Genomic DNA, 144,179 nt, shown 5'->3' with positions numbered 1-144,179 from the left:
TGATCTCACAGCAGCAGCGCGCTCAGTTGTTAGGACGTATAGGCCTGCATGGCCTTTTGAAATCGTGACAAATTACATTATTATCATGGTTCATTAATTAAGAGTACATAATACACAATGGATATTCGCATAAATAATTAATTAAGGGTAAAATAATTAAGGGTAACATTCATCGCCTGACTCTTTTGGTAAATCTCTGCCATTTGCAAAAATCGAAGCCTTTTAGAACTAGAAAAAACCCGAACCTACATCATCGAGTGATACAATGGCGAAGTTGATCAACCTCTTCCCCGGCCTATGTTACTTTATTTTCAACTACGTATCCAATATCAAACCCCGGGGGAAACTTGCTTCTTGTATCCTGATTTGATACATCAATAGCAAGTAATGGATTTAATGTATGTTTTGTCTCCAACGTACATTAAGTATTTTTCACCGTGACGTTAAATTTGAATTTACGTGCACTCCAACTGAAACAAATCTCTTCCCCTTTTCCATTTTTCTTATAATTATACTGAGTTACCATCAGAACAAGCTGGATGTAGGAAAGGAAGAGGGACAAAAATCAGAAAGGACATTTGAGGAATATAATGGGGAAAATCAGGAATTTCGACAACCCCCGTTCCTATGCTTTTACTATTGACTATTCCAAGGCATTTGACTGTGTACGGGGCCGTATCAGAAGTCCGTAGGCCGATGCCTCATAGGTCCGACGCCTCATAAGTCCGAAATTTCGGACTTGTGAAGCGTCGGACTTATGAGGCAAAACATTTATTTATTCCGCCTCATAGGTCCGACGCCTCATAAGTCCGACACTCGAAAAACGAAGCGTACGAGGCGTCCTTGACGGTTTATTGGTTTTAGGCTCAACTACGGTTAATGTTCTTCCACACAGTATCGATGGAATTGTCTTTCCTTTGATTTTAGGGGTAGAATTTGGGCGATCAGTAAAACAACTTTTTGCAATTATATGGCCTGACCTTTATTTCGCATACGCGAAATTTCCGTTAAGTTAGACAGAGAGGTGGTGAGAAATGCATATCACATAAATTCAACATCTGAGCAACTTTTTGGAAGTTAGGCAAGGGCCACTGGCAGGGAGGAAAAGTGCCAAATATACTGCTTTTAAAAAAATAATGAATAACACTTCAAGTTTGCTTCTCGCCGCATCAGAGCGTGCATTTCCGTACTACTCTTGGACGACTTGGGGGCGTGCCCATTCCTACCCTACCCTCCTCATTCAAGTGTAATTTTGTTCAGTAATTCTTCCAAAAGAAGGGTGAAGACGACTGTTTTTAAATCGATGTAAGTAGCATGGGAGGAGCCTAATCCGCCCCTATTCGCCTCATTTTTGTGGCGAATGTGGCGGTGGCGAGAGGTAAAAATGAGTGAAATGGGAGGAATTTGTGGCGGAGTAAATTTGGGTTGCCAAAAAACTTGACTCGGCAGTGATATGCACGGTGTACCGTATGGTGAAAAATCAATAAATGGCTCGTCCGAGTAGCGGGACCGGTCATTGAAAATCGATTGTTCCTCTTACACCGTCTGCGGTTAGTAAGCGGAGAGCTATTGTGCAGTGGAAAGGGCTAGCCGGGGTCCAGCCTCCTGGGTCCAGCCTCCTGCATAAGTTTGCAATGTTGTTTGTATGTATGTTGTTTGCACTGCGTTTGGTCTTTGGACATGAATAACTACCTTTCTGTGTCGTGATATATTTTGTTTGTTTGTTGTTTGCGTTTTAGCTTGTTCTTGGGACATGAAAGTCTAAAATGTCTGTACCATTTCATTTGGTGTTTATTGGTGTTTATCTCTCTCTTAAAGTTCATTCAAGAAATGCGGTGCAAAGATCTTAATTATACTGTTGTAACGGAGGTATAATGCAAATCTAGACGGAACAATCATGAAAAGGGAAAGAAACAAATTAAGTAAATTAAATAATGCGAGAAACAGAAATACATTAAGTTAAGACTGCGAAGTTGACTGTCTGACAGATGATGTAGTTTGTGTTGGTAGTCGTAACAACATCGCAAATTTTGTAGCCATAGTGCCGCAATGTTTGTTTTGTTCCCGAGTCAACAAAACAAACAAATAGGTTGATCGTCTCCCAGTCGACAGGCAAACAAACAAAACTTTTCCTTTTGTTGAGAACCTTTATAAGGCGAAGAGGTGGAGAGTTTTAGGCATACAGCCGCTTGAGCTGACCACCACACCGAACCTCCGGAAGACCAATCGATAAAAGTCGACTGCGACCCATCACTGTGCACCGTTATACCCTGCGAGAGCATTCATCCGTACAGCCTTGAAGACACGACCGATATAATCCCGTGTTGACATATTGTTTACAATGTTGACATATTTTTTTAAAATGTTGACATATATTTTTTAAATGTTGACATAAGTTTTTGAAATGTTGACATATATTTTTTTAAATGTTGACATATATTTTTTAAATGTTGACATACGTTTTTGAAATGTTGACATATATTTTTTAAACTGTTGACATACGTTTTTGAAATGTTGACATATATTTTTTAAATGTTGACATACGTTTTTGAAATGTTGACATATTGTTTACAATGTTGACATATTTTTTAAAATGTTGACATACTGTTTTAAAATGTTGACATACTGTTTTAAAATGTTGACATATATTTTACAATGTTGACATACTTTTCAAAAAAGTTGTGATGTATTTCATAATGTTGGCAGTTGCCGCGCAGGGTTGAATAAATTCCGCTCTGGCGTGCCTTACACCGTAGACCGTTATCCGATATAGTTAATAGTCTAATCTTGTCGTGACCTTGCCGTAAATATTTCGAAGGACACCAGTAGCCCCGAGTGGGAGGAGTGGGACTTGACAGACAGCGATCTGGAGTCTCTGCAGCGTACGGCCGATGAGTATTTTAACGATCAACCCGGCTGCTCTTTCTGGAGTTCCCCCGATCCTGACGAAAATCAGTTGCGTGAGATTGAACGCATTGAAAACGAAGCTAACCAACCGGTAAGTACATATGCAATTTAAGTTGAGTGAAACAGTCATTGTAATGGTTTTGTCTAATTGTATACACGCATCGAAATAACACATTTTTCCGAGCATGATTTATTAAACATATCTTGTTGAAATGCTGTTAAAGTGTTGAACAATCTAATGAATCGTAAATTTCGAGACTGATTTGTGATTTATGATTATATGTCAGATTCATGCCGCAGTTGGACGGTTCTTATCCATGACCCCGCCTCACCAGCAACGAGGACACGCAATGTCTTCACCCAGCCCTTCGACCGTGTTCGTCCCCGATACCCCTCCACATTTGCAGGGAGAGGGAGACCAAGGAGCGAGGGTCGCATATCCCACCGGCGACTCGGACATTCCCATCATACCTGAAACCCCTCCTCAACTGCAAGGAAAGAAAAGCCGTTTTCTGTCAAAAACAACGACATCTCCAAGCCCGGAGTTCGTCAGATGTTTAGAAGAAATGGAAGATCAACAAGACATCAAACAGGTAAATAATTTGCTTCTCTTTAAATATAAGCGTTTGTTATGTATTCTCTTACTTTGTGTACATATTTCACTGTACATATATTCAGATAGAAAAAGTCTAAATTATTTGTGATATTGTTTGTTAATCTTTATTTAATTTTATTTACTTATTTAATTTTTATTTATTTGTTTATTTTATTTGTATTTATTTTATTATTATTATTATTTTAATGTTATTAACATCATCTGGTAACATATACTCATGGTTGTATTTGTTTCTTTTTTTTTTGTTTACTAATCAGGATCCATCGCAGGTTGGTGGAGGTCAGGCAGACCCCGTCAGCGGGAAAGATCAATCCTCGAATTGTACGGTGTGTGACAAGTTCTTCGCCCGGAGAGACATCCTGGAGAGGCACGTCGCTACCAAGCACAAGACCAGTCTATATTCGTGCGCAACCTGTGGGAAAACGTTCAGCCGGATGGATTCCTTGAGACGGCACTCAAGATTACATCGAAATGTTGCCAGACCCGACGAACTTGTTGCTCAGCCCACTGAAGGTACATCGGTCGCCCCTCCGCAACCGCTAAAACCAACTCCACGTGATGATTCAGCCAAGATAAAATGCCCCAAATGCTACAAAACTTTCACGAGAAAGGACAACATGAAACGCCACCTAAAAGCCCGTCACCAACAACAGCTTGATCCCTCTCATCAGCAACGACCCGGTCCGTCTCACCATGAACAACCCGGCCCCTCCAACGGACAACGAGCCGGCCCTTCCAACGGACCACGAGCAGGCCCGTCTGATCACCATGAACAACCCGGCCCCTCCACTGGACAACGAGCCGGCCCCTCCAATGGACAACGACCCGGTCCGTCTCACCACGAACAGCCCGGCCCGTCTCATCAACAACAGCCCGGCCCAGTACCACCATTGAGTGACGATCCACTGCATTTCCCAGAGGGATATGCTGTCGAGGCAGACGATAACAACGTACAGCTACTGTACAGGAGGATGTGGGGAAACATCAGAACTCTACACCTTCGGAATCGTGCCGTGCAAGACGTTTACAACTTTAGGATGGGAAGCCTGACGTCCGAAGAAGCACGCCCATCCCTTCCCGGTGTCCCCTTGGATCATGCCCTTCGTGCCATCTTTCGAAGTTTAACCTATCGCGCCAAGGTAAACATTTCCTTTGGACTTGTGTTGAGTAATGTAGAGACGGGCGAATATCGGTATTTCCACCCTAGTCACAACAACGCCAGATTCTTTGATTCCCCCGCCTCCATCATGTCAGAGGCAGACATTGAACACTTTATAGAAAAGGTCAAAGAGGCCGATATTTATGAATGTGGCCGTTTACAAAGACCTGACACAAAATGGATAGTGGCTGCAGTGACGAACATGACTGTCTTCGTCAACAAGCAACCGGGAATGTACATCGGCACTCCTCCTCAGCGGCTTCCTCCGTACATCGCCAACAACCAGGGTGTGTTGGGTGACTTGGGTCTTATCAAAAATCGACACACCGGTGGAGCTTACAGCGACAACTACTGCTTTTTCCGCTGTCTGGCCCCATCGCGGCGCCAGTGAAAGACATCTGGAAAGACCAGCCCGCGCCCTGGTTGAAATGTACGAACAGCGTACGGGTAAAGACGCTACGGACGGAGTGACGCTCGATGATCTGCCCACCCTAGAGACAATGTTCGAGGTAAACGTTCAGGTATATGAACTAACCCAAGTAAAAGTCGCCAGAGATGAAAACGATGAAACGGAGGAAAACCAGACCCAAGTTTCTGCACTGTTAACGAGGCGGTCTCAGCGCCGTTATCAAGAAACAATGAATATCAATTTATACGAGAGACATTTCTCTTTCATTAACAACATGGACCGGTACAGTGGCACGTATACCTGTTCCAAGTGCCGGCGTGCATTTCGCAAATCATCTAATCTGGTGAGGCATCTTCCAACATGCGACGTTAACGTCAAGCATCGCTTCCCGGGAGGAAGTTTCCAGCTCCCAGCTTCCATCTTTGATACACTCAACGATGGAGGCGTAGATGTGGACAGAAACCTATATTATTTTCCATATTGGGCCACGTACGATTTCGAATGTTATTTTCCACGTACCTACCAACCGGCGCAGAAGGCTTCCTTGACCCTGACCAACGTCCACGAGCTGCTGAGCGTCAGCGTTTCCAGCAACGTGCCGGGCTACGAGGAGCCGCGATGTTTTGTCACCGGCGGCAACTCTGCAGAATTAGTCAATAACATGGTGGAGTATTTACAAGCCATCAGCGAAACCTCGTACGCCATTCTCATGGAGCAGTTTGAATCCGTCTTTGAGCGGATAGATGAGATAATCGAACGCAATAAGGACCGAGCACCGGGAAAGGACAAGGCACACAAACTAGAAAGCGCTAAGAAGAAGCTCGAGGAGTATCTGCAAGAGTTGCCGGTGTTGGGCTTTAATTCAGGGCGGTATGATATCAACGTCGTCAAGAAATATCTGTACACCGCATTGGAGGCTTTTTCCTCGCTGAACTTTGTGATTCGAAGGACTGGTTCGTATATGGCCCTCTCCACCTCAAGCCTGAAGTTTCTGGACATCACAAACTATTTGGCTCCGGGGTACAGTTACGCCAAATTTCTGAAGGCGTATGACTGTCCCCAAACTAAAGGTTTCTTTCCTTACGAGTGGTTGGATGATTTAACCAAACTTAATCATCCGGCACTTACTCCCCACGAGGCCTTCTACAGTCGACTTAATGGCAGCAATATTACAGTGGCTGATTACGAGTACTGTCAACGTGTATGGCGGGATCTTGGCATGTCAACCGTGCGTAACTTTCTCGTATGGTACAATAACCTGGATGTTGTTCCATTTGTCCAGGCTGTCGAGAAGATGTTTTCTTTTTACAAGGAGAGAAATATGAATATGCTGAAGTCTGCAATCTCAGTTCCTGGTCTGTCCCTTCAATATCTTTTTCTGACAATGCCGAGAGAGGTCTTCTTCACGCTCTTCGACGAAGCCAACAAAGACCTTCACTACACCATCAAGAAAAACATCGCAGGTGGGCCGTCCATTGTCTTCCATCGGTATCATGAGAAGGGAAAGACAGCGGAATCGGGTGGTGGTGGGTGGAATCGACCATCAGTGGCAAAATCAGATGCTTCTAAAAAAATCCAGATGTAAAGTTTCCACAAAAAAAGCTGTTGAAAAGAGCCCAATGTTGAACTTTACTGAGTCTGAGGTCTATCGAGGGGACCATCCTTATTTCAACTCCCGGAGATTCACTGACAGTCTCTATTTTTCTTTTTAAGAAAGTCGAAATAGCTGAAGAGGGAGGTGAGAATCTATATGTGCCCAGATACAAAGAGTAGAAATCTACGCGTCTGCCTTTTGAAAATACACAATTGCGGTGTTCATTGTTGCGTAATGATCCGCCTAGCACACGACTGTTTTGCACATTAGGCTGTGTTAAGCAGCTTCCTAACAAACCAAACATACTGGGCTCATTATATTGACTTGTTTTTACCCATTAAGGTGAAGCAAATGGACCCAGTAATCTTCCTGGCGCGTTTGCTCACCTATAAAGACAACTTTTCTCGGTTTAAGGAAAATTCTAAGGTAACGAAATGGCCGAGTGGTTACGATTCGTCGTCCACGGTTAGCGGGGTCCCGGGTTCGAATCCCGCTGGTGTCTTTTTGGTTTTTAACGTATGAGTTCAATTATTCACTATAAGAGATTTAATTTCCTGTCGTAAAGTACCAACAGTACCTTAGCTTAATCGGTAAGCACTGCTGCTGGTACTGTCCGCGAGTTCCAGGTTGGCGCCTTCGTACAGGTTCAGGGCATGTGGTCCACTCGGAGGATCAGGGCTTAGGGGCCGCCCTGTTCCTCCCTTAGCTCTTTGCTTTTACATGGTGCCTGGCTCACCGGGGTTATATGGATGGATAGGGAAGGAAGTGTGTATTGGTCGGGGACGCCGAGACCCCGGAAGAGAACTAAGGGATCGGCTGGGGCATTGTTATGGCTCAGACCGATCCCTGAAAGCTTGACTAGCACATAACTTTTTGATTTTTTTACCCTCTATCTTTTATACTTTGGTTTAGTTTGATATCTACAGCTGCTCGGCAGGTCTACGGGTAGTATCAAAATTGAAACAAAGGTGTATCTCATAAATCAATGAATATTTCATAATTGACTATAATCAAAACGGAGTTTCGTTTGATCAATTTGACTATCATTATATAATGACGCGATTGCCAATTGACGTAAGAAACGCCATAAATTATACCGGGAAAGAATAAAGATGTACATTGTAATATAAATATTATTTATACATCTTTCAAATAACGTGTAAGCATTCCAAACAATACAGTAATTCGCCATAGTAATAGAATGGTATATAATAGCACGATCAATGCGTCTCTATTAAATTTAAAAAAATATATAATTTAGGTCCCTATGTGTGAAATATTCTTTGATGTACTATGAGCATTTCATACAATGAGTTAATTCGCAAAATATAGCAACAACAACAAAAGAGAAAGGAAAAAGAGAAAATTCCTTTACCCTAAAAACTGGAAAAATAATTTGTTTTAAAAAAGTCAAATGGGACACTTCATGTATTGATTTAACAGTTTGCAAGGGGTTAACCTTACATTTTAGCAAAATTGGGAAAACCAGATATTTCTGGAAAATCTCAAATTGTGAGGGGTGAACCTTGTATTTTTAGCGAAATTGGGCGAAATCAGATATTTCTAGAAAATTTCAGATTGTAAGGGGTTAACCTTGCTTTTTTAGTGATATTTGGCAAAATAAGATGTGAATGAAAAATTTCAAATTGTAAATGGTTAACCTTGCTTTTTTAGTTAAATTGGGCAAATTTAAATGTTTATGAAAAATTTCCAATTGTCAGTGGTTAACTTTGCATTTTTTAGCAAAATAGGGCAAAATCAGGTATTTATGGAAAATTTCAGATTGTAAGGGGTTAACTTTGCAGTTTTAGCAAAATTGGGCAAAATGTATGAAAAATCAAAAATTGTAAGGGGTTAACCTTTCTGGAAAATTGCAGATTGAAAGGGGTAACCTTGCTTTTTTAAGCGAAATTCGGAAAAATCAGATGTTTCTTGAAAATTGCAGATTGTAAGGGGTTAACGTGGCATTTTTAGCATAACTGGGCAATATCAGATCTTTCTGGAAAATTTCAGATTGTAACGGGTTAACCTTGCTTTTTTTTAAATGATATTTGGCAAAATAAGATGTGAATGAAAAATTTCAAATTGTAAGGGGTTAACCTTGCTTTTTTAGTGATATTTTGCAAAATAAGATGTGAATCAAAAATTTCAAATTGTAAGGGGTTCACCTTGCATTTTTAGCAAAATTGGGAAAAATCAGATTTGTATGAAAAATCAAAAATTGTAAGAGGTTAACCCTTGCCCAATTAAGGCAAAATCAGATGTTTCTGGAAAATTGCAGATTGAAAGAGGTTAACCTTGCATTTTTAGCAAAACTCGGCAATATCAGATTGTTATGAAAAATCTCAAATTGTAAGGGGTGAACCTTGCATTTTTAGCAAAATTGGGCAAAATCAGATGTTTCTGAAAAATTTCAGATGTAAGGGGGTTAACCTTGCTTTTTTAGTAAAATTGGGCAAATTTTAATGTGCATAAAAAATTTCAAATTGTTAGGGGTTAACCTTGCATTTTTTAGCAAAATACGGCAAAACCAGGTGTTCATGAAAAATTTCAGGGTTCACCTTGCATTTTTAGCAAAATTGGGAAAAATCAGATTTGTATGAAAAATCAAAAATTGTAAGGGGTTAACCTTTGCCAAATTAGGGCAAAATCAGATGTTTCTGGAAAATTGCAGATTGAAAGGGGTTAACCTTGCATTTTTCGCAAAACTGGGCAATATCAGATTTTTATGAAAAATCTCAAATTGTAAGGGGTGAGCATATTAGCAAAATTGGGCAAAATCAGATGTTTCTGAAAACAATTCCGATGTAAGGAATTAACCTTACTTTTTTCTTTAGAGAAATGTGGTTAAAATTAGATGTTTATGAAAAATTTCAAATCGTAAGGGGTTAAGATTGCATTTTTTTTTTAGCAAAATAGGGCAAAATCAGATGTTTATCGAAACTTTCAAATTGTAAGGGGTTAACCTTACATTTTAGGAAAAATCAGATGTTTCTGGGAAATTTCAGATGTAAGAGATTATCCTTGCTTTTTTAGTGAAATTTGGCAAAGTTAGATGTTTATGAAAAATATCAAATTGTAAGGGGTGAACCTTGTATTTTTAGCGAAATTGGGCAAAATCAGATATTTCGGGAAAATTTCAGATTGTAAGGGGTTAACCTTGCTTTTTTAGTGAAATTTGGCAAAATAAGATGTGAATGAAAAATATCAAATTGTAAGGGGTGAACCTTGCATTTTTTAGCAAAATAGGGCAAAATGAAAAATGTCAGATTGTAAGGGGTTAACCCTGCATTTTTAGCAAAATTGGGAAAAATCAGATTTGTATGAAAAATCCAAAATTGTCAGAGGTTAACCATTGCCAAATTAGGGCAAAATCAGATGTTTCTGGAAAATTGCAGATTGAAAGGGGTTAACCTTGCATTTTAAGCAAAATTGGGCAAAATGAGATTTTTATGAAAAATCTTAAATTGTAAGGGGTGAGCATATAAGCAAAATTGGGCAATATCAGATTTTTATGAAAAATCTCAAATTGTAAGGGGTGAGCATATTAGCAAAATTGGGCAAAATCAGATATTTCTGAAAAAAAATTGAAAAATATCAAATTGTAAGGGGTGAACTTTGTATTTTTAGCGAAATTGGGCAAAATCAGATCTTTCTGGAAAATTTTAGATTGTAAGGGGTTAACCTTGCTTTTTAGTGATATTTGGCAAAATAAGATGTGAATGAAAAATATCAAATTGTAAGGGGTGAACCTTGCATTTTTTTGGCAAAATAGGGCAAAATCAAGTGTTTATGAAAAATGTCAGATTGTAAGGGGTTAACCCTGCATTTTTAGCAAAATTGGGAAAAATCAGATTTGTATGAAAAATCAAAAATTGTCAGAGGTTAACCTTTGCCCAATTAGGGCAAATCAGATGTTTCTGGAAAATTGCAGATTGAAAGGGGTTAACCTGGCGTTTTTAGCAAAACTAGGCAATATCAGATTTTTATGAAAAATCTCAAATTGTAAATCTGATGTTTCTGGAAAATTGCAGACTGTAAGGGATTAACTTTCTTTTTGAATAAGATTGGGATAAATTAGATGTTTATGAAAAAATTCACATTGTATGGGGTTAACCTTGCATTTTCCTTTTTAGTAAAATAGGGTAGAATCAGATGGTTTTGGAAAATTGCAGATTGTGAGGGTGAACCCTCTATATTTAGCAAAATTTGTCAAAATCAGATTTGTATGAAAAATCTAAAATTTGTAACGTATTAACCTTGCTTTTTTAGCAAAATTTGGTGCATATTTTACTAAAATGGGGCTAAATGAGATGCTTCTGAAAAATTCAAGATGTAAAATTGGGAAAAATTAGATGTTTATGAAAAAAAATCAAATTGTTAACCTTGCATTTTTTTTTAGCAAAATCGGGAAAAATGAGATGTTTCTGGAAAATTGCAGATTGTAGGGGGCTAGATGTTTATGAAACATTTCAAATTGTAAGGGGTGAACATTGCATATTTAAGCGAAATTGGGCAAAATCAAATGTTTCCGAAAAATTTCAGATGTAAGGGATTAACCTTGCTTTTTAAGTGAAATTTTGCAAATTTAGAAGTTATGAAAAATTTCAAATTGAAAGGGGTTAACCTCGCATTTTTTTTAAAGCGAAAATGGGGAAAAATTCAAACGTTTCTGGAAAATTGCAAGAGATTGTAAGGGGTTAACCTTACTTTTTGAATAAGATTGGGAAAAATTAGATGTTCATGAAAAAAATTCAAATTGTACGGGGTTAACCTTGCATTTTTTTTAGCAAAATAGGACACAATCAGATGATTCTGGAAAATTGCAGATGGTTAGGGCGTAACCTTGTATTTCTAGCAAAATTGTGCAAAAAGAAATGTTTATGAAAAATTTTAAATTGTAAGAGGTGTACGTTGTATATTTAGTAAAATTTGGCAAAATCAGATTTGTATGAAAAATCTAAAATGGTAAGGGGTTAACCTTCCTTTATCCCCGCATGCTACCGAAGACACAAGAGACCGGAATCAGAGGCTGCACACTCAGCATTCTTTGTTACCTGTGGCCTGAGCAGCCGTTTATTCAATATGCCAAACATCATGTTCCCGCCCGAAGCTGATAGCGCAGAACTGCAAATATATTTGGCAATAACGTAAACGGTTGTTCCCGCCCGAAGCTGATAGCGCAGAACTGCGATTAAACATAGCAATAAAAACACAGATTGTTCAGCAATATTCTCACAGATAGTTCCCGCCCGAAGCTGATAGCGCAGAACTGCAAATACATGTATACATAGCAACAATACCACAGATTGTTCAGCAATATTCTCTCAGATAGTTCCCGCCCGAAGCTGATAGCGCAGAACTGCAATTACATGTATACAAAGCAACAATACCACCGATTGTTCAGCATTATTCTCACAGATTGTTCCCGCCCGAAGCTGATAGCACAGAACAGCAATTAGCAATAATATCACAGATTGATAAGCAATATATTATCACAGATTGTTCCCGCCCGAAGCTGATAGCGCAGAACTGCAATTATACTTAGCAAGTATAGTTAAAACAATCTTGTCAAAGTCTGCTCCCCTCCAAAGCTTGATAGCAAACCGCAATTATAAGCAATACAGTACTGATACTGTTAATTCCGGTCCGAACTGGTGACGCGGAACTGCAATTGCCATGAGCAAGATAATTAAGATGCAAAACCAGAATCAGTACTAGTACACAATGCAACCGTCATTATCTGAGTATACAAATACCACGAGCCATATAATAAGAAACAATTAATAATCCATTAAACCACCTCAGAATGGCCAACTATTAAAAGCAATATCTTAATACCAAAAGCAATATTTGTGTGGCCGTGTTTCGGCTTAAGTTTGTTTGCGATATTGCTCAAATAATGATATATAAACTTCAAGTGTAACTGATGTATAAATCAATCAACAAACTAGGTAATAGTACAGACTGCCTTTTGTGATTAATCCCGTAATCATCTTGTGCCTGAACCGACAAAAACAGGGGTCAAGTGCTTTGCCCGCAAAATCCCTGAAGCATCATAAAAAGAGAATAAAATGGCCAAAATCTGAGGCCTATTTGTGGTCTCGGAATGGAATTCCCGCTAAACTTCAACTCTGTCAGTGATAATGCCGCTTCTAAGAAAGGCGAAAACCCCCTCAAAACCACTGAGGGAAAAAAGGGGGAAATTCCTTTCTGGCTCCGCTAAAAATGGCAACCGAGTACTTCAAATTCAAAATTACTGCGTCAAACACTCTAGAATCGGCAAAATCACGCAAACAAATTAAGCAATCCGAAAACATCAAATTTGACAATGGCAATGTTTAAGCGGAATATGTGCAAAAAGGTGGCTACGAACGGGGAGGAGGAGGGATTTTTTCAGCAAGACAAAACTTCTTTGCAAGACCTGACCGCGCGGCTGCTCAAGCAAAAGTGACCGTGTGCTCGAACTTTCAGTTACCAGTTCAATAAAAGTGAACTAGTTCAAGCACTTAAATCATTGTGGCCACAAGGGGAGTGACCTGGAATGGCTAACCTTCCAACCAGCCCTGTCAACGGTCCAGCGGTGATAAATTATTTGAAGCTTCAATTCCATTTGCCTCAAATCGATTATCCCCGCATGCTACCGAATACACAAGAGACCGGAATCAGAGGCTGCACACTCAGCATTCTTTGTTACCTGTGGCCTGAGCAGCCGTTTATTCAATATGCCAAACATCATGTTCCCGCCCGAAGCTGATAGCGCAGAACTGCAATTAAACATAGCAATAAAAACACAGATTGTTCAGCAATATTCTCACAGATAGTTCCCGCCCGAAGCTGATAGCGCAGAACTGCAAATACATGTATACATAGCAACAATACCACAGATTGTTCAGCAATATTCTCACAGATAGTTCCCGCCCGAAGCTGATAGCGCAGAACTGCAATTACATGTATACAAAGCAACAATACCACAGATTGTTCAGCATTATTCTCACAGATTGTTCCCGCCCGAAGCTGATAGCGCAGAACAGCAATTAGCAATAATATCACAGATTGATAAGCAATATATTATCACAGATTGTTCCCGCCCGAAGCTGATAGCGCAGAACTGCAATTATACTTAGCAAGTATAGTTAAAACAATCTTGTCAAAGTCTGCTCCCCTCCAAAGCTTGATAGCAAAACCGCAATTATAAGCAAAACAGTACTGACACTGTTAGTTCCGGTCCAAATCTGGTGACGCGGAACTCTGCAATAAGCCATGAGCAACATAATTAAAAAGCAAATACCATCATCAATAATGATACACAATGCAACCGTCATTAGGTATACAATTACCACGAGCAATATAATTAGAAGCAATTAATAGTCAATTAAACCATATCGCAAGGGCCAACTATTAAAAGCAATATCTTAATACCAAAAGCAATAGTTATGTGGCCGTGTTTCGGCCTAAGCTTGCTAGCGATATTGCTCAAATAATGACAGATAAACTTCAAGTGTAACTTATGAATATATCAATCAGCAAAATAGGTAAGAGAATACAGACTGCATGCCTTTTGCGATTAATCCCTTAAACATCTTGTGCCTGAATTACCGACAAAGGCAGGGGTCAAGGGCTTTGCCCCCCAAATCCCAGAAGCATCATAAATAATGAATAAAGTGGCCAATATCTGAGGCCTATTTGCGGTCTTGGAATGCAATTCCCGCCAAACGGACATGCTGCGGGACGGAGTTTCGCAACATGACCGCCGCCAAATAGGCTCAGGTCGTATGCAACCGAGGATAAATAGACATAATCATGTAAAGCAATACGCAAATAGTGTTTAGCATCGGTTACCCAAAATAAATGAGCAACCTTCATCGGTCAGGTGAACCTCATCTGTGGGGTGCTGCGGAGTGGTCCAAAGAATACGGTGTTCGACTCGTGTGCCGTGGTACATGGGTTCGAATCCTGACCGTGGGAACACGGTGCTTGTGCTCTTAAGCAAGGCACGTTACCGTTATCGCTTCGCCTTTCGGATGGGACGTAAGCCGTAGGTTCCGTCTGTTGTGAAACGCACATTAAAGAAACTAGTAACACCTATCGCTAAGACTCGGTTACTAAGAGAAGGGGTTTTTCCCGGTGTTTCTGTCAGTGGCTGCAATATGCGCTGCATCACCTTGTAAACCCTGAAAGGTGCTACACAATGGGTCTTATATTTCTCATAAACTTGAATTACCTTCCTGTAATAACTGACATAATGTCCAGCACCTTGAGTATACCTTAATGTTGGTAGATACCTGGCTATATAAGACTCCGGCAATATCATTGTTAATATTAATATCTGTCTGATCATATACTCCAACGACGAATTGGAGGCAGCCAAAAATTAATGACTCCCTATATGCATTCCAGAACAGGGAATTATATGCGTAATGAGCGAAAGTCTAACGGCGGAATGCCTATAAGCGCATTTCGGTACACTGTTATGTAGGTGATGCTTGGCAGAATTTTGGAAAAGAAAATAATGAAATAGGAAAGTGTCACCGTGGTCTTGCCTGTTGTCATAGATACGCTAGCCCGCCGTGAGTTTCCAGAGTTGCTTGTGTTTACCAAGCCGAAGTCATTGGAGCCGACCTGTAACACTGCACTATGAAGGCAGGCAATGACGAAGCCGCAGACCATGCCTAGTGCATCCATAAAAATTCAATGTACTCGGTCATCCGCATTGTGTGCCGGCTGTTGCAATGGAGGCTCTCTCCCAAGGGCGATGACCCTGCCACCCGCGCAAAACCAGTTCAAGAAAGCGTCTCCATGCTCCATCCATGGAGATGCTTTTTACAGCTACATGCTCCTTTTCATAGCTCCATGCGCCAACTTCCCCAATCGGCCTGTCAGGTGGCGAATCTCGTGAAAACAGAAAAGGAAAAGTTGAAAACTCGTTGTTTGCCCCAGAGCGGGACGGCAAACGCGCCTGCTGCAGGCGCAACTGAAAATCATAATCTCGCCAGGCATAGCCAACACGTCAGAATGCGGCAGAGCGGATGGTTATTGCCTATAACAGCAAATGACGAGCATGCGAAAAGGGTGTCGCCACAAATAAACCGAAGCAAAAAACTAGAAAGGCAGATGTCAACTACTCGAATGATGTTAAACGGGGAGTTTGCTTATAATGAGGACAAATCAGCCAAGCCGGCGACTCAACGTAAAACAGTATTACTCAAAGAATCATCAGTAAACTCGAACCATGTACATGTACATGAAGTGACTGCAAAAGTGCGCCGAACCCTACACACTCCCTTTGCCAAATTATTACCTGCAAATTAAGGGAGACTCCAAACCGCAGATCATCACATACACTAGTTAAAGTGGCATCAATGGCAAAAGAGGAAAGAAGCAGTTGAATCAGCTATGTAGGGGCCGAAGTTCCGAGCAATGGGAACTTGTAACCCACTAATTCAGGAGTAAGTTCGACATGAATGGACTTACCGCACACCAAAGTTGTCATATAGACGAGTTCACTCCAGGCCGACCGAAGCATGGTGAATGGCGCAGCTAGCAGACGGTCAATAAGGATGCCGCTCCCCAGTCCCACGGTACACAAAGGGACCGCGGAACTTGCAACGTCCGTTGACTACGCCTCGTTTCCCGTGTCCCACCTGATGAACTCCCACGTCAACCGGTGGCTGGGACTGGAACCTGCCGGGCGGACAATCGAGGCTGTCGCCGCCTTCACTTCACCCCCATCGACCGGCCAAGAGGCAGCTCGCCAAACAAAAATATCAACTGGAATTTTTTCAGCAAGACAAAACTTTCTTGCAAGACCTAACTGCGTGGCTGCTCAAGCAAAAGTGACCGTGTGCTCGAACTTTCAGTTACAGTCCAATTACAGTGAACTAGTTCATTCACTTAAATCATTGTGGCCAGAAGGGGAGTGACCTGGAATGGCTAACCTTCCAACCAGCCCTGTCAACGGTCCAGCGGTGATAAATTATTTGAAGCTTCAATTCCATTTGCCTCGAATCGATTATCCTTGCTTTTTTAGTGAAATTTGGCAAAGTTAGATGTTTATGAAAAATTTCAAATTATAAGGGGTTAACCTTGCATTTTTTAAGCAAAATTGGGGAACAAATCTGATGTTTCTGGAAAATTGCAGATTATAAGGGGTTAACCTTGCTTTTTGAATAAGATTGGGAAAAATTAGATGTTCATGAAAAAAATTCAAATTGTAAGGGGTTAACCTTGCATTTTGTTTTAGCTAAAAAGGACACAATCAGATGATTCTGGAAAATTGCAGACTGTTAGGGCTTAACCCTGTATTTCTAGCAAAATTGGGCAAAAAGAAATGTTTTGAAAAATTTTAAATTGTAAGAGGTGTACGTTGTATATTTAGTAAAATTTGTCAAAATCAGATTTGTATGAAAAATCTAAAATGGTAATGGTGCTTTTTTAGCAAAATTTGGAGCATATTTTACTAAAATTGGGCAAAATCAGATGCTTCTAAAAAAATCCAGATGTAAAGTTTCCACAAAAAAAGCTGTTGAAAAGAGCCCAATGTTGAACTTTACTGAGTCTGAGGTCTATCGAGGGGACCATCCTTATTTCAACTCCCGGAGATTCGTTGACAGTCTCTATTTTTCTTTTTAAGAAAGTCGAAATAGCTGAAGAGGGAGGTGAGAATCTATATGTGCCCAGATACAAAGAGTAGAAATCTACGCGTCTGCCTTTTGAAAATACACAATTGCGGTGTTCATTGTTGCGTAATGATCCGCCTAGCACACGACTTTTTTGCACATTAGGTTGTGTTATGCAGCTTCCTAACAAACCAAACACACTGGGCTCATTATATCGACTTGTTTTTACCCATTAAGGTAAAGCAAATTGACCCAGTAATCTTCCTGGCGCGTTTGCTCACCTATAAAAACAACTTTTCTCAGTTTAAGGAAAATTCTAAGGTAACGAAATGGCCGAGTGGTTACGATTCGTCGTCCACGGTTAGCGGGGTCCCGGGTTCGAATCCCGCTGGTGTCTTTTTGGTTTTTAACGTATGAGTTCAATTATTCACTATAAGAGATTTAATTTCCTGTCGTAAAGTACCAACAGTACCTTAGCTTAATCGGTAAGCACTGCTGCTGGTACTGTCCGCGAGTTCCAGGTTGGCGCCTTCGTACAGGTTCAGGGCATGTGGTCCACTCGGAGGATCAGGGCTTAGGGGCCGCCCTGTTCCTCCCTTAGCTCTTTGCTTTTACATGGTGCCTGGCCCTCCGGGGTTATATGGATGGATAGGGAAGGAAGTGTGTATTGGTCGGGGACGCCGAGACCCCGGAAGAGAACTAAGGGATCGGCTGGGGCATTGTTATGGCTCAGACCGATCCCTGAAAGCTTGACTAGCACATAACTTTTTGATTTTTTTACCCTCTATCTTTTATACTTTGGTTAAGATTGATATCTACAGCTGCTCGGCAGGTCTACGGGTAGTATCAAAATTGAAACAAAGGTGTATGTCATAAATCAATGAATATTTCATAATTGACTATAATCAAAACGGAGTTTCGTTTGATCAATTTGACTATCATTATATAATGACGCGATTGCCAATTGACGTAAGAAACGCCATAAATTATACCGGGAAAGAATAAAGATGTACATTGTAATATAAATATTATTTATACATCTTTCAAATAACGTGTCTTTAATTGTGAGCATTCCAAACAATACAGTAATTCGCAATAGTAATAGAATGGTATATGATAGCACGATCAATGCGTCTCTATTAAATTTAAAAAAATATAATTTAGGCCCCTATGTGTGAAATATTCTTTGATGTACTATGAGCATTCCATACAATGAGTTAATTCGCAAAATATAGCAACAACAACAAAAGAGAAAGGAAAAAGAGAAAATTCCTTTACCCTAAAAACTGGAAAAATAATTTGTTTTAAAAAAGTCAAATGGGACACTTCATGTATTGATTTAACAGTTTGCAAGGGGTTAACCTTACATTTTAGCAAAATTGGGAAAAATCAGATGTTTCTGGAAAACATCAAATTGTAAGGGGTGAACCTTGTATTTTTAGCGAAATTGGGCAAAATCAGATCTTTCTGGAAAATTTCAGATTGTAAGGGGTTAACCTTGCTTTTTTAGTGATATTTGGCAAAATAAGATGTGAATGAAAAATTTCAAATTGTAAATGGTTAACCTTGCTTTTTTAGTTAAATTGGGCAAATTTAAAGTTTATGAAAAATTTCAAATTGTCAGTGGTTAACCTTGCATTTTTTAGCAAAATGGGGCAAAATCAGGTGTTTATGGAAAATTTCAGATTGTAAGGGGTTAACTTTGCAGTTTTAGCAAAATTGGGCAAAATCAGATTTGTATGAAAAATCAAAAATTGTAAGCCTAAGGGTTAACCTTTCTGGAAAATTGCAGATTGAAAGGGCTTAATCTTGCTTTTTTAAGCGAAATTCGGAAAAATCAGATGTTTCTTGAAAATTGCAGATTGTAAGGGGTTAACTTGTCATTTTTAGCATAACTGGGCAATATCAGATTGATATAAAAAATCTCAAATTGTAAGGGGTGGATCTTGTATTTTTAGCAAAATTGGGCAGAATCAGATCTTTCTGGAAAATTTCAGATTGTAAGGGGTTAACCTTGCTTTTTTAGTGATATTTGGCAAAATAAGATGTGAATGAAAAATTTCAAATTGTAAGGGGTTCACCTTGCATTTTTAGCAAAATTGTGAAAAATCAGATTTGTATGAAAAATCCAAAATTGTAAGAGGTTAACCCTTGCCCAATTAAGGCAAAATCAGATGTTTCTGGAAAATTGCAGATTGAAAGAGGTTAACCCGGCATTTTTAGCAAAACTGGGCAATATCAGATTTTCATGAAAAATCTCAAATTGTTAGGGGTTAACCTTGCTTTTTTTAGCAAAATACGGCAAAACCAGGTGTTCATGAAAAATTACAGATTGTAAAGGTTTCACCTTGCATTTTTAGCAAAATTGGGAAAAATCAGATTTGTATGAAAAATCAAAAATTTTAAGGGGTTAACCTTTGCCAAATTAGGGCAAAATCAGATGTTTCTGGAAAATTGCAGATTGAAAGGGGTTAACCTTGCATTTTAAGCAAATTGGGCAAAATGAGATTTTTATGAAAAATCTCAAATTGTAAGGGGTGAGCATATTAGCAAAATTGGGCAAAATCAGATGTTTCTGAAAAAAATTCCGATGTAAGGAATTAACCTTACTTTTTTCTTTAGTGAAATGTGCAAATGTAACCTTGCTTTTTTTAGCAAAATACGGCAAAACCAGGTGTTCATGAAAAATTACAGATTGTAAAGGTTTCACCTTGCATTTTTAGCAAAATTGGGAAAAATCAAAAATTTTAAGGGGTTAACCTTTGCCAAATTAGGGCAAAATCAGATGTTTCTGGAAAATTGCAGATTGAAAGGGGTTAAAATGAGATTTTTATGAAAAATCTCAAATTGTAAATCTGATGTTTCTGAAAAAAATTCCGATGTAAGGAATTAACCTTACTTTTTTCTTTAGTGAAATGTGGTAAAAATTAGATGTTTATGAAAAATTTCAAATTGTAAGGGGTTAAGATTGCATTTTTTTTTAGCAAAATAGGGCAAAATCAGATGTTATGGAAACTTTCAAATTGTAAGGGGTTAACCTTACATTTTAGGAAAAATCAGATGTTTCTGGGAAATTTCAGATGTAAGGGATTATCCTTGCTTTTTTAGTGAAATTTGGCAAAGTTAGATGTTTATGAAAAATATCAAATTGTAAGGGGTGAACCTTGTATTTTTAGCGAAATTGGGCAAAATCAGATCTTTCTGGAAAATTTCAGATTGTAAGGGGTTAACCTTGCTTTTTTAGTGATATTTGGCAAAATAAGATGTGAATGAAAAATCTCAAATTGTAAGGGGTGAACCTTGCATTTTTTAGCAAAATAGGGCAAAATCAAGTGTTTATGAAAAACGTCAGATTGTAAGGGGTTAACCTTGCATTTTTAGCAAAATTGGGAAAAATCAGATTTGTATGAAAAATCCAAAATTGTAAGAGGTTAACCTTTGCCCAATTAGGGCAAAATCAGATGTTTCTGGAAAATTGCAGATTGAAAGGGGTTAACCCGGCATTTTTAGCAAAACAAGGCAATATCAGATTTTTATGAAAAATCTCAAATTGTAAATCTGATGTTTCTGGAAAATTGCAGACTCTAAGGGATTAACTTTCTTTTTGAATAAGATTGGGAAAAATTAGATGTTTATGAAAAAATTCACATTGTGACCTTACATTTTCCTTTTTAGTAAAATAGGGTAGAATCAGATGTTTCTGGAAAATTGCAGATTGTGAGGGTGAACCTTCTATATTTAGCAAAATTTGTCAAAATCAGATTTGTATGAAAAATCTAAAATTTGTAACGTATAAACCTTGCTTTTTTAGCAAAATTTGGTGCATATTTTACTAAAATGGGGCAAAATCAGATGCTTCTGAAAAATTCCAGATGTAAAATTGGGAAAAATTAGATGTTTATGAAAAAAAATCAAATTGTAAGGGTTAACCTTGCATTTTTTTTAGCAAAATCGGGAAAAATCAGATGTTTCTGGAAAATTGCAGATTGTAGGGGGCTAGATGTTTATGAAACATTTCAAATTGTATGAGGTGAACCTTGTATTTTTAGCGGAAACTGTACATCTGGATTTTTTAGAAGCATCTGATTTTGCCCAATTTTAGTAAAATATGCTCCAAATTTTGCTTAAAAAGCAAGGTTAACCCCTTACCATTTTCGATTTTTCATATAAATCTAATTTTGTCAAATTTTACTAAATATACAAGGTACACCTCTTAAAATTTAAAATTTTTCATAAACATTTCTTTTTGCCCAATTTTGCTAGAAATACAAGGTTAAGCCCTAACAATCTGCAATTTTCCAGAACCATCTGACAAATCTAATTTTTCCCAATCTCATTCAAAAAGCAAGGTTAACCCCTTACAATCTGCAATTTTCCCAATTTCGCTTAAAAAATGCAAGGTTAACTCCTTATGATTTGAAATTATTCATCAACATCTAACTTTGCCAAATTTCACTAAAAAAGCAAGGATAATCCCTTACCTCTGAAATTTTCCAAAAACATCTGATTTTGCCCAATTTTGCTAAAATGCAAGGGTAACCCCTTACATCTGAAATTTTCAGAAAGATCTGATTTTGCCCAATTTCGCTAAAAATACAAGGTTCACCCCTTACAATTTGAGATTTTTCATAAAAATCTGATATTGCCCAGTTTAGCTTAAAATGCCAGGTTAACCCCTTTCAATCTGCAATTTCCAGAAACATCTGATTTTGCCCTAATTGGGCAAAGGTTAACCTCTGACAATTTTGGATTTTTCATACAAATCTGATTTTTCCAAATTTTGCTAAAAATGCAAGGTGAACCACTTACAATTTGAAATCTTTCATTCACATCTTATTTTGCCAAATTTTACTAAATATACAAGGTACACCTCTTACAATTTAAAAGTTTTCATAAACATTTCTTTTGCCCAATTTTGCTAGAAATACAAGGTTAAGCCCTAACAATCTGCAATTTTCCAGAATCATCTGACAATTTTAATTTTTTTCATGAACATCTAATTTTTCACAATCTTATTCAAAAAGCAAGGTTAACCCCTTACAATCTGCAATTTTCCCAATTTCGCTTAAAAAATGCAAGGTTAACTCCTTATGATTTGAAATTTTTCATAAACATCTAACTTTGCCAAATTTCACTAAAAAAGCAAGGATAATCCCTTACATCTGAAATTTTCCAGAAATATCTGATTTTGCCCTAATTTGGCAAAAGTTAACCCCTTACAATTTTGGATTTTTCATACAAATCTGATTTTTCCCAATTTTGCTAAAAATGCAAGGTGAACCCTTTACAATCTGAAATTTTTCATGAACACCTGGTTTTGCCGTATTTTGCTAAAAAATGCAAGGTTAACCCCTAACAATTTGACATTTTTCATGCACATTAAAATTTGCCCAATTTTTCTAAAAAAGCAAGGTTAACCCCCTTACATCTGAAATTTTCAGAAAGATCTGATTTTGCCCAATTTCGCTAAAAATACAAGGTTCACCCCTTACAATTTGAGATTTTTCATAAAAATCTGATATTGCCGAGTATTGCTAAAAATGCCAGGTTAACCCCTTTCAATCTGCGATTTTCCAGAAACATCTGATTTTGCCCTAATTGGGCAAAGGTTAACCTCTTACAATTTTGGATTTTTCATACAAATTTGATTTTTTCCAATTTTGCTAAAAATGCAAGGTGAACCCCTTACAATTTGAAATTTTTGATTCACATCTTATTTTGCCAAATATCACTAAAAAAGCAAGGTTAACCCCTTACAATCTGAAATTTTTCAGAAAGATCTGATTTTGCCTAATTTCGCTAAAAATACAAGGTTCACCCCTTACAATTTGAGATTTTTCATAAAAATCTGATATTGCCCAGTTTAGCTTAAAATACCAGGTTAACCCCTTTCAATCTGCAATTTTCCAGAAACATCTGATTTTGCCCTAATTGGGCAAAGGTTAACCTCTGACAATTTTGGATTTTTCATACAAATCTGATTTTTCCAAATTTTGCTAAAAATGCAAGGTGAACCACTTACAATTTGAAATCTTTCATTCACATCTTATTTTGCCAAATTTTACTAAATATACAAGGTACACCTCTTACAATTTAAAAGTTTTCATAAACATTTCTTTTGCCCAATTTTGCTAGAAATACAAGGTTAAGCCCTAACAATCTGCAATTTTCCAGAATCATCTGACAATTTTAATTTTTTTCATGAACATCTAATTTTTCACAATCTTATTCAAAAAGCAAGGTTAACCCCTTACAATCTGCAATTTTCCCAATTTCGCTTAAAAAATGCAAGGTTAACTCCTTATGATTTGAAATTTTTCATAAACATCTAACTTTGCCAAATTTCACTAAAAAAGCAAGGATAATCCCTTACATCTGAAATTTTCCAGAAATATCTGATTTTGCCCTAATTTGGCAAAAGTTAACCCCTTACAATTTTGGATTTTTCATACAAATCTGATTTTTCCCAATTTTGCTAAAAATGCAAGTTGAACTCTTTACAATCTGAAATTTTTCATGAACACCTGGTTTTGCCGTATTTTGCTAAAAAATGCAAGGTTAACCCCTAACAATTTGAAATTTTTCATGCACATTAAAATTTGCCCAATTTTTCTAAAAAAGCAAGGTTAACCCCCTTACATCTGAAATTTTCAGAAAGATCTGATTTTGCCCAATTTCGCTAAAAATACAAGGTTCACCCCTTACAATTTGAGATTTTTCATAAAAATCTGATTTTGCCGAGTATTGCTAAAAATGCCAGGTTAACCCCTTTCAATCTGCGATTTTCCAGAAACATCTGATTTTGCCCTAATTGGGCAAAGGTTAACCTCTTACAATTTTGGATTTTTCATACAAATCTGATTTTTTCCAATTTTGCTAAAAATGCAAGGTGAACCCCTTACAATTTGAAATTTTTGATTCACATCTTATTTTGCCAAATATCACTAAAAAAGCAAGGTTAACCCCTTACAATCTGAAATTTTTCAGAAAGATCTGATTTTGCCCAGTTTAGCTTAAAATGCCAGGTAAACCCCTTTCAATCTGCAATTTTCCAGAAACATCTGATTTTGCCCTAATTGGGCAAAGGTTAACCTCTGACAATTTTGGATTTTTCATACAAATCTGATTTTTCCAAATTTTGCTAAAAATGCAAGGTGAACCACTTACAATTTGAAATCTTTCATTCACATCTTATTTTGCCAAATTTTACTAAATATACAAGGTACACCTCTTACAATTTAAAAGTTTTCATAAACATTTCTTTTGCCCAATTTTGCTAGAAATACAAGGTTAAGCCCTAACAATCTGCAATTTTCCAGAATCATCTGACAATTTTAATTTTTTTCATGAACATCTAATTTTTCACAATCTTATTCAAAAAGCAAGGTTAACCCCTTACAATCTGCAATTTTCCCAATTTCGCTTAAAAAATGCAAGGTTAACTCCTTTTGATTTGAAATTTTTCATAAACATCTAACTTTGCCAAATTTCACTAAAAAAGCAAGGATAATCCCTTACATCTGAAATTTTCCAGAAACATCTGATTTTGCCCAATTTTGCTAAAATGCAAGGGTAACCCATTACAATTTGGAATTTTCCATAAACATCCGATTTTCCCCTATTTTGCTAAAAAAAATGCAAGCTGAACCCCTTACAATTTTAATTTTTTCATAAACATCTAATTTTTACCAAATTTCACGAAAGAAAAGTAAGGTTAATTCCTTGCATCGGAATTTTTTTCAGAAACATCTGATTTTGCCCAATTTTGCTAATATATGTTAGGTTCACCCCTTACAATTTCAGATTTTTCATAAAATCTCATTTTGCCAAATTTTGCTTCAAATGCAAGGTTAACCCCTTTCAATCTGCAATTTTCCAAAAATATCTGATTTTGCCCTAATTTGGCAAAGGTTGACCCCTTACAATTTTTGATTTTTCATACAAATCTGATTTTTCCCAATTTTGCTAAAAATGCAAGGTGAACCCTTTACAATCTTAATTTTTTTATGAACACCTGGTTTTGCCGTATTTTGCTAAAAAATGCAAGGTTAACCCCTAACAATTTGAAATTTTTCATGCACATTAAAATTTGCCCAATTTTACTAAAAAAACAAGGTTAACCCCCTTACATCTGAAATTTTTCAGAAAGATCTGATTTTGCCCAATTTCGCTAAAAATACAAGGTTCACCCCTTACAATTTGAGATTTTCATAAAAATCTGATATTGCCGAGTATTGCTAAAAATGCCAGGTTAACCCCTTTCAATCTGCAATTTTCCAGAAACATCTGATTTTGCCCTAATTGGGCAAAGGTTAACCTCTTACAATTTCGGATTTTTCATACAAATTTGATTTTTTCCAATTTTGCTAAAAATGCAAGGTGAACCCCTTACAATTTGAAATTTTTGATTCACATCGTATTTTGCCAAATATCACAGTAAAAAGGGCGCGCCACATAAATAGTGGTCTCGATAATTATCCACCAACAAACTCGTTTTGGGGACAACAACTCCAGAAATACAAAATGTTTTAAATTGAATATTCGTCTAGTGATTTGCCGTTATGTTTAACATTACGAGATTTAATTTCATAAGAAACCGTCAAGCAATGAAACAATATTGACCGTAACAATACAGTCTTTTAAGCGCGACTAATGCAATCCGAATGAAAATCAATGTGTATTTTCGCATGTGTAAAACACTACATTGTTACAATCATATTATTTTTATCGTTGGAGTGTTTCTCATGATATTCAATACCCCTCTGTTATACATCGTTGAAAATAATTGCACGAAATTTCAGTTTAATACATTTTGGATTTCTTGAGTTGTTGATCGGAAAACGAGTTGTTATTGTTGTTCAATAGTGCAGCATCCGCACCAATATTTCTTTTATTTAATAGAGGGCGCGCCACATAAATAGTGGTCTCGATAATTATCTACCACCAAACTCGTTTGGGGGACAACAACTCCAGAAATACAAAATGTTTTAAATTGAATTTTCGTCTAGTGATTTGCCATTATGTTTAACATTACGAGATTTAATTTCATAAGAAACCGTCAAACAATGAAGCAATATTGACCGTAACAATACAGTCTTTTAAGCGTTACAAATGCAATCCCAATGAAAATCAGTGTGTATTTTTCGCGGGTTTAACACTTCAATGTTAATATCAGATTATTTTTATCGTCAAACGGTTTCTCATTATATTCAATACCCCTCTGTTATACATCGTTGAAAATAATTGCACGAAATTTCAGTTTAATACATCTTGTATTTCTTGAGTTGTTGATCGGAAAACGAGTTGTTATTTTTGTTCAATAGTGCAGCATCCGCACCAATATTTCTTTTATTTAATAGAGGGCGCGCCACATAAATAGTGGTCTCGATAATTATCCACCACCAAACTCGTTTGGAGGACAACAACTCCAAAAATACAAAATGTTTGAAATTGAATTTTCGTCTTGTGATTTGTCATTATGTTTAACGTTACGAAATTTAATTTCATAAGAAACCGTCAAACAATGAAGCAATATTGACCATAACAATACAGTCTTTTAAGCGCGACAAATGCAATCCGAATAAAAATCATTGTGTATTTTTCGAGTGTAAAACACTACATTGTTACAATCATATTATTTTTATCGTCGGACTGTTTCTCGTGATATTCAATACCCCTCCGTTACACATCGTGGAAAATAATTGCACGAAATTTCAGTTTGATACATTTTGTATTTCTTGAGTTGTTGATCGGAAAACGAGTTGTTATTTTTGTTCAATAGTGCACCATCCGCACCAATAATTCTTTTCTTTAATAGAGGGCGCGCCACATAAATAGTGGTCTTGGTATTTATCCACCACCAAACTTGTTTAGGGGACAACAACTCCAGAAATACAATTGAAATTGCGTCCAATAAATGGTCGTGAAACAAAAAAATTGAAAATTAACAGAAACCGTTGAAGAAAAAAAATAATACAACAAAAGCAAAAACTACAGTGTGTAAGGGCACTCCCTTACTTGTGAACAAAAATAAAACACACATTGTGGAGACGATTACCTCAAGAAAAACACATTGCACTGAATTGAAATGTCGTCCAATAATTGTTCTGGATATAGGACACAAAATCAACGAGAACCCTTGAAGAATACATTCAATATGATATAAAGAAATTTAGTACTAATCGCGAAAATTTTAATCCGAAAATCGACGGAAACCGTTCAAATAAGCAAAACAGCAAATTTATTTGTTAGGGACCATTCAAAAGACTGTCAATGTTTTTAAAATTGAATTTGTTTTCTCCACACTGTTATTTCGGCTGTGTACTATATGAACCTAGCAACCAGTTGTGTAAAAAAAAATGAACAAGTTGTGTAATATTTTACACAAGTTGTGTAAACAACAGTTTACACAACGGGTCGCTAGGTTCATATAGTACACAACCGTCTGATTTTTACACAACCGAAATAACAGTGTAAATTGTGGGTGGGTGGGTCAAGGTAAATTATTGAAAATCCAAATTCGCTTTTCATAAAAAAGCAAGAAAAAACAAAAAAAATCTAGATATTTTGACTTGCCTATGCACCAGCGTTCCTTGCGTGCATTTGTTTCCCAACTTTGTACCCAATACAAACCGACAGTACAGACGGGCCTGTTGTACATGTACTGTGTGTACATGAGTATTTACACACCGGAAATCGTGGTCCAAGGACAAAAAGGTAAGGACACAAACAATACGTCCACAATTGACCGATAGTCCTCGATTAAAATGTGTGTACAAAACCAAGGGGGTCCACGACTGCCGGTGTTTACGAATGTGTGTGCATGCAAGCGCATGTACATGTATTTGGATTTTTGATACTGCATAACAAATCACATTTTTCAAATCGAATGTGGGGTTGGGTAGGTGGGGCAAAATAATTTGGGAAAAAATCCAAATTTAAAAACATTGAGAATTTTGAATGGCCCCTTACAGGATGTTATAGTCCTTAAAGGGAATGTACATGTACATCATTGGCTTTTGCTGTAATTTTCAGAAATGAACTTTTTTGGGGGTTAGTATAATAGATCCAAATATTGTTACACTGACATGTTTGAAGTGTTGTGTTCGAAAAAGCTGGCAAAAATCAAGAAAAACACAAATGTTCAAGTAGTCTGGTTCCTAATTGACTCCACTAAAGATGAAAAAGATAAAAAAAAAAATTATAAAAATGCCGGAAAATTGTAAGGTAAAGGAACCAGTCTAGCTGGCCTGCACCCGTTCATGAACATGGAACAAAAAGCAAACAAAATTTGGACTGAAAAAAAATGTTACATTTGGGGCAGTAGTTGAAAAATAGTTCGGTTTTTCCAACGGTGGTTGGCCGACCACCGTTGGAAATGTATACAAAAACTTCACACCAGGTGCCATAATTGTACAGGATGTTTTAGACTGCCAGTTACCAACATCCTAGTAAGGTATTTCGTAACAACTTGGTAGTTTTGTTTTTCGATGTTTGCCAATGTTGTATTTTCCCTTTAAATTTCGTCCGGAAAAGATAATCTCAATTTTTGAAAAAGCAGGTATAGGCCCCACACACCAACTTTAAAAAATGTCATACTTTATGAAATGTGTGCGTGACGATGCAGTATTTCGATTATCGCTCAAAAATAGTTGCTGGGGGAGGGGGCGGGTGTTGGGTGTGTTGCAGAGTGGCAAATTGCAACCGGCTAGAGATTTTAAGAGCGAGCCAGGCAGAGACGCGTGACTGAGCAAAATCTGGCCGGCGACATCGGCCTGTCGGAAAAAGTGTGTCACGTCAGTCGGCAGGAATTAAGAGCGCCACTTACTGTCCGAGAGTGTCCATGAGTGTCCACTTTTAAAAGTGACCCTATGGGTGCAGTAAACTCACCCATGATGAGTGCCCCAACTTCAGAAAGTCAGGAAAAACACTCACAAGCTACTCTCCAAGGTGTTCGAGACACCATCAAAATTATTTGATCATCTTTCCTTTTCTTTTCAAATTTTGGGGGTAAGTAGATGAGTTAATTTGGGAGAAATTTCCATCCGAATTATGATCACCCCTTCAAAATAGTCCTGAAGCCCATCGCCATTTTCAAAAACGGTGCCTTCACTCCATTAAAAAATAGAACGCTTCGGGGTCCCAATTTCATCCAAATTGCACAGAAATACAAGCTCACGTTCCTGTGCACGGCTTCCACTCTTATCGTTTACGAACCCCCAAGTGCATGGCCCACAATACGCTCAAGTACTGAAGAATTTGAGGGCATGCAAATCGTGATTTGGCCGGCGTATGCTATTTCGGACCGCTTTACTGGTCTGCACCCTTTAAACAGCTGCAGCTTTATAACAAGGTCATCATAAGTTATCCACTATACCATCCCCACTTCCTTTACAAGATTCCGTGAAGCTCATCAGCCCATCCCTGCCCAGCGCCCTTGGGCCTGGTTACAAGGAGGAGGGGGGGGGGGGCGGGGAGGGGGTACCGGGTAAGACGAGCGAAGCGCTATACATAAAATAAAGATGGGCATGCATAATAAATAGCGCCCCTAGTGTATTGGGCTGTCGAGCGAAGCGCTATACATAAAATAAAGATGGGCATGCATAATAAATAGCGCCCCTAGTGTATTGGGCTGTCCTGGTTAATTTTGTTTTCGTCTACGTTTTTATTTTTTTTTAATTAAGGATGAGAACGTAGTGTTGACAATATTTTCTCATGAAAATACAGGCTGAAGATGGACTGTTGGGGACAGCAACGAACGTTAATCGCCGTTGGTGGTCCGCTGGCGGTTTTGGAGAGGTAGACCGCAGGTGGTGAACCGCTGACTGCCGCTGATGGTCCGTTGGCGATTTTGGAACGGTAGACCGCCGGTGGTATGCCGCTGATTTTCGCTGGTGGTCCGCCGGCGGTTTTGGAGCGGCAGGCCACTGGAGGCATGCCACTAGATAGCCTACCATTGGCGGACCGCTAATGGTTTGGGTCGGCGTGCTGATGCTGACAAGCCGCTCGCCGGCCACCGGTGGACCGACGTTGGCTTGCGGATTGGGGACTCCCACGGTTTTCACCCATAATATATTTATAATTATTATAACAATAGCACGGTCCGACTGTCTGCATCAATCGGATACAAAAGTCTGACGGGCCTGGACTCCCCCCCCCCCTTCCCGCAAAATTCCTGGATCCGCCCCTGAACGCACCTGATTCCTTTAAAAAAAAATAGCCTAGTGGGGTGTTCCGATTGTTGCGTAACGATGAGTATGTTTAGCACACGTATAAGCATACGATTAACGAGGTTATGGCGTGTCAAACGTTGCAATATTCAATATTTTGCAATATATATGTTGGATGTTCAATATGTGTTTGTTATCTTTTACATTTATGTGCGATGTTCAATATAAGTGTGCGATGTTTTTCATTATTTGCGCGATGTTTAATATATTTGTGCGATGTTTTACAATATATGTGCGATGTTTAATATATGTGTGCGATGTTTTACATTTATATGCGATTTTCAATTTATATGTGCGATGTTTTTGACGATATATATGTGCGATGTTTTCAAGATTATGTTCGATTTTTTGCATTAAATGTGCGATGTTTTTCGATACAATTGTGTGTGTTGTTTTATAATATATTTGCGATATTCTCAAATATGTGAGCAATGTTTTACACATAATTATGTTTGACATTTCGAGCTATTTGTATTCAATGTTTCATCGGTATGTTTGCATTCGATCTTTTGCAATATGCATTTGATGTTTCCCTTTTCATTCGATGTTTCGTTAAGAGTCAAAGTCTGGTTACTAGACCGCGAAAGTCTGACTATTTTACCTAAAGTCAGTGTATGAGACGTCAGGGGATAGTGTAAAGTGATTAGAGCCAGACCTAAACGGTAAAAACCGGAATTGTGGGTAATTCTGTAAGCATACGCAATGCGTTCATCATTGTTTGGGCAGTACCCCCAGCTGTGCCTGTACTACCCATAGTGTTATGTGCATCATCTATGCATTGAGGAGTGCATGACACATGGTCTGAGCTCCAAGCCCGAAGTGCACCCGCGTTTAATGATCCAGTTACCTGAAAATTTGTTAGCATAAGCTGATGTAAAATTGGGCAAATTTAGATGTTAATGAAAAAAAATCAAATTGTAAGGGGTTAACCTTGCATTTTTTTAAACAAAATTGGGAAAAATCAGATGTTTCTGGAAAATTGCAGATTGTATGGGGTTAGATGTTTATGTTTTTTCAAATTGTAAGGGGTGAACATTGCATATTTTAGCGAAATTGGGCAAAATCAGATGTTTCCGAAAAATTTCAGATGTAAGGGATTTAATAACCTTGTTTTTTTAGTGAAATTTTGCAAAGTTAGATGTTACGAAAAATTTCAAATTGAGAGGGGCTAACCTCTCATTTTTTTAAAGCGAAAATGGGAAAAAAATCAAATTTTTCTGGAAAATTGCAATTTCTAAGGGGTTAACCTTGCTTTTTGAATAAGATTGGGAAAAATTAGATGTTCATGAAAAAAATTCAAATTGTAAAGGGTTAACCTTGCATTTTTTTTAGCAAAATAGGACACAATCAGATGATTCTGGAAAATTGCAGATTGTTAGGGCTTAACCTTGTATTTCTAGCAAAATTGGGCAAAAAGAAATGTTTATGAAAAATTTTAAATTGTAAGAGGTGTACCTTGTATATTTAGTAAAACTTTGGCGAAATCAGATTTGTTTGCAAAATCTAAAATGGTAAGGGGTTAACCTTGCTTTGTTAGCAAAATTTGGAGCATATTTTACTAAAATTGGGCAAAATCAGATGCTTCTAAAAAATCCAGATGTAAAGTTTCCGCAAAAAACAGCTGTTGAAAAAGAGCCCAATGTTGAACTTTACTGAGTCTGAGTTCTATCGAGGGGACGATCCTTATTTCAACTCCCGGAGATTCGCCGACAGTCTCTATTTTTCTTTTTAAGAAAGTCGAAATAGCTGAAGAGGGAGGTGATAATCTCTATGTGCCCAGATACAAAGAGTAGAAATCTACGCGTCTACCTTTTGAAAAATACACAATTGCGGTGTTCATTGTTGCGTAATGATCCGCCTAGCACACGACTGTTTTGCAAATGGACCCAGTAATCTTCCTGGCGCGTTTGCTCACCTATAAAGACAACTTTTCTCAGTTTAAGGAAAATTCTAAGGTAACGAAATGGCCGAGTGGTTACGATTCGTCGTCCATGGTTAGCGGGGTCCCGGGTTCGAATCCCGCTGGTGTCTTTTTGGTTTTAAACGTATGAGTTCAATTATTCACCTTAAGAGATTTAATTTCCCGTCGTAAAGTACCAACAGTACCTTAGCTTAATCGGTAAGCACTGCTGCTGGTACTGTCCGCGAGTTCCAGGTTGGCGCCTTCGTACAGGTTCAGGGCATGTGGTCCACTCGGAGGATCAGGGCTTAGGGGCCGCCCTGTTCCTCCCTTAGCTCTTTGCTTTTACATGGTGCCTGGCCCTCCGGGGTTATATGGATGGATAGGGAAGGAAGTGTGTATTGGTCGGGGACGCCGAGACCCCGGAAGAGAACTAAGGGATCGGCTGGGGCATTGTTATGGCTCAGACCGATCCCTGAAAGCTTGACTAGCACATAACTTTTTGATTTTTTTTACCCTCTTTCTTTTATACTTTGGTTTAGTTTGATATCTACAGCTGCTCGGCAGGTCTACGGGTAGTATTAAAATTGAAACAAAGGTATATGTCATAAATCAATGAATATTTCATAATTGACTATAATCAAAACGGAGTTTTGTTTGGTCAATTTGACTATCATTATGACGCGATTGCCAATTGACGTAAGAAACGCCATAAATTATACCGGGAAAGAATAAAGATGTACATTGTAATATAAATATTATTTACACATCTTTCAAATAACGTGTCTTTAATTGTGAGCATTCCAAACAATACAGTAATTCGCAATAGTAATAGAATGGTATATGATAGCACGATCAATGCGTCTCTATTACATTTAAAAAAATATAATTTAGGCCCCTATGTGTGAAATATTCTTTGATTGACTATGAGCATTCCATACAAATGAGTTAATTCGCAAAATATAGCAACAACAAAAGAGAAAGGAAAAAGAGAAAATTCCTTTACCCTCATAACTGGAAAAATAATTTGTTTTAAAAAAATTGGGAAAATTTTAGCAAAATTGGGAAAAATCAGATGTTTCTGGAAAATTGCAGCTTATAAGGGGTTAACCTTGCATTTTTAGTAAAATTTAGATGTCTATGAAACATTTCAAATAGTAAGGGGTGAACCTTGAATTTTTTAGCGAATTTGGGCAAAATCAGATCTTTCTGGAAAATATCAGATTGTAAGGGGTTAATCTTGCTTTTGTAGTAAAATTTGGCAAAAAAAATGTGTATGAAAAATTTCAAATTGTCAGGGGTTAACCTTGCATTTTTTTTAGCAAAAATGGCAAAATCAGGTGTTTATGGAACATTTCAGAGTGTAAGGGGTTAACTTTGAATTTTTAGCAAAATTGGGCAAAATCAGATTTGTATGAAAAATCCAAAATTGTAAGACGTTAACCTTGCCAAATTAGAGCAAAATCAGATGTTTCTGGAAAATTGCAGATTGAAAGGGGTTAACCTTGCTTTTAAGCGAAATTGGGAAAAATCAGAAGTTTCTTGAAAATTGAAGATTGTAAGGGGTTAACTTGGCATTTTTAGCATAACTGGGCAATATCAGATTTATATGAAAAATCTCAAATTGTAAGGGGTGAACCTTGTATTTTTAGCGAAATTGGGCAAAATCAGATCTTTCTTGAAAATTTCAGATTGTAAGGGGTTAACCTTGCTTTTTTAGTAAAATTGGGCAAATTTAAATGTTTATGAAAAATCTCACATTGTAAGGGGTGAACCTTGCATTTTTTTTTAGCAAAATAGGGCAAAATCAGGTGTTTATGAAAAATGTCAGATTGTAAGGGGTTCACCTTACATTTTTTTGCAAAATTAGGAAAAATCAGATTTGTATGAAAAATCCAAAAATTGTAAAAGGTTAACCTTTGCCCAATTAGGGCAAAATCAGATGTTTCTGGAAAATTGCAGATTGAAAGGGGTTAACTTGGCATTTTTAGCATAACTGGGCAATATCAGATTTATCTGAAAAATCTCAAATTGTAAGGGGTGAACCTTGTGTTTTTAGCGAAATTGGGCAAAATCAGATCTTTTTGGAAAATTTCAGATTGTAAGGGGTTAACCTTGCTTTTTTAGTGATATTTGGCAAAATAAGATGTGAATGAAAAATTACAAATTGTAAGGGGTTAACCTTGCTTTATTAGTAAAATTGGGCAAATTTAAATGTTTATTAAAAATCTCAAATTGTAAGGGGTGAACCTTGCATTTTTTAGCAAAATAGGGCAAAATCAGATGTTTATGAAAAATGTCAGATTGTGGGGTTCACCTTGCATTTTTAGCAAAATTGGGAAATATCAGATTTGTATGAAAAATCAAAAATTGTAAGAGGTTAACCTTTGCCCAATTAGGGCAAATTTCAGATGTTTCTGGAAAATTGCAGATTGAAAGGGGTTAACCTGGCATTTTGAGCAAAACTGGGCAGTATCAGATTTTTATGAAAAATCTCAAATTGTAAGGGGTGAACCTTGCATTTTAAGCAAAATTGGGCAAAATCAGATCTTTCTGAAAAATTTCAGATGTATTTCAAATTGTAAGGGGTGAACCTTGTATTTTTAGCGAAATTTGGCAAAATCAGATCTTTCTGGAAAATATCAGATTGTAAGGGGTTAATCTTGCTTTTGTAGTAAAATTTGGCAAAAAAAATGTGTATGAAAAATTTCAAATTGTCAGGGGTTAACCTTGCATTTTTTTTAGCAAAAATGGCAAAATCAGGTGTTTATGGAACATTTCAGAGTGTAAGGGGTTAACTTTGAATTTTTAGCAAAATTGGGCAAAATCAGATTTGTATGAAAAATCCAAAATTGTAAGACGTTAACCTTGCCAAATTAGAGCAAAATCAGATGTTTCTGGAAAATTGCAGATTGAAAGGGGTTAACCTTGCTTTTAAGCGAAATTGGGAAAAATCAGAAGTTTCTTGAAAATTGAAGATTGTAAGGGGTTAACTTGGCATTTTTAGCATAACTGGGCAATATCAGATTTATATGAAAAATCTCAAATTGTAAGGGGTGAACCTTGTATTTTTAGCGAAATTGGGCAAAATCAGATCTTTCTGGAAAATTTCAGATTGTAAGGGGTTAACCTTGCTTTTTTAGTAAAATTGGGCAAATTTAAATGTTAATGAAAAATCTCACATTGTAAGGGGTGAACCTTGCATTTTTTTTTAGCAAAATAGGGCAAAATCAGGTGTTTATGAAAAATGTCAGATTGTAAGGGGTTCACCTTACATTTTTTTGCAAAATTAGGAAAAATCAGATTTGTATGAAAAATCCAAAAATTGTAAAAGGTTAACCTTTGCCCAATTAGGGCAAAATCAGATGTTTCTGGAAAATTGCAGATTGAAAGGGGTTAACTTGGCATTTTTAGCATAACTGGGCAATATCAGATTTATCTGAAAAATCTCAAATTGTAAGGGGTGAACCTTGTGTTTTTAGCGAAATTGGGCAAAATCAGATCTTTTTGGAAAATTTCAGATTGTAAGGGGTTAACCTTGCTTTTTTAGTGATATTTGGCAAAATAAGATGTGAATGAAAAATTACAAATTGTAAGGGGTTAACCTTGCTTTATTAGTAAAATTGGGCAAATTTAAATGTTTATTAAAAATCTCAAATTGTAAGGGGTGAACCTTGCATTTTTTAGCAAAATAGGGCAAAATCAGATGTTTATGAAAAATGTCAGATTGTGGGGTTCACCTTGCATTTTTAGCAAAATTGGGAAATATCAGATTTGTATGAAAAATCAAAAATTGTAAGAGGTTAACCTTTGCCCAATTAGGGCAAATTTCAGATGTTTCTGGAAAATTGCAGATTGAAAGGGGTTAACCTGGCATTTTGAGCAAAACTGGGCAGTATCAGATTTTTATGAAAAATCTCAAATTGTAAGGGGTGAACCTTGCATTTTAAGCAAAATTGGGCAAAATCAGATCTTTCTGAAAAATTTCAGATGTATTTCAAATTGTAAGGGGTGAACCTTGTATTTTTAGCGAAATTTGGCAAAATCAGATCTTTCTGGAAAATATCAGATTGTAAGGGGTTAATCTTGCTTTTGTAGTAAAATTTGGCAAAAAAAATGTGTATGAAAAATTTCAAATTGTCAGGGGTTAACCTTGCATTTTTTTTAGCAAAAATGGCAAAATCAGGTGTTTATGGAACATTTCAGAGTGTAAGGGGTTAACTTTGAATTTTTAGCAAAATTGGGCAAAATCAGATTTGTATGAAAAATCCAAAATTGTAAGACGTTAACCTTGCCAAATTAGAGCAAAATCAGATGTTTCTGGAAAATTGCAGATTGAAAGGGGTTAACCTTGCTTTTAAGCGAAATTGGGAAAAATCAGAAGTTTCTTGAAAATTGAAGATTGTAAGGGGTTAACTTGGCATTTTTAGCATAACTGGGCAATATCAGATTTATATGAAAAATCTCAAATTGTAAGGGGTGAACCTTGTATTTTTAGCGAAATTGGGCAAAATCAGATCTTTCTGGAAAATTTCAGATTGTAAGGGGTTAACCTTGCTTTTTTAGTAAAATTGGGCAAATTTAAATGTTAATGAAAAATCTCACATTGTAAGGGGTGAACCTTGCATTTTTTTTTAGCAAAATAGGGCAAAATCAGGTGTTTATGAAAAATGTCAGATTGTAAGGGGTTCACCTTACATTTTTTTGCAAAATTAGGAAAAATCAGATTTGTATGAAAAATCCAAAAATTGTAAAAGGTTAACCTTTGCCCAATTAGGGCAAAATCAGATGTTTCTGGAAAATTGCAGATTGAAAGGGGTTAACTTGGCATTTTTAGCATAACTGGGCAATATCAGATTTATCTGAAAAATCTCAAATTGTAAGGGGTGAACCTTGTGTTTTTAGCGAAATTGGGCAAAATCAGATCTTTTTGGAAAATTTCAGATTGTAAGGGGTTAACCTTGCTTTTTTAGTGATATTTGGCAAAATAAGATGTGAATGAAAAATTACAAATTGTAAGGGGTTAACCTTGCTTTATTAGTAAAATTGGGCAAATTTAAATGTTTATTAAAAATCTCAAATTGTAAGGGGTGAACCTTGCATTTTTTAGCAAAATAGGGCAAAATCAGATGTTTATGAAAAATGTCAGATTGTGGGGTTCACCTTGCATTTTTAGCAAAATTGGGAAATATCAGATTTGTATGAAAAATCAAAAATTGTAAGAGGTTAACCTTTGCCCAATTAGGGCAAATTTCAGATGTTTCTGGAAAATTGCAGATTGAAAGGGGTTAACCTGGCATTTTGAGCAAAACTGGGCAGTATCAGATTTTTATGAAAAATCTCAAATTGTAAGGGGTGAACCTTGCATTTTAAGCAAAATTGGGCAAAATCAGATCTTTCTGAAAAATTTCAGATGTATTTCAAATTGTAAGGGGTGAACCTTGTATTTTTAGCGAAATTTGGCAAAATCAGATCTTTCTGGAAAATTTCAGATTGTAAGGGGTTAACCTTGCTTTTTAAGTAAAATTGGGCAAATTTAAATGTTTATGAAAAATCTCACATTGTAAGGGGTGAACCTTGCATTTTTTAGCAAAATAGGGCAAAATCAGGTGTTTATGAAAAATGTCAGATTGTAAGGGGTTCACCTTACATTTTTTTTGCAAAATTAGGAAAAATCAGATTTGTATGAAAAACCAAAAATTGTAAGAGGTTAACCTTTGCCCAATTAGGGCAAAATCAGATGTTTCTTGAAAATTGCAGATTGAAAGGGGTTAACTTGGCATTTTTAGCATAACTGGGCAATATCAGATTTATCTGAAAAATCTCAAATTGTAAGGGGTGAACCTTGTGTTTTTAGCGAAATTGGGCAAAATCAGATCTTTTTGGAAAATTTCAGATTGTAAGGGGTTAACCTTGCTTTTTTAGTGATATTTGGCAAAATAAGATGTGAATGAAAAATTTCAAATTGTAAGGGGTTAACCTTGCTTTTTTAGTAAAATTGGGCAAATTTAAATGTTTATTAAAAATCTCAAATTGTAAGGGGTGAACCATGCATTTTTTAGCAAAATAGGGCAAAATCAGGTGTTTATGAAAAATGTCAGATTGTGGGGTTCACCTTGCATTTTTAGCAAAATTGGGAAAAATCAGATTTGTATGAAAAATCAAAAATTGTAAGAGGTTATCCTTTGCCCAATTAGGGAAAATCAGTCGTTTCTGGAAAATTGCAGATTGAAAGGGGTTAACCTGGCATTTTGAGCAAAACTGGGCAGTATCAGATTTTTATGAAAAATCTCAAATTGTAAGGGGTGAACCTTGCATTTTAAGCAAAATTGGGCAAAATCAGATAAGGGGTTAACTTTTGCCGAATTAGGGCACTACAAAAGCAAGGTTAACCCCCTTACATCTGAAATTTTCAGGTGTAAGGGGTTAACCTTGCTTTTTTAGTAAAATTGGGCAAATTTTAATGTGCATGAAAAATTTCAAATTGTTAGGGTTTTAACTTTGCATTTTTTAGCAGATTTGTATGAAAAATCCAAAAATTGTAAGAGGTTAACCTTTGCTCAATTAGGGCAAAATCAGATGTTTCTGGAAAATTGCAGATTGAAAGGGGTTAACCTGGCATTTTTAGCAAAACTGGGCAATATCAGATTTTTATGAAAAATTTCAAATTATAAGGGGTTAACCTTGCATTTTTCTAAGAGAAATCGGCAAAAATCCGATGTTTCTGGAAAATTGCAAACTGTAAGGGGTTAACTTTCTTTTTGAATAAGATTGGGAAAAATTAGATGTTTATGTAAAAATTCACATTGTAATAGGGGTTAACCTTGCATTTTCCTTTTTAGCAAAATAGGGCACAATCAGATGTTTCTGGAAAATTGTAGATTATAATTTAGGCCCCTATGTGTGAAATATTCTTTGATATATGAAATTTTTCATGAACACCTGGTTTTGCCGTATTTTGCCAAAAAACGCAAGGTTATAACCCCTAACAATTTGAAATTTTTCATGCACATTAAAATTTGCCCAATTTTATTAAAAAAGCAAGGTTAACCCCCTTACATCTGAAATTTTTCAGAAACATCTGATTTTGCCCAATTTTGCTAAAAATGCAAGGTTCACCCCTTACAATTTGAGATTTTTCATAAAAATCTGATATTGCCCAGTTTTGCTAAAAATGCCAGGATAACCCCTTTCAATCTGCAATTTTCCAGAAACATCTGATTTTGCCCTAATTGGGCAAAGGTTAACCTCTTACAATTTTTGATTTTTCATACAAATCTGATTTTTCCCAATTTTGCTAAAAAAGCAAGGTGAACCCCTTACAATCTGACATTTTTCATAAACACCTGATTTTGCCCTATTTTGCTAAAAAAATGCAAGGTTCACCCCTTACAATTTGAGATTTTTAATAAACATTTAAATTTGCCCAATTTTACTAAAAAAGCAAGGTGAACCCCTTACAATTCGAAATTTTTCATTCACATCTTATTTTGCCAAATATCACTAAAAAAGCAAGGTTAACCCCTTACAATCTGAAATTTTCCAAAAAGATCGGATTTTGCCCAATTTCGCTAAAAACACAGGGTTCACCCCTTACAATTTGAGATTTTTCATATAAATCTGATATTGCCCAGTTATGCTAAAAATGCCAAGTTAACCCCTTACAATCTGCAATTTTCAAGAATCATCTGATTTTTCCAAATTTCGCTTAAAAAAGCAAGGTTTACCCCTTTCAATCTGCAATTTTCCAGCAACATCTGATTTTGCCCTCATTTGGCAAGGTTAACCCCTTACAATTTTTGATTATTCATACAAATCTGATTTTGCCCAATTTTGCTAAAACTGCAAAGTTAACCCCTTACAATCTGAAATTTTTCAGAAAGATCTGATTTTGCCCTATTTTGCTAAACAATGCAAGGTTAACCACTGACAATTTGAAATTGTTCATAAACGTTTAAATTTTCCACATTTTAATAAAAAAGCAAGGTTAACCCCTTTCAATCTGAAATTTTCCAGAAAGATCTGATTTTGCCCAATTTCGCTAAAAAAATGCAAGGTTCACCCCTTACAATTTGAAATGTTTCATAAACATTTCAATTTTACTAAAAATGCAAGGTTAGCCCCTTACAAGCTGCGATTTTTCCAGAAACATCTGATTTTTCCCAATTTTGCTAAAATGTAAGGCTAACTCCTTGCAAACTGTTAAATCAATACATGAAGTGTCCCATTTGACTTTTTAAAAACAAATTATTTTTCCAGTTTTAAGGGTAAAGCAATTTTCTCCTTTTCCTTTCTCTTTTGTTGTTGCTATATTTTGCGAATTAACTCATTCGTATGGAATGCTTATAGTCAATCAAAGAATATTTCACACATAGGGGCCTAAATTATATATATTTTTTAAATTTAATAGAGACGCATTGATCGTGCTATCATATAGCATTCTATTACTATTGCGAATTACTGTATTGTTTGGAATGCTCACAATTAAAGACACGTTATTTGAAAGATGTATAAATAATATTTATATTACAATGTACATCTTTATTTTTTTCCCGGTATAATTTATGGCGTTTCTTACGTCAATTGGCAATCGCGTCATTATATAATGATAGTCAAATTGATCAAACGAAACTCCGTTTTGATTATAGTCAATTATGAAATATTCATTGATTTATGACATACACCTTTGTTTCAATTTTGATACTACCCGTAGACCTGCCGAGCAGCTGTAGATATCAAACTAAACCAAAGTATAAAAGATAGAGGGTAAAAAAATCAAAAAGTTATGTGCTAGTCAAGCTTTCAGGGATCGGTCTGAGCCATAACAATGCCCCAGCCGATCCCTTAGTTCTCTTCCGGGGTCTCGGCGTCCCCGACCAATACACACTTCCTTCCCTATCCATCCATATAACCCCGGAGGGCCAGGCACCATGTAAAAGCAAAGAGCTAAGGGAGGAACAGGGCGGCCCCTAAGCCCTGATCCTCCGAGTGGACCACATGCCCTGAACCTGTACGAAGGCGCCAACCTGGAACTCGCGGACAGTACCAGCAGCAGTGCTTACCGATTAAGCTAAGGTACTGTTGGTACTTTACGACGGGAAATTAAATCTCTTATAGTGAATAATTGAACTCATACGTTAAAAACCAAAAAGACACCAGCGGGATTCGAACCCGGGACCCCGCTCACCGTGGACGACGAATCGTAACCACTCGGCCATTTCGTTACCTTAGAATTTTCCTTAAACTGAGAAAAGTTGTCTTTATAGGTGAGCAAACGCGCCAGGAAGATTACTGGGTCCATTTGCTTTACCTTAATGGGTAAAAACAAGTGATGTAATGAGCACAGTGTGTTTGGTTTGTTAGGAAGCTACATAACACAGCCTAATGTGCAAAACAGTCGTGTGCTAGGCGGATCATTACGCAACAATGAACACCGCAATTGTGTATTTTCAAAAGGCAGACGCGTAGATTCGGAGGTGGGGGGGGGGGGGGGGGGGGGGGGGGGGCAGGGGGGGGGGTACCGGGTACGAGCGAAGCGCTATACATAAAATATAGATGGGCATGTATCATAAACAGCGCCCCTGGTGTATTGGGCTGTCCTGGTTAATTTTGGTTTCGTCTACGTTTTATCGTTTTTGTTTGATTAAGGATGAGAACGTAGGCCTACTGTTGACATTGATTTCTTTTGAAAAAAAAAACAGGTAGAAGATGGACTGTTGGGGACAGTGACGAACGTTGATTGCCGCTGGTAGTCCGCTGGCGGTTTTGGAGCGGCAGACCGCCGGTGTATACCTCTGACTGCCGCTGACGGTCCGCTGGCGATTTTGGAGCGGTGGTATGCCGCTGATTGCCGCTGATGGTCCGCTGGCAGTTTACGGAGCGCCACTGGCGGACCGCTGATGATGGTTTGGGTCGGCGTGCCGACGCTGGCACGCCGCTCCCCAGCCAACAATAACACGGTCCGCCTGTCTGCATCAATCGGATACAAACATCTGATCTGACGGGCCTGGTCCCCCCCCCCCCCCGCAAAAATTCCTGGATCCTCCCCTGAACGCACCCGATTCTTTTTAAAATAAATTAGCCTAATGGTGTATTGTTGCGTAACGATGAGTATGTTTAGCACACGTATACGCCTACGATTAACGAGGTAGCCGTATGTAATTTTCCAAACAAATGACAACAGTTTGCTCATTATTGCCCTCACCTGTCGACTTATTAATTTTCGTCCATGGAGCCAAAACAGATATAGATGCACACAGCAATGTTTTACGTTTCTCTGCCTATTAAGACAAATAGTTTTTGACAAGAATTCTAAGGAAGCGTAATGGCCTAGTGGTTAGATTCGTCGTCCACGAGTCGCGGAGCCCGGGTTCGAATCCCGTCGGTGTCTTTTTGCTTTTCAAACCACGCATTCTGTCTTTATAAGATGTTTTATTTCCCGTCGTAAAATACCAACAGTAGGCCTACCTTAGCTTAATCGGTATATATAGATTATAAATCTTATATAAAAGAAAAGTGTATAAGTACCCCCCTAACCAAGCTGCCTCTGTCCTGTTCGTATTTTGTGCACAGTCGGACGTCACGGTACCAGTATGCTTTTTTGGGTGTCGGAGAGCTAGAGGGGGAGGGTTGCATTATTGTTTTAAGCAATTTCTATGCACAATCTTTTTGACAGAGCTGGGGGTGGGGGTGGTGTGACCCCCGAACATCCTGGATCCACGCCTGGGCGACTCTTGTACAGTGCTAGTGTGAATTCGATAGTATATGCCTGCGCAACATCCGAGTCAGATCATACGTCGTGTCAAAAAGGTCTTTTTTTTATGATCCTCAATAACTATTATGTTGTTTACAAATGAAACTAAACAAAAAAAAATCAAAATTTTCTGTGAGCTTTCAAATGAGACATCGCACGAAAACAAAAACTTGGCCCATGTCAATTCAAGGAATCAATTAATTAATTTCAACTTTGGAATTAAGTGCAGGACGCTCCTTATTCGTTAATTCTGAGTATTGCGCGCAATTTTAGAAGTGAAGCGCGCCATTTAAAACCAACGTTTAAAACTGTGTAAAGGCCTGCAAAAGCAAACCAGCAAACAGGGTTCGACCTTAACTTTTTGTGTTCACTAGCCAGCCGGGCTACTGAAACAGAGTCTTATATAACTAGCCCCGGGCGTGTTCACTAGCCTGCATGTTTTTTTCTTTTATATCGTCTCATAAACAATCTGGCAATGTGCAAACATGTTAAACGTGTATAGGGCCTGAAAATTGACTCCTGGTGGTGCTTCAGGGCCCCTCGAAAATTATAATTAATGTGTAAAAGTCAGAGTTTTTAAAATTAGTTTGGTATATTGATTCCTTTAAAAAATCACCCTCGGAATTTTATGGAAACTGAAAAATCCCAAGATGATAAAGAGAAATATCCTGCAAAAAATGAACCTGTCACACTTCCGAAAACTTCCGTGGAACTCGATCACTCGTTTGAGCATGAACATTTATGGAAAAAATTGTGGAAGACATTTTTTTTAACAAACTTGAAGCATTTATTTTCATTTACAAATAAATCTAAAACGACCGTTGATAAGAACTGTATTAAAATGTGATCCAAACGAAATCTAGAGTCCCACAGATGTAGGTATTACTATTAATATCTTCGCGTCGTTATCATTTTCGTTCTCACGCAAGTACGCAATGTGAAAACAGACGTGATCGAACAAGGAGACCTACAGCCCCCCCCCCCCCCCAAAAAAAAGTCTCCGGTTTCTGGTATGCGCGCGCGTCGCCGTAGCCATGGGCGTCGGCAAAATGAAAAAGTTTTTTTTTTTCAATGAAAGATGATGTCTCAAAACCGCCAAACTCACTGGTTTGACTGGAATCCTGCTGCTGCACAATTTTAACATGTTTTTAGATGGGGTTATGGTGGAGAATAAGCTTTATGTGGCCTCTCTGGACTCCCAATCCCATATAGGCCTATTTGTACTAAGTTTAGTCGGGCACCATTTGCAGTCATCAGCCGACATTTGAAGAAAAATCAGGTAAAAAAAAAAAAAAAAAGCCGCGTCGCCGCACCTTTTTTGGGGCAAGCTTCATACCAGAAACCGGAGACTTTTTTTTGGCCATAGGTACGAATACAGGTCGTAGGTAAAATTCGCTTTTACCCATTTCCAACTGATTTCTCGTCTATTCTGGGGCAATTTAATCGTGTTTTTAATAAACAGTTCTTATAATTTAACCCTAAAACAGTTGATAACATTGTACACGAATTGATAGGTGTGATTTCTAAATTTTATGATTCATTTAATATTCCTGTCCTTTCATCCTTACCATAGCCCAATAATATTTGACTCGCCAGCCGGGCTGCTTAAGGAATAGTTTGACTAGCCTGCCGCTGTTTTGACAAGCATTTGGCTAGCGGGCTACCGCTAATTTCGAACCCTGGCAAATTTATTTGTTAGGGATCATTCCAAAGACTGTCAATGTTTTTAAATTTGAAATTATTTTCCAAATTTTGGGTGGGTGGGTCAAGGTCTATTAGCTGCAAATATAGATAACGTTTTAGCCCTGGTATCACCCCAAAATGCCCTGCCAGTAACTCCTCACAATCCCCAAACCACCCCAACACTCTATGGTTTCAATGGCCCATGGAGGAGTACATACAATGTAATACAATGTAATACAATGTAATACAATGTAATACAATGTAATACAATGTAATACAATGTAATACAATGTATGATGGAATACAATGTAATACAATGTAATACAAGTGCTAAAGGATTAAACAAAAACACAGCAATACTTATTAAAACTTATCTAAAAGTCTTTCAAAGACTAATTAAATTCTGAGTAAATTTGAGTTTGAATTATATTGTTACATTTAGCTACTGAAAAAATGGAGACAGTACAAACAAAATCATCAAAATGGTATTTATGACATGATTGTAATAATTTGATGGAGATGTTCTCATCAAAAGTTCCATAAAGTCAGTGGAGGATTCTTTCCCCCAGAATAATAAACAATTACAAAAACATTAGGCCAATTGAGTTGAAGTTTGTTCTTGAAACTCTGCTTAAATTTGCACGGCTTCCCTAAGCAATCCTACATCCTCTATGTTTGCAATTAAATGGATTAGTACAAGCGCGGTAAATGACAGCTGTTACTGTTGAAGCATTTACAGATCATCGATATTTTTGTTGGAAATCAGTGAGTGAAGGCTTAAACGGTAAACCCAATCTTGGCTTTTCAGACTAGTTTTGGAGACTAGCTGAATTTCAGAACTTATGAAGAAGAGACTACAGGACGATGACTTGGCAATCTCCTTCCTCAGTAGCAGAGGGGCCGGTGGTGGTGCGGCCACGTGGACAGGCATGGCAGTATGTGCTGCCCTCTAGTGACTGGTACATGCCACGCGGACACGGGTAGCAATCTTCCTTGTAGTTAAACCAGCCTGACTCGCAGGGAACTGAGTAGAAAAACAACCAGAAAATAGTATTATTGAACAACAATTGTTATAAAAGGTTTTTCTTTGACCCTACAATTTTGCAGTAGATCATGGGTAGGTGGACACATTTAACGTGATAGGTTGATGTGAAATTTGTGAACATGCACATTTGACTGCAACATTTAGACTGCAACATTGTGAAACAAATGACTTTCCATAAATGGTAAATGCTGCCTCTATGACATTCCTAAACACAATGCTTTATCAGCAAGGGTATGGTAGAAAAGTGTTTCATGTGGATCATGTTAAGGTTGTGAAAAATCATTCCAGCCTTTTGCAACAAAATTTGTGTAAGTCAAGTTTTTCTACTTTGAACAAAATACTTCTTTGTCATCACCAATGTCCCGCACTTTTCTTAACACTCGCCAGCATCAGTGCTATTACCATTTTTGAATAATACATAGTATTTAAATGTAAGAACATGAACCAACAGTCATCCCTAATTCTAAGCTGTCAGGAACAAGAATGAAGAGCACATGCACAGTGATCACCTTTAGGTTTAGAATTCAGTTGAACAGAAGAAGACTGAAGTCTTAACTCTCCTAACGAAGCTATAAAACTAGACGGAGAACCAAGAATGTCACTTACCGCATAGTATGTCTTCTGCCTTCATGCGCACCGTACCAAGAGGACAGACAGGCATGCCGTAACTATCAGTCTTCTCCGAGTCCACGTCGTAAACCTGACTGTCTACGTTGATGGCAAACTGGCCCGATGTAGACTCATTGATCAGCTTACCAGCAGAGTTACGTAACTCTTCGGTTGCCTCTATGGAGCTGTTTTGGCTCAACACTTGGATGTTTTGTATGGAGAGAAAGGAGTGCAGTGGGCTAAGTTGTTACATGTTCAGTGCTTGATCAGTTTTTTAAGCTGTCCATCCAATCATTTCTACTCCGAAGTGCAACTTACACCGGAAATTTGCTAGGAAAGACCTTGATAACAGCAATCATAGCAAGACTGCTAAAAGCCCATCAATTGCAAGGACTGTTTAAATTTCATGATTTCTTTTTCTTAAAACTCACAATTTCTCTTTTTATCACATGTTGAGGGTAGCAGCAATATCACGGGAAGCAGTACACTACTGAGCACAATATGTCAGCTGGTCACAGAGCTAGCCATCAAATATTGCATACAGCTTGTAAACTTGAACCTGGCTATGGGATCCATGCGGGAACAGTACATGGGTACATTAGAACTCTGCATGTTCATTAGAATTATGCATTTGGTCTGCGTGTGTACAGCATGAAGCACACATGACTAATTTTCGTGTGAATATGCACAAACAAATAAGGCCGAATAAAAAAAAAAAAACATGTTTCTCGTCTGGGTTTTTGAAAAAATAGAAAGCTGGGCTTTTTACTTTTTATTTTTTTTAAGATGGTCGCCATTTTAAAATTTCCTGCAGCTGTTGATGTTTCCACTGTTCAAAGACACTTTTAAAATCAAAGACAATTCAAGCTGGACAAGAAAACTGAACATATTTACAGTGTCATTTAGAGTTGTATTGGTCACATACTTCGCACATATTTATTTTCCGATGAATTTGTGGACTTTTTCAGGTTTTTTTACTGCATTTTTCAAAAATAAAAAATAATAAAAAAATCCAGGCGGCCTCCAAAAAGAAAGCGGGCGGGGACGAGAAACATGTTTTTTTTTTACTTCGCCTAAGAGCTCTGTGTGGCTGCCAGGCATATGGGTGCAACCCTGCAGCAAAAAAAACCCATAGACACTAGTGCTAAATGCGCATACTTCAAAATTCTTTTAAAAATACTCGGAACTCTCACAGGTATTCAAGCTGCACAGAAAAATGATGATCAATGTGGTCAGCTTTCATTTTCTTTTCATTTTTTGGTGGGTTGACCATTGCCTTTTCGAGATATTCTCACTCAAAGAAGACGACCCCTATATTCCCCAAAGCGGAAAAGGAGCCATCTTGAAAAACGATCCCTCCACAACATGGCAAAATAGCACCACTTTCGAGCCCAATAGCACCCAAAATGCTCAGAATTGGAAGCCCCAAGTCCGGGTTAGAGATTCATTACCATATCTCTTCAATTCCTCAATTTTATGGCTCTCAATACTCTCTAATATAGAATATTTTGAGGGTATAACTTTTATTCATGAGCTCGGCGGATGGATTATTGGCCTATTTACAGGCATGCACTCGTTTGAGTCCCTCTGAACTTTCTCTTTGTTACCACTGAGGGAGCCCATGTGCACAGCATCTATACCCTCATGCAACTGTTGCGATTGACTCAGGGAAACCATATCATTTTTTTAAAAGTATCCAGATATTCATTGTGATATACCAATGGCATCACTACCATTTCTCTCTCACCTTCTTCATTGGTCAGGTTCTGTTGATCAGGGATGTCAACGTCATGCTCCAGCCTGATGGTGATAAGGACCGCTTCGAGGGATCGACGTCGGCGTCTGCGGGCATGGTCCCCGGCAACGTGTGGACTGCAGCCACTGATCTGAAGTATAACAAGGAATTGAAATGAAGTTACGTTCATACAAATGGAAGCATAAATGGGCAACAAGCAAACTTGGAATACAAACACAATGTTAATTTGCTTTTATTATGTCACTTTTTTAAATGCGGGTTGTGTTTAAACATTTCGAACATTTTAGATTTAGATTTGTTTTTCTTTTAACATGTAAACGCCACAGCCTTATACAATATATGCAGCATTTTTTAAAGGTATTAATATCATCCACAAAGTATTACAGTAATCATGTCCCCCCCCTCAGTTTAAATTTTCCCCATAGTAGTCAAGCAATGTTCATGGACCTTCCGTTCCACAGTACAAGAGTTGTCCTGCACACAGCTGAGCGTCTGTAGGTTCATCGTGATAGCATCATTGACTTGCTGATATGCCAGGCCATCTTTAGTGATGTTGACCCCATCACAGGTCAGGTCAATGCTGTATGCAAGTTTCATCTCCATGGCAACCTTATTTGGCGGTTTGTACTCTGCAAGAGACAACGAGTTTCATGCGGTACAAACTGTGACAGTGAATGCTGTGTTGATTAATCAAGACATTACTTCAAACGCTATTTCAATCTTGGAAAAGGCAGTCAGGAATCACAATTATAATAGACCTTCATCATACTGCCACCAATTCAGTCATGTTCCCTGTGTCCAATAACGGTACTGAATGATAACCTTTTTTTGTTTCACAAAAAAAGGAACCAGAGTATTTTTCCTTCCAGCCTCGCTTTGGTTACGTTGATTTGAATGGAAAAATCAAGATGATAATGGTCTATACTGATCAACCCTGACCTACAAATTACATTAATTGCTGAACAGCATCTTTAAAATTGCTAAAACAAAATTCATCATAGCATGAATGCGTGTCTGAGATTTACCTTGGTCTCTATGGACATTGTCGTCTCGTCAAGCAAGCCAATTCAAAAATAAAAGAGCCCAATTTCATGACTCTACATAACAAAGTGAAAATCCTCTTCAAGCTGTCACAGGAAATTTAGACTGAGTCTGTGTTCAATGCATGTGGCTGTGGCTGTGAATAACATCCTCAACTTTAGAAGCCACTGGCTAGCCACAGTTGCTACTCCCCACAGACTCAGGTGTTATGTGACATGGCCGTAGCCACAGCCTTACACTTACGCTTTCACTTTAATACAGTGAGTGCATTTTGCTGGTTAATGCAAGGCATTTGGGCTTGTGCATGTGCATACTTAACTTAACTAAAGAATAGTCTATTAATACAGCGTTAGCAAAGAATTTCTTTGCTAGTGCCGTTAGCTAACAATTCCAGTGTTAGCAGAGACATGACATTGAGTCAACAGCTACCTATGCTATGATCTGCACATTTCTTAACTTTTTTTCTATGAAGAATTTTTCACATTCAACGTCTAATGAATGGTGATAATTAACTCACTTGTACACTTAGGAAAAGCCAATCCTGGGTTGTCCTCAGTCTCATGGGACCACTTGTAGTCGGTCGAGGGACCACATTGGTAGGAGGGTAGAGTGGCCCGACTGAATGCATAGCCTTGCCAGCAGGAGATGCTGCAATTCTGCTCCTCACCAGCAATTTCACAGTTCACTTTTCCTCTGAAGGGATTGCTCACATTCCCACAGGCTGTAAGACAACAGCAAATGGAGGAAAGTACACAGTAATAATGTGTTCCGTTTTTAAGTAATCCTTCTGTGAATATGGGTAATAATAAGGGAATAACAGTGTGAGGAGCCGGTCTTCACTGCGTGATAATGACCGGGTGTGGGGGTGACCGCTGTTTTCGTCTCGGTCCATTAACAGTGGTCACCCCCCGCACCCGGTCATTATCACGCAGTGAAGACCGGATCCTCACACTGTTATTCCCATTAATAAATACCTTTATAACGAAATAAACAGTTAAAATGCTCCAATTTTGTGACTTTTATCCGGCGATATTTCCAGACTTTTTTGTGTTCATGTTCATGGGCCATATTTTAGCTTAACAGCTATAACGACGTAAACTCAACAGAAACTGTTGCCGTAGCGAAACAAATTACAACAATGTTTTCAAATCTCATTTACACATTCCTTGTGTCCGGAATTACAAAGATGCTTGGTTTAGGAAAGGTAAATATGTCGGTGGGTGAAGTGTTTCAAAGAAAATAAATCGTAGATCTACGCTTTCGTCGTAAACATCCTCAGTATATACTGCACTGCTGTACGATGTCGTTTCAAAACTTCCTTACGCGCGCTCACGCACGCATCCCTAGCAACTGTGTTGCGTACGCGTGCGTCAGTCTCACGCGATGGGGGTTGAGCGCATGTGCAGTGCTCAATTGTTAAAAGCTACCGCAGGACTGCTACTATATTTTGACCAATCATTGGCTTGCATGGGGCTGAACGGGGCTTGATCAATGCTGGTTCAGGGGCCATTTATTCGCTTGATATTTGAAGCCGGTCCGTTATCACCGTTAATGACCGGCCACGTGATCGAGTCTCGACCAATCAGAAACCATCAACTCTCCAAGGTATTTATTAATATAAATTTATGGGTTTTTTTTCCTGTCCCTGTTACATCTGACATCAGTAATTTTATAATTCTGATGCACTCCTTCATGCAGTCCTCCTCCAAGACTGATTATGAATAGCAAACTACCAATACCAATGAATACAAAATCGTTTACAGCCATTCCTAATGATACTTGAATGGCAATTACAAAGTACCAAAGTAACGACAAAATGTCACACATTGGACCCTTATGCAAAACATTGCTGAAAAATGTAGGGAATCCGATCACTGGTTTGCTATCAGTGTTGCAAACAATGGATCATAAAGTACATCACAAGTCTGGTCACAAGTCAATTCATGCACACAAATGAGTGAGGTGAGCACTCACAATTCTAGACTATACTGATCTAGACAAGACCAATATTGAGTCTGAAGGATGAGATCAGGAGATCGTTGATGGTGACTATACTTACTTGGGCAAGGTGCCGTATTGCACTGCTGGGTCTGACTGATTGGACCTACACAGGCGCTGCCACCGTAGGCTTGGCGTGGGTTGGTGCATGAACGGTGACGGGACTGAGTGCCACCTTCACAGGACTGGCTACACTCCTCCCATTCACTCCACTCACTCCAGCCTCCATCAACTGCCAATGGAAAGAGAAACCAGATTAAGGATTGGACCTAACACAGGTGCTGCCACCATAGGCTGGGCGTGGGTTGGTGCATGAATGGTGACGGGACTGAGTGCCACCTTCACAGGGCTGGCTACACTCCTCCCATTCACTCCACTCACTCCAGCCTCCATCAACTGCCAATGGAAAAAGAAACCAGTTTAAGGATTGGACCTACACAGGTGCTGCCACCATAGGGCGTGGGTTGGTGCAGGAATGGCGACGGGACTGAGTGCCACCTTCACAGGACTGGCTACACTCCTCCCATTCACTCCACTCACTCCAGCCTCCATCAACTGCCAATGGAAAAAGAAACCAGTTTAAGGATTGGACCTACACAGGCGCTGCCACCATAGGCTGGGCGTGGGTTGGTGCAGGAACGGTGACGGGACTGAGTGCCACCTTCACAGGACTGGCTACACTCCTCCCATTCACTCCACTCACTCCAGCCTCCATCAACTATCAATGGAAAAAACAGTTTAATGATTGGACCTATAGGAGGCCAGGGTATATGTGGCGTTACTGAAGCTAATGTCTGTTCTGAACTTATATGCATCTTCAGGCCAGTGTTCATCTCTGGATTTCATGCCATGAAACAACTGAAAAATATTTCTATTCCCCATGGATGGGATTCCAGTCCATTGCAGGTTAGTACCCCAGCTAATGCCCGTACCCATTTATACTCCTGAATGGAGAGAGGCAAATAAAGATGAAGTGGCTTGCCCAAGGTCACAAGATATGGCCAGCAGCTGGATTAGAACCCCTGACCAATTGCACGATCACGATTCACAAACTCTTAACCGCTTGGCCACACTGGTCTGCTGATGGATTAAACAACACCATTAAGTTGTTTCTTAATATCATCAAGTTGTTTCTTTACCCATTCTCAGCTCACAAGCTTCTCCCGAAAACCCAGGCAGGCACTGGCAGCTGAAATTGCCTACTCCATCCACACAGGTTCCCCCGTTGTCACAAGGGCTTGGGCCCGTTCCACAATCGTCAATGTTTGTCAGGCAGTGTTGGCCAGTAAAGCCCGGTGGACATCGGCAGATATAACGATTGATTTCATCAATGCAAGTACTGCCTGCCGCACAGGGGCTGGAGGCACACTCGTCTACCACTGCAGGAAGACAAAGAAAGAAACTTCACATTGCAAAGGTTAAGTGGATAATGTTTACATCATTCTGAGTAAGTCTTCAAGAATTGCAGACCCAACCCTATCCACCTAAAATTACTGTGTAAGTTAAGCCATAGTTTGTTACATAAGTCGAAGACTCATGCACTGCGAAACACAAAATGATGAACAACTCACGCAATATAATAATTCTCAAGTGGAGTAAACTATGGAGCAACATTTTTGGGGAAATTGGCTGCTGGCTGAACAATTTCGGACTGCTGTCAGTCAGTGAAATAGATATTTGAAGCCCTTTTTCTCATTTAATATCCTCAAAGAATAAAGGGTATTTGGTACCAATGCTTAATCAAGCAAATTATAGCACATTTTCGAGGAATAATTTCACAGCTTCTGTGAGCAAAGATTGGTGCAATGAAATTTAAAGGTGGCTTGTTGTACACATAATATGGACTGTGTATATTTCTTAGAAAAAGGAAACTCAAACAAAATTGTTGTCAAAAGGTTGTGCACGCATAGCTTAGGTACTGAACAATTGTCTTTGGATTTTGAATGGTGTTATTCTTGGAAAGAAACAATATGCATGAAAAGTAAATTACTCTGAAACCTGAAATTGTAATGTGCCAACTTAATAGATATGTTCAACATATTTAAAAAAAGAAAATGTGCTCAGAACGGATGTAACTCTTACTGTCGCACAGTGATGGAGTCTGAATTTGAATTTCTCCCAGGAAGCCCCTGTCGATGAAGTAAGGGCTTGCAACGAGGTTGCCAAGGGCAACAGAGTCACAGGTCTGAGCGTGTGGCAGAATGGCAGACACCGGCAGTGCTGTATTCCACATGTTGACGCTACTCAGAAAACCAGTGAAAGTGTCCGTCTGGGTACCATCTGAGGATAAAAAAAAATCACAAAAAATTGTTTCCTCTCTGAAGCAGTTGCTACTTTCCATGCATCTGCTATTGTGCAGAAAATACCGCTCGGCAGACAGCTAAAAATACTTCAAGTGAATTTCATATCACAAAAAATTCGCTGTAAATTTTTTCAGTTGTAATTTGTTCAACTTTTCCAAATTTGCATCACGCCACAAAATCGCATTTGTATTTGCTTTACTGCCGAGAACGTACCAGCCATACTTGCTTGAACCAAGATCTTCTGGTAAAATTTGAGGAAACCCATAAACATGTCACATAAGGACTGAAAAATGCAGCCACACTGTAAAAAGCACGGATAGAGAGCTACTGTACACACAAAATGTACTTCTAAATGTCTACCATTACCGTGGGCATCACCAGACCACATTAAAGGGAGGGGCAGGGCATAATCACACAATTACCAACAGACCATTCTGTGGTTAACTTTGCTAGGACTTCTTTACTTGGTGAACTGGCCGCCACAAAAATCACAAAAGGGGGGGGGGGGGGAGTTCGGAAGGGCTTGGAGGTGTGGTTCAAACAAACAAGACTGGATACTATCGGACAATAGGTCACACTTCTAGATTCAGCATATATAACATCACACAAGAATTAGCTAAACAGACAAGGATTTTGCTGACAAAAAAAAAGAATAACCACCCCCATCCCTCACCCCCGCCAACACCCGTGACCAGTACCCACCACCATTTGGTAGCTGTCCTAGATTGAATGTCCCTCCACTGTTGATACGGGCACCGGATCTGATGTGATACTGGTTCAGCACCAGATGCCCATCTCGATACATCTTGAGAATTCCTCCGTGCTCGTCCCAAGACACTGCCAGATGATGCCAACGATTGTCGTTCACAGAGACGGAGGAGGAAAACTGAAAACTATACCCCAAAGATTAAAAAACAATGCATTAAGATACATTACGATACACGCTTTGCGTATTGTGTACAACAGACTGATATACTTGTAGCTACCACAAGAATCTAAGTAAAGAACAACAATACAAGGGCCCAAAATGGGGGATGTGTAGTCTGTAGGCAATGGATCAATTATCTCACAATTGTTGTGTAGGCTTCCAACTGTGCTTTGAAGCCTGGGTTACTTTTCAGCTATTTTAGGGTAATTAGTTTTGACATTAGTTTTAAGCAAGGTTTTCTTTTGTTTTGTTTAAGGAGCATCACTAAAGTCTTCATCGAACCTTCTTCAACAAAACTGCACATAAATGGAAGGATGAAGACTGAAACTTTGTTTTGATGTACAGATAAATTACCTTTAAGGTTGAGTCATAGCCCATGTGAATGCAATATGAAGAAGATATGAAGATTTTATTTCCAAAACGCGATACACACCATTTTGTTCCCTTTTAGAATCCTGCTCTCGTCTGGCTGCCCAAAGTCAATTTTGACAGCTGTTAAACAGTTAATTTAACTGTTATACTGCTTTTAGTCCTTAAAGTTTCAAAACTGTGCAAATTTTTCACTTTTTTTCAAATGGATATAGGCCTATCGTATTATATCGTATTTTGGAAATAAACTCTTCACATTTGGATCCAACTTGGCCAGTTGAAATGTGTTGCCTTTGAAAACTTGTGGTGTGAACACTTGCTGCTACGCTTCTAAATTTCTGTTAGCTTATATACTCACATATTAATACACAATGACAAACATATGAGGCCACAGCATTTTCTTGATGATGCAATGAAACTGTCTAACGGAAAAGGCATGGAATGATCCAAATTAAGTTTTGACTTTTGAAACACTCCCTATGTATGTGGGGAAGGGGGGGGGGGGGGATTGGCCAATAATGAGTACAGCTCACCCTTGAATATAGACAACCAATGCCCCAGGATGACTCAAGGCAATCTGTGCATTCTGCAGTGTCTGTCCAGTGCTCTGGGTTGTATAGGTCAGTATAACCCCATCAAATGTGACCGACCGAATCCACATCATGATGGTGAACGCTCCCAGTGGTTCGTTAATGACTTGATGTAGAGTGTTATACTGACAGGGATGATCACGTCGGAACACCATGTCAAAATTGGACGGTACGCCTGAAGAGGAAAGTTAGGAAGATGGGTATGATATTTGACAGCATTCTCAGCGTTAAAAATCATAGCTATATGATTTCAGTGAACGGAAAACCTAGAAAAACCAAAAACAAAATAAGCAAAAACAGTCCAAGAGGTTGGAGCAATACATATTTGATCATAAATCCAATAGGAAATCTTACGATGGCTGCAGTATTCGCCCTGAAATCCTGGTCTGCATCTGCAGTCATATTGGTTGATGCCATCGATGCACTCAGCTCCATTCTGACAAGGATTACTCAAGCACTCATCGATATCCTGCTCACATTCAGTCCCGCTGCAAGTAGGAACAACAACACAAATCATCCATTCTGTGCTTTAAATCGCACTGAAAGTTAAGTGGAGAACAACAATGCAAAATATAAAGCAAATATAGCAAACAAAAATCAAATCTCTGTAGAACAGAAAAAATTGAGCTTCAGAGTTGTCACAGAGTCAGTCACAAGTTACATCAAGAAATCATAAGGCAATCCAGTATTAAGTCACGTCACATAGTTTTTAAATGAACTTGTGACTAAAGTATTTCTTTGTCAATGATACATGTGACCTGACTCATGTTTTAACTTGTGATTGACTTAAGTATCCACGCAATCTTTTTGACTGATGAAAAGCAACTTTAAGTCATCTTCTACTAACCTATAGCCTGGTGGACAGATACATGAGTAGGAGTTGATCCCATTGAAGCATGTACCATCATGCAGGCAAGGGTTGGGTGTGCAGTTATCAATGGCCACCTCGCAACGCATCCCTGTGAAACCTGTGAAGAAAATTCAAACATATGCATCTTGAACGTTGGAACAAACATCCACCAACTTTGGCAAGGCATGCGTAGCAGAGAAGTTGCCACATTTTGCAAACAGATATATACAAGCTAAACGATGTTTGACAACCTTACGAATACGTGAAACGTATGAATAAAAAAAAACCACCAAACTAACCCTTTCTTACAAATGCATCTCCAGTCAACAGCACTCAAGTTAACCAATGGCAAGTATCAACTACTGCCTATCTTAAGATTTGATCGCACTGATACATCAAAGTTACTCAATAAATTCCACACGCTCTTCCAACGCACTTTTAATCAATAAAGTACCCAAAACACCATCTTAAGTCTCATTTTGATGGAGCAAGTCACCTACACCAACTGTAGTATGCTGGTTTTTACCTGCTTGGCATATGCAGTGGCTTGTGCTGTCTGCACTCGGCAGACAGACTGCGTTGTTCAGACACGGCTCAGCTGAGCAGATGTCTAAAACTGTCTGACAGAACTGTCCTGTGTAGCCTGGAGTACAGCGACAGGAATAACGGTTGGCCTGCATACAAACATCGATGGAAAACATGTCAGTGCTGTAAAATATTTTACTACTGAAGTTGAAACCAAAGCTCTTGTGTGAGGTGAGATGAACAGAAAGACATCTGTAGTGTTTGAAATTATGAAGGCAAGGAAGAAAAACTGAGGCACAGGTGGAGTTTTTGAGAGAGGTTTTGAGAGAGAATGTGTACAATACAATACATTCTTTTGTCAGCTTTGATGGCACTGATTTGAATTTTGCATCTGAATTGTGCGGAAGTGTAGCAGCCAGATACAACAAAGGAGTGTGAATTGAACTCAGTGAGTAATGCAAGTTGGAATGATTAAACCGGATGAAACTCTCACCTGATCAATACAGCTTGCTCCATTCAGACACTGGTGGTTGGCGCAGTCATCAATATTAGTCTGGCACTCTGCTCCTTCAAACCCAGCCTGACACTGACACACAAACCCAGTAGCAGTTGGGGTACAAGACCCACCGTGCCTGCAAGGATTTGGTTGGCAGTTGCCCAAGTCAATTTGGCACAGTGTGCCTTTCTTTCCCTTCTTGCAATCACAGGTGAACATGTTGATTCCATCGATGCAGGTTGCTTGGTTGAGACAAGGATTACTAAGACATTCGTCGATGTTGGTGTCACAGTTCTGACCCATGAAGCCTGGTAAGCATTGACAGGTGTAGGACTGTAGGCCGTCGATGCAATGACCAGAGTTCAGGCATGGGGTATTGGCGCAATCGTCTTCATTAATCTCACACTGCTCACCGATCCATCCATCTACGCAATCACAGATGAAACCATTCACCAGATCGCGACACGTGCCGCCGTTACCACATGGATGAGATTGACATTCATTGATATCAATATCACACCTACGGCCAGTGACACCGATGTTACACACACATTTGAATGAGTTGATCCCATCCACACACTGCCCCTTGCCACAAGCTCCGGCCACGCAATCATTCTTGTTGTTTTCACAGTCAATTCCATTGAAACCATTAGTACAGTCACACCAGTAACCGCTGATCTGATCGACACATGCCCCTCCATTATGGCAGGGATTGGAGGTGCATTCATCAATATCGATCTCGCACAGAGTACCAGTGAAACCTTCCAAGCAAAGACAGGTGAACGACTGGATACCATCTTCGCAGGGGGCTTCGTTGGCACATGGGGAATTGGCACAGTCATTGATGTTAATCTCACAATGCCCTCCTGTGGGTTAATTGTAATTTGTAAGAAAAGAAGCCAATATAAACAGAGGTTACCAAATTATGAGCAAATATTACTTCAAGTTTAAGCACATATGTAATACTTCAAGAGACTCTATTCTAGATAAGCTTGGAACTTTCTTTTTGCGATTAATGAGATATTTACAATTCCTTGCTTCACTAATGTAAATAATAAACCAAAAACAAAACAGTCACAATCTATATGAAAAGCTCTGTCAAACTGTGGAAAAAGTGGAAATTCATTTGCGACAAAGTCAGCTCTAACCAGCAAGAAACACATTGTAACAGTACAGGCTTGACTCTACCCACAAAATGCAGATGTTAACCTACCCCAAGGTAAAAATTCTAGTTGAAACCAGTCAAAGAAGAAACTGGTGACTGGATTTGAGCTAGTTAAACTGGATTTAACTAGTTTTTGAACTGGTTCAAACCAACCACTTGTTTCCAGTAAAACTAGTACCAGCTGAAACTAGTTGAATCAGTTTAACTGGTTTCAACTGGAATTGTCCCCAGTGACAGATCTGGACAGATCGCAAGGCCATGGCACCTTACCCGCAAATCCAGCAGGACATAGACACAGTTGATCCATAGAGGGCAGTGCACAGGATCCACCATTCAAGCACGTCCCGCCATCATGGCAGGCATCCACCTGGATCTCACAATCTCTGCCTGACAGACCAGCAGGGCAGGTGCAGTAATAATCCTCTCCTTCATCCTCACATGATGCGTTGTGTTGACAAGGGTTGGGGTTGCAGAGGTCTGGACGTCCCTCACAGAAACATCCTGAAAACCCGGGGGGGGGGGGGGGGGGGGGGGGGGGAGGAGAGAAAATTGTCAGTCACTCAATATTGAATGGTAGTTGGCTCAAGGCAAACTGGTTAGTTTTTTGGGGATTTTAATTACTGAAATGAGTCAACAATGTAACAGGGATGTTGCACCAGCAAGTTTACCTTACAATGAACACTGATGAGATGATTCTTGGCACCGTCTTGGTCCCATCCTCATGCTGAGATTTAATCTGAACCCTAAAGTCTTCTCTACGTTTGTAGTAAAACATAATTCGTTTTTTTTTAAAACCTGTTGACAGGATTTATAACTAGTGTTGTGGTTGAGGAATTTGTTATGGACGGTCACAAGTCAAACAAAAGTCCATTCCAAGTCCATCACAAGTCCATCACAAGTCCATCACAAGTCCGTCACAAGTCCATCACAAGTCCATCACAAGTCCATCACAAGTCCATCACAAGTCCATCACAAGTCCGTCACAAGTCCATCACAAGTCCATCACAAGTCCATCACAAGTCTATCACAAGTCCATCACAAGTCCATCACAAGTCCGTCACAAGTCCATCACAAATCCATCACAAGTCCATCACAAGTCCATCACAAGTCCATCACAAGTCAATCACAAGTCCATCACAAGTCAATCGCAAGTCCATCACAAGTCCATCACAAGTACATCACAAGTCAATCACAAGTCAATCACAAGTCCATCACAAGTCCATCACAAGTCCATCACAAGTCAATCGCAAGTCATATCACTAGTCAATCATAAGTCAATCATATTAGTCAATCACATGTCCATCACAAGTCGTCAGTCCAAAGCCAGCTGACAATCTACTCAAATGAACTGTGACAAAGATAATCATTTGTTATTATTTGTCCCCTGCTTCTTGTGACTGGATCTGTGAATAGACTTGTGAGTGGCATGTGACCACACTTGTGATGTACTTGCGATTCAGTTCAAGTACATGTACTTGAAAGCAACACTTTTTATCACCTTTTCTAAAGCAGTTGAGGTGCGCTATGTGTAACGTGGTCTCAAAGCTTACATTCACACAGATTGTACTATTGTAACAACTACACTAGCTATCGGACTGAAATCAGAATGAAATGGAATCTGAATGAAATGGAATCCGAGTTCAAAACTCTATTTTGAACTTTGCTCATCACAGACTATCGGTACTGTAAAGAAGAAATGATTCAGAGAATAAAGACACAATGATGACAAGAATACTAACCTTCAAAGCCATCAGTGCAGACACAGTCATATCTGTTGACACCATCGATGCAGGTGCCACCGTTAGAGCATGGTCCACTAGCACACTCATTCACATTGATCTCACACTCCGGTCCGGTAAATCCTGGCACGCATTCACACTGGTATCCAGTCTCCTCTGTCGATGTCTCAGTGCAGGTACCGTCATTATCACATGGATGGTAATCACATGGAGTCAAGACCAGTTCACAGTGGCAGCCACCATAGCCGTGGGGACATGCACACTGATATCGATTATCTAAATCCTGGCAGGTTGCACCGTTGCTGCAAGGGTTGTTGGCACACATGTCTATGTCAATCTCACAATGATTACCGGAGTAACCTGTGATGCACTGACAGTGATATCCGTTATCAGCATCTACACATGTACCATTACGTTGACATGGGTTGGATTTACACTCATCTACATTAGTCTCACAGTTATCTCCTATGAAGCCGGCAACACACTGGCATAGATAGTCTCCGTCTACATTAACACATGTTCCATCATGTTGGCAGGGATACATCAGACATTCATTGATGTCTCCCTCACAGGTTACACCAGTGAAACCAACATCACATGCGCATGTGAATCCACTCGTCTGACTGCTACATGTACCACCATTCTTACAAGGATCATTTATGCAGAAATCTATCAGGATAGAGCAATCATCACCTGCAACAACAAAAAGAAAACGGAGAAATGTTTGTATTTAACATCATAGTGGAATGTCACAATGTAAGACGTGTCCCGCCCCCTTTTTTCCCTAAGAACCGCCCCTCATCCCATTACCTTGATATCCAGCAGCACAGATGCAGCTGAACCCATTGAGTTCATCCACACAGGTAGCTCCATTGAAGCAAGAATCTTGTTGGCAGTCAATCACATCAGTCTCACAGTGTGACAGAGTACAAACATAAGACGTGTCCCGCCCCCTTTTCCCCTAAGAACCGCCCCTCATCCCATTACCTTGATATCCAGCAGCACAGGTGCAGTTGAACCCATTGAGTTCATCCACACAGGTAGCTCCATTGAAGCAAGAATCTTGCTGGCAGTCAATCACATCAGTCTCACAGTGTGACCGAGTACAAACATAAGACGTGTCCCGCCCCCCTTTTCTCCTTAAGAACCGCCCCTCATCCCATTACATTGATATCCAGCAGCACAGGTGCAGTTGAACCCATTGAGTTCATCCACACAGGTAGCTCCATTGAAGAAAGAATCTTGCTGGCAGTCAATCACATCAGTCTCACAGTGTGACAGAGTACAAACATAAGACGTGTCCCGCCCCCTTTTTCCCCCTAAGAACCGCCCCTCATCCCATTACCTTGATATCCAGCAGCACAGGTGCAGTTGAACCCATTGAGTTCATCCACACAGGTAGCTCCATTGAAGCAAGAATCTTGCTGGCAGTCAATCACATCAGTCTCACAGTGTGACAGAGTACAAACATAAGACGTGTCCCGCCCCCTTTTTTCCCCCTAAGAACCGCCCCTCATCCCATTACCTTGATATCCAGCAGCACAGGTGCAGTTGAACCCATTGAGTTCATCCACACAGGTAGCTCCATTGAAGCAAGAATCTTGCTGGCAGTCAATCACATCAGTCTCACAGTGTGACAGAGTACAAACATAAGACGTGTCCCGCCCCTTTTCCCCCCTAAGAACCGCCCCTCATCCCATTACCTTGATATCCATCAGCACAGGTGCAGCTGAACCCATTGAGTTCATCCACACAGGTAGCTCCATTGAAGCAAGAATCTTGCTGGCAGTCAATCACATCAGTCTCACAGTGTGAGGCGGTCAGACCCGCTGGGCATTCACAGCGGAAGGACTCCAGTTGCTCCACGCAGGTTCCACCGTTCAGACATGACGTAGCAGTGCAGAAGGTTTGTACTGAGGATGAGACAAGGTGGAAAATAGTTGAAGACTAGCTGATCTCTGGAGTTTGATACTCTCTGCATTCTGGATTTGTATTTATATGCATTTTTTTCTGTATGCGATTTTTAAATAAAAATATACAAAATACTCTCTGTCTGAATTACTACACTGGATTCATTCAATTTTGAAAACTCATTTTTTTTTTACAAAAGGTTTTCAAACCGTTTGTAGTATCATGACGAATGACATCTTTTCTCATGATGCAATGAAGACAAAGTAGGCTTTGCACAACCAATAATATACAACTAATGAATGTTTAAGAGTGCAATGATAAGAATAATTTCATTCGAGGAGAGATATAATGTTTTATACAGCACCTGAATAAATCCTCGTCATCTGATTGGTGGATCATTGACCACATGCAATTGAATTATTTGTACCAATGCACAGCGCGCGCGTGGCATGCAACGCACAGTGCAATGGAAGTTCTATTGCACGGTGAATATAACTGCCATTGCACAGTGTCACTGCTGCTGGTAGAGGCGCTGTTTTAAATCCAGATAAATTGAATCTGATTCAAACTGTTGAACAGTTTGCATTAATAAAATATGATAAACTTGTCGAACTTTTAAACAGTTTTTAACCTGAATAAATTGGCTATTAAAAGTCAGCCAATCAGATGACAAGGATCTATTCAGGTGTTATATAAAACAAATAATGAATTTTTCACGTTCGTACAATGGAAAGAATAATTTCATTCGGTGACAGATGAAATGTTCCATTCCACGAGGTGAATCATTTCATCTGTCACCTCATGAAATTATTCTTACCATTGCACTCACAAACATTCATTATTTGTATAATATTCCACTCGGCTTCGCCTCGTTGGATGGGACATTCCATATGTCCCTGAATTTAAAAATTCTTACCATTGCATGATTGTGAAACATTTATCATTCGTCACCTGATTGGTAATAGTGTGACCATGCAATGGAACTTCTATTTACCATGGAATGAAACTTTTATATGGCAGTTTATCGGGGCCATGGATTCAATGTCACATGATCAATGATCCACTAATCAGATGACAGAGATTTATTCAGACATTGTATAATAGCTTTTGTATTGTCATTTATTTAGCTTGAAAGCTTCCTTTATAATTCTTTTAAATGAAATATTCGACCCCCAAAATTGGTTGCAATTAACCCCCACAATTCAACTCCTAGTTGGGGCTTAAAACAATCCACAATAACCCACAGCACTTACTGCTACACATGGTCAAATCTGCGGCCCCGATGACCTGGGTTATATGCCCGGCGGGGCACGAGTGGCATGAACTTTGACCTCGCTGGGGCTGGTAACTATGAAGCGGACACAGGACACACGGCTGGATCCCAGAAATGGAAAACGATCCAGCAGGACACATGACTGTGGAAACAAAGTAAACGCGTCACATACTTCACAAAGTTGTCATTTATGCGGGAAGATTTGACTGACTTTTGTTTAAAGGCATACAGGATCATCTGCATCGGTCCCAAAAGTAATTAACCAACCGAATCATTATCAAACAAAATAAATTTGATTAAAGATCATACTGGTATTAAACACCCCGTGAAGTTATTCCATCTGGTTTGCTGGCACTTCATAGATATCAAGCAAAGTAGGTGGTTTCATCGATCAGTCTTTTGTCTGATTTTGAGAGACAAAAGAGTGTTATGGACTTGGGCGTCGCCATGATTTTTTTCCAGAGGGGGGCAAAGCACACTTTTTCCCCCTCGAAATCCCTGTATTTTTCCAGCATATTTTCGATTTATTGTTTTTCGTGGGTGGGCAGGGACATTTGCCCCACCCTCTCCTCCAACCCATTAAATTAACAGCAATATGACTTCGCCTCTTTTTTTCTTTTTTTCCTTTTTCTCTCTCTCTCTTTTTGTTTTATCCCAGAGGGGGACAAGCGCCCCCCCCCCCCCTAGATTTGCTGTATTCTGTAAAATCTGGCAGGTTTATATGAAGTCAACTTGCACGCTTTATAGTTAATAATCATGAAGGTCACCTTCTTGTAAACCTCAACGTTCCCCTTAGTGCTCACATCTTATGATCCAATGAATGACTTTGCATACATCATGCAACCCATACCTGCACAGTCCAGCAAGCTTGTGGATCCAATTCTGGCCGTAGACTGACCAACTGGACATTGCTGACAGGAGACTGACCCAGCCTCGGACTGATAGGATCCTTCCTCACATTGGAAGCACGGCTCTAGTCCGGTGTTGGAATACTGACCGCTTGGACAGAAGCCTGAATCAGGAGGAAGAAACCACAATGAAGCATTATCCATTACAATGCATATGTAACTTTTGACGGAATTGTTTTACTGAGATGACGTAAAATCATCTTAGGGGGAGACACACTGCATTCATGTAACTGAATGCGGATACTCCCACAGTGTCTTAGCATGAGGGTCAGGCATCGTCAGTAATGCGTTCACATGTCTGTTCCAGTGGTCTACCAATCTCTCCCTTTCTAACCGTTAAGATGGCATTTGTGAATGGAGTCAATAGAACATTTCCATTGACCAATAAATACCTTGAAATAACAGATACTTAGTACACACTGCTCTTATAGGAGAAGTTGAGAAAACAAAACCATATTTTTTTTTCAGATTGTAACCAAATTAAGAGCTACACACTCCTTCAACTCATAACGGTTATTGATAATTTTCTTCAATCAAGAGGGAGGAATAAGACACAAAAACTACTGAAACAAAACAAGGCAAACCTAATGAATCTGTGGTCCCACCCTGCACAAACGTCTATGACAAATAGAATTGAGTCTTTTCAAGTGTCTGGTGTATACTCATTCATGGCAGAACTAACTGGACTTGATTGTACTCACGTAGGCAGTCAGTAAGATTGGTGGAGCCAGCTTGGATGGTGGAGGTTCCTGTGGGACACATCTTGCAGGTGTAATGTGGCTCCTCATCTTCATCTTGATACTGACCGATAGGACAATCCACACAGCTCAGGGTGGCATTGTCAAAGAACTGACCCACTGGGCAACTCACTGCAAGGACAGAAGATAAGTGGGGGTAAAAAAATGAAAGATTCTCTTTAAGGCCCCCCAAAAAAAGTCTCCGGTTTCTGGTATGGAGCTTGCCTCAAAAGTAGTGCGGCGACGCGGCTTTTTTTTTTTTTTTACCTGGATTTTTTTTTTTTTGGCTTCAAATGTCGGCTGATGACTGCAAATGGTGCCCGACTAAACTTAGTGCAAATATATGGGAGTCTAGAGAGGCCACATAAAGCTTATTCTCGATCATAACCCCATCTAAAAACACGTTAAAATTGTGCAGCAGCAGAATTCCAGTCAAACCAGTGAGTTTGGCGGTTTTGAGACATCATCTTTTATTGAAAAAAAAACTTTTTCCTTTTGCCGACGCGCATGGCTATGGCGACGTGCGCGCATACCAGAAACCGGAGACTTTTTTTTTTTGGCCTAACCCATTAGTTTTTCTCAGGACATAAAAACTTGGCTAAGCTATATTTCCTGCTTGATAGCAATGAATGAATTGGAGCTTAGATCACCTTGAACTATATAATAATAGAACACCAACTATTTCAGACAGTTATTGCTCTCTATATGTTCCACAGCTGTATTTGATATTTTTTTAAATCGTGACGGCATGTCATTGATCAGGTCATCAATAATTCAATTTTCGTAATGAACATCATTTTTTTGCTGACATTGCTAAACCAACTCCAAAAACTTGTTTCACGTTAAACCTGTTCATCTTTGCAACGTTGTATAACATTACACGCAGCTAAGCTTTGACTGCAACGTGAATGCGCATATAACACACTGCATATAGACTAATCTGGTCATTGCCATTATTGAGTTGACGCCACATGCATGCGCATGTCACACATTGTTCTTCATTTCAGGTGCACATGTAATTTGAAAACCTATGGTCGATGGAGCACTGAGCGTGCACAAAACACCTGTGCATGAGTGTGGCGCCATTTCAGAAATGGCTTCCAATGTTTGCCTTCAGGCAAACTTTATCAAGGTATGGGATGTGAGGGCATAATAAAGCTGAGGCATTAAATTAAGACTGACATACCACAGGCCATGCTAAGACTAGGCAGGTACCCATGGGGACAGTCTGGACCAGGTTCAGTATAATCAAGCTGAGGTTGGGTACCAATCTCCATGCCAGGCACTGAAAGCCCCAAGTCACCACTGTCAGCCATGTCTTGCACGCTCTTCACTATCTGATACAGTGCGTCGTAGCCGTTCCAACACTCATCTTCAAATTCGTAATCCGACATGGTTGGATCTTCGGGCAGTTGGTAATTCATGCTGAATGATACGGTGAAGGTGTGCGACATTGTAGACCGTCGACTGCGTTCATGGTCTGTGATTGGTTTTCGTCTCGGGGTAGGCAACCGGCGCCGTCGGTCACCTCGGCCATTCGGTGGCAGCTTCCTTTTTGCGCGCATGTCGGCAAGCCATTTCTGAGCATGCTCAGTGAATTCCTCTGCACCAAGCTCTGGAGAGATGGACTTCAGCTGGTCAAACTCGATTCCAAAGTCCAGCGATGATTCTGGCCAGATGCTGACGTCACGGCGCTTGCGTTTGCCATAGGACATACCGCAAGTCACTTCAACATTGTCCACGTTGCACTCAGAAGCATATTGGGTGCATATGGTAGCATAGTTAGAACCATTGAGAATTTGGATAAACTGCTCTTTGATCTGGGCTTGTGTGTCAGGGGAAGAACAGTCGCCACTGAAGTAGTGTAGCTCAGACAGTACAGCCATGTGGTTAACAGTCTGTCTTACTACAAGGAAGAAAAAACATTTCATCAGTTACAATGATACTTGTGTGTGGGGACCTCTTCTGTAGAGTGTCACATTAGTTTATAGGGGAGAAAATAATTTTATAAAATAAAGGCAACACGCATTTTGCGTTTTTGTACAGCCAAACTATCATTTACAGTCATTTTCATTATTAAGGAGTGTGATCATGCAGACGCTCCTACCGCACTCCTCATCTGTCACAAGGAGAGTAAAACATAGCGCTCCTCAAAAGTCAAAGAAGGGAGTTTTCAAACATGGACAAAAATAACAATAAGAAGACATTAAAAAGATTTCCGACCGACCGACTTAAAGGTGTCATTAACTCATCTTTGTAAGTAGAATTAAATGATTTGAGGAGAGAGATTTACAGCTGTCCTGGATTTGTTTTAAGATGGAGGACTGAATTTATGTTCTATGAAGTCATCATTTGCTGCCGGTTATTTGTGTGAACTTGTGTAAACTTGTGTAAATTTGTGCTGCCCCTAACAACTTTTTGTGTCGATTAAGATGCACTTATTTGTGATATGCAAAACTAAATTGAGAAGAACAGCGCCAATTTTTCAAATAAAAAAAAACAGGAACATTTTTGCATTTGAAATTTTCTCTGAACCTGAAGAACTGGAGAATTACAAGAATGGGAAAGCTGAAAATTAATATATCTTTTAATAAGGGCGGAGTTAAAGGGCAATGGTTCTGCATTGCCTTAATAGACATGGATTAAACCTTTAGAGCTTTCACTGTTAACAAAGACAGCCTTTGAGGTACCTGCAATGCATAAGGTCTATAGGAAGCCAATCAACAAGAATGCACAAAGCAACCACTTACGGCGACACCTCGGGAACAAACGGGATGGAAGCCAAGTTCCTGTAGAGCCACACACTAGAAAAGTGCGGTAAGCATCCTGAGCAGACACATCATAGGCTATATTACAAAACATAGAACAGTGGCGTCCGTAGGCCCAACTGTCACATGCCTTGGCTCCATGTCGAGGTTCGGGCGGATCTTGACATGCCACAGCTGCAAGAAAAAAAAAAGATTTGCTAGGAGAGTGATCAAAGCATGTTAAAGCTAGAGTCCATCATTTGCAGCCATCCGAAAAGTAACTGGCGTAATTATTGTTGAAAAACAAACTTGGTTGAAAGATAGTAAGGGAACTAAACTCCCTGTGAAATTATTCTTTCTGGGAAGCTGTCATTTTGAAGTAATCAACGAAAGAAGGCATTTCCAACGGTGATTCTTAAGAAGCACCGTAGGAAAATTTAAATTAGTAGTTCGTTTTGTTATTCAGCGCAGCGCGCACAAGTATTGGAACGACGCACACGCGCGCGCGGTTGTTATAATTCGTCGGATCAGTGCGCGACGTCGCGTATAGCTGCAATTCAAAACAATTCAAAACATGATTCAGTAACTTTTGATTTGAGATTGAGATCTTAGAATGCTGTTTTTCTCGGAATGTACAGCTGAAGCTTAGCTGAAACTTCATCAGGTTAGTTGCTCAGTATCCTTCATTAGATTTTGAACTCTTTTGTTGCTTCAAACGAACAAAATGCACAAATTACAAATGAAGGACTGTAGCTTTAAGAACTCAAAAAATAGAAGCTGAAGTTGCACCATGGCACTTTGCCAAATTTCTGTTTTTACTACTTTATAAAGAGAATAAACAATAGGAAATATGTCTATGAAATACTAAATAAAGCAATAGTCCATTAACAAGATATTATGTTTTGGTTAGACCAGATTGCACTCGCAAACGACTTAAGACTTTATAAAAAAAGCTGATGTGAAAAATGGTTCAGAGAATATTGTTGCACTTACGGTATGCATGTACATAAACAAAAGCAGAGCTAAGATTTCACACACTTTTTCCGTAAAACACGGTCACTACTAACATGACTAATGCATCCCCCTTCCAAATCTCTCCTTTCGGATCAGATTATTCATCAGAGTATAACATCAAGAACAAAGTTGAACTCACGTGTGATGGTGACAGTAAATTTGCACAAAGTGGTCTTGCTGTTGTCCAGATTAGTTGCACTGCATTGGATGTTGTGAGTGCCCCATCCAAAGGACGAGCCATTCTGAGGACTGCAACTAGTGTCCAACGTATCGCCGGTCAACTCAAGGAACACCGGCTGCGAATATACCAAAAAACATAAGGATGCAACTTTTAATTTTGATTTTAAATTAATTGAAATTATTAACAATCAAAACAACTACAAGGGAACTTTACAAAGTGTATAACAATAACGTTTTAAAATTTGAACAAGAAATTGACTGGAGTGGGGTTTGAACCTGGGGCCTTTGGATTACCGTACCAGTGCTCTACCAACTGAGCTATCCAGTCCATTGTTGGCAGTTTCCCAGTTTCTCAATTGATGTCTTTGTTCAAGGCCACAAGCCAGAAGCCATTGACAAGCTGGGGAACCGCCAACATAGGGCTGGATAGCCCAGTTGGTAGAGCAACAGAACGGCAATCTATAGGTCACAGGTTTCAACTCTGCTCCATTCAATTTCTTTGTTCAACTTTTAAAAATTGAAATTTAACTAAAACCCCACAATAAAAAGAACAAGTTTGAAGTGTGCACTCATCCAATGGAGTACCGAACTGATAACGGCACGCGCGCAAAATGTGTGTGAAAGGCATTACCGCGTGATTTAGCCCGTGAACTAACACGCGCGTGTACTCCATTCGTTTGCACTACACTTTCTGGTTCTAAATGACGTCACACTTCGGAACTCCATACAGAAGCCAACTCTTTTTCAGACCCCACATGTTATATCTTTGATACAAATCTTACCTGTGGCCAAAAGATTGCAGTGTTAATTTCAGTGGTTGTCACATTCCAACTGTCTGGACAAGACACAAGGACCGGGGACAGGTTGTCTATAAAATGAGGGGAAGAAAACAAAAAACCACCATCATTAGAAATTTGCCGTCTCTACAGAAGTGGGGTCATTTCCAATCACTTTAATTCAACAAGTCAGTCGAAACTTTCTGGTAACAATGACTGAAGACAAAAAAGTCTTCAAATTACAGGCTTCAAATTACATGCAGCTGAATTAGGGATGCAGTCGAGTCCATCACAAGCCCCCACAAGTCCCTGCAAGTCCATCACAAGTCCTCCAGTCCCAATTCAAATCAACAGCTGCTCAACTGAGCTTTGACAAAGGCATTCCTTTGTTATTGTTCATCCACTGTTACTTGTGACTGGACTTGTGACTGGACTTGTGACTGGACTCGACTTCATCCCTGAGCTGAATGTATCAATATTGGTGCAACTCTTAATCACGTTTAAGCCCCCTCCCCCCTCCCCCCTCCCCCCTCCCCCCTCCCTCCTCCCCCCTCCCCCCCAAGAAAACTGAATTGAAAGCTAGTAGAATGCTTCCAACTGACCTGCTCCCTGTGTTACTTCATTACATTACACTTTCAATTCAGTATGCGCAGATCACTGTTTTATTGATGCCTTCCCTGAAAATTTGCTGAACCGTCAATATTTTTGTGCTAAGATGCTCCATGACATGGTGTGTTATTTTTGCTACTGATGATGCATTAATAGAGCTCTCTCATGACGCGGCCTGCATCCAAGTTCTGCATCGCCATTGTAGTAGACAAAGATCATATAGCACACCCCGCAGCAAGCTTTCAAGCTGTGATGAATGGCAAAAACTGTGACAAAAATGCAGAGCCAACACCCAGTGCTTGGTCGGCATGGTTATGACAACCGTACACTACACAGGTAGTGACCATCATGCCATTTGCTCATGAACACAAGGTTACTTTTATGTGAAATAAGTCCTCCTGTCTAGTTTACAATGCATGAGTTGGTTGCTATATAACTAAACACTTGCCTACTACAATGGTGACCGATCACGGGCAATCTGGATGGTCATGTGGTACTTTGAAATTATAGTTCAGCAACTGAAATGTAAAATGACACGTGAGTCTGTACTTTGAATGTGAACACTGAAATTGCATGCCACACTGTTCCCTCCAGCATCAGAGAAGATGTACGACACGTCGGTGTCCCGAGTGAAATTGTACAGTGAGGTGATGTCCGGTGGGGTCTTAATCACGGTCAGTTCAGCGCCTGAATTGTCAGCAGCCATGGGGATATCGAAGGATATCACAGCGCCCAGCGTTTGGCCAGACATGGAGCCTGATAGAGAGCCTGGGCAGACACGGAGGGTTGGCGGCACAATGTCTGTCAAGATAAGAAATCCATGAGAATTATCCTCATGGAAATTACTATATAAACCCAAATGTCTTAAAGCTGGTTTTCAATTGATACCAGTCTCAATCTCAAGCAAATTTGAGACATTTGCAGATAAATTTGCAGGTTTTAACGTTCGCAGTGTCATCACAAAATTCAAAATTCATTGCGCCAAGTGGCCTTATGCCACAGGTTACATGGAACCATTCATATATGACACTTTACATGCCCATATTGTCTATAACTTCCATTTACTACAACGAAAAGTTGGGGGAAAACCTTCACATTAAGAATTTCCTCCAAGAGAATTGTTTAGCAAAAAAAGAACGGCTACTGATAGTTTGCATTCAGTCTTGTGTGCAAAACATCAAATAAATCATTAATTTTAATGTGAATGTGAACGATCCCAGGGAGTCTTCACATGAGTGGCAGTCGTCATCAGCAATGTGTTCATGATCCCTCCTACTGGTCTTTCCAAACTCTCACAGTAACTGTATCCTGTAACCATTGACAGGGTATTTGTGCATCGAGTTCTACTCTTCCTTTTCTGGACTTACCTCGACAGTGCACGTTGAGTGTGTACAGGTTCTGGTCCCACGTTCCGTTAGAGAGGCATGTCAGTCTCTGATGCTCTGCAGGGCCCACCAAATCAAATCCATTGCCGCAGTAGAATAGACAGACGGTGCCGTAATATGGATGGATTGGACCACGACAGAATGACGGATAGACACCCCCACCCAGGGGAATCAGTTGATCAGGCAAGGGTGGACAGCTGGCAACTAGGAGAGATAAAAAGGCAGCTCTCGTTATCGTTAGGCCAAAAAAAAAAAGTCTCCGGTTTCTGGTATGCGTGCGCGTCGCCGTAGCCATGCGCGTCGGCAAAATGAAAAATTTTTTTTTTCAATACAAGATGATGTTTCAAAACCGCCAAACTCACTGGTTTGACTGGAATTCTGCTGCTGCACAATTTTAACGTGTTTTTAGAAGGGGTTATGATCGAGAATAAGATTTATGTGGCCTCTCTGGACTCCCATATATTTGCACTAAGTTTAGTCGGGCACCATTTGCAGTCATCCGCCGACATTTGAAGCCAAAAAAAAAAAAAAAACAGGTACAAAAAAAAAAAAGCCGCGTCGCCGCACCACTTTTGGGGCAAGCTCCATACCAGAAACCGGAGACTTTTTTTTTTTGGCCTTACAGGTACTTTAAACAAAGAGAGGGGATGTGTTGATTTATTTCATAATTTCTTGCAGTCCGGAGTGTCACAATCATGATTTACAGTGTTTTGGGGCAAGCTCCCGCAGCACGTTGAAAAAAGCTATTGGAATTTTGCCAGTGTTGTTGACCGACTTGCATTATTTCAAAGACTAGTTTGATCTTGACTGAACGGCACAGTGCACATTAATTTATGACACAACCTAACCCCAGACATGATGTGAGCATGCACCACTCTTATTTTGGACTGATGTTGGACAAACAGACAGACTGTTGATAAATGCCCGATACAATATTGTTTATGCTACACTCACTTCGGCAGGATGGTCGTGGACCATTCCAGGCCCAGTACATCAGCCCAGTGCTGGCATTCCTGGAGCAGGTAGCAGTGTCAGAGCCCTGTAGCGTGTAGCCATTCTGGCAGCGGACTTGGCAAGTAGATCCGTGGCTGTTATCACACGCCGCGACAAAGTCGCCATAAAACGGCGGGTTGAGCTGTCGACATTGGCGAACTGAAATGAATAGAAGATGTAGATAAACAAGATACTTATTTTAGGAGTGATACTTGAGCCACAACTTATTGCAACTGGTTGACAAATAAATAAATCAATTTCAGGATTAATGCCCCAAGCCTTCCATACCCCACCAGACCAAACCATGTACAGGAGAACTAATAACACAGTCCTTGAAATTTGTGTTTCAAAAAATGTGATGTCACACCTTTAACTTGGACTTCAAAGTCACAGTGTGCCTGGTTCCCTGCCCTGTCGGTAGCATTACACCTGAGTGAGTGTTCCCCTACTGGCAGCGTCGCTGGTTGTTGGACGTTGCAGGCTATGGAGGGTGTTTCTCCTGAGTTGTCTGTTGCTGTCACGGTCCATGTCACACTGGCATCAGACGCACCTTGCAGAGTGTATGCGATGAAATCCAACGGGCATGAAGTGAACTGGGGAACCTCGTAATCTGAAATGAAATACAATAAAAGATTTCCTATTAACTGGTAATTAAGTCCTCATCCCCTGATCTATCAAAAGTCCTCAAGTCTAAAGTCAAGTCACGCGCTATTCAATTGAACCTTTGCTAACTGACTGAAAATGAAGGAAGACTCAAGCCATGTAAACGTATAGTCATGTAACGAAAACAACCAACAGGGTTGGCACCACTGCGGTTTCAATGTGTGCGAACAGCCCACTCACTGAAGTCTTCATTTTACAGCGAATTCGTTGCCATCAAGTGTTGCAGACTGGTTCCTATCCTTCGATTAATGTTCGTATTATTGCCTTTGTTGCAGTGCGACGGGAACCAGTTTACCAGAACTGCCGATGCGATTTCCATTTTGTACCAATGCATTTGAGAGGTGTTCTCAGTGAGACAAATGGACAAATATGACTGTGTTTTCTGGAGAATTCAGAAACGTTCGATATAATTGTACATACAGTTTGGGAGCTAAAGGGTGGTGTTTGCTATTGTGGAATGATTAGTACACCAGTGTTTAGTTATAGCAATGCTCTACTGTAATAAGAGATTTAAAGTAATAAATTTAACCCTAACAGTCCTGAATCCTCCAAATTTTAATACGATTTTGCACACCCCCTAGGGAGTTTAGGGTTAACCCTTTATCAGAATCTTACCAACACAAGTGAATGCAGTGCTGTCACGTGACCAATCCCCGTTACCCAGGCAACGGATGAAGTAATATGACGGAGGATCCACCCTGTAGCCTGACTGTGAGCATCGCAGGAAGCAGTCGTCATTGAAGGTTGGGGAAGTCAGGCAAATAGCTGGAGATATCTCCATACCAGCAGAGGGCACTAGAGCTGGACAACTACGCTCTGTATGGAAAAATAGAAACAGATATATCACAGACAGTTGTCATTGAAGGTTGGGGGAGTCAGGCAAATAGCTGGAGATATCTCCATACCAGCAGAGGGCACTAGAGCTGGACAACTACGCTCTGTGTGGAAATAGAAACAGATTTATCACAGACAATTGTTATTGAAGGTTGGGGAGTTCAGACAAATAGCTGGAGATATCTCCATACCAGCAGAGGGCACTAGAGCTGGACAACTACGCTCTGTGAGGAAAAATAGAAACAGATATATCACAGACAGTTGTCATTGAAGGTTGGGGGAGTCAGGCAAATAGCTGGAGATATCTCCATACCAGCAGAGGCCACTAGAGCTGGACAACTACGCTCTGTGAGGAAAAATAGAAACAGATATATCACAGACAGTTGTCATTGAAGGTTGGGGAAGTCAGGCAAATAGCTGGAGATATCTCCAATTCTCCATAGCAGCAGAGGGCACTAAAGCTGGACAACTACGCTCTGTGTGGAAAAAGTAACAGATATGATATGAAAGATACAATATTCATTACCTTGGGCCAATATCACAGCCCTTATAACATGTCTTTTGCTCACACCACCGTCTTCCATTGGAAAAAAACTTGTAAGTAGTTATCACAGCAACTTGTATGCTAACTTCAGAGGCTGAATTTGCTTTAAATATTGATGCAACAATAAAATTATCCATGTACGCAAAGTTGAAAACAGTTTTTTTCTGCAAACGAATCATTAAACAGCATCATGCAATGCGCCCCTTGGGTCATTTTAAATAAGCTTTTGAGCACTTGAATTTGTACTGACAGTAAAGAGGTTTCACATCTGAACCATTATTGCGCTTCCCATTTTTGACATCCAAGGCGCCGCCCCTGAAGATGAAGGGCCAGGTTTACACCGCCTGTGTCCGAAGCAGTATGGTGTACGGCTGCGAGACATGGCCCACAAGGGTGGGGCACATCCAGCAGATGGAACGAGCAGAGATGAGAATGATCAGGTGGATGTGTGGGGTGTCTCTGGCTGACAGGCTGTCAAGTGAGGAGCTGAGGAGGAGAGTGGGAGTGGAGGGGATCGGCATCGTATTGAGGAGGCACAGGCTGAGGTGGTTTGGTCATGTGGAGAGAAAGGAGGATGTCAACTGGGTCAAGAGGTGTACCAACGTAATTGTGGGTGGGCCCACACCCGTCGGCCGACCGCGCAAGACTTGGCAGAGCTCCGTGTCAGATGACATGCGACTGCTTGGAGTCAATGCGAGGGACGCGACGGACAGGGCCAAGTGAAGGAGAGCCATAGGGAGAAAGCAGGCCAACCCAGAACAGACTGGACAACGGCCTTAAAACCGACATGATGATGATGTATCGTGTACACGTACGCATATGCTAAATTATTGGAACTGTTACCAATAAAACAGTAATCCAAAAGGGCGGCCTCTGAAAAAAACCTCATATCGGTGGCTAATCCTGCTTTGAATTGCAGACAAATGGCACATACATCAATCTATACTCTTCCAATCAAATCACACACGATTAAATAACTCTGAAAGAGGGCGAAAATTGACAATTTACTATGCAATTCAAATTGACGCATAGCATGTGTTTAGTCCGTGCCGTCTACATGCATAGCAGACAGAGGGTCACAATGGTAATTCTGTCTTACTGTAGCCAACCTGTGACATTACCACTTCACATACCTTCACAGGAGAAGTCGACTACATCCCATGTGCCATTTGCTAGACACACAGACTGCTGGGAACCAACTCCACCGTAGCCATGAGGACAGTACCAGCTGCAAGTGGTGCCCAGCACTTCAGTGGCTGGTGGGTACTGAAAGCAACCCGAGCGTATAGCAGGGTGCCGGTCAGCCAGGGCTGTGCAAGTGACCGCTGAAAAAAACAATGAAATGAAATCGATGCGAACATTAAAACTGCAATTCGTTTATTTCATTCCAACATATACCACAACATAATAGACAATGTTATAAACATGCCTTGTTCCTCTCAAGATCAGATGATCATATGTTAACCACAATCTCTCCTATTATGACCACACACTTTCGGATGCACGATAAGTACATCAGAATGCTTCACGCATAAATTTCCCTCTTCAGTTTGTGCACAGGAGAGCATTATATAATGATGAGGTATAATGAGCTGCTTACGTAGACATCTTGGGCTTGTCCCAGACCACTCCACTTGCATCTGTACACTGTTCACCCTCTGACAGGTCCTAGTACTAGGACCGTCCAGGTCATAGCCTGCATTGCAGGCAAAGCTGCAACTGGCTCCGTAGATGTTACTGGGGCACTGGACCAAGGAACCACTGGCAGGGGCTTGTAGAGGGCGACAGCGCAGAACTGTGAAGGGCAAGGGTTAAAGAAGGAAAGGAAATATAAAGGGATACGGGTGGAATTCCGGGAGGAATTGACATACTGTAAATCAATACATCAACTCACGTGGAAACCTATTGAAAACAGCCATTTAAGTACATGCACTGATCAAATCTAAACCATTTCGGTATTAAAATTCACTCACTGTGCTGATTTATTTTTTAGAAAACTGCCTGACATATTCCACAAGTTAATTTACAAAACTTCATTGCTTTCTCTTCTGTGTATGTTCTGGTTCCTAGTCCTTTAAAAAAAAAAAAACTGTTTCAATTGCTTGTATTTGTAACGACGCTCAGCGTGATTTTCCAATGGGGCGCAATCTCGTACATCGTACAATTGTTCTCATATTTAGTAAGGATGGTTCACATATATACGCGATAGCGAATGAGAAGTGAATTTTAAATCCAGAAACATTCACTGCGAATTTTGCCAGAGTGGATATGTGTTCAACTTTTGTGAACTTGCAGTGTGGAAACCTAGCTGTTGTGAAGTCAAAAATTCGCCTTTGCATTCACTTTTCCGCCGAGCATGAACCAGCCTGTATTCTTTTAAATTCATTGAAACCTGTCACAAGCAAAATGAACAATGCATTCCCCGTGTACTGAATTATATGTTTGGACCAAGTGCACAGAGTTGATATGTGTTCAACTTTTGCCAACTTGCAGTGTTAAAACTTGCGACATCAAAAATGTACCTTCGCGTTCACAATGAGCGTCTTACCTTGTACAGTGACGTACACATCACAGCGTCTGCTGTTCATGGCAGCATCTGTAGCAATGTATATCAGACGAGTTGTACCCTCAGTGAATGACGAACCTGAACCAAGGCTTGGGTCTTGACTGCATATAAAAAAAGAGGCAGATTTTCTCAATGTCAAATACAGCATATAGGATCTTGCATTTAATTACTTCAAACTTCACTAAAGCCATGTTTGTATTGGAGTAATTTTTTTTTTTTTAAGATTTAGTCGAGACTGAATGCGCAAAATCTTACCAGTGTCTGCACTTAGACTTTTTACATGTACATTTTTTTACCAAGACCTTGGCTAAAGGAACCAATCTGGGCAATAAACATGTGTCCTCGCAATCAATCTCTATTTTGTCAAAGTTGGTTGGTAAAAGTAACCACTGGACTTGAGAAAGGTAACCGAGAGGTAACTTTTCTTGGCTGTTTGCACTGGAAATAAAATGGTAAAAGTACCCATCGTCTCGGTAAGCTTTGCCATCATACTTTTTTAATACAGACCTTGTCACGGTGACATCGCCAGAGTTATCCGTGGCCTGTGGCGTTTGGAAATTGACATAAGCTGGTCTCATGTTGGCTGGCGCAGTTTGATTGACGTAAACGGGGCAGTTCTCTGTGAAGACTGGTGGCTGATAGTCTAGAAAGAAAAATGAAGAAAATTTCAAGTGGCTTCAGGTGTGACTACATAAGATTACAAATGTAAACACTGGCAATTTGAACACAAGACAACGTACAGCAACAACACATGCATGCGCTTCTAAAATGCCACACTGCATGTTCTATAACTGTGCCCGTCGTGCGTACAATACATGTACATGCATGTGGGACTTTGGTGCGTGCATGTCGAACGCTTATCACAGCTGTGATTGGTCAAAGAATCAAGGGCGGAGCAATGGCTCAGTCTATTCAACATTTGACCTACAAACATAAAAAGCTAAGATCTTTATATTTGCACAGAACCTGCAGCCAATTTAACGAAACATTACATAACTTACGCCATGTGTGGGATTTAGCAACAAATAATTTGTTGCGCAGCTGCGTAATAAACTAACAGTTTCACAAAACTTAGTGTTTTAAATAATTTAAACACGGATAATCACAGCATTTATGGGGGCTGTCTGTATATAATTCCTGTTGGGACACAAAACAGTTGTTAATCACCTCCGCACGCCATATTGACAATAGTATTTTGTCGGACTTTCTTCGGAATCATGCGGCAACTCTAAAACATCCTGTCACAGGTAAAAGGGCAATTCATGTACTTCAAGCACAAAGTTGTGAATGTCTTGTATCAACCTTGATAAGTTGATCAATGACAGACTCGACAATCAGGATTAGCCAGTCAAATTTTCAGTTGCTACATCACAACGTACGCCACCCTAAACGATTGCATAAGATACGCCATAATTTGCTGCTTAGGTCGCAGACTTAGGCCCTATAAAACTTTACCGAAATGTGTCATAACTGAAATGTTGCATGGAGTGAAACGTTGTGCAACTTTAACGCAATAAATTTTGGCGCAAGTGGATGTTACACCACTGTATATAGTTGCGTGAAATCAGTCCCAGCTTTGCTGAAATATCACCGTTGGAAGTAAATGTTTTTCTTATCATAACTTACCATCAAAATCTGAGAATGCTTAAAGGGCTAGCCTTGCTAAGGCAACCTCTCTATATAAAAAAAAAACATGCTGAAACGCGATTTTGAGTGTAAACTTGTCACACTTCTGGAAAGTTGTAAACTTATTAAGTGGTTTTTGTGAAAGCTTTTATTTTTGGGTTTTCGTTTATTTCGACTTTAGCATATCCGACTTGAGTCAAGTCTAGATAGTAACAGGCCAAGGGCGGATCCAGAACACAATTTTGGAGGGGGCCAAAAAAATTTTGGTCCCCCAAAAAAGTGGGTCACAAAAATTACGGCGTGGGGTTCGGGGCCCGCTTAAGGGCCCCGAAATTTTTTTTGGATTCTAGATGCTCTGTGGTGCGATCTGAGGCAATTTCTGACCACTTTAACCAATGTTTTTTGAGGAAAAGATGGTGGTGTACTCATTGCCTGCCTTTATTGCGATGTCACATAAAAAAAAAAAAAAAATTGTTTTGTTTTTGGGGGGGCCATGGCCCCCTTTGGCCCCCCCCCCCCCCTGGATCCGCCCTTGTAACAGGCAGGACGGTTTTGGGCGGTACAAGGACAAACATTGAGTTTACCTGTGCAAGAGACTGGGCGTGCATCACTCCACACCTTTTGATCAGTACACACCTTACTGTACGGACCACTGCGAGAGAATCCATCATCACATGTGAATGTACACAGAGTGTTGTAAGGAAGTTCAGCCTGGGTAGAGCAGTCACTTGGTTGCACTGTGCCGTGGGTCAGATTCCGTAAGCCATTACACACAACAGCTGCAATGGAGAATAATATTGGATCACTTGTACTTTGATGTGATTCAAAAAGAGATCTTTTGCACACTCCACACACTATTATCTGTTTACCTATGGATTTTATGAACATGATTGGTCAACAGTACAAAATGAAGTGGAAAAAAAATATTAGAGTGTAAGATAATGCCACAAACCTACAACATGCCATGAACAATCTATGACTCATATAGTTTACATGTAAAAAGCACGCCCCTTTCATTGCAGTAAGAAGAAAACAAACAAATGCCGACCACACTTCTAAATCTAAAAAATCTGTTACAATGCTGAAACTAAAACGACCCACTGTGTGTACAGCCTAAATGCACACAAACTATTTCTAAAACCTTGTAACCCTTGAACATTTGGAAGCTGGCCGAAAAAAAACCCATTATTTTTGCAGTGGCGCCAGGCTCTTTCAACCAATAGGAACGTTACCAAAATACGCGCACAACTTGTCTTTTAGAATGCGTATGGCAAGCATGTGGACAAGGTGCCATCTCAAAATGGCTTCAAATTTTGTTCTATACCATGAGTAAAAAAGGCAGGGCAGTTTCGGGTGGTATATAAAGGTGACAAACAATTTAACCAAAAAATACCTGCCTGAAATTATATGACAAGTCCGTTTAGTGATGCCCTACCTTCACAAACTGGTTGCACTCCGGTCCATGTCCCATCCCCCAGACAAGTCCTCGTGGTCCTACTCAGGGATGTATGGTTGTTACGGTAACCAGGATTACACACAAAGGCACAGAATGACTGGTAATCCACCTCTCGGCGACTGCAGCCTAATATGTAGCCATTAGGAATGGCTGGTACTCGGCATGTGTTGGCTGGTAAAGAAAAACAATAAAAAAAGAAGATTGATTTGAATTCAAGATATAAGGCTTGTTCACAATCCTCCAATGAACATGAATATTCCTGATACCAAAAATCGTAACCAATTACTAGTCTCCAGAAGTTGACTTGTTTTGATGGTTTGTTGTTCCTTATAAAAAAAGACAACCAAATAAAAACACACAGAAGAAACAACCAACTTCTATCATCAAAGTATGCACCCAGAGTATCCAAAATGATGACGTTACAACATTTGTTTATAATTAAAGGCATTATAGGATCATATGCTTTTCATGCATTTTGTTCGTTTCCAATAATAACCCCACTCAAAACCCTAAGACGAATGTTCAAAACCTAACCTACTGAAGTTTCAGCTCAGTGATTAAGACAGTTATCGAGAATACAGTGAAAAACTATGCACAACCTTTGATCATGAAAAACAATTTCATCTATAGCACTCATTATTTCCAATAATCAGTCAATTGACTGATCAATGAAAATCACGTAGTTTTTTAATTTCTTCTAAATGACAGCAAGCCAGACGGAATAATTTCACAGGGTAGGTAGTACTAGTACGATCTTTAATTCAATAAAGTTTTTAGTATAATAATTTGATAGGTTACTTTTCAGATAAATGCAACTATCCTATATGCTCCTCAAGGCACACAAATGCACACTTCAGATGCATAAAAAAGAATAAGTTCATCAGTCTTGAGTATACTTACGAACACACTGTACCGCTGGGCTCTGCCAATAACCCACTGTGGACGACGCTATGTTCTTGACGCACTCAGCTGTAACTTGTTGGCTGCCGTCCGACAGTGTGTAACCTTCCTCACAGCTGATGTTGCACACTGAGCCAAACACAGCAGCATTATCACACTCCCCTTGGCCCGACACCAGACTGGTCTCACTGTTCGCACTGTTCAACGGCGGGCATCTGGCAACTGTTGCATGAATGGGATAAAATTGGATAAAATTGGGCAAATGGGGTGAGAGCGCTGTGTCATACATGTACATGGCAGCATTAATACCTGGTGATTGTTGAATGAATGGAGTACTTTCGAATGAAATGGGGTAGAATGAGGCGATGTGGGGTAAAATGAGGTAAAATGAGGCAAAATGCGGTAAAAATGAGGTAAAAGTAGGGTAAAATCTTCATTGTAGTCAAGACCATCGTATGTTACCAAAAGTCCATTCACGCGAGCCATCCAGCACCAAGTCACAATCAAAAGCTATTCCAGAGAACTAGTCACAAACACATTCCTTTTCAATGTTCATCCAATGCGACTTCATTGTGACTGGACTTGTGATGGACTTTTTTAATAGGGAATCGACTGCAAAACTGCACACAATCAGTTACTGGGTTAGTGGTAAGTCAAACTACTAGAAATTTACACGACCAAATATTCTTCAATGATATTGTTGTTACCTAAAACATTCACTACGACACTGCACACAGCTTCGTTATTGCTGCCATCTTCTGCACTATAGACTAGACTATATGTCCCTTCCTGGAAAATAGAGCTCCTATTTGCTGGCACTGGCTGGCCATTGATGCTAACCAGTGTCGCGATGATGTTACCGCTAGCGTCCATGGCCTAAATGATTCACAAATGTATACGTCATTATTACACTTTATACATATTATGAGCTAGCTGAACATGCTTCTTTATTGGTTGATGTTCATACATGTAAAGGAGCTTAAAGTAGCTATCTCGTACATGCATCACATGTACTATCACCCAAATAGTTGGTAATACTATGGAAATAGTACCTGAAGTTCAGCTCCTAGACTACTCACTATGCAACAATAGCTACTGCAAATCAAGTTGGTACCACACTAAAGTCTTAATTACAAATGAGTTATTATGCAATTTTGATCAATATGAAGAGTTTATTTCCAAAACTCAATATATCTATTTGAAAACAAGTGACAAAGTTGCACAGTTATAGAACACACACACAGTATAACGGCTGTTTCTAAACTACATTTAGGCCAAAAAAAAAAAGTCTCCGGTTTCTCAGGTATGCGCGCGCGTCGCCGTAGCCATGCGCGTTGGCAAAATGAAAAAGATTTTTTTTCAATACAAGATGATGTTTCAAAACCGCCAAACTCACTGGTTTGACTGGAATTCTGCTGCTGCACAATTTTAACGTGTTTTTAGAAGGGGTTATGATCGAGAATAAGATTTATGTGGCCTCTCTGGACTCCCATATATTTGCACTAAGTTTAGTCGGGCACCATTTGCAGTCATCAGCCGACATTTGAAGCCAAAAAAAAAAAAAAAACAGGTAAAAAAAAAAAAAACAGGTAAAAAAAAAAAAAAAAAGCCGCGTCGCCGCACCACTTTTGGGGCAAGCTCCATACCAGAAACTGGAGACTTTTTTTTTTGGCCTTATGTTGGGTTTTTTTTTTGCTGTATAAATTGTGTTTAAATACGTAACAGCAACTGAAACTGACTTTGGGCAACTATAAGAGAGGGTGGGATTCTAAAAGGTAACGAAATGGGGTTTGGAAACAACTCGTTATATGTATGATGTGTAATCAAATAAGTACAGCCTGCTTAATTTTTTGGCAAGTAGTGCGAAATTTCTGCAAACTCATTGTTGGCTGATTCTGACTATACCTCCCTTCACTTCACATCAGGAAGTATACAGTCAAATTGGCCAACACCATAATAAACAGTCACCACTATCCACAGTTCATGCACAGTCTAAAAGGTGTTTGTGCCAATAGAAATAAGGCAATGTAACTATAAAAAAGTTACTTCCTTACTGTGAGTGGTTCCCACCCGTAGCTCACAACTGCAAAGCTGGTCCCCTGTCCTGCAAACAGTGTGATATCAGGTGGGCACATCAAAGTGGGTGGAGTAATATCTGTAGATATAGAAAACGCATACAAAGTGGGTGGGGTTATCTGTTCGTATTGAAAACATCCAAAGTGGGTGAGGCTGTTGATATTGGAAACATACAAAGTGGGTGGGGTTAAATCTGTAAATAAAGAAAACATACAAAGTGGGTGGGGTTGTATCTGTTGATATAGAAACAAAGTGGGTGGAGTAATATCTGTAGATATAGAAAACATACAAAGTGGGTGGGGTTATATCTGTTCATAATAAAAACATTAAAAGTGGGTGGGGCTGTTGATATTGGAAACATACAAAGTGGGTGGGGGTTAAATCTGTAGATAAAAAAAACATACAAAGTGGGTGGGGTTATATCTGTTCATATTGAAAACATACAAGGTGGGTGGGGCTGTTGATATTGGAAACATACAATGTGGGTGGGGTTATATCTGTTCATATTGAAAACATACAAGGTGGGTGGGGCTGTTGATATCGGAAACATACAAAGTGGGTGGGGTTATATTTGCTAATAGTGGAGACATACAAAATGGGTGGAGTTATATCTGATGATATTGGAAACATACAAAGTGGGTGGGGTTATATCTGTTGATATTGGAAACATACAAAGTGGGTGGGGTTATATTTGTTGATAGTGGAGACATACAAAATGGGTGGAGTTATATCTGATGATATTGGAAACATACAAAATGGGTGGAGTTATATCCGATGATATTGGAAACATACAAATTGGGTGGTGTTATATTTGTTGATAGTGGAGACTTACAAAATGGGTGGAGTTAATCTGATGATATTGGAAACATACAAATTGGGTGGGGTTATATCTGCACCCGATTTCACTAAGTCCTGCGACACGTCGCAACTCGAGTTATGACGTGTAACACGTCGCAACTCACGACGCGTCGTATCATCCATTTCACGAAAGTTGCAATGTGTTGAACACGTCCTAAGTTCCTTGACAACGGCTTAAAACACGTCGCAAGTTACGACGTGTCTTGTGGTCATCACAAAATAAGAAAAGTCATTTCTAAGCCAGTTTTATGCCATAAACATTACATTAACGAGATTATAATACCGAGGCAATGTGTGTGAAGTTGTAAATAGAAAATTCATTGAATAATTATGAATTAGACCGGAATATTAGAGTCGAAATTTCAAAGTAGCTATACAGTCCAATGAGAGCTTATTTTCCTTCAAATTTGCATCGCACGGCCGCCATTTTGTTTTACGTTTTAACAAATTTCAAGCTGAGATCCTACGACTGTTTCTTGAATATCAGACGACTATTTACTGTATGCTGACTTAATACATAAAACAGTCACCGAGTTGTGCTATAAATACCCCTTCGATGCGTCGCACTTACGATGTGTATCGTGAAATGGATCGCAGGACCCGTCCCAGCTGCGACACATCGTAGAGATATGACGCGTCGCATCGCTGCGATACATCGTAAGTTACGAAGAGTTTGATGAAATCGGGTGCTAATGATATAGAAACAAAGTGGGTGGCGTTACATCTGTTGATATACAGGGTGGATAAAAAAAAGAAACCGAGATATTATTGCTAATTGGAACAAAAGTAGGGCACATGTTAATCAAAGGAAGATACATGTATCCTCTGTTAGGGTTGAATCTCCTCTTTAAAATGACACCCTGATCATGTCCTTACATTCACGGTTGACTGAGCAGTGACCAATTTTATGAAAGGGTCTATTTAGAGAATTGCACCACTTTTCATGGTGAAATGACTCCCCCCCCCCCCCACCTGCCTTGATTGGCAACCATAGCCTTTCACTCTGTGACAATTGACACAACAAAAACCACAATTAAAAAGTGGCACAATTCTCTAAATAGACCCTTTCATAAAATTGGTCACTGCTCAGTCAACCGTGAATGTAATGACAGTCGACCAGGGTGTCATTTTAAAGAGGAGATTCAACCCTAACAGAAGATATCTCCCTTTGATTCACATGTGCCCTACTTCTGTTCCAATTAGCAAAAAAATGTTGTTGTTTTTTATCCACTCTGTAGAAACAAAGTGGGTTGAGGTATAAAAACTGTTGATATAGAAACAAAGTGGGTTGAAATATATCTGTTGATATTTAAAAACGAACCAAAAATGTGGGGTGTCATTCATGCAAAACAGAAATGTCAAAAGAACATACCTATGCACTGTAAAGGGACACCATTCCATTGGCCATTCAGCTGACATGTACGACTCAGTGAGCCGCTACTGGTGAATCCCAGATCACATGACGCCACACAGATAGTGCCATAACTCTGCATCTGGTCTGTATCCGTCACCGCCACTCCATTGAGTATGCAGGACAAAGCCATGTAGCCTGGTGCTCCGGGCATCTCCAGTGGATCACATTGGACCGCTGTGTGTAAACCAAGCAAAATCGAACATTGAGGCATGCTGTGCAGTCTGGTCCAAGTTCGGGCAAGGACCATTAGTCGACTAGTCGTTGATTTGTGACATACCTTACGCCTGCGCACTGATAGCAACATGCGAACGTCTCTAGTCAAACGCTGGTCAAAATGTCATCGCAAAACTTCTGGATCCTGGCTCTCTGCTTGCGTTATGAATGCGCGCGGCTATTGGTTACCAGCGAAGCAACCAACCCCAGTAGGCTGGTTCCAAATAGTCGACTAGCGTAGTCAACCACCGTCGACTAGACAGAGTTCGGGCAAACGTTAGTTAACCATTGGGCAACTATAGTCCTTGCGCGAACTTGGCCAAAGTTACTAGGCTATTTTCAAGCAAAGCTACGCATATTTGTACAGCATTAGGCAAGGACCATTAGTCCACTAGTGGTTGATTCGTGATTAACTAAATAGCAACGTGCCCACATCTCTAGTCAAATGATGGCCAAAATGTCATCCCGATCGTCAAGTTGTTGGCTCCCTGCTATGTGCTATGATGCACATGGCTATTGGTAACCAGTGATGGAACCGTGCCCTGCGGTCCAAGGTTCCTAATTAATTGTCGATTGGAGCAGTCTAACCATCCTGCATTCCAGTGAAGAGGAGTCTCAAACTATGGTTGACCATAGTTCTTGCCTCAACTCGCTCTAATTACAACCTCAAAAACTTGCACTGCACTAACATTTGTTGGAAGTATGAGCCAGCCCTAAGATTTAAGATTTGAGGCTTTGCATGGTGGGGTATCGGTATCGTTTCGGTTTGCGGTAACACCATGTGGTAATAACTACTGCTTAGAAGATATTAGTTCTGAGAAGAACTTGTCCTGCTTATTATCAACTTTGCTAAGTAGTTTTTTGTTCTGTTTAGAACAGTCCTGCTGTAAGTTCTAAAAGAACTTGTCTTTGGTCTCAACGTTTCGACTAGCCTGCTCTAGTCATCGTCAGGAGGACTGTTCTAAACAGAACAAAAAACTACTTAGCAAAGTTGATAATAAGCAGGACAAGTTCTTCTCAGAACTAATATCTTCTAAGCAGTAGTTATTACCACATGGTGTTACCGCAAACCGAAACGATAGCCCTAAGATTGTTTAAGCTTATCCAAAAGATTCTCAATTAGAGAGAGTTGCAGGATGCATCATCAGATAACAGCAGGGCCACTCCTTTAAAGTTTAAAAGGAGGAATGTCTCTGATTGTGCATTCCTTGGAGTACATATGGCTGCAATAAACATGATGGGTAATTCTATAAATTAAAAGTGCACTTGTTTTCCTTGCCAATCACATCTGTGTTTTCATAATTCTGATGCACTACGTTAGGCACTCATCCTCCAAGAGTGATTATAAATAGCAAACTACCTACCCAGCAAATAACAAATCAATTAAAGTCAATCTTAATGACTCGTGAATGGCAAATTCCAAAGAACTGCAGTAACGGGGACAGGAATAATGTCACACTTTGGACCCTAAAATTACAGAATGACGACCAAATGATATATTTTGAAATGTCTTGAAGGGTCTGTTTAAGGGAAGTTTAAATCTAGAAAATTGAAATATAACTAATTTGTATGGACTGTGTACATACATATACAGTAGTTGGCGCATTGTGACCACTTCCATGAGACCAAGTGAGAATAGGTGGAGGGAGATGGGGATACACCACTTACCTCCCACGTGCATTGCCCCAAGTATGTGCAGCTAATTTTAATTCAAATCTGCACACACCCGTAGTGTCCATGCGTGAGCATCAGGCATGCGATGGCAATGCGTCTGAGAGTCCCACACAGTGGTCTTCCCCAACTCTCTCTTTGTAATCGTTGAGGGGGTACTTGCGCACGAAGTCAATAAGAAATGAGGGATTAGTCACATATCTGTACATACCTTCGCACATGATTGTGTTAGCATCCCACGTTGCCATGCCATTCCCGTCGTCAGTACACATGACGTAAGTAGGCTGGGTGGGCATGTAGCCCAGATTGCAACCCAGCATGCACGTCGTGCTGTAGGTTTCCTCTGCGTGGGGGCAGCCATTTTTGAAGCCGTTCTGTGGTGAGGGCAGTTCACTGCTGTCACAGGTGATAACTGCGAACAATTCAAAAATTGACAAGACATATATATTAAAATTGGGTAAAATTTGATGGTTTTACACACTTATTTAATACAAGCTGATTTTAATACCTGATCATAGATGGGGTAGGGCGTAGTGTTGGGGATGAAAATGTGGGGAGTTAAATGTAAATGGGGGATATAGTTAGGGAGACATGCAGTTATAGAAAAGCAATTTCTGTGGCGTGATCTGAGACAATTTCTGACCACTAAAACCAATTGGAGCAAAAGATCATCTTTTAAAGTTTTGAGTTTGGAGTAATTGAATCAGCTGCATGTATTCTGAGCAATAGAATCATTGGAAAGATTTCCATATACGAAGTTCACTAATTTTCCTCTGTATTGACTAACAAGCCCCCAGATAGCAATTTCATGTCATCAAAGTCAATTTGAGCAGTGAGAAAATACAAGCATTTTCTTAGAAAACACTTAGAATTGTTCAGTCCAATCTCATAGGGTTTGTACACAGGGTGTTGAGTGAACTTCGTATATGGAAATCTTTCTGAATCATTATTGTAGGCTACAATTTTTATTTGGGGAAGAAAAAGTGGGGGGGACCAAACAATGGCCCCCCTTCAAAATGTGTGGGGGAGGGGGTGGGTTCCCCCTGCCCCCTGTTGATTTACGCACATGATAATTATGTACCATGACAACTGTCTGTTTATGTTCCCGTTGGTCTGTTAAATTGGCATTTTGTGAGGTAGTAGCATTTGGAAAACGTAGTGAAAAGGTTACCGTAGTACACAGGTGAAGGCTGATTGTACAGTTTTGACAATAAATCATACTGCAATAAAACGTGAAGGTGTCATTTGAAATGAAAATGTTGAGTGTTACCATAAAATTACAAACGGTCTGAATCATGGAGGAAGGTCATAATTAAGTTTCAGTATTGGACTCTTCAACAAACGTAAACTTGAACTTCTTACAATTTGCGAGACCGTCTGTGAGGAAAAAGTTGATTCAACTTTTATTCAAGTTGGTTCAACCATCTATATAAGAGCAAGTTTTACTCGGCCTTCGAGAAATGTTTGCTCCTGAAAGGATCCGAGACCGCGGCTTCACGTCCGTGGACAAAAGTGGAGGGTGTCTTCTGCCGGGTCGGACACTTTTTTGTCCATTTTTTTGCGACTGCGTTTCAGATCACGATATTTGAAGCAATGCATCGATCCTTCATTGATCCCAAACAGGCCCCCGAAATTATAACGCGACACTGAATTATACGTGGCGAGCAGCGAACTCACAATGCTCAGCCTTGGTGGATGCATGGAGCTATAAACGCATGATGGAAGCAACAGAGCACTATATCACGTCACATGCTTGTGCTTCAAATAGCGAGCACCGTAGACCCAACCTCGTTTCCAGGGCGTAGAGCAGGCTTCAGTATGCATTGCCATCGACGGTTTTACGCATAGCCCGGAAGTACTACGCAGTGTAGACTTTCGATTGGTCAGACCGCGCAAGGCATACTAATGTGTAGTCATTGTGAGTATTCGTTGCACTCGGCGCAGGGGCGGCAAGCGAAGCACATGAAAGAATAGGGACACTTGGTGGCCACGCACCATGGACAAAAAATATTTTGCCAAGGTCACCCCATATGCTACCGTTTGGTGAACACTTTTGCAGAACAGCCAAGTAGAACACGTAAACGCAACCCCTTCGTCGAAGCCGCTGACCTCGCACAGTCTAGACATGCAGAAAAGCCAGCACAGGGGGCGGCCAGGCATTCAACGTGAAAGCGCACACGACGGCAAATTCCTGCGCAAAACGCAGTCATGAAAAATCGACGAAACGGATCGCCGGTCCGTACGGGAAAATCAGGACGACCCGAAGCGTCCGACCCGGCGGAAGACACCCTCCGCATTTTTCCACGGACGTGGAGCGATTTTGGCGCCGCGGGAGCCCGCAGTCTCAGATCCTTTCATGAGCAAACATCGTCTCGGAGGCCGAGTTAAACTCTCTCTTATATATATAGATTATATATCAAAACATTTTGCATATTGTCTAACATTTATCAGAGCAAAGCTTTTAACGTAATAACTCAATCACGAACAACAAGTTACAGATGCTGAATAAACAAAAACTAAATTTAAAAAAAAGAATTACAACTTGTTCTTTTTATCAACAAATTTGCTCAAAGCAAAATAATATTTGAGTTGGAATATACTACGAGCATTAAGCTTCAAAACATCACTCCAGCTAAAACCAGCAAACAGGTCACACTACCACAAAGATATGGTCTCAAGACAAACATGTTGAAGAGATTCCTGAAATATTTGTTTGAAAACTAAAGTTAATTTTTCATAAGGCGAAGTAAAAAAAAAACATGTTTCTCGTCCGGGGCTTTTTAAAAAAGGGAGGAAGCGGGGCCTTTTAGTTTTATTTTTTTCAAGATGGCCGCCATTTTAAAATTTCCTGCAACCGTTGGTGTTCCACTGTTCAAGGACACTTTTAAAAATGAAAGACAAGTTGGACAAGAGAACTGAACATATTTACAGTGTCATTTAGAGTTGTATTGGTATTGGTATTTATTTTCCGATGAATTTGTGGACTTTTTTGGTGTTTTTTAACTACATTTTTCAAAAATAAAAAAATAATAAAAAAATCCAGGCGGCCTCCAAAAAGGAAGCGGCGGGGACGAGAAACATGTTTTTTTTTTACTTCGCCTAAAAGTCTGATGGAAAAAATTCTTCAATTCTGTTTGTTGGACAAACTATGGAATTCCAAGTAAATGCTTAATAATGCCATCCGAGTTAATAACAATGATCAACAGTTATAATCTCCTTAATTACCTTGACAATATGGGAAGGCCGAGTTCCAGTTTCCATCGTTGCTACACGTCACCTCAGTAGACCCAGTCAGTACATGGCCTGGTCGGCAGGCATAGCGGCATGTAGTCCCTGATGGGATCAGATCAGTAGCTGGGCAATCCTGTGAGTTGCTGACGTAAGCATTGGCAGGGATGTAGGCTCGCGGACAGGTTTGCACTGAATAGAGAGAAAGAAAGTTTTGAAATTTAGTCAACACTAGTGCTTAGATAATATGGCCTCAGAGAGGAAAATGCATCAAAGACTGACAAGACTGCTTCCATCACATGCCAAGATTGGCTCACATCGTGTTTTATGAGATGGAATTTTGTGTTTGATTGCACCGGGCAATAAAATGCTTTAGATATTTAATGACACATAAGAAATTACAGTGTCAAAGCTTGTGTGTATATCGGTCATGCTATAAATTTGGGTCCACTTTATTTCTAATTGTCCCGACATCGATGTTTTAAATAATTGTGGATGCATCAATGTTGCGTCCTCCTTGAGCAATTGAATGGAAAAATGAAATACCCCCCCCCCCAAAAAAAAAAAATTGTTTGAAGTCATTCTTAAAGATATCTGAATGGCAAATTCCAGAGTACCAAAGTTAACAGGACATGAAAATGTCAAACTTTGGACCCTAAATATATAAACTGACTCAATTACAAGACTACTTATATACAAAGTTGATAAAGTTACCACAGCGTTTCACGGAAATGAACTTTTGCCCCAAATATGTGTACTATAGAGTCATGAAATATGTAAACTATGAACGACGTCTCCATGAAATGGCCTCAAAACTTTTGATTTTTTTTTCAAAGGTTTATTTTGCATTGTACTCATTTGAAATCCTTAATTTTCGCATTCTGTAGCAGACTGGACTTGTGACTGTAATATTTATCAGAATGAATGATGAAACAATGTGCACAGTATATTGGTCATTACTAAGGGAATAACAGTGTGAGGAGCCGGTCTTCACTGCGTGATAATGACCGGGCTTGGGGGTGACCGCTGTTAATGGACCGAGACGAAGTCAAGGTCCATTAACAGCGGTCACCCCCAAACCGGGTCATTATCATGCAGTGAAGACCGGATCCTCACACTGTTATTCCCATTAATAAATACCTTTTTAACGAAATAAACATTTAAAATGCTCCAATTTTGTGACTTTCTTTCGGTGATATTTCCAGACTTTTTTGTGTTCATGTTCATGGGCCATATTTTAACTTATGCGTGGTACCTTGTCTCTTCGATAAGCGTTGTTATATACAACACAGCCGGGCCCAGGCTGTGCTGGACAACGTCTTCATTGCGTACGCGTACGACGTCCAGGGTTTGGACTTCTGCTGCCGTAGCGAAACAAATTACAACAATGTTTTCATATTTTTACCTGATGGAGGAAGCTGATATTTTGTTTACACACTCCTTGTGTCCAGAATTACAAAGATGTTTGGTTTAGGAAAGGTAAATATGTCGTTGGGCGAAGTGTTTTTAAAAAGAAAATAAATCGTAGATCTACGCTTTCGTCATAAACATCCTCAGTATACTGCACTGCTGTATGTACGATGTCCAGTCGTTTTAAAACTTCCTTACGCGCGTGCGCACCCATAGCAACTGTGTTGCGTACGCACGCGTCAGTCTCACACGAAGGTGGTTGAGCACATGTGCAGTGCTGTATTGTTACAAGCTGCCGTATGACTGTTGTAAATTTGGCCAATCATTGCCTTCCATGGGGCTGGATCAATGCTGGTTCAGGGGCCATTTTTTCGCTTGGTCTTTATCACCGTTAATGCCCGGCCACGTGATCGAGTTTTGACCAATCAGAAACCATCAACTCTCCAAGGTATTTATTAATGTGCCATAATTGGATGTGAAGTACGTACGTACCTTCGCAGCGAGCCTCATAGCCATCCCAGTATCCCTGAGCTGCTCCATGCTGTGCTAGACAGCGACGGACTCCACTGCCAGTCAGCTGGTACCCGGCATTGCATGTAAAATGACACCAAGTGTCATAGGCTGTCGAGCAGGGAGTGTTGCCGAAAAATGCACCGTTGACTGGGGCGGTCAATGCAGTGCAGGTTACAGCTACAAATATGGACAATTGCAATATGCAGGGTAAGTAAAAAACAAAAAAAACAAAAACACCCAAATGTCGGGACTACTGTTTTAGTGAAGTTCTGCATGTAACACTTTCAAAATCTAGAATATGAAAGCCCAATTCATAAGCTTTCCTTTAGTACAAGAATCATTCAAATCACTCATGTACTTTTCAAGTTACACAATTTTAAACACAACCACCGTTTTAAAGTTCTGTCCCCCCAAAAAAGGTGTGCGTTTTTTCAGCAAAACAAAAACCATTCACACACATCCCTATTTGAATTGTTTTCGTTTTGCAGAAAGAACATTTACCTTTTTGTGATCCGTAGACAGAACTTTAAAAGGGTGGTTGCGCTAAAAATTCCGTAACTTGAAAAGTATGTGAGTGATTTGAATGATTCTTGTACTCAAACAAAGCTTTTGAATTTGGCTTTCATATGTTAGTTTTTGAAAGTGCTACATGCAGAACTTCACTAAAACAATGGTACCGACATTTGGAATTCGTGTTTTTTGACGCACCCCACTGCCGCTGGAACAAACTTTTGCCAGGGGGTGTTCGAATTTCTAAAGGACAGACAAAATTATTGCGAAAGCGGAGCACAAAGCCCTTTACGTCGTGGCTTAATTTGGAATATGGATGCCATGGTGCAATCTGAGGCAATTTCCTGGCCACTTTCATTTGACTTGTTTAGAAAAAGTTTTTTGAGATTACAAAGACAATTCATTTCATTATTTGTTTAGAATATACTGTTGCTCTTAAAACATTTAACTGTACTGAAAAGTGGAGAACCCTGTATTTTTATCTCCATTTTTGGTTCCATTTAATTCTAGAAAAAGGATTCTATCATTTTGCATGACATCGCATGTAAATATTATTGATGCAAGGCTGCTTTCTTGCATTTAGTACATGCCTTCGTGTATGTTTTGTTTTATTTTCCGAGCCCTTACGAAGTGGGGCCACAGGGCCAGGAGCCCGCTTTAAGGCCCCGGAAAATGTTGGATTCTGGATGCACTGTGATGAAATATACTGAAGTATAATGAAACTTATAAAACCCGAAAGGATGTTTTTGGGTTCAAGTAAAAACAAATGGTTCCACTGGAAGCGGATGAATTTCTGTTCATAAAAATATTCACATAGTTCTTACTCACCAAACGATGTACCTCTCAATATATTTGCAGTGTTTTTTGTTTGTTAGGCCAAAGAAATTTCTTCAAATTAACACGGAAATTTGCGAAAAAGCCAAAAACAAAAATATAGGCCTGTTCACGTACTTCATTTTTCACTCAAGTTAAATCACAAGATCTTCTAATAATTTTAAGTTGGACAAAGAAATTGACAGCAGCGGAAAGTGAACCTGCTAACACTGGATTGCCGTTCCAATGCTCTACCAACTGAGCCTTATGTTGGCAGTTTACCATGATGTCAATGTCTTCATTCAAGATCTTTTGATACTTTCAAAATACAGCCATACTCACACATACACACAGCTGACTTACCACATGCAGTCAAATTATTTAACAATTCTACAGGGCGAGTCGAAAAATGCGGAACCCAAACCCAAAAAAACATGTAGCACCAAAAATAATAATGAATGGAAAGCCCATTTCAAAAGCTACTTCTAAATGAAGAAACTACTGAAATTGCTCAATCCGTTCAAGAATATCACCATTTAAACGCAATGACCCTAAAACTTCTCTCATCCAAAAAAAATCAATTTTTTGTGTGTTTTGACTGTTTTGAAAAAAAAAGAAAATGACACAGAATACCTGTTTCAACAACTGTCACCAACTGTAGCACACAATATTTTGATGAACAACCCTGGTTAGGCAAACAATATGATTTATAAAATCTCCTTTTTAAAAGACGGGCCTTCAAAAGGACTTTGTTGCATATTGTTAACGTTTAAACTAAGATTTCATCACTGGAGATGTTTGAAGACAATTGTGACGATTGTTGAAATCGCTTTTTTTGGACGAGACAGGTTTTAGGGCCATTGTGTTTAAATGTTGATATTTTTTAACGGATTGAGAAATTTTTTTCATCCAAAAGTAGCTTTTTGGTGCTACATATTTTTTCAAATATGAAATATAATTTTTGGGGTTTGGGTTCCGCTTTTTGGACTCACCCTGTACAGTGCTGTATTCTTGTACTGACCTTGGCAGGTTGGCTGCTGTGCACTCCACACTCCTGTATCTCCTTGTCTCCGACATCCAATACTCGCCTGACCACCGGTCAACACAAAGCCTGACCGACATTCAAACTCGCAGACAGAGCCGTAGTTGAACTGTGATGAACACGTCCTCCTCTGGCCAGTGTGGTAGGAGAGATCTGCACACTGGATCACTGCAATGACAAGGGTTCAAGGGTAAAGTTAAACACAGTGCGATACCATGTGTAAGTCGCGATAGTTAGACATCATGTAATTTTAAGTCACATTAGTCTGGAATGTGCCACACTCAAATTAAGCTGGACATCAGCAGGTGCCAGCAAGGGCAAGGGGGTGTGCATTACCTTATACAATGTAAAACATTTACCAAGTTTACCAGGGGTGTGATTGGGGGTAAATTTAAAACAACACAAAATAATTGGCATTTGGCAGAGAGTTTGGGGGCAGCTGAAGGCCCCAGAGCAATGTAAGGTCTATGATATATGTTTGTATTTGCCTAAAGGATCCCCTTACAATACTCACTTCTTTTGTTCTATATAAACATTCATATGTAAAAATACCTTTAAAAATCGTTAAAAATCCTGAAATCAAGAAAAACCCTGCCAAAAAGTCCTGACAAAAAAATCTGAATAAGGAAAAATCCTGAAAAATCTCACCCCTAGCTGATTTACATGCTGGACTGGAATATGACACTGAACTGCTTAAGCGGACAACCAATTTTTCTTTTCCATTTTCTATTTTTGGGCTTGTAGTAGTGTGTATGATTATATAACATCCAGTGATATTCAGGTTACTCTCTGACCTTGGACAATGACAGAGAATGAGCATGTTGCAGTGTTGCGAGCTTCATCTTGGGCCCGGTAACTGATGGCGTGAGGCCCTCTACTGAACACTGAGCCAGGCGGCAGACCTGTTGTCAGCTCAGGGACGATGGCATCTCCAGAGTTGTCCCTCACTTGGGGCAGGTTCCAGTTGACAGTTGCGGAGGTCTGAGACGCAGCTGCGAAAGTTCTGATGGTGTCTGGGCAGGTCAGTGTTGGATCTTGCACATCTGCAAAGCACAGCAGTAAAGCCTTGAAATTACGCACAGCATGCTTCATATCAATGCTAGACTCATTATTAGTCCTATGGGTGGCTTGAAAACGCAACATCTCTCAATAGTCTAATTAATCCAAGTCTTCAGATGCCCTCTCCTTAAATTCTTATTGGAAACTTACAACATCTTTGTTCCCCACACTTTGACAAAAAGAAGCAGTCATATTTGGTAGTTGATTCAGATTAAGTGAGCATTAGACTGATTACTGACCTACACAAGTTGCGGGTGAACCAGTCCATGAGCCGTCAGCTCGGCAGACCCTGGTGCCACTCTGTCCTGCGGCAAAGCTGTAGCCAGGACGAGGGCATGAGTGGGTGCAGATACTGTTGTACCAGAAGCCATTTGAGCAGGAAGCCCCAGGTAGAGACGGACACTGAATTCCTGGAATGTGAACCAAAAAAACCCACATTTTTGGACAAGTGACATTATGCATCAATTAGAGACAGTCGCTATATGCATGATTTTTCTCCCACGTCTCCCTGTCACCATGCAAAGGAACATCAAATCTATTTTGGAAACATACAAGTCACAGATTGGGGCTCAGGCTCCTAGCTGACTCAGTGCACAGGGTGTATAAAAAGGTAATCTTAAAATAATAGATCAGTATGTTAATGGCAAGTTATAGGATCATTTGGATTTACCATTTTCATTTGCATTTAACCTACCAAATTATTATCAAATAGCTTACTTGGATCAAAGATTGTACTGGTACTAATCACACTGTGAAATTATTCTGTCTGGCTTGCTGCCATGCATATCAGAAGAAATATATAGTGATTTCCAAGGATCAGTCAACTGATTGATTTTTATAAATACAGAATGCTATGGACAAAATCATGTTTTGTGATCAATTGGTTGCGAGTATTTTTTTTCTCAGCGTTTCTTTGAAAAGTGTAATATCCACCAATGACCAAGCTGAAACCTCAACAGGTACTCTTCGTTGGATTTTGAGTGGTGTTATCATTGGAAACAAAATGCATGATGAGCAAATTAATGATCCTATTTGCCTTGTAACTAATTACTTTAACAAAATTCCCTGAAATGAAAGTAAACATAACATCTTTCTGTGCCAAGTCATGCCGAGTTGGTCTGATTTAGGTATGGCACATATACATGTAAAGCTGCCTTGCATACCTGTGGATCCCCTTTCCAACACAAAGTCCACAGTGATCATGTAAACAGTGTTATCTTCTCCTTCGAAATCGATCAATGTACAATGTATCATTACAAATTCTAATTTGTTCTTACGTGTGCATCTTGGTTCAGCACCAGACCACCTTCTACAGGATCGGCAAGTGCGTTGGGATGCCCCGCTCCTGGAGTAGCCGTTCATACAGCTGATGGAACATTGTGAGCCAAACATGTCGCCATGGGAACAGAAAACAGTGCCCCAGGAGACCGGTTGGTGGAGTCCGCATCTCTTTACTAAAGAGAAAGAGGAAGAATGTAGAAAAAGCATGTATAACTGTGGGAGCGCTGTGGTCCAATGGTTACGGTTTTCGACTCACTTGCCGCAGTACGTGGGTTCGAACCCGGACGGGGAACATGGTGCTTGTGTTCTTGGGCAAGACACTTTACTACAATTGCCTCTCTCCACCCAGGAGTTAATGGGTACCTGTGAAGGTAGAGACCAGATTGCGCTGATCTTGAGCTGCTGCAGAAACTGGTCTCATGGCCTGATGAACAGGGGTAATAATTGTGAAGCGCTTTGAGACCTTTGGTATAAAGCCCTATATAAGCACTACACTGTATATATTATTATTATTATTATCTATAACAAGTGAGTAAGAGCTGAAGAGAGTTGGTACAAAACACTCCAAAGATCTTTTGCTAGGTTCCCTGACTGCAATCTCAGTCTTTAAATCTTAAAACACTTACTCCTCACTGTGACTGTGAATGTGCAAAGGTTGATGCCTTCCTTTGTTGAGTATCTAATGATGTACGGTGACCAATTGGCACTGAAGTAGCCACCATTTGCTGGGCCATCATCATCTCTCCTCAAACTACCAAAACAAAAACAAAAAAAGGAAAGATTCCCATATCTGGCTATCACTAATTTTTCCCTTCAGTGACCTATCACTTTATCAGCCATCAGAAAGTGATAATTTGTCCTAAAAAGTCAAATTTAATTTAGCAGGGAAAACATTGAAGTATTTACTAAGAAAAAACTTACATGTAGACATTTTCAAACCAGTCTCATTATGGTTACAGCCCGATAGTCCGAAAGTTCGATAATTTGAAGGTTCTTTAGTACGAAGGGTCATTTAGTCCGAAGGTTCGTTAGTCCGAAGGCTCATAGTCCGAAGGTTCGATAATCCGTAGATTCGATAGTCCGAAGGGTGCATTAGTCCAAAAATAGAATAAGGTTAATTAATCCGAAGGTTCGATAGTTCGAATAGATGATAAGGCTTGAGAGTCCGAATTGAGAATAAGGTTCGATAGTCCGAATGGGCAATACGGTTCGTCATTATGACACTTCGGACTATCGGACCTTACTGTTGATTCGGATTGTCGGACCTCATTGTCGATTCGGACTATCGAACCTTAAAGTGTTTTCGGACTATCGAACCTTATTGTCAATTCGGAATAATGAACCTTCGGACTTAACCAATTTTTCTAAATTCCGACTATTGAACCTTCGGATGAATGAATCTTAGGATTAAAGAACCTTCGGACTATTGCATCAAATGTTTGGATTAACGAACCTTATTATATTTTCGGACTAACGTACGAACCCCCTCTTATGGAAATTTTGTGCATTCGGACTATCGAACCTGGGACTGGGACTCTCAATACTGTGTATGAGAGTCCCAAAACTTAAGGTATTGAAAACATGCAAAACAAGAAAATAGACTGGCACCTAAAACAACCAGTCCAACACAGCTTCAGTACTGCATCAATCAACCATGCCAAAAGAATTTTAGAAACATGTGGGAACTTAGTCCGAGTAACTTGTTGGAAAATGTTGGTTTTTGGGACGGTGTTGTCCAGGTCGCGGTATTAGCTTGGACCCCACTATCGCCAGACCATGTCCAAATGTTAAAAAAAGGCGATAAGTTGGGTCCAAGTTACTCGGACTAGTGGGAACTATAGTCTCAATTTACTACACATGTCTCCATAGTCAAGCCACCAGACTATTGACACTGAATGAAGAGGTCAGTCTTTTTAAATAGTTGGACCATGGTTGGACGTACAAGTCTAGTATTTAGCCCCATTTTGAAATCACTTGGGAGTTGACTTCCCTCAAATGTGCAAAATATTGAAGAAAAGTCTCCTTTAAAAGTTGAATTGAGTCTGCAAACTTGGTTGGTGAAATACTGAGGACATTTTCTTTGCCCCAGTGGAATTTTTGGAGAAATTTGCTGGCTAAACTGTGAGTAAAGTGGGCCTGATTTAGTTTTGCACCTTTCATTGTTTCAGAGGTTCACTGCGCAGCAGACATACATGACATACCGCGGCCCAGACTGGGACCGTGATGAGTGCATAAAAACGTGCAAAATTACTACTCCTAGAACTATGATGCTCCGCGTGAGCGGAGCCTCATAGACACAGAACTCCGCAAAATTGTTTGCAGCACAAAACACCAATTAAGTACAAAAACGTCCATCAAAACAGAGGCATTTCCCACAGAACCGCTGCACAGATTGCCCCTAAACTTCGAACAATACCTCATGACATACTCACGTTATGTGCACTCAACAAACATCGGTGGATTCTGTCTGTTTTCGGCAAAAATGATGAAAAATATGCCCTTTCCGCACTGAGCCAACCTAACACTTGAAACGAGCACGCGCGCAGAATAATTATCGCAGTCATTTTCGGTTCGATCGCTCGGAGCGCGCCGCGGGGGGTATGGTGTAGACATTGATCTCCATATATGGAGATCAATGGGTGTAGAGCGGAACGATAGTATGCGCATGCGTACAAGTGCAAGTACGTACCCCCCGCGGCGCGCTCCGAGCGATCGCGATCGAACCGAAAATGACTGTGATCATTCTGCGCGCGTGCACGTTTCAAGTGTCAGGTTGGCTCAGTGCGGAAAGGGCATATTTTTCATCATTTTTGCCGAAAAAACAGACAGAATCCACCGATGTTTGTTGAATGCACATAACGTGAGTATGTCATGAGGTATTGTATGAAGTTTAGGGGCAAACTGTGCAGCGGTTCTGTGGGAAATGTCTCTGTTTTGATGGACGTTTTTGTACTTAAAGCCCGAGTCCATCATTTGCAGCTATCCAAAAAAGTAACTGGCGTAATTAAAAAGTAACTGGCGTAATTATTGTTGAAAAACATACTGGTTGAAAGATAGTAAGGGGACTAAACTCCCTGTGAAATTATCCTTTCTGGCAACCTCTCATTTTGAAGAAATCAACGAAAGAAGGCATTTCCAACGGTGCGTCTTAAGAAGCACCGTAGGAAAATTTAAATTAGTAGTTCGTTTTGTTATTCGGCGCAGCGCGCACAAGCATTGGAACGACGCACAGGCGCTCTCGGTTGCTATAATTCGTCGGATCAGTGCGCGACATCGCGTAAAGCTGCAATTCAAAACAATTCGAAACATGATTTAGCAACTTTTGATTTGAAATTGAGATCCTAGAATGCTGTTTTTCTGGGAATATAAAGCTGAAGCTGAGCTGATACTTCATCAAGTAAGTTGTTCAGCACGTTTTTCATTAGATTTTGAACACTGTTGTTGCTTCAAACGAACAAAATGCACTAATTACAAATGATGGACTATAGCTTTAATTGGTGTTTTGTGCTGCAAACAATTTTGCGGGGTTCTGTGTCTATCGAGGCTCCGCTCACGCGGAGCATCATAGTTCTAGGAGTACAAAATTACTACTGACGTTTTTTTTTACTCACCATCAGGCTAATTAATGCCCACACAACTAGGTGCTCCCAACTAGGTACCCAAGGGTAGATATAGTTGCAAGCATGTCACATGCGAAATTTGAGACCTTAAATCCAATTTTAAGGCAAGTTTTTGGCAGTTCAAAAACCATCCACGGCAATCTCCATGCTCTGGAAATGGGTGTGTGATTCCCAATGTATTCTGGGTAGGTGTAGGAAAAGCCTTGCAGCTTACTTGTTTTTTAATCGATGGCCAAATGAACATAGCGCCCTCTGTTAAAAATGAAACATTTTGCATTTACTCAGATCAACAAGAGGGCGCTGTTTTATCTACACGATGAAAATGTTATAGCTGAGGAGTCTTTTTGCACAATACACTGCAGTACACATCAACGTGATGTCTCACGTTCGGATTTCGATAACTCTTAGCTCTGTAAAATTAGATTTAAAAGCTGAATTATTGATGCTCACAACAGCAATTTTGCGAGGCAAAAGTTTCGGGGATTATTGAAGAAACTGTAGTGAGTAAGAAGCTTGCAAATTTGATTCACAATGGTTTTTTTATGCAGCACAAACTTTTGCATGATATGGATACCTTAAGTTTTGGGACTCTCATACACAGTATTGAGTCCCAAATTTTCGGACTAACCGCAGCCACACTAGTGTGGACAATAAAACCCAGCAGCTGGACAACTCATCCAACTAGGTAGTACCACGTGACCGGCCAGCCTTGCGGCATGCATGCACGACGAATACACGGTGGCAGCGCCGCGGAACCAACCTCGTCCCCAGGGTGTCGAGTAGTACCAACCACCACTACTTGCTCTCTCACCCTGGTATTGGATCATTTGCATGTGCAAGATTTTTGAACACGTATGCAAATGAGGAACAGTCTGGTGTCTGGATATGCGTTACACATTAGCGTTTGTTTTTGTATGCAGTGTCTGGGGTAAAAACAGAGTCAATTCGTAGCAGCGCGAGCACGGCGTGAGTTACGAAAACACGATTTTTGAAATCAAACTGTAACGATCTTATCGAGACAACATGCAGTATCATATTTCATAATCATAAATGAGCAAATTGAAAAGAAAATTAATATTTTCGAGAAGGCGTGGAGCCGTGGACGAATGATCGCAAAAACACGTACTGCGCGTTGTGAATAAAAGCACCAAGTACACGATAAAAATCCATTACTAGCCAATTGCGGTATCCAATCAGGATACAGGAAGAAAGTTTCCTATCCAGGGTTTACTATTGGAAACGAGGTTGGAATTAAAGTAAGCACTTGGGACGAGGTTGCCGCGGAACATTTAATCTATCAAGCATGAAGCATCCGGCGCAACTCCAGTCCTAGTCTTGGGTCAAAGATTTATTCCTCGATCACATCAATCGCGGACCGTGCGTCAACGTACGTACGTCCGATCACTCTCACAAACGATCGCTGATAGAGGGCGCTATCTCGAGACGAACCGCTATCACAGGATAATAGCGGTTCGTGGATGCTAGCGGTTCGTCTCGAGATAGCGCCCTCCATCAGCGATCGTTTGTGAGAGTGATGTGATCGAGGAATAAACAACAGGAAGGTCTTGGACCCAAGACTACTCCAGTCCTAACTATATATAAAACTAGTTGGGCCGACCCAACTGCCGCACGCTCCGTTTCGAATCACGAACGGTCGGATGCATTATGCGACGCTCAAAATGTTGTCCACATGGTCCGCAATGAAACAGAAATCACATCCGGTATGGAATGCGCGCAATTCTATGGGAAGTTTTCGGATAGCATTTGCGCACATTGTCTAACTGCGGTCTTGAACAGCTGCAGCCGGTGTGGCAGGTAATTCTGTCCCCCCTGGTAAATGTGTCCCCCCGGACAGATTTACCGGGTCGTGACCCGGTAAATCTGTCCGGGGGGACACTTTTACCTAGGTTAACCTGTCCCCCTCTAGGTAAATCTGTCCCCCTGCACGACGTTAAATGTGTCCCCCTGGTAAATGTGTCCCCGTGCAACGTCACAAGTCTAGGCTGTATATTAGTAAAGTTATTAACTGTTTTTGCGCGGCGCCTTGCTAAATCGGGAATGGTGCTTACGGCAAAGCACAACTACGGAGGGCGTGCGCGCGCTAGAGGTTGAGTATTACTACGCGTGCCTTTTCTGCTTTCTTGCAGAAACATAGATCGGTTGATTAACATTTAAACGTTAATTTCATTTTGATAATCATTGATGAAGGGTGGAAAAATCTAAAAATGTATACCCTGTGCGCTGAATTCATTATAATAACATCAATATAACAACTTATGCGTGCAAAACCAGGGGGGACAGAATTACCTGGAGGGGGACAGAATTAACGGGACAGGGGGGACACTTTTACCTAGGTAATTCTGTCCCCCGGACACTTTTACCAGGGGACAGAATTACCGTCCACACCGGCCAGATGCTTTATACATAGGTCATAGGCCACTTCCTTCACAAGATTCTGTGAAGCTCATCAAAGTATCCCAGCGTCCTGTTTGCAGGGCGGGGGGGGGGGGGGGGGGGGGGGGTACGAGCGAAATCTTTTCCTAGCTAGGTAAGTGACCTTGCGTTGCAACAGTATAATTGTTAAGAATCAGTGAACTAGGATGCAGCTAGACTTGCCAAGCGCAGCCGGTGCTCGGCAGCGACAAGACCATCTTGTCGCGCATTCTTAAGAATGTGCGCTCAATTATCTGGAAGAGGGTTCTTTTGCGAAGATTGCGCAACGATCCAGATGCGCAATCATAAGAATGTGTATGCGCATTCTTCAGATTGCGCACATCACAAGAAAGTGCACAACAGTCGGATTGTCCCGACTGAAGGGATCTGATTGGCCAGATGCCGCCAGATGACGAAAGAAAGAAGTCACCTGACCCTTAAAGACGTCACCTGACAGCAAAAGGACTTAAACTTACGCAAAGTACGCGCCCACATTCGACCCGTTATTACTCCCATGGTTTGAAGTTAAAGAGTTGCTATCATATTTTTTTTTTAATAAATGTACTTGCCTTATTGGCTGGCTTTTGCCTCTAACACCTTCTGGTTCCTTCCAGATGACTACCTCACGGTGTGATAAAGCGGCTGATGCATACACCACTTTGTCAGAGGGGCAGCCGCCGGGAGCCAATTTGGTGGTTATTGCTTTGTGGTTTTTTTTAAAGGAGAAAATACAAACAACAGTTGGTTATTAAAAACATAAATAAATGCACTGTAATTTTAGTTAAATTAACAATAATAATCAAGACAAAAACAACACTTTCTCCCCAGTTTTTCGAATTTGCAATGTTTGGAAAATCCACTTTTACAATGAATGGGAAACCAATTATTAAAAAAAAATTTGTTGAATGAACAACGAAAATGAAAAGTTCCCTTTTTTCCAAGTTTTGTCATGCTAAAATAACCAAAAAGCTCGTTTACCCAAACATTGTTAACAGATGTGTGTGGTGGTGGGGGAGGGGGTATTCATTTGTGTTCCTTTCGACTTGCATTCTTGGTTTCACGAGTTCCGTGGGGACCACCTGATGAGGACTAATGCAGTTAAAAAAAATAATAGACGTGTTTATTTACGGAAGAATGGACGTGATTGTTTACCTACGAAAGCCCGTTAGTGCCAACATTTTTTTTCAATTTTTTTTTTTAATTTTTTTTTTTTTTTTGAAACTTTACGAAACGAAGGTTTGTTACGCGGGCATTGCCTGTTTGCAGGGCGGGGGGGGGGGGGGGGGGGGGGGGGGGGGGGGGGGGGGGGGGGGGGGGGGGGGGGAACGAGTGAAGGGCAAAGCACCGTACTTCATGTCCATAATGTACAAGAACGATTTCAGGCCATAGCGGAAGTGCCGTTTCTTGGTCCATGGTTTCATAAAGGCCGCGCAGTCTATTTTACGGAGCCCCTTTAAGGGACATTCAAAATTATTTTTTATCTCGTGTGCACGATATATGTGTTGCGCACGAGATATTATGTCGTGCGCACGAGATAAAAAATAATTTTGGATGTCCCTTTAGGGGCTCCGTAATTTGTAGTAACTTTTGGATTTTTTTTTTTATTGATTTTTTTTGGGGAAAGTTTTTTGGGTTTTTTGTAAGGTGTTTTTTTTTTCAGTGTTTTTAAAGTTATTATTTTTGGGGGGAATTGTTTTTGGGGAAAGTTTTCTTTTGTTTTTGTTACATTTATTTAGTTATTTTTTTCATCCCCCCCCCCCTCAAATTTCCGGCAGACATCAAGGCTACCGCGGCTCCGGACACACCGCGTCTCCATTTGATTAGGCATTACTTTAGTTGGGACTAAGTTATGACGAAATACTTGCTTCTCTTGCTTGTAGTCATAATATCATTCTCAGCAAGCGTAATTACACCGTAGATTGCGAGAACATGGTCTTTATCGCCGAAAAAACCACACAGACATTGTTGATGTTGCATGTTTTATAGAAGGGCAGTTGAGTACCTCAGGGCAACTTTGTGGTTACCCGTGGATGCACCTGAGATCCCTTCAGAATGGCCATCGGGTAAGCCGAGAAATGGTGCACCGTCTTCTGGGATTACTAGACCCAGAGGGAGTCGATCAAGGCGACGACGGCTACAGAGAAGGACATACAACGGAAGAGGCCCCAACTTTGTATGGCACATTGACTCCTACGAAAACCATTAAAAAAAAAATCGAAAAAAAATGTTGGCACTATTAACGGGCTTCGTATTTACCCAATTCTCGACAAAAAGTTCGTCTTTCCTACATCGCGTACGGCACTAGTATTTATTAGTATTATGTTTCAGCAGTCAGGCAATGAAAAAAATCTTAAAGATTTCTGTAAGACTTTAAGTGATTTGATTTGAATAACTCCAAGACATTTTTATCACTGTGTATATACTTTGTGTCAGTATCGTTTCGGTTGCGGTAACACCATGTGGTAATAAGTACTGCTTAGAAAATATTAAGTTCTGAAAAGAACTTGTCCTGCTTATTATCAACTTTCGCTCTGTAGTTTTTGCTCTGATAAGAACTGTCCTGCTTTAAGTTCTAAAAAAAACTTGTCTTTGGTCTCAACATTTCGACTAGCCTGCTTTAGTCGTCGTAGGAGACTGAAGAGAGTTGGAGATGCTACTCCTAAGTACGCTGTGTTAGGATTGGGAGTGCAGCTTGTATTGATTCTGATTGGTTGTCTGTTGGCATTGTGTTAGAGTGGGATGCCCTGCTCGCTCGACTGTGTCAGTTGGCTGTGAGCCCTGGGCACAGTGGCGTAGCCAGGAATTTTTCATTTTTCAGTGGGGGGGGGGGGGGGGGGGCGCTGGGGGGCTGGAAAATTTCACGGGGGCGTCATGTAGATCAATGATAACTTTTTTAGAAACTCAAAATCTTAGTGGGGGGCGACGGGGGGGGGGGCTGTCGCCCCAGCCCCACCCCCCCCCCCCCCCCAACCTCCCCCCACCCCCACCCCACCCCCACCCCACTGCCTGGGCATTGTGTTGAGGGATGCCCGCTGAGTGCATTGCTCGCTCAGGTGTGTCAGTAGGCTGTGAGCCATGAGTGTTGCAACTTGGTAATATTGAATGCCATATGCTGCTTATGAAATAGCCGATAACTTGACCACAAATTCGTATCCTTGTGGAGACTCACACACAATAGGGAACAAAACATTGTAAAGGTCTCCACAGGGCAATTTCTATAGACGAATAGGTCTCCACAAGGTTTTCACGAAATAGATATATGGGTTTTACTCAAAAACTAGGAATTTCCAAGGTGGGTTGATCCGTCGCAAATGGAAGAGTTTTAGAAAAGGGATATTAAGTACAAATTTCAGCCAAGGAAACTAATTCTGGTTAAAATAAGAGCATTTTGAAACTTCACTTTCAAAATTGAACACTTTACTACACGAGAACAAAGGAATGTCTCCACAAGGATACACATTTGAGAAGGTGTGTGGTACAATGTCATGTGTGTGGATCTCAATAGCTTCTCTGATACGACGGGTGTACCAGTGTTTCTCTGAAGCTATGATTTCCGCTTGTTCCCAATCAACAACATGATCCAAATAGCAGAGTGTTAGTTCCCCTCTGCGCCCGTAAGCTATGTGTTTTTTAAGCCTGGTAGTGAGGTATCTGCCGGTCTCGCCAATAAACACTTTGCAACATGAGAAAGGAATTCGGTAACTCCTGCTTGACTTCTCGGGTTGTGCTTGTCTTTGTGGGTGTACAATTTCATTTCTAGTTTATTGCGGATTCGGTAGTAGACCTCAATAATATTGGCTTCACGGAGGATACGCTGGATCTTGTGTGATGCATGGCCAATCAAGGGCGGATCAAGGGGGGGGGCATGGCCCCCCTCCCCCCCCCCAAAAATTTTTTTTTTTTATGTGACGTCGCAATAAAGGCAGGCAATGAGTACACCACCATCTTTCCCTCAAAAAAACATGGGTTAAAGTGTTCAGAAATTGCCTCAGATCGCAACACAGAGCATCTATGATCAAAACAAAAATTCGGGGCCCTTACACGGCCCCGCCACAACTTTTTTGACCCACTTTTGGGGGACCAAAAAATGTACGGAAGGATGGCAACCGGCATGTCGGGTGTGTTCAGGGTCTGAGACTTGCTCGTATTCGGTGCGAGGCTTTGATTTTTAGGTCTGTACCCACTGTCTCTAAGCACTTTATTGAGGCGCTTCAGTTCAGATTGTAGGTGTTCATCGTCACTGATGATATTTTATGTACCCTTCGAAGTAGGGTGCGGTTATAAGGTATCGGTCTGTATGTGTAGGTTTCCTGTACACATAGTGTTCAAGTGAACCATCGGCCCGTTTGGAAATGAGTACATCAAGGAAAGGCAATGAATGAGTTTTCAAGTTCAGTACTAGTTTCAGTTTTTATAAAAAAAAAAAGAGTGGAGTTCGTACTAAACTTGGCAGTCACGTATATCACAAGCATCAACCATCAAAATATTTAAGGGCTGCATGTTCACTTGCGCAAAGTTCTGGAAATTGAGTTCGAGAAATTTCCTTCACGTGGTGTTTTTGTAACATAGTTAAGATTCGCTAAATCAGCTATGCCTATTGATGCCAGATCAAACACTGAATAACAGTAGTGGAAAATGATGAAATATTTGCAATAAACCACCCCTATGTACCCTGAAATAAACAAGGACAGCAAAACGGTTGCTAATTGAGCCTTAAAGAAGGAGGTCGCCTAAGAACGGAAAACCAGGTGGTTAAGTTTCACACTCCGAAGACGAAAGGAAATCAAATCTAGAATGAACCAATTAAAAATAAAATATATTAATTCGGTAAGTAGGCCTATTTGGTATTCCCAACAAGGACATCCGGGTACTGATATTTGAACTGCGCAGTTTTTAATGTCATGTTGAAGTGCATCCAAGCATTGATATTAGTTTCCCAATGAATCCCTATAGATAACTGAATACGAAACATAATATTTTTAAATAAATAATTGTGAAAGCCACGCATTTTAGGCATTTAAAATCAAATAATAAAACATAATTGTATAGCTTTGAATAACACCCGAAATTCGTAACCCCTAGCTAAACGTCTTTAAAGTACTCACGCGGTCTTCCTCCGCCACCTCGACTACGGCATGCATCTGAAAGAGTTGAACAATTGGGAGGCGTAAACATTCAAGTACAGTTCTTCATAAATCTTTTCGGAAGAAAAATTCAGAATATCTTTTTAATTTCCCAGCTGCAAAGGACTTCCTGATGTGAAACTTCAGCTATTAGATTTAATTTGAGTCCGCGCCGATCGTATTTAAGAAGCTCCATATTTCCCATCAGCAATCATATTGTTTGTAATCACTCCAATCGCGCATAGATACCCATGTTCAAACAACTCGAGTCGTTGCCGGATCGGGGGGGGGGTGCAAACGGGGGCCATCATCCCTCCCCACTCCCAACCCACCATTTTTTTTCATTATTCGGAGGGCTGACGACACTTTTTTGGCAGAAAATTTTAGGAAATAAATATTAACTTTGCGTATCATCAGCTACACATACCTATAAATTGTATAAGTTTGATATTACAATGTGGAAATAGCGTACGATACTATACCCGGTTATAATAATCCCTTTCCCCTTTTTGAACAAAATAAAAATACTCGAGCCCTCTTGTCGCCCCGCCCCTGTCTACAATTTGGTAGTTCTGTGTCCGCCCTGAACCCGAGTACTAACACGCAACACCTCATGCCGTTATGCATTTGCTTGAAGTTGCGGCAATGTGTGATGCAATTGGCAGGATCCGAGCACCATAATATTGGTTGTTGCAATTCTTGTGCAATTTATGTATGGTTGCCGATGCTGTCTTAGTGTAAAACGATGTCCTGTTTTACAAATGGCCAAAATAAATAGATAAACAAACAAACAACCCAACAGCCCAACAACAAACAAATAAACCACCAACCCAATAAACAACCCTGGCACCCTTACGAAGAAATAAAAAAAAACTAGTAAAAAGATGAGGTGCTCCATCAGTTTCATAATAAGAAAATTAATTAACCTACCCGTTGATTGAAGAGAAACAAGCAGCAGACACAGAACGAAAGCAGCGACTAGACTTGTCTTCTGTTCCATCCTGAAGCCTGGTATGATGTGGACTTGACTTGTGCGCTATACTTTTATTTAATGCCACCCGCGGAATCAGCCACGCGCAGTCATGCTCGACTTGGCAGTTGCAAAAGTAAGTATAGAAACTGCACCTACACCTGCAATTCTCCGCCCATGTAACATTAACACCGCCTAATAAGTTGGTATGGCAGTGTTCTTTTGTGGGGACTAGCAGGCTGTCACGGGTTCAACGTGCATAGGCCCAAACCCTGCCGTAACTCGCGGCGCTGGTATATTGGCTCCGTTTGCGGAGGGTAGCTCCATCCAAGGGACTCTCTGACCGTTACCGACCATTTACGACCTGGTAGTGTGCGCATAAATCTGCTCTGTGTAAATAATCGTTTAAACTCAGATTTAAAGTCCCAAGAACTTTGGGACATCGATTCAGGCTACCTTAAAGACTTTACAATGAAGTCTACTAAGATCCCCTCCGTCATCATCTGCCTCATGGTATCCTTACAACAGTCAGGTGCCGAGGATGCTCAATCCTCCTCCCCACCCACCTCATTACCACCAGGTCATCTCAAACCCTTGGCTTCCGAGGCTACCCGTCTCCCCGTCTCAGTCATCCAGGACTTCCCTTCCCCTTACGAGTTCTTCCGCAGCTATGTCTACCCCTCCGTCCCCGTCATCATCAAACAAGGAGCGAGGCGTTCGCCAGCCTTCCAGAAATGGACCGACAAGTACCTGAAGAGCTTGCCCGAGTCCCAGCAGCTGATCAGAGTGGAGATGCGGAAGGTTGAGGAAAGACAGTTACCGAGGATGAACATGCCCTTCGCTGAATTCCTGGACAGATACCAAACCACTGATGAGTACCTTGTCGCAAGAGTCCCAGATTTCTTAAAGTGAGTGCTGTGACTTTAACGTACACAAAAAGACAAGTCTCTTCCATAACTTTAGAATATCTTCATTTTCTAATGCATGTACAGAAAAATATATGTAAAGTTCAGACTGCTATGATTTTCGTTACAAAGGTGTGGTTGGCACGACAGCACAGTCTTCCGATATTTTTAAGGGCCATCGTTGTGTATTGTAAAGATTGCCATCGCTTTATTTCCTGAATTTTTATTCATCTCATTCTTCATAACCATGCATAATTTTGTCGATCATTTGTGATTGTAATGTGTTTGATCTATTCCAGGAAAGACGTGCTGATCCCGCCATCTTTGCATTGTACTAACGTCACTGCTAATTTGCTGGAAACAGTAAGTTTGGAGGATCATTTTGTAAGAGAAAACAAATTCATCTTGACAGAACAAGATGATGTATTGCAGATGTTCAGAACTAACCTACTGATTAATAATTGGCAAAGTGACGGACGGACAGACCAAGCCCAACGAAGCGATCGACCGACAAACAAGCAAAACCACCAACCAATAAACAAACCAACTGACAGGGCAAGGCAATTTGCCAAAACGTAACCTACTCAATCATTATAAAAAAAAATCGGATATGTGACAAAATATCGATGAATTGTGTAATGCCTCCACTTAGTAGTTTTCATGTAACAATTGTTTTGTCTTCTAAAGTGCTTATTCATGTGGAAATAATTGTTTCTGAAATGAAATGAAAGAAATCTGAGGTGGATTTTATTATATGATACGCGGTCAAAATTTTCCACGTTGTGCATATTGAGTAACCCCCCCCCCCCCCATTTTAAAAATGGATGCCGCGCCTCTAAAAGAGTAGGTTTGTGATGGCTTCACATTAAAAAAAGAAAGAAGATTTTTATGAATATATGTCCGAGTGGAATTTAATCCATTTATGAAAGGTAGGCACAACTTTCTTTTATAGGGGCATCATGATTCCTGCCCCCCCCCCCCCCCGATTTTATTATGGCTGCCACGCACCTAAAAGGGTGTGTTTACGATGGCTTCACGTGTGATTTTTTTTCTCGTGAGTATTAATGTCTGTGGGAATTAGCTGCATTCGTTTATGAGATGCGGGCACATTTTTCCCATGTTGGGCATAATGAGAACCCAGCCCCCTTTTTTTCAATATGGCTGCGACGCCCCTAAAAGGGTGTGTTCGCGATGGCTCCACATCTGGAATTGTTTTTCTCATGAATGTCAATGTCTGTGGAAAGTTCCATTTCTCTATGAATGTGGGAACAATAGTTCCAGGGTGGGCATAATGAAAACCCCGCCCCTTTTTTTTCTTATATGGTTGCCACGCCCCTAAAAGGGTGTGTTCGCGATGGTTCCACATCTGGAATTGTTTTTCTCATGAATGTCAATGTCTGTGGAAAGTTCCATTTCTCTATGAATGTGGGAACAATAGTTCCAGGGTGGGCATAATGAAAACCCGGCCCCCCCCCTTTTTTTCTTATATGGTTGCCACGCCCCTAAAAGGGTGTGTTTGAGATGGTTCAACATCTGGAATTTTTTTTCTCATGAATGTCAATGTTTGTGGAAAGTTCCATTTCTCTATGAGTGTGGGAACAATATTTCCAGGGTGAGCATAATGAAAACCCCGCCCCCCTTTTTTTCTTATATGGTTGCCACGCCCCTTAAAGGGTGTGTTCGAGATGGCTCCACATCTGGAATTTTTTTTCTCATGAATATAAACGTCTGTGGGATGTTTTATTCGTTCATGAAATATGGGCACAATGTTTTCCAAAGTGGGCATAATAATTAAACCCCCCTTTTCTTTTAATGGCTGCCACGCCCCCAAAAAGGTACTATTGTGGTGGCTCTGAATCTGGAAAACACTAATAATCTATATAATTATGTCTTTGTGAAGTTTCCTGCTTTTGTAACAAGTGGGAAAAACCGTTTTCACTGCGGGCACGACAAGTCCCGCCCCTTTTTTTTAATGGATGCCAGGCCCCTAAAAGGGTAAATTTGCGATGGCTCCACATCTAGAACATTTTCTCGCATGAATATAAACATCTGTGCCAAGTTTCACGCTTTTATGCAAAAGTGCACAATTTTTTTCACATATCCGCTGGACTATAAACAGTGGTGTTATACTTAGTACGAAAACAATGCACGAAAAGCAAATGATCATAATATGCTTTTATTGAAAATGTGTTGTCTCTGCGGCGAAAACTAAAGGATCCTTCGCCCCGCAGTGGTGCAGTTTTCACGAACAACATTGACATTCTCTTCTATGTGGACAGATGCTCTGGTTTAGTAGCGGAGGTACCAAGTCCCATGTACACATCGACTACGTGGATATTATTAACTGTCTGTTCAGGGGCCAGAAAGACTTCCTTCTCGTCAACTACACCCGCTACAGACAACAGGTAAACATCAAGAGTTCAGACACACACCTGACCGGTGAATGACACATGAAAGGCTGCTTGCCGAGGTTCAGTTTTTTTAATGTCATGTTGACTCAAGATCGACGCTGTATAGTGTCAATTATGCTTAATTTGATTGGAAAAACCCAGACGGATAGCGTCGATTTGTATGACGATTGTCTACGTGGTTTTAAGGTGAAAACTGGCGTGGGAGGGTCCAGACCAGGAGTGGAGTGCTACCCTGGATATAATTAGGAATAAAAAGCCTCCTGATGTGTAGTTTTATTCCGGGACGAATTTTGAGTTTTGACAGTTGCTTTGAGTTTTTACATTCAGGCTTGCTTGGTTTTTCCGGAGTATATGCACTTTAATACGTTAAACAATGTTACTGCGATCAAAATGTTTCAAATGTTAACACTTATAAATGGTATCCTTTGGCGCCCCCCCCCCCCCCATGCATCAATTTTGAATAGTTCAGGTGTACATTGGTTAGTTTTTAGACTTTTCAGTACTGTTTTTTGAAAGGAAGGCGATCACCACAAAGCTTTATGCTCTTGGGAACAAGTTAAAGCATTATAAATTGATATTATAATTAATAGCTCCACGGTCTCCCTTCATCTTAAAGATTGTGTTCGACCATCCAGAAGGCTTCTACTCGAGTGTAGACGTGGAACGAGTCGACTTGAACAAGTTCCCTGGAATGAGAAACCTGGAGTTTCATGAAGCGAAAATGCAAGCTGGCGACTGCATCTACCTTCCGTTCAAATGGTCAGAAGATACAGTACAAAAACATTTTGTATGAGCATGTTACTTATTTCGCATTTGTGTTAACTGTCAATATTTTTCTTGATATTTCTGCATTGTGTTGTGAATAAGCCTACATTCATGTTAATGGAATCAACACAAAAGTTTATCTTTAATTCCATACTGTTTACTATAAGTAGGCCTATGCCAGTTAAAAAAAACCCCAAAAGACCACTGATTTCCTGATTTCATGAATTGCATCAAAAATTCAAATTCATACTTCCGATTGGGTTTGATGAAGGATCGATTAAGATTTGATAACAACTTTTTATTGTATTTTGGTGGAAAGTCACTTTTACTTTTTTTATAACAAAGACAACACATTAGCACAGACAACACATTAGCTCAATAGAGTGGTCCAATATATTGGCCTATTATGAAACCACAGAAAATGATCAAGGAAAAGCAATGTACATGTATAGGCATGTGGAAAATGTACGGTAAATACTGTGAATAATGAATCATACGGTGAATAATGAATCATCGATCGTTACTTTTTACACCAAACATAACCGTCTGATATATAGATATGCTCAATTGCAGTAACAAGCCTGCTTTTGTACAAAAGTGCTTTAATTGTGTGATCACTCAAAGCATTTATTTAAACTATTATTTCAAAAAAGGACTGATACAAGTTTTACAACTTCAAAAGTAATACCGGTATTAGTTAATGATAGCGTCTGTTTTGACCCTAGAAGAGTTAGATTTGACAATAGAAAACAGTCAGACTTGTACCCAGCTGACCACAGCAAGGGTCTCAGCTGGGTGCAACTTTGACTGATTTGTTAGTCAAATTTCAAGAGAGTATTTTTTTTATAGAGTGTATATTCCAGATCCAGTGAAAAACGGTTGGAAATTCCCTCGTTTCACAGTAATTGCGACACAAGTTCGGTTCAATTCACACAACGGAGTCTATGAACACAAAAGACTCTTACAAATAATAACCATGAAAGGCACCTGGAAAAACAAATCGAGTGGGAGAATGTTTCAAAAGAGCACTATGAAAACATCAACGAGGCTTGCGTACTCAAAGAATTCGGAATCGTTATTGTATTCAGATTTCAGGACCCATCGTGGGAAAAGATTTTTGGAAAGTCCCCTTGCCCTTCCGAACTTTGCGACATGAACTTGGTTCACCCAATGCTTATTGTGTGTAGGCACCGCGTGGCCCCGGACAATAAACCCCTGCTTGCTCAGTAGCACTGCAGCAGTTCTTTAGCCAATCCCCAATTTGCCTAAGAATTGTGATAAAAAGAAAAAAACAAGTAAAGGTCTCAAATAAGTCTTGAATAAACAAAATGTTCTCACTGGTTTGACTGGAATCCTGCTACTGCACAATTTTAACGTGTTTTTAGATGGGGTTATGATCGAGAATAAGCTTTATGTGGCCTCTCTGGACTCCCATATATTTGCACTAAGTTTAGTCGGGCACCATTTGCAGTCATCAGCCGACATTTGAAGCAAAAAAGTCAGGTAAAAAAAAAAAAAGCCGCGTCGCCACACCACTTTTTGGACAAGCTCCATACCAGAAACCGGAGACTTATTTTTTTTGGCCTTAGGAGTCCTCTAGGGTACCAAGACCCGAGTAAAATATAGCAGTAGAATATACATGTACATTTAGCAAAAGATACATTGAAGTACATAATAGGGCCCTGTAAATGAGGCACGAGTTCAAAAATCTGGGGGGGGGGGGGACATTTGATATTGTGTCCCCCACCCTTCAAAAAGTGTGGGGGGGGGGGGCATGTCCCCCTGTCTCCCAGGATTGACGCCCATGCACTGAGTTGAAACTTCAAGTTAGTTGTTATGCAACCTGTAAGATTTTGAGCAATTTATTTTGGGCCTCAAACGAAAACAATGCACAAAATAGCCGATGATCCTACATACCTTTAAGAAAGTCCTTCGCTCAAGCATACCTCCATGGCTCAAGATTCACTTGCAAATTATATATAAGGCGAAGCATACATGTCACCATGGCATTTTAGATCGTGAATATGTGCATAATTGTCTTCAATCACTGATTCAGGATTCATCAGGTGAATTCCTTCGGTAGCAACGTTGCAGTCAACATCTGGTGGAATCACCAGGCCTACGTCGTGCCTTCCTCGGAGTCATGCGGCATGATGGACCCGGGACTCTCGCTGGCCGATGTCAGCTTCCCATACCACGACCAGACGAACGGTGACATTCAATCGGATATCCATCCAGAACTAGATTTCGTCAGAGACCCGTCGTGAGTTTCAAAGCTTTATATTTCCCCAAATTGGTATTGAATACTACCACTAAATCAAACTGTTTCAACCAAAAAAAGGCTGATTTGCTCATTTCAAGATTCCTTTTTCTATAAATGTTTTAGGGCAACTTTGACGATATTCATGGATGAAAAGGAGACAGATTCTTTGACAGAGGGGCAGTTTCTCGAAGTCATGGAAACGGTAACTGGAAACATTTATGAACTTTCTGTTGTGATTTCAGAGGTCTCAATCGATGTTCTGATTGTTTGAAACTGTATATTTTAGCAAATTACATCCAATCAATCACAATTAATTTAAAAATTTGAGACTCTCACCACGTGGAGTCAATAGTCAAAGTACCCTTTTGGCACTTTGAGACAGTTTTTCTCTTTTGTTTTCCCACTTTTAGATACTTCCAAGACTGGACCTAGACGACATCTGGACCGAGGAAGCTTCAGATGCCGCTCAACAGGTAACTTGGGTTCTTTGTTTTAGGCAGTGCTGACAACATCTCAAAATTATTTTCCTCCGTATAAAAAGGGCAACTTCTGCAAATAAGCCATCATCTGTGGACAGAATAAGGAAGTTTTATGGCCAGTGATTGGCGGTTTTCGAGACATTTGATTGTGCCAAGAACCCTTTAGAATCACTACATATACCGATAGTTCATCTGTTAGTGGTTGCTATAAAACAAGAACAGATACACATGGGCGTCGCGGGGGGGGGGGGGGGGGGCAAGGGGGGCACTTGGCCCCCCCCCCCCGGAAAAGGAAAAAAAAGGCAGGAAAAAAAGAGAAAAAAAAGAAAAGAAAAAGAGGCGCGAAGTCACAATAGTGTAAATTTAATAGGTTGGGGGGATGTCCCTGCCCCCCTCTAAAACTGATAAATCGAGAATGTGTTGAGAAATACACGATTTTTGTGGCAGAAATATGTTTTGCCCCCCTCTTAAAAAAAATCCTGGCTACGCCCATGGATATACACACGTTGGTTTGTTGTAAATTTTCTTGTACATTCACCCTGTTTGTGGCAGATTTTCCAGATACTTGATGCTGATGGTGATGGCAAGATAACGTCACGTGACACCGACACGTTTCCTGTAGAAATCAACAAGGTAATCCATTTCTCCCTACGAGAAACAGACGCTCAGAATAGGGTGTTGTTGAACTTTTGAACAGAAAGTTGCGTTGCGAAAAAAATGCTCACCAGTCTAAATGTTATGCTAATTGCGATAAGTTTGCAGCTTATTTGTACTATAGTATGCCAATGTTCTTAAGCCATATTTTCGGCTTTGACATTTGATTGCCAGGCGCAGTTTTTGTGGGAATGATGTGGGTAGTCTTAAACCACTCGTTCATTCTACATTTAATTTGTACCCCAAATGGAAGAGAATCTCGTTCTTGCTTAACACAAAACTTTGATGAGAAAATCTGCCAACCAAATTTACTACTCTCCATCTTTTCTTCAATCCCACAGTTCGACTCCTTTTCCATTAATCTTGGGCAGAAGATGATGATCTTAGGCGACATCATTGACGGTCAGATTTCGAAACAAAGACAGGTATGACATTCGTCTGGATCCTCGAATTTGAATAAACATTGGAAGTGAACTAATAATACATTTTTGAGATAATATATTATAAATAATCGATATTATCTCGTGAAGTGAATGGTTTTGTACATCTCTTGTATTGTATTTTGCAGGAGATTTTGAGAAAGCTTGAGAAAGACATTCCAGAAGATGGTAACACACTGTCACGTGACCACAGCAGCAAGTTAAGAGGAGCCCGTGATCAGACTTCAATGTCTAAACAGGAATTGTAATAAATTACAGACACGTTCCCCAAATAATTTGTTTTATAATTGCTATGTTCTTAGTTTAAAAAAATTATTCACTTTTAATAATTCAAATTATTAGCTGCCAGACAATAGTTCCACTCTGCAGGGCAGGTTCATTTGTGCGCAAAATAAAGCCGTTTTCAGAGGGTTACAAAAAGCCCAAAAAGTCTCACGATAAAGTATAGTGTTTTTGTTTTCGATAAAAATATAATAAACAAGTATTGACAATTTGTTACGAGAAAAAAAACTTCAACCAACGGGATATGCAAATTAATGCATTTTGAATTTCTCTTGAAAACCTTAATAACTGTTACTTATATATTCTTGCTACTTGTTCAATCTTTTTATGAGAAAGCATTTCAGATGACCCGAAAAAGGTAACATTTTTCTCAAAATCGTCACTTACTCGTTCACTATTTTAGGCTTCAACAATTTCAATTTCCCCGGCTTTTTGTCAGATTTTTCTTTTGATCACGGGAATGCTATTCAGAATTGGTCATGGGAAGTGCCAAGCCTTCCCGAAAATATTTTTTGTTTACGCATGGTGTGTGGGTGGGACATAATGCAATTTCTAAACCTTCATGAGTCATACAGTTTGTACAAAGCAGTTACATGAAGAATGGGTAACAAAAGTTTGGCTTTCTCTATTCGATTTGGAGCCACACAATACTGTAGAATCCGGAGTTATGGAGAGTACATTGCACTAATCGTGCATTCTATAACGAGCCGAAATCGAAAGTACCATAAACAAAATTGCTAAGAATCTAGAACTCAGTTAGCCTGGCCTTGGTCGCAAGCGTTCGGCGGTAGTGTCCGATGATCGATGGTCAGTGCATTGTGCGTGGCCAACCATTGATCATCGGACTCTATCGTCGAACGCCTTGTACCAAGGCAAGAACTCATTGTGCGGGTCTGTCATATCCATATGCAATGCTACCATTAAGTTACAACAAATAAAACAGTCTTATCTTTCACGATCTCAGCACGCGGGTCTAGTCTGTGAAAGATGTATGGTGTGAATTCTAAGGATTAATCCAGTTAAAAATAACCTCTGATGAGTTGTGTATGTAAACTACGTAGCGTCTGAAAATATTATCAAAAGTTTCACGTTAGCTCAATTAATCATGCTTTTAACTTTGTTTCATCTTTAAACTCCGAATTAAATTTTGCAGAGACCTTATAGTATTGTATAATTGTATTTTCATTATACAATAGATCCTAAACTTTTTGGCATTGTATACACATTGTATAAACCTACAATTTTACGAAGTGGCCTGCGTGATTTTTTTAAGTACACAGAATGTAGGGCTTTCACCTGCGGATGACATTAATACTTCTGACATTGAGGAATACATGAACTTTTGTATTTGTTTATTCATTATTTAATACATGTATATCTAATTTTAAGATGTTTTAGGTTATCTTCACCACCTTATTTCGCAACTAGCAAGGTTTATTTGGTGAATTGATTAATTATTAAAACGCATGAGGGCGCTATGTACATAGCTCCGTCACATGATGCCTTCAGTACATGTGTCTTGCACATAATTATGTGTTCGATGGGAGAAAGAAACATTATAGAGCTTTTATACTGTTATTTGAATCTTTATACATGGTGGAGCTCATCAGGGCTCGTGAAATTGAGTCAACCACGTCTCCTATTTTGTGTACATATTTAATTTTTATTGTGTGCATATCACTTACATACTCAGTGATTGAACCCAATGAATGAATTGTTTTTCAGCCAAAGTTATGTTGATTTGGATGTTTTGTGTACGCTGACGATTAGATAATTTTGGGGCTTTATTTTATTTTTGGCTAATTCAGGCAAAACTCTGCAGAAATGCACGATGGTAAATTTTGTTTTATTATAAACTCATTTAAATCCTGTAAATCTAAATTATGTTGAAATAAATTCATGTCTGACAGCATACTGCATTAAGTTTTTTTCTTTCGTGAGTGCTTGAAGTGTCATTTCTTTAAATAACATTATTTAAGTATAGACCTAATATACGGGTTTACGATTTTAAAAAAATCCCATTCTTTGGAGGGGGGGGGCAGTGGTCATTATTACTCTTTAAAGAGAGCAAAAAAACTTGGGTTACGGATTCCTTGGAAAACCAAGAAAACTACCTTCCAAAAAATTATTATCTGTGAACACATTACAGCTTCAATTTTGCTTTTCTTAATTTCCGATGTTCCCCCCTTTTTTAATTTTTGAAAAAAAATTGCCCCACCCCCTAAATTCCAGTCTAAATCCACAATATTATTTTGTCCCTGGAACTGATGCACAATCTGTCTCACCAGCCCTGCAAATTGGACCCTAATTACGCCATCTAACCTCAGCTTATTTTTCACAAACCGAAGATTAATTTGATTTGATTTTTGACATTGAAAAAAACATGATATGTAGCTTTCATCCCATTTGCATTACTTCATCCCTGACCTTTTGCAACTTTTTCTGAATAATTGTGTGACTTGGCAAGTCTTTGGAACCGGTTGGAACCGGTTGGGACTAGCTTTCGAGTCAAAATTTTCCTTCCCACCCAAGCAGTTAACATTCACCTTTTTCAGTCTGTTTCAACCAATCAAAATGCTAAGATTACCAAACCGCAGTCACTCTTCACACTTCTGACCAATCGTAATTGCCCGTTAGCATTACGTCATCGGCCTTCTATTGTCTGACTCTGATTTCGATAAGAAAATAGGGCCACTACATATCCAACATTGTGCAGCTGTTTGTGCTGTAGCCATAACGTTGCGGTGACATTACAGTTTTGCTAATGAATATGGAAGTTTGTATCAGCATAACAACCAAAAAGGCACCAAAGTACCCCTCAAAAATGGAAAAACGAAACTTGAAAGTTAGGTTAAATGGTACTCAGATGTGTATTTTTAGGGATACAAAAAGTACATTGCAATCGCACGCCCTTTAAACTTAGACAAAGCTGTACAATGTATTGTATAAAGATTTTCATTTTTAGTGTAAAAAATCCCCTTAATTTGTGTATTAGTAGTTGACTGCTATAGTGTTAAGATTGAGGTCAAAGGTCATGGGATAAGCTTTCACCTCAAACTCGTCCCCAGTGCTTACTTTATTTCCAACCGCGTTTCCAATAGTAAACCCTGGATAGGAAACTTTTTTTCCTGTATCCTGATTCGAGACCGCAATTGGCTAGTAATGAATTATTATCGTGTACTTGGTGCTATTATTCACAACGTGCAGTACGTGTTTTCGCGATCATTCGTCCACGCCTTCTCGAAAATACTAATTTCCTTTCCAGTTTGCTCATATTAATATGAAATATGATACTGCATGTTGTCTCGATAAGATCGTAACAGTTTGATTTCAAAAATCGTGTTTTCGTAACTCAGACCCAACCCCAGACGCCGCATACAAAAACAAACGCTAATGTGTAACGCATATCCATGCATCAGACTGTTCCTCATTTGCATACGTGTTCAAAAATCTTGCACATGCAAATGATCCAATACCAGGGTGAGAGAGCAGGTAGTGGTGGGCGCGTACTGCTCGACACCCTGGGGACGAGGTTGCTTTCACCTAGGCATTAAAATTCAATTCCACTCTGTTCATTCTAAACTGAAAACTAAGTTTAGGCCATTGTGTAGAGTATCAAAAGTATCATCTTTGGCACCCTCTTCAAGTTAATTTGCATATCGATCAATCTGGCTTATGCGATGACATTGTATTACATTTTGGCACCTGTGAACAAAATAGTAGGCGTGGCTACAAGCTTCCCTATATACCAGAAAGTTTTTGAAGTTGTGCCAAGACTTTGGAATGTGACCACTGTCTGGTGACCAGGTGATGTTTATCAGCTGACCAATTTTCTTTTCCTGGGTGGAAAATAATTGACATACTATGAAGCCCGGGAAGGGACAGGGTGGATTTTTTTTTTTTGTAATTTGCTAATTCGTTCGCACGAATTGCTAACTCGTTCGCACGAATAACTAATTCGTTCGCACGAATTGTTAATTCGTTCCAACGAATTGCTATTTCGTTCGCACGATTTCCTAATTCGTGGGAACGAATTGCTAACTCGTGCATCCGGGAACGCGTTACTAATTCGTGGGAACGAGTTGGTAATTCGTGGGAACGAACTAGCAATTCGTGGGAACGAATTAGCAATTCGTGGGAACGAATTAACAATTCGTGCGCACGAGTTAGCAATTCGTGCGCACGAATTAGCAATTCGTGCGCACGAATTAGCAATTCGTGCGAACGAATTAGTAATTCGTGGGAACGAATTAGCAAATTCCAAAAAAAAATTCCACCCTGTCCCTTCCCGGTGTCGTGCCAAAAACCGTCCGGTGCCAAATAGTGTCCGCTAATTAGCATAATGCGATCTGATTGGTCATGCGTCTATGACGTCACATTGTTTACGGACGCTTGCCGAATAGTGTCCGCACTTAGTGTGCATCCTATTGCGTGTTGTCGAGCTGTCAATACATCGTATAGAAAAGATTTCTTTTCACCTGAATCTGCCAAATACTGCCCGATTTTTCCTGCCAACAAACAGTGTCCGATTCCCCCTGCCAAATAGTGTCCGATTTCCCTGCGAAAAAAATGTCCGATTTTTCCTGCCAAATAGTGTCTGATTCCCCCGCCACTGAATATTGTCCGATCTTGTCCGATTCCCCGCCCTGCCAAATATGTCCGATTCCCCCTTGCAAAATACTGTCCGATTTTTCCTGCAAAATACTGTCCGATTTTTCCAGCTAATGAAAAAATAATACTGTCTGGCAGGACGTACGTACGTGCGCCCTTGTTCTCGCTCGATCGACGGCGCCCGGACACTATTTGGCATGTAATAGTGTCTGGCACCTAATGCGCACGTTCAGCGGACACTATTTGGCACCGGACGGTTTTTGGCACGACGTACACCGGGCTTCATACGTAAGCAAACGTCGACGGTGTGACACGCAGTACACATGCAACGTGTATGCGAAAAAACCCGGCAGATTCGCGTTTTCTTGTGCGTATCTAGCTCGTGGAACACGGAAAATGTAGTGCGTCTGTGTGGGACACAGACGCACTACATTATTCCGTGTTCCACTCGCGCTCGTGGGATAACTTATATTGTCCGGTGTCATATGAAAATCGGACTCGTCTGAAAATCGGACACTTTTTCCCTTGTATTGGTTAAACCCTCTCACGTGACCGGTTCCTCTCCTAATTATCTATCGCAATGTCACCAATGAGTCCGTATTTCATAAAACCTAAATTCATGCTACACTAGACGTTCGTAGAGGTAGAGAAAATTTCGATTTCTCCGCAATCGACCTTTTGAAACTAGGAGTATCGATAAAATAAGGCCATGGTAACGTAAGTGATATACATGTACCATTTTATTTTATCGAGTACCGCTATTCGAGTACGAGTAGGCCTACTTTGTTTTATCGAGTACTGTAATTCGAGTACGAGTACTTTGATGATCGAGTACAATTTCGACATGTGCGAGTACAAGTACTTTGCTGCCCGAGTACGAGTACTGTCGTATCGAGTACGAGTATTTTGACATTCGAGTACGAGTACGAGTACAAGTACTCCAAAAAAATACTCGAGTAGTACTCGAGTACGAGTAACGAGTACAAGTACCCCCCCCCCCCCCAAAAAAGGGGGAAATGAAAAAGCCCACCTCATGCATTAAGAAAAGGACAATTTTCAAAAATACAATAATATTGTAAACCATTGGAGCTTTGTTTTCAATCAAAAGAATTGAAATTACACTGGGCTTATCTTTTTGCAACGTTTGTTTGCACGAATTTTTTCAAGTTGCATGAGTTTCATCAAGTTGCATGGTTCTTTGAAGCAAAAAGATAAGCACAGTGTTTGCCCAGTGTCATAATTATATATACGACTTAAAAAAAATATGAAAATATTGAATTTTGATAATTAAAAATCCAAATTCACTTTTTATAAAAAAAAGCAAGAAAAAAACATAAAAATGTAGAAATTTTGACTTGCCTATGCACCAGTGTTCCTTGCGTGCATTTGTTTTCCAACTTTGTCTCCAATACAAACCGACAGTAAAGACGGGCCTGTTGTACATGTACTGTGTGTACATGAGTATTTACACACCGGAAATCGTGGACCAAGGACAAAAATGTAAGGACACAAACAATACGTCCACAATTGACCGATAGTCCTCAATTGAAATGTGTGTACAAAACCAAGGGAGTCCACGACTGCCTGTGTTTACGAATGTGTGTGCATGCAAGCGCAAGTATTTGGATTTTTGATACTGGATAACAAATCAAATTTTTAATCAAATATATTGGGGTGGGTAGGTGGGTCAAAAAAATTTGGAAACAAAAATCCAAATTTAAAAATATTGAGAATTTTGAATGGCCCCTTACAGGATGTTATAGTCCTTTAAAGGGAATGTACATGTACATCATTGGCTTTTGCTGTAATTTTCAGCAATGAAGTATTTGGGGGGAGGGGGGTTAGTCTAATAGATCCAAATATTGTTACACTGACAGGTTTGAAGTACGGTGCTCTAAAATGCTGGAAAAACCAAGAAAAACCCAAAATAATGTTCAACTAGTCTGGTTCCTTGACTCCACTAAAGATGAAATAGAACAAAAATGCCGGTAAATTGTAAGGTACCCAGTCTAGCTGGCCTGCACCCGTTCATGAACATGGAACCAAAAGCAAACAAAATTTCGACTGAAAAAAAAACCCAAAAACCAAATGGTAAATTTGGAGCAGTAGTAGAAAAATAGTTCGGTTTTTCCAACGGTGGTCGGCAGACCACCGTTGGAAATGTATACAAAAGTAAAATTTTTTCTTGAAAATGACTTCACACCAGGTGCCATAATTTTACAGGATGCTTTAGACTGCCAGTTACCAACATCCTAGTAAGGTATTTCGTAACAACTTGGTAGTTTTATTTTTCGATGTGTGCCAATGGTGTATTTTTCCTTTAAATTTCGTCCGGAAAGATAATCTCAATTTTTGAAAAAGCAGGTATAGGCCCTACACACCAACTTTAAAAATGGTCATACTTTATGAAATGTGTGCGTGACGATGCAGTATTTCGATTATCGCTCAAAAATAGTTGCTGGGGGAGGGGGCGGGTGTTGGGTGTGTTGCAGAGTGGCATATTGCAACCGGCTAGAGATTTTAAGAGCGAGCCAGGCGGGGACGCGTGACTGAGCAAAATCGGCCCGGCGACATCGGCCTGTCGGAAAAAGCGTGTCACGTCAGTCGGCAGGGATGAAGAGCGCCACCTACTGTCCGAGTGTCCATGAGTGTCCGCTTTTAAAAGTGACCCTATTGGTGCAGTAAACTCACCCATGATGAGTGCCCCAACTCCAGAAAGTCAGGAAAAACACTCACAAGTTGCTCTCCAAGGTGTTCGAGACACCATCAAAATTAAAGCTCATTTGATCATCTTTCCTTTTCTCAGTTTCACGTTTTGGGGGTAGGTAGATGATTTTGGGAGAAGTTTCCATCCGAATTATGATCACCCCTTAAAAAATAGTCCTGAAGCCCATCGCTATTTTGAAAAACGGTGCCTACACTCCATTAAAAAATAGAGCGCTTCGGGGTCCCAATTTCATCCAAATTGCACAGAAATACAAGCTCACGTTCCTGTGCACGGCTTCCACCCCTATCGTTTACGAACCCTCAAGTGCATGGCTCACAATATGCTCAAGTACTAAGAAATTTGAGGGCATGCAAATCGTGATTTGGCCGGCTTATGCTATTTCGGGCCGCTTTACTGGTCTGCACCCTTTAAACAGCTGCAGCTTTATAACAAGGTCATCATAAGTTACCCAATATACCATCCCACTTCCTTTACAAGATTCCGTGAAGCTCATCGGCCCAACCCTGCCCAACCCCCTTGGGCCTGCTTGAAAGGAGGGGGAGGGGGAGGGGGGAGGGGGAGGGGGCCGGGGAGGGGATAGCGCGTACGAGCGAAGCGCTATACATAAAATAAAAATGGGCATGTATAAACAGCGCCCCTAGTGTATTGGGCTGTCCTGGTTAATTTTGGTTTCGTCTACGTTTTTATGGTTTTTGTTTAATTAAGGATGAGAACGTACTGTTGACATTAATTTCTTTTGAAAATACAGGTAGAAGATGGACTGCTGGGGACAGCGACGAACGTTGATTGCCGCTGGTAGTCCGCTGGCGGTTTTGGAGCGGCAGACCGCCGGGGGTATACCGCTGACTGCCGCTGACGGTCCGCTGGCGATTTTGGAGCGGTGGTATGCCGCTGATTGCCGCTGATGGCCCGCCGGCGGTTTTGGAGCGCCACAGTCGGACCGCTGATGACGGTTTGGGTCGGCGTGCCGATGCAGACAAGCCGCTCCCCAGCCACCGGTGGTCTGACGTTGGCTTGCTTACGGACTGGGCTCGATCCCCACGTGCACGGTTTCACCACAGTGGCCGTGGGTTGAGGTTTCTTTTAAAAAGTACAGATGTCGAAGGAATCAAAAGAAAATTCCTTTCAGAAATCGATCCTTATTTATGAAAAACTATGGCGTGTCAAACGTTTCAATATTCAATATTTTGCAATATATATGTTGGATGTTCAATATGTGTTTGTTATCTTTTACATTTATGTGCGATGTTCAATATAAGTGTGCGATGTTTTTCATTATTTGCGCGATGTTTAATATATTTGTGCGATGTTTTACAATATATGTGCGATGTTTTACAATATATGTGCGATGTTCAATATATGTGTGCGATGTTTTACATTTATATGCGATTTTCAATTTATATGTGCGATGTTTTTGACGATATATATGTGCGATGTTTTCAATATTATGTTCGATTTTTTGCATTAAATGTGCGATGTTTTTCGATACAATTGTGTGTGTTGTTTTACAATATATTTGGGATATTCTCAAATATGTGAGCAATGTTTTACACATATGTTTGACATTTCGAGCTATTTGTATTCGATGTTTCATCGGTATGTTTGCATTCGATCTTTCGCAATATGCATTTGATATTTCCCTTTTCATTCGATGTTTCTTTAAGAGTCAAAGTATGGTTACTAGACCGCGAAAGTCTGACTATTTTGCCTAAAGTCAGTGTATTAGACGTCAGGGGATCGCGTAAAGTGATTAGAGCCAGACCTAAACGGTAAAAACCGGAGTTGTGGGTAATTCTTTAAGCATACGCAATGCGTTCATCATTGTTTCGGCAGTACCCCCAGCTGTGCCTGTACTACCCGTAGTGTTATGTGCATCATCTATGCATTGAGGAGTGCATGACACATGGTCTGAGCTCCAAGGCCGATGTGCACCTGTCCCGTTTAATGATCCAGTTACCTGATAATTTGTTAGCATAAGCTGATGTAAAATTGGGCAAAATTAGATGTTTATGAAAAAAATCAAATTGTAAGGGGTTAACCTTGCATTTTTTTTTAGCAAAATCGGGAAAAATCAGATGTTTCTGCATTGCAGATTGTATGGGGTTAGATGTTTATGAAACATTTCAAATTGTAAGGGGTGAACATTGCATATTTTAGCGAAATTGGGCAAAATCAGATGTTTCCGAAAAATTTCAGATGTAAGGGAATAAGGACAAAAAAAAAAGTCTCCGGTTTCTGGTATGCGCGCACGTCGCCGTAGCCATGCGCGTCCGCAAAATGAAAAAGTTTTTTTTTCAATGAACGATGATGTCTCAAAACCACCAAACTCACTGGTTTGACTGGAATCCTGCTGCTGCAAAATTTTAACGTGTTTTTAGATGGGGTTATGATCGAGAATAAGCTTTATGTGGCCTCTCTGGTCTCCCATAATATTTGCACTAAGTTTAGTCGGGCACCATTTGCAGTCATCAGCCGACATTTGAAGCCAAAAAAAAAACGGTAAAAAAAAAAAAGCCGCGTCGCCGCACCACTTTTTGGGCAAGCTCCATACCAGAAACCGGAGACTTTTTTTTGGCCTTACCTTGCTTTTTTAGTGAAATTTTGCAAAGTTAGATGTTACGAAAAATTTCAAATTGAAAGGGGTTAACGTCGCATTTTTTTAAAGCGAAAATGGGAAAAAATCATATGTTTCTGGAAAATTGCAGATTGTAATGCTTTTTGAATAAGATTGGGAAAAATTAGATGTTCATGAAAAAAATTCAAATTGTAAGGGGTTAACCCTGCATTTTTTTTAGCAAAATAGGACACAATCAGATGATTCTGGAAAATTGCAGATTGTTAGGGCGTTACCTTGTATTTCTAGCAAAATTGGGCAAAAAGAAATGTTTATGAAAAATTTTAAATTGTAAGAGGTGTACCTTGTATATTTAGTAAAATTTGGCAAAATCATGCAGATTTGTATGAAAAATCTAAAATGGTAAGGGGTTAACCTTGCTTTTTTAGCAAAATTTGGAACATATATTACTAAAATTGGGCAAAATCAGATGCTTCTAAAAAATCCAGATGTAAAGTTTCCGCAAAAACAGCTGTTGAAAAAGAGCCCAATGTTGAACTTTACTGAGTCTGAGGTCTATCGAGGAGATGATCCTTATTTCAACTCCCGGAGATTCACTGACAGTCTCCATTTTTCTTTTTAAGAAAGTCAAAATAGCTGAAGAGGGAGGTGAGAATCTATATGTGCCCAGATACAAAGAGTAGAAATCTACGCGTCTACCTTTTGAAAATACACAATTGCGGTGTTCATTGTTGCGTAATGATCCGCCTAGCACACGACTGTTTTGGACATTAGGCTGTGTTATGCAGCTTCCTAACAAACCAAACACACTGGGCTCATTATATCGACTTGTTTTTACCCATTAAGGTAAAGCAAATGAACCCATTAATCTTCCTGGCGCGTTTGCTCACCTAAAAAGACAACTTTTCTCAGTTTAAGGAAAATTCTAAGGTAACGAAATGGCCGAGTGGTTACGATTCGTCGTCCACGGTTAGCGGGGTCCCGGGTTCGAATCCCGCTGGTGTCTTTTTGGTTTTTAACGTATGAGTTCAATTATTTACTATAAGAGATTTAATTTCCCTCGTAAAGTACCAACAGTACCTTAGCTTAATCGGTAAGCACTGCTGCTGGTACTGTCCGCGAGTTCCAGGTTGGCGCCTTCGTACAGGTTCAGGGCATGTGGTCCACTCGGAGGATCAGGGCTTAGGGGCCGCCCTGTTCCTCCCTTAGCTCTTTGCTTTTACATGGTGCCTGGCCCTCCGGGGTTATATGGATGGATAGGGAAGGAAGTGTGTATTGGTCGGGGACGCCGAGACCCCGGAAGAGAACTAAGGGATCGGCTGGGGCATTGTTATGGCTCAGACCGATCCCTGAAAGCTTGACTAGCACATAACTTTTTGATTTTTTTTTACCCTCTATCTTTTATACTTTGGTTTAGTTTGATATCTACAGCTGCTCGGCAGGTCTACGGGTAGTATCAAAATTGAAACAAAGGTGTCATAAATCAATGAATATTTCATAATTGACTATAATCAATACGGAGTTTCGTTCGATCAATTTGACTATCATTATATAATGACGCGATTGCCAATTGACGTAAGAAACGCCATAATTATACCGGGAAAGAATAAAGATGTACATTGTAGTATAAATATTATTTATAAATCTTTCAAATAACGTGTCTTTAATTGTGAGCACTCCAAACAATACAGTAATTCGCAATGGTATTAGAATGGTATATGATAGCACGATCAATGCGTATCTAGTAAATTTAAAAATATATAATTTAGGCCCCTATGTGTGAAATATTCTTTGATTGACTATGAGCATTCCATACGAATGAGTTAATTCGCAAAATATAGCAACAACAAAAGAGAAAGGAAAAAGAGAAAATTCCTTTACCCTAAAAACTGGGAAAATAATTTGTTTTAAAAAATTAAAATGGGACACTTCATGTATTGGTTTAACAGTTTGCAAGGAGTTAGCCTTACATTTTAGCAAAATTGGGAAAAATCAGATGTTTCTGGAAAATTGCAGCTTGTAAGGGGTTTACCTTGCATTTTTAGTAAAATTTAAATGTTTAGGAAACATTTCAAATAGTAAGGGGTGAACCTTGCATTTTTTTGCGAAATTGGGCAAAATCAGATCTTTCCGAAAAGTTTCAGACTGTAAGGGGTTAACCTTGCTTTTGTAGTAAAATTTGGCTAAATAAGATGTGTATGAAAAAAATCAAATTGTAAGGGGTTAACCTTTATATTTTAGTAAAATTGGGAAAATTTAAATGTTTATGAAAAAATTCAAATTGTAAGGGGTTCACCTTGCATTTATAGCAAAATAGGGCAAAATCAGGTGTCTATGGAAAATTTCAGATGGTAAGGGGTTTACTTTGCATTTTTAGCAAAATTGGGCAAAATCAGATTTGTATGAAAAATCAAAAATTGTAAGGAGTTAACCTTGCCAAATTAGGGCAAAATCAGATGTTTCTGGAAAATTGCAGATTGAAAAGGGTTAACCTTGCTTTTTTAAGCGAAATTGGGAAAAATCAGATCTTTCTGGAAAATGTCAGATTGTAAGGGGTTAACTTGGCATTTTTAGCATAACTGGGCAATATCAGATTTATATGAAAAATCTCAAATTGTAAGGGGTGAACCTTGTATTTTTATCGAAATTGGGCAAAATCAGATCTTTCTGGACAATTTCAGATTGTAAGGGGTTAACCTTGCTTTTTTAGTGATATTTGGCAAAATAAGATGTGAATGAAAAATTTCAAACTGTAAGGGGTTAACCTTGCTTTTGTAGTAAAATTTGGAAAATTTTAATGTTTTTGAAAAAACTCAAATTGTCAGGGGTTAACCTTGCATTTTTTAGCAAATAGGGCAAAATCAGGTGTTTATGGAAAATTTGAGATGGTAAGGGGTTTACTTTGCATTTTCAGCAAAATTGGGCAAAATCAGATTTGTATGAAAAATCAAAAATTGTAAGGGTTAACCTTGCCAAATTAGGGCAAAATCAGATGTTTCTGGAAAATTGCAGATTGAAAGGGGTTAACCTTGCTTTTTTAAGCAAAACTGGGCAAAATCAGATCTTTCTGGAAACTTTCAGATTGTAAGGGGTTAACCTTGCTTTTTGAGTGATATTTGGCAAAATAAGATGTGAATGAAAAATTTCAAATTTTAAGGGGTTAAACTTGCTTTTTTAGTAAAATTGGGCAAATTTAAATGTTCATGAAAAATCTCAAATTGTAAGGGGTCAACCTTGCATTTTTTAGCAAAATAGCGCAAAATCAGGTGTTTATGAAAAATGTCAGATTGTGAGGATTCACCTTGCATTTTTAGCAAAATTGGGAAAAATCAGAGTTGTTTGAAAAATCAAAAATTGTAAGAGGTTAACCTTTGCCCAATTAGGGCAAAATCAGATGTTTCTGGGAAATTGCAGATTGAAAGGGGCTAACCTTGCATTTCAAGCAAAACTGGGCAATATCAGACTTTTATGAAAAATCTCAAATTGTAAGGGGTGAACCTTGCATTTTTAGCAAAATTAGGCATAATCAGATGTTTCTGAAAAATTTCAGATGTAAGGGGGTTAACCTTGCTTTTTAGTAAAATTGGGCAAATTTTAATGTGCATGAACAATTTCAAATTGTTAGGGGTTAACCTTGCATTGTTTAGCGAAATACGGCAAAACAAGGTGTTAATGAAAAAATTTCAGATTGTAAAGGGTTCACCTTGTATTTTTAGCAAAATTGGGAATAATCAGATTGGTATGAAAAATCAAAAATTGTAAGAGGTTAACCTTTGCCAAATTAGGGCAAAATCAGATGTTTCTGGAAAATTGCAGCAATTTGTTAAGGGGGTAACCTTGCTTTTTTAGTGGATATTTGGCAAAATCAGATGTGAAGGAAAAATTTCAAATTGTAAGGGGTGAACCTTGATTTTTTAGCAAAATAGGGCAAAATCAGGTGTTTATGAAAAATGTCAGATTGTAAGGGGTTCACCTTGCATTTTTAGCGAAATTAGGAAAAATCTGATTTGTATGAAAGATAAAAAATTGTAAGAGGTTAACCTTTGCCCAATTAGGGCAAAATCAGATGTTTCTGGAAAGTTGCAGATTGAAAGGGGTTAACCTTGCATTTTTAGCAAAATTGGGCAAAATCAGATGTTTCTGAAAAATTTCGGATGTAAGGGGGTTAACCTTGCTTTTTTAGTGAAATTGGGCAAATTTTAATGTGCATGAAAAATTACAAATTGATCGGGGTTAACCTTGCATTTGTTTTAGCAAAATACGGCAAAACCAGGTGTTCATGAAACATTTCAGATTGTAAAGGGTTCACCCTGCATTTTTAGCAAATTTGGGAAAAATCAGATTTCTATGAAAAATCAAAAATTGAAAGGGGTTAACCTTTGCCAAATTAGGGCAAAATCAGATGTTTCTGGAAAATTGCAGATTGAAAGGGGTTAACCTTGCATTTTAATCAAAATTGGGCAAAATGAGATTTTTATGAAAAATCTCAAATTGTAAGGGGTGAACCTTGCATATATTAGCAAAATTGGGCAAAATCAGATGTGCCTGAAAAAAATTCCGATGCAAGGATTTAACCTTACTTTTTTTTTAGTGAAATTTGGTAAAAGTTATCTAACTTTTACCAAATTTCACTAAAAAAAAAGTAAGGTTAAATCCTTGCATCGGAATTTTTTTATGAAAAATTTCAGATTGTAAGGGGTTCAGCTTGCATTTTTTTTAGCAAAACAGGGCAAAATAAGATGTTTATGGAAAATTTGAAAATTGTAAGGGGTTAACCTTGCATTTTAGCAAAATTGGGCAAAATCAGATGTTTCTGGAAAATTTCAGATGTAAGGGATTATCCTTGCTTTTTTAGTGAAATTTGGCAAAGTTAGATGTTTCTGGAAAATTGCAGATTGTAAGAGGTTAACCTTGCATTTTTTTAGCAAAATAGGACACAATCAGATGATTCTGGAAAATTGCAGATTGTTAGGGCTTAACCTTGTATTTCTAGCAAAATTGGGCAAAAAGAAATGTTTATGAAAAATTTTAAACTGTAAGAGGTGTATACCTTGTATATTTAGTAAAATTTGGCAAAATCAGATTTGTATGAAAAATCTAAAATGGTAATGGGTTGACCTTGCTTTTTTAGCAAAATTTGGAGCATATTTTACTAAAATTGGGCAGAATCACATGCTTCTATCAATCCAGATGTAAAGTTTCCGCTAAAAATACAAGGTTCACCCCTTACAATTTGAGATTGTTCATATAAATCTGATATTGCCCAGTTATGCTAAAAATGCCAAGTTAACCCCTTACAATCTGACATATTCCAGAAAGATCTGATTTTTCCCAATTTCGCTTAAAAAAGCAAGGTTAACCCCTTTCAATCTGCAATTTTCCAGAAACATCTGATTTTGCCCTAATTTGGCAAGGTTAACCCCTTACAATATTTCATTATTCATACAAATCCGATTTTGCCATATTTTGCTAAAACTGCAAAGTTAACCCTTACAATCTGAAATTTTCCATAAACACCTGATTTTGCCCTATTTTGCTATAAAAAACGCAATCTGAACCCCTTACAATTTGAAATTTTCCATAAACATCTAATTTTTATCAAATTTCACTAAAACAAAGTAAGGTTAATTCCTTACATCGGAATTTTTTTCAGAAACATCTGATTTTGCCCAATTTTGCTTAAAATGCAAGGTTAACCCCTTTCAATCTGCAATTTTCAAGAAACATCTGATTTTGCCATAATTTTGCAAAGGTTAACCCCTTACAATTTTTGATTTTTCATACAAATCTGATTTTTCCCAATTTTGCTAAAAATGCAAGGTGAACCCTTTACAGTCTGAATTTTTTCATGAACACCTGGTTTTGCCGTATTTTGGAAAATTTACACCTGGTTATACCGTATTTTGCTAAAGGTTAACCCCTAACAATTTGAAAATTTTCCAGAAAGATCTGATTTTGCCCAATTTCGCTAAAAAAACAAGATTCACCCCTTACAATTTGAGATTTTTCATAAACATCTAACTTTGCCAATTTTCACTAAAAAAAAGCAAGGTTAATCCCTTACATCTGAAATTTTCCAGAAACATCTGATTTTACCCAATTTTGCTTAAATGTAAGGTTAACCCCTTACAATTTGAAATTGTCCATAAACATCAGATTTTGCCCTATTTTGCTTTTAAAAAATGCAATCTTAACCCCTTACAATTTGAAATTTTTCATAAACATCTAATTTTTACCAAATTTCACTGAAGAAAAAAAGTATGTTTAATTCCTTACATCGGAATTTTTTTCAGAAACATCTGATTTTGCCCAATTTTCCTAATATATGCAAGGTTCACCCCTTAATATTTGAGATTTTTCATAAAAATCTCATTTTGCCCAATTTTGCTTCAGATGCAAGGTTAACCCCTTTCAATCTGCAATTTTCCAGAACCATCTGATTTTGCCCTAATTTGGCAAAGGTTAACCCCTTACAATTTTTGATTTTTCATACAAATCTGATTTTTCCCAATTTTGCTAAAAATGCAAGGTGAACCCTTTACAATCTGAAATTTTTCATAAACACCTGGTTTTGCCGTATTTTGCTAAAAAATGCAAGGTTAACCCCAAACAATTTGAAATTTTTCATGCACATTAAAATTTGCCAAATTTTACTAAAAAAGCAAGGTTAACCCCCTCACATCTGAATTTTTTCAGAAACATCTGATTTTGTCCAATTTTGCTAAAAGTGCAAGGTTCACCCCTTACAATTTGAGATTTTTCATTAAAATCTGATATTGCCCAGTTTTGCTAAAAATGCCAGGTTAACCTCTTTCAATCTGCAATTTTCCAGAAACATCTGATATTGCCATAATTGGGCAAAGGTTAACCTCTTATAATTTTTGATTTTTCATACAAATCTGATTTTTCCCAATTTTGCTAAAAATGCAAGGTGAACCCCTTACAATCTGACATTTTTCATAAACACCTGATTTTGCCCTATTTTGCTTCAAAATTCAAGGTTCACCCCTTACAATTTGAGATTTTTCATAAACATTTAAATTTGCCCAATTTTACTAAAAAAGCGAGGTTAATTCATTTTATCACTGAAAGATAAAATACATTATTCTCCACAAACGCACAGTTGAGTCCTACACTTTCTTTTATCAGCTGATGGTTGCTGTGGTGTAGGAAAAGTAAACATATCGATTGGCCTATTTGCAGTTTGCCGCCCCTTGATGGCATGAAGCCAAAAACGATGTTCTTAGCATAAGGATGGATGCTTTTTGCAGAGTTGATACGAATGTAATAAGTTCACGCGCGCGCATTGACGCGCTAAGTGCATTTTGGGCAAGAAAGGCCAGTTCGGCGTAGCTTTTTGAGACCGCTACATCAAAAATAAATTTCTCCCGGAATATTTCGTTTTTCGCTTATACTTCCATGGGTGTTTCGTTCATAATTGAACATCGTTTGGTGAATTGTCTCCGGGATGGTATAGGATTTTTGTTATACAACTGGCTGCAGTGATCTTGTGAGTTTTTGCAACTTTTCGTCATTTCGATGCTTCGCCCAGCCGTGGGCGTGATGCCGTAGTGGGCCCTATGCCTAGTGACTGCAGTCTGCTAAATCATCGGACAGATCGTACTTAATTTACTTCATGTGCGTTTCTTCAGCTGACTTGAACTTTCAGTTATTTGTTCAATCTCTTGGTGAGGTTTTGGAGATCGTGATTAGTCCATCAGTGAAGCGTGTGTGCTTGAATCATGTTCTGTCGTTAGTCTACGAACACTGAAGTACGCAACGTTATGACCGGCTAGCTGAGTACGGTCGGTGAATCCCCCGCCTAGATTTCAGTCCACCCGGTACCGGCTGAGGTTCACGGCATGCTTGGCCGCGGAAACGCGGGAGTGCAGTGTGAAACCACGTCTATATGCAGGCCTGAACGCTGTTCATGACGTCCAGGTCCCGGGATTCTTTTTCCTGCGTTTATACAGTATTGGACATCATGCGCAAACATGCTATCATGGATGGAATTCGAGGTGAGAATTTTCCAATTATAGCCCTGGTTTCGGGCCAATTTTTGTCAGTGTTGCCGTGTAGTTTCGTGTGAAGTTTTTGGGGCTCCGCACCCGTGATTCAAAGAGGCTCGGCCTCACTCGGCCAACCATACCGTAGGCGAGAATGAATCGATCGTGCTGGATTGATCTTTGAGTAGGACCTAGATTATAATAAGATGGACCGACTATAATTGTTGTGAAGTTGAATGACAACTGAAATAAATGTCCGAAAAGATGATGTTTGAATTCAATGTCACTTATCAGTGTTGACAAATGTTGGCAGATCTGGTTAAAATTCAATCATTCGGAATATGGGGGAGATACTCAGATAAATTTTGATGGAGCCTCCTAAATTTTGCCTGCAGTGACTGAGTTTGTTCCATTTTTCTATAGTAAACTATGGGAACCAAGCAAGTAATTTTCCAGGCGAGTGCTGGAAAATTATTAATTCTGAGTAGGCCTAGGCCTATAACAGATTCTATCTTCATCTGTTTCTACAAAAATAAATAGGCCTATAGGGCAAAATAAAAAAAAAAAACAAGTTGAGCGTCCTGCCTCTTTGACAAAAAGGAAGGAGGAGGCCCCCTTTTTTTTTGTTTTTTCTTTTCAAAATGGCCGCCCGACACATTTTTCAAGACAACGCGGCTGGGCTATTTTTCAAGATGGTTACCAGCTTTTTTCAAAATGGCCGTAAAAATACAACACGCGCGAAACAGCTGAGTGAAAACGATGAAGAGGCGGCACGTCATTTGCTTTCAATTTACACCGTACATCTTATTCAGCATGAATAGTCTCAAATCCAGCCGTTTTTATTTATATCACTGTAGACGTGCGCAGAACAACTGCACGCGGATGTACTATAAAATTTTCAAGCGACTGTAAAAATGGTAATACGTTTACACGTACGCTGGTTTCCGTGTTCTCCTTGTCTTTCAACACTTTTCTATTTGCTAGTCCTGAGTTCTGAGACGTAGAGAACCAGTTAATATTTCACACGGGGTGAATGTATGATAGACTCTCATGCAGACGCACGTGCTAATTGACTATTTCCACAGCTTTATACACGGTATAAAAGTCTAAAAATACGATTTCTTTCGTCAGAGATCGTTAAAATTTATCAATTTTTGTCTTTAAAAAAAAAAAAAAAAAAAAAAAAAAAAAAAAAGGAGGCGGCCTCTAAAAAGGAAGCGGGTGGGGACGCTAAACATGTTTTTTTTTTTACTTCGCCTAACCTGACCATTCTTCTCCCTTCATGGGTGCCATTGTAAAATCTCAATATAGGCCTAATCAAATAAATTTATAAATTATAAATAGGGCCTAAATAAATAAACACATGTTTAAAAAAAAAAAAAAAAAAAAAAAATGAAATGGATAGCTGCTGCTTTGAGTAATGTTTTTTACAGGATGCCACGGCACAGCAGACGCTGCAAATTGGTTGGGGACAGGAACTTTTACCATTGAATATGCGATCTACGGGTTGTCTTCCAAGTTCGGAAGACTTAGCAAGGTCGGTGGGTTACTGACGATCACTCAGCAACTTGGTAACGTGCAGAATATCAACTGTTGCCGAATCAAATGCACACATCAGGAAACTACCTTAACACAGAAGGAGTCGCACACTTCTACTTTGCGAACATGGTCTGTTAATTTCTACAGACATCTATTTGAATTTAATCGGCACAGGATGCAATAGATGTTTCCTGATACATTCAGAATAAGCATGAAAAGTAATATTCCTGGTGGTCCTTAAGACACAAGTGTGTTGTGTCACTGATGTGATTTAGAAATGTTTTTAACATTTTACCCACGCGTATTACAGTGTAGCAAAGCAGCTGATTGATCCAGATCAGATCTTTAACATCATGTATGGTTTGAATTTTGGTCAGCATTGTAAATATCAACAAGGAATAGATAATTTTGGCTGGACACATTCTGGCACATGTATGTATAATTTCCAAGGTATATGCACCGTAACACATTTTCAAGTTTGAATCCACCCATGAGGATTTTGGTGTAGGTGGGCGGATATTAGACATGGCTGCTTTTGTATGGTACAGGTTTCCAAAGGTAACCAGGGGAGTACTCAGCATATTGATTCAGAGTAATTATAATAATATCAACGCTTTAAATGACTAAGTATAGATAAAAGTTTGAAGAAGCTTTCCAAGTAACAAATGCTTAGTGGTGCATTGCGGTGGTGCATAGCTTTTTTTCAAGGTGTATTAATACTTTGAATTTATAAGGTATAATGCCATGGAAGTAAGAAAGGGGATGCTGCCCATCTACGTGTATCTCAAAGTCTTCATATTATAATCACAGTTTTGCTCCTAGAGTCCAAAAAGAAACTTGGTCGCCGGTTCATGGGTTCTGTTCAGGCAAACATGCCCAAGTAGTGGTGACAAAACGTGTCATGGATGTTTATAATTGAGCTCATTCTTTGAAACAAATGGTCAGAGTAACACATGTTGCAATGTTTATCTAAAACAATATATATATATCTTTAAAAAAAAATTAAAATACGGCATTGATCTTTCCTCAATTATATTGTCTGCGTGTATATTTTGCATTCTACATTGTTTCCAGGCAATGGATTGTTTGGGCAAGCATGTCCAGGATTTTGGGGAAGGCATGCCAAGGATATTTACAATTTGAATACAATCTTTGAGTCTAGTGGTGGTAGATTGAACTGGTTATTATGTTGACTTGTTATTATGCAGTGGTAGTTTATATTATTCCTCTATTTGGGCAAACATGCCCAAGTTGTTGGGGCAAGCATGCCAAGGATATTTACAATTCGATGAATTCAATCTTTGAGTCCAGTGGTCGTAGTTTGAACTTGTTGCCATATCTGTATGTTTATTTTGCATTTTATATCTACACGTTTCCAAGACGCCGGCTAATTGTATTTTGTAACTTTACTTGTTTCCAAACAGTGGGTTGTTGGGGAAAGCATGCCCAAGTTTTGGGACAAGTGTACCAATTCAAAGAATTACACTTTGAACTCAATCTTGGAGTCCAGTGGTCGGATTTTGCAATTCTTGCAATAATAGTAATCAGTTATTCCTACGTATAGTTGCATTATATTGATTGTTTGGGCAAGCATGCCCAAGTTTCTGGGGCGGGTGTGTAAAGGATACTTCCCATTTCAACTGATTCTTTAAAACCAATGGTCAAGAGTTTGCTCTTAATTATTGCAATAGTGTTATCCATTATTCTTTAATATGCATATCTGCATCTTTTATTTTACAACCACATGTACACGCAACGGTTATGCAGTGATGGCGTCCATAATTCCTCAATTAATTTTCTGGATGTTTACTTTGCCTTTTTTATAATTTCTTAGCAATGAATGGTTTGGGCAAGCATGCCCAAGTTGTTGGGGCAAGCGTGCCAAGGACATTGAGAATTTTAAATCATTCTTTGAGTACAGTGGTCACAGTTTGAACTTCTTGCAATTATGCAGTGATGGTGTACATTATTTCTCAATGTATTATCTGTATGCTTACTTTGCATTTTACAACGGTTCCGTACATGTTCCCACGCAGTGGGTTGATTGGGCAAAAATGCCCAAGTTTTGGGGTAAGCGTGCTTAGGATGTTTCACATTTGAACTGATTCTTGAAACCAATGATTCTTGCCTTAATGGTTAGGCATTACGTATCCGTGTGTTCTATTGATTGTTTGGGCAAGCATGCCCAAGTTTCTGGGGCAGGTGTGCCAAGGACATTTCCAATGGAAACTGATTCTTTAAAACCAATGGTCAGGGTTTGCACTTAATCATTGCAACAATGGTATCCCTTATTCTTCAAAATGTATAGCTGCATCTTTCACTTTACAACCATGTTTACAAGTAAGGGTTTGAGCAAGCATGCCAAAGTGTTTGTGGCAAGTGTGCCCAGGATATTCGCAAGTTGCGCTCATTCTACAAAACAAGCAGTTGGAGTTTGCACTATTTGCAAATAGCCAGGGTTCATTTTCCTGAAAGTTTTATCTGCATGCTAATACTTTGCATGCTACAAAGCAATTTCCAAGCAATGGGTGGTCTGTTTTTATCTTGTTGCGGTAATAATGGCAACTCATTTTCACTACAAATTCAGGTAATTGCATACCGTTGCTATACACTCCTTCACTGTTTGTGTTTAATTCACTCGTCGGGGTTAGGCTCTATATCTGCTGCCTCAGTCGTCCCAGTAGGGCGCGCGTTGCGCGTTTGGCAGTAAGGTCCTGGGAGCGACGGGTAGTGCCTCAATTCAAACTAAATAAACAAGTTCGGTATTTAGTTCTGAAGTAAGACTTGGAATTTGCACTGTAAACATTTAACAGGTTGTGTTTAGTCTTTGTAAAAAAGTACGCCAAGTACCCATTTGTACTGATGGGGCATGCCAACCGTATCTACGAGCGGTGGACCAAATCGGGGTGCTTTTCCAATTTATTAAGTAATTTTTGCATATATTCAAGTCACGTGACAAAACTAAAAAACACTTTGGCTAGCACCCACTTGTTCTGGTGGGGCTAGTAAATTGTTGGCAAGCGTGCCAAGGTTTTGGGCCCAGGGGTGCCAAGGAGGGGCAAGCGTGCCCCGTTTTATGGCAAGCGTGCCAAAATGTTTAGGCAAATAACTTTGAGGTAAATCGAAAGATAATTTTAATTGTTCCGTTATAGTCTATCAAGGTATTCACTGCCATTTAATCAAGTTAAACATTGACCAAGGAGAAATAAAATAGCGGCTCAAAAACTATGCCAAAAAGTCAAGTTATTGTTTCAATGAGTGGTTTTGTGCGGTGTCTAAAAATAATTTCAAATTATAAGGGGTTAACCTTGCATTTTTGTAACCGAAATTGTCAAAAAATTCTGATGTTTCTGGAACATTGCAGATTGTAAGGGGTTAACCTTGCTTTTTGAATAAGATTGGGAAAAATTAGATGTTCATGAACAAAATTCAAATTGTAAGGGGTTAACCTTGCATTTTTTTTTTAGCAAAATAGGACACAATCAGATGATTCTGGAAAATTGCAGATTGTTAGGGCGTAACCTTGTATTTCTAGCAAAATTGGGCAAAAAGAAATGTTTATGAAAAATTTAAATTGTAAGGGGTTAACCTTGCTTTTTTAAGCAAAATTTGGAGCATATTTAACTAAAATTGGGCAAAATCAGATGCTTCTAAAAAATCCAGATGTAAAGTTTCCGCAAAGACAGCTGTTGAAAAAGAGCCCAATGTTGAACTTTACTGAGTCTGAGGTCTATCGAGAGGACGATCCTTATTTCAACTCCCGCAGATCCGCTGACAGTCTCTATTTTTCTTTTTAAGATAGTCGAAAAAGCTGAAGAGGGAGGTGAGAATCTATATGTGCCCAAATACAAAGAGTAGAAATCTACGCGTCTGCCTTTTGAAAATACACAATTGCGGTGTTCATTGTTGCGTAATGATCCGCCTAGCACACGACTGTTTTGCACATTAGGCTGTGTTATGCAGCTTCCCAACAAACCAAACACACTGGGCTCATTATATCGACTTGTTTTTACCCATTAAGGTAAAGCAAATGGGCCCAGTAATCTTCCTGGCTCGTTTGCTCACCTATAAAGACATCTTTTCTCAGTTTAAGGAAAATTCTAAGGTAACGAAATGGCCGAGTGGTTACGATTCGTCGTCCACGGTTAGCGGGGTCCTGGGTTCGAATCCCGCTGGTGTCTTTTTGGTTTTTAACGTATGAATTCAATTATTCACTATAAGAGATTTAATTTCCCGTCGTAAAGTACCAACAGTACCTTAGCTTAATCGGTAAGCACTGCTGCTGGTACTGTCCGCGAGTTCCAGGTTGGCGCCTTCGTACAGGTTCAGGGCATGTGGTCCACTCGGAGGATCAGGGCTTAGGGGCCGCCCTGTTCCTCCCTTAGCTCTTTGCTTTTACATGGTGCCTGGCCCTCCGGGGTTATATGGATGGATAGGGAAGGAAGTGTGTATTGGTCGGGGACGCCGAGACCCCGGAAGAGAACTAAGGGATCGGCTGGGGCATTGTTATGGCTCAGACCGATCCCTGAAAGCTTGACTAGCACATAACTTTTTGATTTTTTTTACCCTCTATCTTTTATACTTTGGTTTAGTTTGATATCTACAGCTGCTCAGCAGGTCTACGGGTAGTATCAAAATTGAAACAAAGGTGTATGTCATAAATCAATGAATATTTTATATTTGACTATAATCAAAACGGAGTTTCGTTTGGTCAATTTGACTATCATTATATAATGACGCGATTGCCAATTGACGTAAGAAACGCCATAAATTATACCGGGAAAGAATAAAGATGTACATTGTAATATAAATATTATTTATACATCTTTCAAATAACGTGTCTTTAATTGTGAGCACTCCAAACAATACAGTAATTCGCAATAGTAATAGAATGGTATATGATAGCACGATCAATGCGTTTCTATTAAATTTTAAAAAATATAATTTAGGCCCTATGTGTGAATTCTTTGATTGACTATGAGCATTCCATACGAATGAGTTAATTCGCAAAATATGGCAACAACAAAAGAGAAGGAAAAAGAGAAAATTCCTTTACCCTAAAAACTGGAAAAATAATTTGTTTTAAAAAAGTCAAATGGGACACTTCATGTATTGATTGAACAGTTTGCAAGGAGTTAGCCTTACATTTTAGCAAAATTGGGAGAAATCAGATGTTTCTGGAAAATTGCAGCTTGTAAGGGGTTAACCTTGCTTTTGTAGTAAAATTTGGCAAAATAAGATGTGTATGAAAAATTTCAAATTGTAAGGGGTTAACCTTTCTTTCTTAGTAAAATTGGGAAAATTAAAACGTTTATGAAAAATTTCAAATTGTCAGTGGTTAACCTTGCATTTTTTTAGCAAAATAGGGCAAAATCAGGTGTTTATGGAAAATTGCAGATTGTAAGGGGTTAACTTTGCAGTTTTAGCAAAATTGGGCAAAATCAGATTTGTATGAATAATCATGAATTGTAAGGGGTTAACCTTGCCAAATTAGGGCAAAATCAGATGTTTCTGGAAAACTGCAGATTGAAAGGGGTTAACCTTGCTTTTTTAAGCGAAATTGGGAAAAATCAGATGTTTCTTGAAAATTGAAGATTGTAAGGGGTTAACCTTGCTTTTTTTAGCGAAATTGGAAAAAATCAGATGTTTCTTGACAATTGAAGATTGTAAGGGGTTAACTAGGCATTTTTAGCATAACTGGGAAATATCAGATTTATATGAAAAATCTCAAATTGTAAGGGGTGAACCTTGTATTTTTAGCGAAATTGGGCAAAATCAGATCTTTCCGAAAAATTTCAGATTGTAAGGGGTTAACCTTGCTTTTATAGTGATATTTGGCAAAATAAGATGTGAATGAAAAATTTCAAATTGTAAGGGGTTAACCTTGCTTTTTTAGTACAATTGGGCAATATCAAATTTATATGAAAAATCTCAAATTGTAAGGGGTGAACCTTGTATTTTTAGCGAAATTGGGCAAAATCAGATCTTTTTGGAAAATTTCAGATTGTAAGGGGTTAACCTTGCTATTTAAGTGATATTTGGCAAAATAAGATGTGAATGAAAAATTTCAAATTGTAAGGGGTTAACCTTGCATTTTTCAGCAAAATATGGCAAAAGACGGTTTGCGCTCAAATCGAGCGCAGGCCCTTTTGTGAAAGGTCACAACGCGGCCATGTCATACGGGAAAGGTTTAAGGTGACTGAGTGCTTGACGGCTGAAGTATTTTTCGGAGGTCTGGTCTGCGTCATGTTGGCGCGATCAGGAAAATGAGTTCTTTGTTCAGGGTTCTGGAGCGCGCAGGCATTGCCTCTCAAGGCGCATAGGCCGCTCAGTTTCGGTTTTGTGTTCGCTTGAGAAAGTCGAAGATTTGTGGGCTCCCGTGTATAACGCTCCTTTGGTGGAACAAACGGTCGGACAGCGATCCGCCCCTCGCTTCGATTGACGGTGGAATACATCTAGCGGAGAACTGGCTTTCGTTTCCGCAAAATTCACCGGACGACAAGGGTGCGAGAAATCACAGTAGGCGTCGGGACTCGGGAGATAACTCTGCATGCACAGTGCACCGAGCAGACGAGAGCAACGGGAGCCCTCGACTGAACACATACATTCGTCACACTCGAGACAGATCGAGCAGAGGTGAACGGGATGGGTAAGCGAGGCAGACCCAGAAAGGTTCAGCCGCCCCCCAAGCGGGCCAGACGCGAGATTCCCACGGACAGTGGCCAACCGGAGACGGAGTCGGTGAGGGAGACGCGTGCAGCCATACCAGCGGCAGGTCGGCAAACCAACGACGACTACCCCGCCCCACAGGCCTCGCAAACCCCAAGCCCTTCAACGAGCGTAGCTACCGGTGCAGTTGGACTGATACCGCCACCAGTCGGC

At 39.7% G+C, this 144,179-nt stretch overlaps 3 protein-coding genes across 3 annotated transcripts; 2 read left to right on the top strand and 1 right to left on the bottom strand.

The window, feature by feature from the left end:
- The first annotated feature begins 2,668 nt into the window (after positions 1–2,668).
- On the top strand, positions 2,669–5,073 carry LOC119721597 (zinc finger protein 524-like). The gene is made up of 3 exons (XM_038191677.1): positions 2,669–2,998; positions 3,195–3,500; positions 3,781–5,073. Exons 2-3 carry the CDS (start codon positions 3,225–3,227, stop codon positions 5,071–5,073), a joined length of 1,569 nt encoding a protein of 522 aa, XP_038047605.1. The 5' UTR covers positions 2,669–2,998; positions 3,195–3,224.
- Positions 5,074–44,693: 39,620 nt separating this feature from the next.
- LOC119721596 (sushi, von Willebrand factor type A, EGF and pentraxin domain-containing protein 1-like) lies at positions 44,694–98,763 on the bottom strand. Its single transcript, XM_038191676.1, has 48 exons — positions 98,738–98,763; positions 98,120–98,244; positions 97,490–97,666; positions 96,452–96,622; positions 95,948–96,196; positions 95,133–95,321; positions 92,768–92,965; positions 90,863–91,057; positions 87,849–88,049; positions 85,712–85,927; positions 83,460–83,560; positions 82,113–82,281; positions 81,406–81,627; positions 80,485–80,676; positions 79,634–79,828; positions 77,931–78,066; positions 77,406–77,524; positions 76,458–76,652; positions 75,991–76,182; positions 74,095–74,295; positions 73,184–73,426; positions 72,778–72,975; positions 71,806–72,027; positions 70,988–71,239; positions 69,836–69,921; positions 69,013–69,169; positions 67,863–68,054; positions 66,299–67,018; positions 65,077–65,244; positions 64,318–64,479; positions 63,448–63,609; positions 61,987–62,196; positions 60,284–60,976; positions 58,815–59,045; positions 57,377–58,245; positions 56,885–57,032; positions 56,356–56,476; positions 55,863–55,996; positions 55,452–55,683; positions 54,324–54,514; positions 53,401–53,598; positions 52,458–52,697; positions 51,380–51,550; positions 49,838–50,041; positions 48,727–48,908; positions 48,271–48,409; positions 46,521–46,724; positions 44,694–45,893 (listed from the first exon to the last, which is right to left on the bottom strand). The coding sequence occupies exons 1-48, from the start codon at positions 98,761–98,763 to the stop codon at positions 45,724–45,726; spliced, it is 10,368 nt and encodes a 3,455-aa protein (XP_038047604.1). The 3' UTR covers positions 44,694–45,723.
- An 11,207-nt stretch (positions 98,764–109,970) lies between these two features.
- Positions 109,971–119,761, top strand: LOC119721345 (bifunctional peptidase and arginyl-hydroxylase JMJD5-like). Its single transcript, XM_038191380.1, has 10 exons — positions 109,971–110,547; positions 110,844–110,907; positions 112,824–112,949; positions 113,572–113,714; positions 115,777–115,983; positions 116,107–116,185; positions 116,394–116,456; positions 117,015–117,095; positions 117,458–117,541; positions 117,685–119,761. Exons 1-10 carry the CDS (start codon positions 110,111–110,113, stop codon positions 117,802–117,804), a joined length of 1,404 nt encoding a protein of 467 aa, XP_038047308.1. The 5' UTR covers positions 109,971–110,110; the 3' UTR covers positions 117,805–119,761.
- Positions 119,762–144,179: the final 24,418 nt, after the last annotated feature.

The sequence above is a fragment of the Patiria miniata genome, unplaced genomic scaffold (genome assembly GCF_015706575.1).
Source record: "Patiria miniata isolate m_02_andy unplaced genomic scaffold, ASM1570657v1 HiC_scaffold_13, whole genome shotgun sequence".
Taxonomy (NCBI): Eukaryota; Metazoa; Echinodermata; class Asteroidea; order Valvatida; family Asterinidae; genus Patiria; species Patiria miniata.
The sequence above is the reverse complement of the archived record's forward strand: the minus strand, read 5'-3'. Positions and strand labels throughout refer to the sequence as shown.

Excerpts from the sequence above, each read along its gene's own strand:
- LOC119721597 (XM_038191677.1), top strand. The coding sequence starts at position 3,225 with ATGACCCCGCCTCACCAGCAACGAGGACACGCAATGTCTTCACCCAGC. Across the intron at positions 3,501-3,780 it reads ATCAACAAGACATCAAACAG|GATCCATCGCAGGTTGGTGG; the intron begins GTAAATAATTTG and ends TTTACTAATCAG.
- LOC119721596 (XM_038191676.1), bottom strand. The coding sequence starts at position 98,763 with ATGAGGTCCGACAATCCGAATCAACA. Across the intron at positions 91,058-92,767 it reads CTATGAGGCTCGCTGCGAAG|TGCAAACCTGTCCGCGAGCC; the intron begins GTACGTACGTAC and ends CTCTCTATTCAG. Across the intron at positions 57,033-57,376 it reads GAGCAAGCTGTATTGATCAG|GCCAACCGTTATTCCTGTCG; the intron begins GTGAGAGTTTCA and ends GTTTGTATGCAG.
- LOC119721345 (XM_038191380.1), top strand. The coding sequence starts at position 110,111 with ATGAAGTCTACTAAGATCCCCTCCGTCATCATCTGCCTCATGGTATCC. Across the intron at positions 110,548-110,843 it reads AGAGTCCCAGATTTCTTAAA|GAAAGACGTGCTGATCCCGC; the intron begins GTGAGTGCTGTG and ends GATCTATTCCAG. Across the intron at positions 117,096-117,457 it reads TTCCTGTAGAAATCAACAAG|TTCGACTCCTTTTCCATTAA; the intron begins GTAATCCATTTC and ends TCAATCCCACAG.